General features: G+C 38.6%; 1 protein-coding gene across 1 annotated transcript; it reads left to right on the forward strand.

Annotated features, from left to right (window-relative positions):
• Positions 1-10795: 10795 nt before the first annotated feature.
• PKIB (cAMP-dependent protein kinase inhibitor beta) lies at positions 10796-111711 on the forward strand (the record flags this gene model as incomplete). The annotated part of the gene is made up of 3 exons (XM_079716536.1): positions 10796-10823; positions 106346-106522; positions 111644-111711. The coding sequence occupies exons 2-3, from the start codon at positions 106354-106356 to the stop codon at positions 111709-111711; spliced, it is 237 nt and encodes a 78-aa protein (XP_079572662.1). The 5' UTR covers positions 10796-10823; positions 106346-106353.
• Between the last annotated feature and the right edge of the window lie 32468 nt (positions 111712-144179).

The raw sequence follows: 144179 nt of genomic DNA on the forward strand, positions 1-144179 counted from the left end.
CTTCTATAATAATAAATTCTTTTTGGAAGCTGATAGGATATCAGTTAAATAGAGGATAAATAACACAATTTTTTTTATTGCAAATTATCAATACTACCCTTTAAATGCAAGAGGTTGTGGTCTAAAACAGGAGAACTAACTAAACTCTAGCATTCTTTCCTGATCTAAATTTCTAGTATTAAGAAAGGTTTTGAGGTTTTGAACAACTATATACAACCTTTCCATCAGAACAATTAAAATTGGTTTTATTTTAAGTTAGGGGCTTGAGTAAATTCTGGAAAATTCTAATCATTGAAAGAATCATGAAGGAGTTGCAATTTTAATATTGTGTAGTCATATACAGTGTCTGATATTTCAAGAGATCTGGGACACATTCTCAGGAAAGAAAGAACCTTGCTTTCTTGAATGGTTTTCCACAGCACCTCATCCACCCACTGGAAACTTTGCCTGTAAGTTGCATTTGTCATCACAGAAATCAGATTCAATTCATTCAGCACTAGGATTGTTGTACAATGACAAGAGGTACAACGTCTCTTAGAGTAAGAGAAGTACAGTTTATCTAGAATAAAACCTCAAGCTTAATGATTGAGTTTAAAGATGCAAGGTGATGTATAGCAGTGCTTCTTAAACTTCAACATGTATAGGAATCACTTGAGGCTCTTGTTAGATGCACATTGTGACTTAGTAGGTCAGGGTGGGGTCTGAGATCTTACCTTTCTAAGAAGTTCCCTGTTGGTACAAATTCTACTGGTCGGGAATCTAGCATAACAATGATGAACATAACTCTGATATTTAGGGTCAGGTAAAGTTAATATTTTTTATCTGAAACCTAAGAATGTTTGGATTTGAAATCTAAGAATGTTTGGAGGTCACTTTCTCTCATGAACTTTCATAGAGACTAAAAGTATTGATGGCAAAGGTGTGCAGTGCCAGGCTAATATTTTCAGCCATAAGTCATCCCTTTACTGAGAGGATTTGTTTACTGGAATGAAACTAAATCTTCTAACAAATCAAGCCAACTGTGCTTACAGATCTGTGCACATGGATTTTGGGATATATACAGAATTCTTTCATGTATCTGTGTTATTTAATTTTCCTTATTTTGGACACCCCAGATGGCATGATATGAACCAGGGGAAGGGTGGGAAAACAGTTGGATGCAGCAAGTTTATATGCTTTTCATTTTCTTTTGAAATACAGCAGAGATTTGTATAAGCTGTTTATAAATATCATAGAAATGTTTGTGGAAAAATGGGAACATTTATTAATAAGGACCCATTAAGTCATTAAGTTAACGTAAAAGCTGAGAATAATATCACTGTTGAACTGAGAAATAATTTTTATTTGTTCCCCTCCTTGAGATGTAGCCTCATGTTGCTATTAACAGTGATTTTATCAGGTGATTCCTGGAGCATGACTTGGAATCAGCTCCTTTTCTGGTAATGAATAGTTTATAAACACCTAACATTCACAATTGTAAAAGTACTTCAAAAGCAATATAGATAGAATTTCAATATAATCCTAGTTAAGACTATCCTTGTTTGACCTAACATAAAAAACCTTTCTTAATTTTAGAGAGGAAGGCCAACACCCATTACCGTTTTATATGAAAATTTAGGCATAAAACTCTGTTCCTAACAACTTCTGTTCCACAGAAGTTGTTAGGAACAGAGTTGAGAATAGAACTGATTATCTCAGAATTGTGTCCTCCACTAAATTCTCCAGATAAGTTTTCCTCTGAGCAAAATGTTGGTGAACAGAATTTGCCCTTTTTCTTGAAGATTTATTTCATTCAATCCAAAACATTTATAAAAGTGCATTGTGTGCAGTGAATTTATAAAAGTGCATTGTGTGCAGTGAATTTATAAAAGTGCATTGTGTGCAGTGAATTATTACTAAGTGTTTAGGGGAGAAAGATTTATATGGAAAACAAAACAACTAAAACTAAACAGCAAAAACAAATTACTAAATGGACTTCTGCATCTAGTTAAGATGGAGTGATAAGGAACAGATTTACTCTCCTTCCTGAAACAACTATAAAAGCAGACAAGGGCTTCCCTGGTGGCGCAGTGGTTGAGAGTCCGCCTGCCGATGCAGGGGACACGGGTTCGTGCCCTGGTCCGGGAAGATCCCACATGCCGCGGAGCGGCTGGGCCCGTGAGCCATGGCCGCTGAGCCTGTGCGTCCGGAGCCTGTGCTCCGCAATGGGAGAGGCCACAACAGTGAGAGGCCCGCATACTGCAAAAAAAAAAAAAAAAAAAAAAGAAAAGAAAAAAAAAAGCAGACAAGATACATGGAACAAGGTTTTTCAGATATTGAACATCAGGCTCCACAGGATAGTGATCCCTGAGAAAGAGGAAACAAATAAGGTAGGCACTATGATTCCCTTAGCTCAGTGTCTGAAGAGAGATTCCAGGTGATAGTGCAGGGAGGGGGAACTCATGCTGAGTCTCGTTATCTCTTAGAGTTGAAGAAACAGAACTGACCATCTCGGGAGCCAGAGCACCTAGAAATTGCAAGGCAGAGTCCCTGTGCATAGACATCTTCACAGAGAAAACTCCTGAAATCTCCAGAAGATCCCCTCATGTCTTCAGCTGGGTACAAATCAGTTTACTCATGTAAGGAAACAAGAACCACCTGCAGGAGTAGAATGACCAATCACCAAAGGTCACACCGAGCTGAGAGTAGTTCATGTTCCTAAGCATGGGATTTTAGTCATAATTCAAGAGACATTCAATAGACCCCAAAAGTTATTACTTCAGCAGTAGAGCACAGTAAGCCCTAGACTAATGGCTTCTCTTTAATCCTAACTTATAAAACTTAATGGAAAGCCTCAAAAGGATAAACTCTTTCCAAGTAACTTAACTATGGCCAAGAACAAAGTTCAAGAATACTAATAGGAATACAAAAATATCCATCACCCATCCTACAAGGCAAAATCATAATGTCTGACATCCAATTAAAAATTACCAGGCATGTACAGAAGCAGGGAAATATAGTGAAGAGAAAACACAATCAATAGAAACAATCCAAAATTAACACAGGCAATGGAATTAGTATGTGATGACATTATAAAACTCATTGTAGTTATATCCCATATGCTTATGAAAGTAGAGGAAAGATTGAGCATATTAATGTGGAAGACATGAAAAAGACTGAGATCATACTTATTGAGATGAAAAATCTAATATCTTGAGATGAAACACTGATTAGAATTAACAAATTAAACACTACAGAGCAAAACAAATCAGTGAGCTTGAAGGCATAGCAACAGAACTATTAAAACAAACAAACAAACAAACAAACAGAGACATAAAGACCAAAAACAAACGAACATCAATGATATGTGGGACAACTTCAAGCAGCTTAAGCATATGAGTTAATTGGAATCCTCAAGAAGGGGTGAGCAGAAAAATTATTTGAAGAAATAAATGAAATGTTTCTAGCCCAAGAAGTGCAATGGACCTGAAGTGCACAAAACATGAGAGAAACTATACCAAAAACATCATAATAAAATTACTTAAAATCACTGGTAAAGGGCTTCCCTGGTGGCGCAGTGGTTAAGAATTCGCCTGCCAATGCAGGGGACACGGGTTCGAGCCCTGGTCCGGGAAGATCCCACATGCTGCGGAGCAACTAGGCCTGTGCGCCACAACTACTGAAGCCCACGCGCCTAGAGCCCGTGCTCCGCAACAAGAGAAGCCGCTGCAATGAGAAGCGGGCACACTACAACGAAGAGTAGCCCACATTCGCCGCAACTAGAGAAAGCCCGCATGCAGCAACGAAAACCCAATGCAGCCAATAATAAAATAAATTAAAAAAAATCACTGGTAAAGAGAAACTCTTAAAAACAGAAAATAAAAGACATATTTTATACATAGGATGAAACACAGCAAGTCCTTTAAACTATGGGGAAAAAAAATTCTGTCAACTCAGAATTCTATATCAAAGTCTTCCTTTTTACTTAAGGAAAGGAATCTTCATTAAATAGATTGAAATCAGGAAAGCATGGGTCTGGTCTGGTAAATCTTTAACATGACTGATTGCAGTCACTCCTTCTTTCCAGAAGTTAAGGAGAGGGTCAGTGTGTTTAGAAAATCTACTCACTCCTCACAGGAGAACCTCAAATGGTTGGAAAAGAAGAAAAAGATGCAGAAAGGGGATAGGCTTTATTTATTTTAAAATTTTATCTGGCACTGCATCTAATAAGGAGAATCATGGTTAAGATGCATCTAATCCAAGATACCCAGTGAAATGTTAATGCTAAAGATTATATTTCAACTCTTAAAATACTTTAAATTAAGGAATACATTTTTTTGTTGTGATCTGCCTTAGATTTATGGGCTAATGTTAATTTTTATAGCTTTTCTAACTCCTGTACAGTGTAAGGAAAATTACCAAAAAAAGTGTCCCAGTTGGGTTAAGTTTAAATTCTCAGTTCTCAAGGAAATTTTTAAGAGGCTAGCCTTCAAATCCAAATACCCCAGGAACATCTCAGAAGCTTCCGTTTTTAGAAGATTCCACCCACCCTAAATTCTTTCAGTGATGTTAAATTAGAGTTTTCCCCATATCAAAAAAGACCCAACTTGTAAGACAGCTTAGCATTCATTATATTTATCCATAGTTATTGAATAATTCAGGACCATAATAAATATCTACTATGAATAATATAATAGATATTATGAAAATTTTACTGGAGTTCTGATAAAATGTATATTTTCTAATATACTAAGAGACAAATTTAGAGACACCAAGATCCCCTATGTTAGAAGTTATGAGTTAATTTTTTAATTTTTATGATCATCTAACCTTAAATCGTGCATCTCTGATTTTATGAATCTGTGCATGGAAGCAATTCATATAAAAATATATTAAAATGTTTTCAACTATTTCTTATATATGTTGTTAAAAATAAAGCTTATTTGGGCAAATAAATTACCACATACTGGTGAATCACAAAGGTATCTTTGTTAACTTTTAGACTTCTTTAACTTTTTATTCTTTTGCCAAGTGTTAAATTCATTATATTGAACAAAGGAGGGAGAACGGTTGGTGGTTTTGTGTGTAATTATATAACTATGAGCAGAAAGGTGAGAATTTACTTATATATTCATGCAAAAATAGTTACTGAATGCTTACCCTGGACCAACCACCTGTCGATGCTGTACCATTGCTCAATAGCTAGCAATTTTTAAAACTAATCTTAAAGCATTCAGAATTGTCTCAATTATTGGAAGAAATTAGAAAGTACTATTATGGAATATAAGAGCTTCATGCTAAGAAACATACAGTATAATTAGGAGGAATTAATACACATGAAAAGGTTTTAAGGATGTGGCAAAAACTAAAGAGAATAATATTTTATTTTAATTTAAAATTGCTGTACTCCTCAAACACATGGAAGAAAGGCTATAACATTTAGATAGTAACTTGGCACATGTTTGAATGAATTGATCAGGGGTGGAAAAAAATTTCATCAGTAGCTCTCCATCAGTAGGTTATTTGTGAACAGGAGTTTGAAGAAATTAAGTGACACTGCTGAAGAGTGGAAGATAGTAAAAAACACATCCTCCTGCACCAGTTATGAATGTTGGAATGAGAAAGTCACAAGGAGTGGCAAGTGGATTAGCTTATCTGGAAAACAGGATTTGTACTGGAAAATGATAAGAACAGAAATGAGATAGAGATGGGTGGGTAAAGTGTTCTAAATGTTGGGCTGAGGAGTTTGAATTTAATAAGGAAGCAAATTCAGAGACTTAAGAGAATTTTAGAGCAGGGCAATCCTTTAGTCCTAACCTTCCCTTCAGAGAAAACTGCCTTTACCGAAATTTCACACCATCAGTGGCATTGCCACTTGGGATTAGAACCCAAGATTCTCAGTGGTCTTTTCATATACCCTGACACTCTGCAAAGCGATGCCCCATTGACCAGGAACAGGAGAGATGTGTGAGTACAATGATAATTTGGAATACTTTCCTAGGAAATTTCTACTTTAAATACTAAAAGGAAAGCAGTCTCTTCCTCTTCCTCTGCCTCTCAAGCTACAGCCTCTGATCTCCTGAAAGCCAATGGTGCCCCATTCTTTTCAATGCCCAACCTCTCCCTTGGTGGATGTGGGTCTGTGACATCATTTCTGTCACACAACAGGAGCAGGATCAACAGCGGGCAGCTCAGGCTCCACTCCCTTCTGCCATCTGCCAGTATATTACCCAAGCTTGATCTCAGGGCAACTTCCTTAGTTGGGATGGGATGTTGCTCTTATGGGCTCCAAACTTCAATGTAGCTGTGCTGCTGCCCCACTGCCACAGTCTAGGATCTTCTCACTGTCAACACTTAGAAAATAATGGATGGAACTTATGGTTCCTCTTCTGTCATGAGCAGAAGGGAGCAAGGCCCAATGAGTGTGATGCTTTTTAAGGAGAGCTCCATTTGGCTCCGGCTATTCAACTAACTCTCAGAGTGCCTGCCAGCTGGAGGAGAATAAACTTAACAGCACAGTTAGCACAGTAACACAGTTTCAACATTTCTTCCTCTCCCCACCCCCACCCCCAGGGTTAAGATTGTCCTCCACAAGGCATGGCTTGGGAAGCTAGCTGGGTCTCTGTCACAGAGGCACAAGGTCACTCCTCCGGTCCTTCTAAAGCTCATATTTATGGAGAGGGATGAAATGTGGTCATCCCGTAAGCTATCCTTTTGTATCAGGGAAGCACATGTGTCCTCTGGAATGGAGAGTGGCTGAAGAGGAGGAGTGGAGAATCTCATTTCCTCAATTCCCTATAACCAGACTTGGCACGATCCAAGGTACACGACTTCTCTCCTCAGTCTCATTTTGTCCCCAAGGACAGATAGCTGCCTCTAGGGATATGAAGTCTCTCTGGGCAGTGTTAATCTTCTAGATTTTGTATGTATTAAATTTCACAGCTGGAAAGCTTTAGAAACACTGGTAAGCTTCATATTATTATAAATATCTTGGTTTGCCAAACAGACCTGAAAAGTTATCAGCTGCCAGTGTCATCCAGCCTGGCTCTTCCTGTGGCCTCAGCCAACCTTGCTGTAGTGGACTGAATGCTGGTCTCAGACCAGCATCCAAAAGGTATGTCCAAGTCCTAACCCCAGTACCTGTGAATGTAGCCTTACTTGGAAAAGGGTCTCTGAAGATGGTATTAAGGTAAGGAGCTCCAGATGAGATCATCCTGGATTAACCTGGGTGGACCCTGATCCTAAAGTGTCCTTGTAAGGAGAGGAGAATACAGACAGTAGGGAAGAAACACAGAGGATCTGTGAAGATGAAGGCAAAGATTGGAGTTATGCAGTCACAAACCAAGGAATACCAAAGATTACCTACAGCCACCAAAAGCTAAAGAGGCAAAATAGGATTATCCCCTAAGGCCTTCAGAGGGGGCACTGCTCTGCCAACACCTTGATTCTGAACTCCTGGTTTCCAGAACGGTGAGAGAATAAAATTATGCTGGCTCAAATCACAAAATCTGTGGTAATTTGTTACAGCAAACCGTAGCAAACGAATACACTACACAGACCTGGAAGAGGCTGATGGGGACTGCTGACTGCCTCTCCCACCCAGGTCTCAGCTAGCCTGCCCTAAAGAGAGGGAACCTAGATGTTATTGGAACCTTGCAGCCACACCCCTTCTCCCACCATTCTTGGTCTCTCCTCAAAACACAACCTACTGCATTTAATCTCTCCCATAATTTCTTCCTCAGAAGGTTGGTGCTACTTCTTGCTTCACCTACGCTCCCATTTCTCCACTTCTTCTAAACAGGACTGGCTACATAATTTGTGGGGACCAAAGCAAAATGCACATGTGGGGTCACTTGTTTAAAACTTATTAAGAATTACAAGGCAGGGACAGCAGAACACTAAGACAAGCACAGGGCTTTCTTAGAAGTAGAGCCATGTCCTACTGCACAGATTCTAGTGCCATGAAGCTGGCCCTACCTCCTGAAATCCATCCTTTGTGACCTTGTGGAATCCTTGTTCAATACTGAAAAAATCCCTTCACCTTCATAACTTAGTCACACAATGCTTCCTCCATTGTCTTGCTTTAGGTAAAAATCAGCTTTCTTCTGAGAATAGTTTCCTCTGGATCTCCCTCCAATGTAGACTGCTCATTATCTCACACCCTAGGACCATGAGAGCCAGCGCTGGCATCCTTGTAGCTCCCCAGTATTGCTTTTGAACCGTGCACCCCCTCTTACACCAGCCCTTGATCCATTTAGGCTCTTGTTCCCTGGATATGTACCTTCTATCCCAATCCTGTACAGTCATCCACTCAGTTCCTGATCGTTCCACCACAGTCATGAAAGCCTTTGGTGTCTGACTCATTCCTTCTCCACCCCATGGCATCACCATTGGTGGCTTCAATGTCCATGTGGATAGCCTCTCCAATACCTTAGTCTCCAATTGCTTGATCTTCATTCTAAGGAGAGCAGCTAACCCCAGCCACAGCTCTTCCACAATCCTGCCATTATTCTGCTACTAAATCCTTCAAGAAAACCATCCCCCCTCCTGACTACAACTTCTTATTTTTCCATCTCTCTTATTTGATTGAGATTTGTACTTCTTTGCCTGCTTTTTCTCTCCCCTTTTATGTCTTCACTTATTTTCCCATGTAGTATCAAGTGAACCTCACAGCTCTGTCCTTCAACCATTCACTTAAAAATAGCATCCAAGCTTTCTCCTTGCCTTTCCATCAAATCACTTGGCAAAATCCCCAAGTGGGATTAGTGAAACTTTCTGCATTTACAGTCATATATTTTACACAAATTCACAGTTGTGTGGAACTACTGCTATCACCAATTCCTGACTCAAAAGATTTTTTTTTTTTTGTACATATAGTCAGGTTTTTGCTACCATTCCCAACAGCAGCTACTACAAACCTTCAGGCTCTTTACCCAATTCCTTCATCTTCCTTACTTTCGTAGTAGAAATGAGAAGCTATCAAAAATCTTCAATCTACTATAAATAGACAAAAGCAAACTAAAAGTAGTGTTTTCTTAAGTCATTATTTTCTCTTAACTGAAGAAAATGAGGTTCTATTTATTCATTTAAAAACTGCTTATTAAGCAGTTATTTTGTACAGGTACTATTCTAGCTACCGAAGATATAGCTTTCATGGAGCGTACATTCAAGTGGCTCAGATGATTTCAAATACGTAACTTTAAAGTGCATCAGCGAGGGCTAACAGTTTTATCAAACCTGCCCCAAAATACAGGTTTTACAAGAAAAATTTTGTGAGTATAAGGAGTACAGTTTCAGAATTATAAAAATCCAATCATTGCACTGTAACTCTTAAATCCAAACATTTTAGCATCTCTAACACAGGCTCTCTAAAATAAATAGGCTTTAGAATAATTTGCCTTAAATAATAATATATTTTATTATACACTTGAAATTACGCTAAAGATATAAATAACTCTCAATCTCTTTAATTACTATTTGTATGACCATACAAATAACCATGTTTTTATAAAACAAAGTGTACCAGTGATGGCATTTAGAAAAATCATAAGTTTTACTAACAAGGTATAATTTAAAGAATGTCAACCTTAAAGGCACGAAGACTTGAGCTCAGAAACTGACTTGAAGATTTCCTAGCGATTTCACTTTATTCAAATTATTTAACCTTGCTGAGCCTCACTTTATTTATCTGAAAACAGAGGTGTTATTACCACATTGTGGGGGTAGGAATATTAAATAATTTAAAGAGCCTAAGGGTAGCACCACTGGCAGATACATTAAATAAAACATTTTTCCATATCACATAGCCTATGAAAATATTGGAAGTAGTCAGTAGGGAAATGGCCGGTGTCATAGACTTGGGTAGGAAGCCAGAGCATCTGGCTGTGAACATATTGGTGTTAAGCAGATTTGGTACACTAATAATGTCTTTCAGGAAACCAGAGGGGATCTCAGGACTTCAGTGAGGAGAAACCACCTTCTCAGGAAGCAGAGAAGAGCATCTTAATTTTAAGAGCAGTATCATCATCTCTCTATTATGCTTTCTAAAAGACACAATGAGACCTTAATAGTAAGGACTTCATTTTTCTTAGTGAGAACCTTTTAGTGAAACTCGATAGACGTTGATTTCTGCATTTCTTTGTCCAAAAGTTGTCTACATTGCACATGGCTTCTCAATCTGTTAAAATGATGCGTTAAAAAACACGAATACCCACATTCCGGGTGCAGATAGGAAAACCATGCACATTCCTACCTTCTCCAATGAGCCACGGGTAAAGTGCAACCGTAGGACACTTGGAGCACAAACGCTCAGGGGCGCGCACAAATGGGTCAGAGGAAGCCTCCGGGAGCAGGGAGGGACGCGAAATTCCATCAGTCACATCAGGTAAATTCTTAGTAGAACCTTAACCCTGCCCCAGGGGAACTGAGAGTGGTAGGCGAGGAGGGCACGGGTTCTGTGATGATCTCTGATGATTAATTGTTAACGCGCACGCAGGAAAAAGAACGCTGCCCAGGGAGCCAAAGGACTAGAACCACCGTCGCGCCGACCCAGAGAGCCCCTTGGCGGCAGTGGCTGCACAGAGAGCAAGACCCGGGTCGGGGGAGAGGGGAGGGACACTTCAAGCTCGGGGGCGGGTCCCGGCAGCCGCTCTCTCCGCCCCCGGAGTCGCTGCCACTTCCTGGCTGCGCCCCAGCCCAGCAGCTCAGACGCGGTCGCACCCTCGTGGACGGTAGAGGCGGCAGCGAGCTAGAGCCCGCGTCGCAGTTCGCGGTCACGTAGAGGCCGGGCGAGCCCGGGCACCGGGACCCGGCCCAGGCTCGGCGAGCAGCTCTGCGCGCGGCTGGTACGTACGTGGTGGAGGGGAGTCGGGAGTGGTGGGGGTCTCTGGAGCGAAGATGGAGGGAAAGGACTTGGGCAGTCAGGGGAGACTGAGAGAGCGAAGATGTGGTTATAGCAACTTTCCTATTTTCCGGCCAGTCCGCACGAGCATGGGGGGAATTCAAAGTGGAAGCCTCTTTGGCCAGAGCGACCACATCATTTAACATGCAGAGGTACTTGCAGAGTGGAAGGGGACGCTCAGGCCAACAGGCGTAACCAGGGAGGTCTGGTCACCTCTTTTTGCCCACTCTGCCCTGAAGCTGGACATTGGTGATCTCCTCTCATAAGTTGCTGAGCCTTCGCCTCTCGCACGGGCAATGCCACGTCGTTTCCCATGGGCTGCGCGTTCCCAGCCCCAGGCAGCCGCTCGCGGCCGCCGGGTCAGCAGAGACCAGTGTTCTAGCCGGCTCTGCCCGCGTCGAGCTGTGTGGCTTTAGCCCAGTCACCTCATCTCACCAGTCTCCATCCATTATTTGATAAAACATGGGAATGATTAGATCGGGTCAAATCAAGAGTTCTCTGCAACTACTGGGTTTTCACTGAGCCTAGGACACCGGCCGGCAGCCAGGGAGGGACGGGAGTGCAGTGTGGTCGCAGGAGCTCAGGAGATGGAGGGCATGGGTCCTGACTGCTGATGCCGTAGCAACTCGTTGCCTTCAGGGGGAGATGACCCCGATTTACCAGCTGTCCTGACCGGCAGCCCCTGACGAGTGAGGCTGAGATGAACGGGCCAGTTTCATCTTCGTAGAGCTCATCCCAGGGAACACATCCGAACACGGTTCCTTTGGAAGAGCGCTTGGTACAAGTGGGGCACACAGGAAACACTAAGAAAACCAAAACCAAAAAAAAAAAACAAAAAACGGCAGGTGAAATTATTAGAGTCTGTGCAGGACTGTAAAATGGAGATTCGATGCCGATGACCACTTAAACATTCAACTAGAAAAACTAAATACTAAAACACTCATATTAATGGTTTGGATACTGAAAAAGTATGGATTAGAACTACTGTTGAGTATTGCATTTCTCTTGGTGTACATGTAGATTCAAAATCCATTTGTCCACTTTATCTCTTCACAAGATGCCTTTCTTATTGACATTGCTACACATAAAAAAATTCCTTCTGGGATTTAATATTCAGAAAGCTCAGAATTTGGATTGTTAAAATGAGATCTGATGGCCGTAAATCTCACAGGAAGTGCTGTAATGGAGTAGGTTCTGGATCAAGGTTAGTTAGACCAGCAATTTGAAAACCTTGTTTTCCTGTTAGTATGTCAGGTGCTGGTCAATATCCCTCTGCTGACACTATGTTAAGGAATTTCATTTTCTAAAACAGTGTTTTGGAAGATCAAATGATTTAATTTTGAAGCCAAGTATATATTGGAAAAAAGTTTGCAAAAAGTTTTTAGTAATTGACTTTTTAGTTTTATCTTTACCACAACTTTCTTCAACAAAATATCAAAGACTAATGGAATACCTTATGCAGGATATTTAAAATTGTGTCAAATTTCATTCTTTGTTAAAGATTTTTCTCTCCTCTTTAGTTAATTTTAAACTGGAAGTTTAAATTTTTAGAAATTTACCCCTTTCAATGATTTTTAAAGAAATTTTGCCAAGTTGTAAAACCATCACCATAATTCAGTTTTAGAACATTTTCATCACCCCAATAAGATCCCTCATGCCCATTTATAATTAATCTCTGCTCAGCTTCAGGCAACCACTAATCTCATTTCAGTATCTATAGATTTGCCTTCTCTGGACGTTTTATATAAATGGAATCATAAAGTATGTGATCTTTTGTTTATGGCGTTTTTCACTTAACATAATGTTTTTGAGATTCATCTATATTGTAGCGTGTATCAGTATTTCATTCCTCTTTATTGTTGAAGTTTTCCATTGTATGGATATACCACATTTTGTCTATCCATTCGCCAGTGGATGGACATTTGGGTTGTTTTCAGCTTGAGGCTATTGTGAATCATGATGCTAAGAACATTCACATGCAAGTCTTTGTGAGTACATGTTTTCATTTCTCTTGGATAGATATTTAGCAGTGCAATTGCTGGGTTGTATGATAAAGGTATGTCTAACTTTTTAAGAGCATTATAGAGTGAATTTTATGTAGAAGTTATGTATTTACAAAATGTAGAAAATTCTGGACAAATAAATATTTCTTACTAGATCATATGATTTGATATATACATAGAGAGAAGGTTGGACAGGAAACACTGCTTCCTTTCAAATTTAGAGCTCAGATATAGCAAACAAATTTGCAAAAAAAGGGGAACATTTCTCAAAAATAAAATATTTCTAAAGACAGTTTTTTTTGGAGCAGTTTTAGATTCACAGCAAAATTGAAAAGAAGGTACAGATTTCCCAAATACCCCCTACCCCGACACACGCATAGGCTCCCTCACTCACCAGACTGGTATGTTTGCTACAATAGGTGAACCTACATTGACATATCATAGTCACCCAAAGTCCGTAGTTTATCTTAGGGTTCACTCTTGTTGTTGTACATTACATGGCTTTGGACAAACACATAATGACATGTATTCATTTATCATAGAGAGTATTTTCACTGCCCTAAAAATCCTCTGTTCTCTGCCTATTCATCCCTTCCCCCAGTATCTTTTTTTTTTAATGCGAAATGAGAGTAAATCAGGCTTAATTAAGACTAAATTTCCAGCAGTCTCCATTGAGAATGGGAAATAAAGCAATTTGAAAATCGTATTTTAGGATGTTGATGAGACTCAGACCTGAATGGCTTGATAGTAAATTCAGTGGTTTTCCATTCCTTAAACACAAGATTTTAATTGAGTTAGAAAAAAAAATTCCTTTCTGAATATCAGAAAAACCCTATAAATCCTATGATGAAATAATCATCCATAATTATGATGCCACATAATTCTTCTAAGTACTAATTAAACATATTTTATTACATATAGAGATCTAAGGCCCAAGTTTAAGTGATTGACATGTGCAAAAATCATGTATTAGGGATAAATCCAGGGCTCCTATCTTACTGTTTTAAAACTTCTGTGGTTAGTACATGCTCTCTGAAACCTGTTGGTCTCAGTAATTTTTATATTAATAGGCTCAATGTACTTTTTATAAGTCATTATCAGTTAGTGACATTACATAAAGAGAATACTTGAACATACCCAGAAAACCAAAGTGGTTATTATTATTTTTCTTTTCATTGGAAGTACAAATGACTTTGAGAAATCAAATAGGTAGTCTACTTTATACTCAAGTGGGATATATTTTTCATTCATGCTCTCAAAGGCAAATAGCAGTTTTATGCATCTGTCCAGGTATAAAGCATGCTACGGACTTTATAAATCAGAGTAGATTTGTGTTCTCCAATAACTCCTATTCTTAAAAAGTGATGGTGTCCAAGAGTTGGGTGCTTGGTTGGAAAAGAAGTTCAGAGCTGTCTATATAAGAATAAAGCAATTCACATTTGTACATGTTCCTGAATAGGAGGAAGTAATCTCACCTAGGATCCTGGATCAGTTAGAATAGGATTTCTGAGACTGGAAAGTGGGCCAAGGGAATAGAAATACTTTAAGACTGTGTAGTCTGGAGCCAACACAGCCTGAACACTTGTTTGGGGGAGCAACAGCAGAAGCGTTTATAGACAATATAAATGGAGCTAAATGCCTTCCTCTGTCTCCTGGATTCCGCCTCCTTATAGCCCCTATTTCCTGCTAAGCCCTAAAATCTACTGTGCTGATGAAAAAGAATCCCCTTTGGGAGTGTGGAAATTAGCATGGTTAACTGTAAGTTTTCACTTTTTGGGTGAAGGAAAGGAAGAAACTGAGGTTCAGTGTGATAGCTTCAGGAATAAATTTGTGGAAGACAGGAAGGAGTTAAGCTGTCTTCCCAAACATGCTTATATCAAATGACTATGAAGTGATTTATTTCTACATTAATCTTTATGGGCTGGGTTAATATGTCTCAGAAGAAAACACTGTTCTTAAAATCAGTTGTGTACGTGTGTGTGTGTGTGTGTGTGTGTGTGTGTAAACAAGAATGGCTTATAACTCATGCAATTACATTCGTTTATTATTTTTGTTTATTTAAAAAATGAGAATAAGTACTATTATCATGGGGCTTCTGGAGCCAGGTATAATATTAAATCTCAAAACACTGAAATAAGCCCCTCTTGTCTGTCTTTCCCAAATCTAATAAAATCTATAAAAAGCTAGATTATAGATATAATGGATTTTGTTGCATTCTGAAGGTTTGTAAAGAATCTGTCAAGTCGGGAGAAGATGTTACAAAGAACAGGGCTTGCACACAAACCACTCTGCCTCTCGGTTTCGGTATCCCTGAGGAAGGATGTCTATCATAATTATGCTCATCGCAGTAAAGAAGCAGAAGTTTTCACGGTAGTGAAAAATTAGAAAAACAAACCAAAAAAAGCAACTGTACATCTTTCTAACATGCCATGAAGCTGTATGTATATATCTATATATACTCTTGTAGCTTGGAGAAGATTGGATTTGAGGAGTATTGGACAGACTGTTGTAGCCCAAGCAAGAGGTGCTAGAGAGTGATTCAGGGATTAGGGATAAACAGGAGTATCAGAGTCTAGAAATATTAGGAGTGGAAAATGATCAGGCTTGATGATAACTGGGATATGAATTTAAAGGGAGGTGGGAATGAAGGGTGGGTCTCAGCTTCTTGGCTTGAGGTTGAAGACTAGCACTATATGCAAAGATGGCAAAAGAAGAATGAAGGCAGATTTGGTGGGTTTACTGGGTCGGATAATGTCTCCCTAAAATTCATGTACTTCCTGGAACCTCAGAATGAGACCTTATTTAGAAATAGGGTCATTGCAGTTGTAATTGGTTAATATGAGGTCATACTGGAGTAGGGTGGGCCCTTAACCCAGTATGACTGGTGTCCTTATAAGAAGAAGAGAAGAGACACAGAGACAGAGACTCATAGAGGGAAGGCAAGCTTGTGACAGTGGAAGTGGAGATTGGAGTTATGCAGATGTAAGGGATTCCAAGACTTGCCAGCCACCACCAGAAGCTAGGAGAGAGGCATGGAACAGATTCTCCTGAGTTCTCAAGAAGAAACCAACCTTGCTGATACCTGGATTTTGGATTGCTAGCCACTTGAAACGTGTCCATCTTCAGTATCAGTTGTAAAGATGGTTACAAAATAAGCAGTGTGATAACTTGGGCAGTGCATCCATCGTCCCTCTGCCACCAACCCAGCCATAGATATAAATGAGGTCATTTCAGGTTTTCCATTCATTCTGCACCATACGGGTTTGACAGTATGGGTATGGGATCAGTCTGCAACATGGGGGACATAGTTTGTATTTGTTTGCCTCAGGGAGGAGTGGGAGAACGTTTTCAGGGGAAGTGGGGAATACTTTCTTCACAGGGTAGACCTGGGTCAGCTCCCTGAGATGTTTGTGGATTTTTGCCAAAGGATATTAAGCTTCAAGTAAAACCCGGCATAGGTTGTTCCAACTCTGAGAAGTCCATGTTTGGGTTCTAGGTTTGAATGCTTGAAAGGAAATATAAACTTTTCACGTGTAACTGCAAAATGGGAGGAAACAAAGCATTTTTTTTAATTCATAGATGCTTATTTTTACCAACTCTTTCAAAAAGTACCTTAATTTACCTAATTTGTTGAAAACTTTTCATTTTTGAAATGAATGACAGTTGAAAACTGTCAATAATTATTATTGGTCCTAATAGCAAATTGGTTCAGTTCTTCACTTTGTGGGTTTTGTCTCAATGTAATCCACTTAAAATATGGATTAATGAAATATGATTCTGACTAAGGACAGCAGTTTCAGTTATATCTAAGGACATCTCAAATTATCTTATAAAAGCATTGTTAAAAGTTTACTTTATTAGTTAGCTTCTTTCTTTCAGATATTTTTTATCATAAAACCATCACACTATTAAGAACACTGAAAGATTTTAAAATTCCAATTCTAATATTCAAACATAATTGCTTCAGTATTGAGTATCTTCCAGTCTTTGTCCATTTGTAAGAATGTTTTTATATTAATGTAATAATGGTATACAGTTTGTAAATTATTTTTTTCTTCTTAAAATTATTATTACCAGAATACAAATGAATAGGAAGAGCAAATTTTAAAAAAATAACGTTTTTCAGGCTCCTCTGGTGGCACAGTGGTTGAGAGTCCGCCTGCCGATGCAGGGGACACGGGTTCGTGCCCCGGTCCGGGAGGATCCAACATGCCGCGGAGCGGCTGTGCCCGTGAGCCATGGCCGCTGAGCCTGCGCGTCCGGAGCCTGTGCTCCGCAACGGGAGAGGCCACAACAGTGAGAGGCCCGCATATCGCAAAAAAAAAAAGAAATTAAAAAAATAACGTTTTTCTTATTATTCAAAGTGACCCATGAAATAGTTTTTGGCTAGATAAAATTTAAGCTCTTAAGGGTATGAAACAGAATTTTCCAGTTAGGCCACATTTTAAGTTTGCTGCACCCTGTGGTAATCATCAGTTTAACACAGAAATAAGAAAAGGAAAACAAATCATTAAAATGCATTGCTTTAAATATTGGCAATGTTCAAATGTAGAATTCAGTTTTTCCAAGGACAATATATGCTTGCTATTATAAATTATTCACCAAGAATCACAGATGTGAAAATATAATCAGGTGATTTTTTTCTTTCAGTCTCATCCTTTTGTCAACTCCCTATTATTACATTATAACGGGTTATTCCACATGTAACTTTTCTGAGCAAGTTATGTTTGCCACTTAAAATACCACTAAGTTTTAAACTTTAAAATTTTGAAATAGTGTTTCTGAGACCATACACATTGCAGTGAAAATCAGAAATATTCAGAATTGTATTAAGAGGAAAATAATGTCCACCTAAATTTCACCATTAGTTATAAAATTCTTTGCATATATGTAGATTTTAAAAAGAAAATTGATATATCATATTCCCTTAATATTTCATCTTACTATATCTTGTCAAGGTGCTAAATCATATTTTTAATGGCTACATAGTGTTTTAAAATTTTAACTAACCCCTATTGGTAAATATGCAGAATGTTCCCAAATTTGGTTTTATAAGCAATACCATAGTAGATAACTCTGTTTGTGATCTTTATACACTGTACATGGCTGTTTTATTAATCTCTTTGAATAAACTTCTAGACATGGACTTGCTAGGTCATTGGATATTCACTTGTTAACCATTTTTGACACATTTTGCAAAATTTCTTTCCAGGAAGCCTGCAGCAATTTATACTCAAAATTTTTACCAACATACTAATACTGTTTAAAAATTTTAAATTTAGAAATCAGTAGGAAAAGATACCTCATATTTGTATTTCTTTGATTGCTAATGAGGCTGAATATTTTTAGTTAGTCGGTATATTTATTGGATGTTTTGGATTTATTTTTACGAATTGCTTTTTAGTATTCTTTGCCTGTTTTTAATCCTTTTTTGTTTGTTTCAAGAGCTTTTTATTCATTAGGATATGAACTCTTTGTATGTCTGTTATGTTGCAATTTTTTAATCAGTTTCGTTTATTTGCCATTAACTATTTTAGGGAGCATTGCTTTGTAAAATCCTTAAATTTTGTAGACATGAAAGCTGTCAATTTCTTCTCGCATAGTTTCTGAGAAGGACTTTCCCCTTTAAACATATTCATCTACGTTTTTAATAGTACTGTTGCTGTCTTTTTTAATTTAAAGTTTTAATCCTTAAGAAGTTACTTTAGTAGGGGATGAAGTAGGTAATCTAATTTTATTATTAACATTTTTTAATCACTAGTCTTGTCTCAAATTCGTTTGTTCTGTCATTGATTCCTTCACCACTGATTTGAAATAGCATCCCATGCCCCTGCACCTCCTTGGAGCCCACCTCGTTATAACTGGCCCTATCATCCTGAAGTCCCACAGAATTCCCTCTCACATGCCTTGCTGGCCACCATCCCTACACATGACTGCAGGCTCTTTGATTGCCTCCCTAAACTGCCTTGACCCACGTTTGTCACTCACCACCTCATCCCAGGAGGAAAATGAATTCCACATCCCACATCATAGCTGCTAGCTCTTCCTAAATTCCCACGTTACCAGTTTTGGAACATGTAATTGTGTTAGCCTTGCAAAACAGTTAATTTTCTAATGCTTCAAATCTCTGTTTTTATCGTTTGTCTACTCATTTCTCCTCTCTGCCTTGAAACTTTATTATGCTTTGGCTGCCTCTCCCTGACCTAATCTCTGCTTTTTATTCTTCCTTAAAAACCATTTTGTCATGCCCTCTGGAATACCTGCTCAGTCCCAGTAAACTCCTCTTAACCTCCACTTTTTTCTCTAGCCCTGAATCTTGACTCTCCCATGGGTATCCCACTTCCCCGTGAGTCCTTCCTGTTGGAGACTGCTAATTACTCCATAGTTCATGAATCTCAGGGTAGGGAGGTGGGACACATGCCCTCCATACACTCTCCCACCTGTAGACCATTGTTTCTCTACACCCTTATACTCATTCCTGTTCCTCTGAGCCAGCTGGCTATGCTATCAACTACCATTGCTCATTCCTGTGATCTACTCACCACCTGAACAAACCCCTCCTTCACTGAACACTCCAGCAACAGGTGTACAGTCATCTTCTCCCACCTGTCTCCTGTCCTCAATCTGGATGACTTCATGTCTACACCCAACACCACAGCCTCTCAGTGTGTGACCTCTACAGTTTCAAGCGGTAGTCTTCTCTTTTACTTCTTTTCACCCAGCCCCTTCCGTAGTCACAACCTGGACTTATCATATGAAATTGGTCCTTCCTAAAATCTCAAATTCTGAAACTCTCTGGACATAGCATCCTATATTCGTTTTTTTTTTTTTTTTACACCAATCCAAAGATTCACACCTACACTTGTCCTTTGGCTTCATTGGGATGGCTGCTTCTTTGATCCATCTATTTTTTACTCTCCATGCTCTGATTTCTTGGAGTAAGATGTTTCTCAGTGGATTGCACATTTCCAATTAGTACAAGTCAATGGAGAACCTGAGAATTCTGTGTGCTTACCACACTCTCCCCTACAAGTACAGCAACCTCAGAGCCTCACCACCACCTGCCTTGAGTCCTCTGTGACCTAATGACCCCTTATCTTCTTGTTTATGCAAATCACTGCAAGAATCTCTGTGCTCCCAAATAGCATGGCAACTATCCTGGTTTTTCTGGGACTGAGAGGTTTCCCAGGATGCTATGTGGAGTAAGTCCTTGACTAAAAGACTCCACCTTTTTGAAATTCCTTATTTTCTATTTTTGCATATTACCTGTCTTCATCATCACTTTCAAACCGTAAGCTGCTACTTCATCTGCTGTATGTAATAGCTCTTACTGTTCACTCTCTTTATGACCTTTTGAATCTGTTGTGGGTTGAGAAAGTCAGATACCTGAGTGCATTAGTTAGGAATGTTACAGTTGCTCACGATAGCAAATCCACTTCAAACTGGCTTGAGAATGGGAGAATTTATCAGATTAATGTAACCCAGCTTTCAGTCACAGCTTGATCTAGAGCTCACATTATTTTGTAAGGACCCTATTCCCTTCTACTTCTTGGCTCTGCTCTCTTTCAACTTGGCTTCATTCTCAGGCTCTGCTTGGTGACAAAATTGCTATCAACAGCTCCAGGCCTAACTCCTCAAGTTTAAATTCAAAGAGAAAAAAGTGTCTTCACTTAGTAGCTTTGGCACCAGTCCTAAGGTGGACTAACGTGCACCACAAACCCAGTCTTTCAGCATTTGCTGGGTTGGAAAAACGTAATAATAAGCCTGTTGAGGCAGGTTTGTGTCACATATCACTTTTGAGCCAGTCACTGTGGCTCAGGGCACTTGGAGCTTGGATATGTCAGGTCGGAGTCTCAACTTCATTCTCGGAAACAACGAATCACATGCAGTGACTATAGGAGGAAAGGCTCCTCAAGGGGAAACGGATGTTGGGCAGGCAAAATTTTTACTATCCTCTAAACTGGTGACAAGAGGTTAAAAACAAACCAGAGTCATAAACAGGCTCTGATTAAATCTGTAGGACTGGCTTATAAGTAAAGACCGTGAATATTATTAGCGTATAGGTTTTACGACATAGGTTTTATGACATTTATTTTGACTGAACAACATTTGTTAATATCCTGACTCTTGACTGTTGTCTTTGTAGTTAAGTTGCAAAATAAGTAAGATTTGTATAAATAAACTTTGTGTATTATAATCCTCTTAATCATCATTAATGAATTTTATTTTAAATTCTACCTGTACAAATAATAATTTGAAGATTATTAATATATAAGAAAGAAGAGAATATTTCTCTCATACATAAATATTTTTACAGCTAATATTTATGAAAACGTATCGACACATGATTTGGATGATAATAGTAGAGAAAAATAACTAAGCTAGAAATTAGAAAGCTTTGTTGTAAGGCCAACTCAGCTTTTAATTAGTCATGTGACCCTGAAGAAGTCTCTTAATCTCTTGAGATTTCAGTTTTTGTCAACATGATTACACCAATATGAATGATGCGACTTCAGTTCATCATGAGATCAATACAGTGAAAAAAGTACCTGTATTATTCTAAACAGAGCCTATAATTCCATATTTTAGTGCTATATGTACCCATTGATATTCAGGTTCTTTTCTGTGGTTGGTTATAGATATTCTTTATTTAAATTTTTAATGAATTTTGGAACTCAGTACATGCATCTCTGAGATGAATAGTTAACTAAATTCAAATAAACATCTATTAAAAAGCACCCTCCTGGATTCAGCTACTGTGTTTAGTGATATATTGCAAAGTGGAATGAGACTCCATCTTTTTAAAAGAAATTTAGGATTCTATCTTTTTGGGGGAGGTAAGGGAAAATAATATACATACCTTTCCTGTGAGGCAGGCTGTAATAAGTACTACGAAAGAACTAAAAAAAAGCTGTGGGGTTTCAAAGAAGAAGATAAACTTTGAAATTAATCAGAAAGACTTTAAAGGCAATGTAATAGTTGGGATGGTCCTTGAAGGACTGATAAAATTTCAATGAGTGGGCAAAGCATTCTTGATTGAGAGGACAGCATAAATAAAGGTACAAATACAGAAAAGAGTGAGACAGAGCTGTGTAGAATTTTAGGGGCTGAGTGGAGATTTTAGGGGCTGGGTGGAAAGATACATTGAGGCTGTAGTGAAGAATCTTAAGTGTTGGGATGAAAACTTTGGACTTAAATTTGTAACTAATTTTTTTTTTTTTTTTTTTTTTTTTTTGCGGTACACGGGCCTCTCACTGTTGTGGTCTCTCCCGTTGAGGAGCACAGGCTCCGGACGCGCAGGCTCAGCGGCCATGGCTCACGGACCCAGCCGCTCCGCGGCATGTGGGATCTTCCCGGACCGGGGCACGAACCCGTGTCCCCTGCATCAGTAGGCGGACTCTCAACCACTGCACCACCAGGGAAGCCCCTGTAGCTAATTTTTATCCTTGAAAGTAGTAGAGAGTCATATAATCTATGACTCTATGAATAAAAATTTATTTTGACAGGTTGTTTATATGTAGGTAAATACAAGAGTTGTATACATTTTAAAAAAGAAACCAGTTAGAGAAGAAATGGTTATTAGCAGAATCTGTTAAAACAATACTAAAGAATTTTGGTTTATGGCCAGTTCAATATAATGTCAAGTGGTTGTCCAACATAGGTAGCATATTTTTAAGTTGTATCAATAGCAGTATCTTATCCAGAGCAAAGGAAGTGATGGCCCAACTCTGTTCTTCCACAGCCAAATTGTTCTGGATATTTTACTCCTACCAATAAATACACACACATGTACATTGATCAGGGTGGTCTGTTATTGCAGAAGTGATGGAAGGAATAGTTGTAAAATGGAGATATTTCGCTAGGAGAAATGAACACCTGGGAAAGTGGGCATGGAAATGTAGTATAACATGATGTATAAAGAAAGAGAAAAACAAGCACAAGCTTTGGAGTTAGCTCAGCTCTGCTCCTAATGAGCTGTGCTATTTTGGGAAAGTTGCTTTTCCTTTTGTAGGCTGTTTCCTTTCCCACTCTCCTTCCCCTTACCCCCTCCCCCTTTTTCCTCCTCTTCATCTACTTCTTCTTTTTTTGTAGAATAAAGATGATACTATTTACCTGAAGTTTTATTTTTTGATTAATGATTGTCAAGTACCCAGCACATTTCCTGGCATCCAGTACGCCTCCATTACTTGTGACTATTATGTTTATTTGAAGGACGGTCTTACATATATAGGAGTTTAGACTGGTCCTGTGAGGTACCTGCAGAAAGATTTAGGACTGTTGGAGAGAGAAATGTTTTTGCTTCAAAATAAAAAAGATGTCATAAAGGTTAAGTTCCAATAAAAAAAAAGTAATGGTATGTCTAAGTATGGTAGCACTTTTTGAGTTCAGTGGTCATGGTATGCTAGAGCCAAGGTGATATATATTTTTTACATGAAAGTAATGTTTTCCTCAACATCTAGGAGGGAATCCCCTAGAGTAGGGCTTCTCATGCTTTTCCACCAAAGAACTCCCAGAAATCTAGAGGCATAACTCAAAGTGCTCCATAGAAAAGTACAAAGTTTCTTTGACATTTCATATTCATCTTACATATTTGTATACATTATGCACTCTATAATGAGTTCATTTTGTTTTAGTATAAAAACATGCTTTAAATATATACTGTCAAGTAAGACTCCTTTGATAAACAAAATTTATCATGTGGTTGTGAGTACATTCTGGGATTTCCAAGGGTGCAGGTTTCCTAGTTTTGAGGAAGCACAGACTTGGGGGTATTTATAACCACAAGCTTGTAATAGACTAAGAATTCCCTCTCAGCTTAACACAGATAAGCTAAAAATTTAGATGTCCGTTGATTAGAATTTGGATTGCATGGATTATTTTAGACAATCACATTACTGCTAATATCAAAAATTTGGCAGTATCTTAGATAAACACATATGTGAACCTAAGAAGTTGTAGAAAAAGCATAAAAGCATTGTTATATTTGAAAATGGAGGTCTATATCTTTAGCTACTGAAGTGCTGAAGTAAGAGGTTGAATGGCTTCATGCTGTTACTCTTGGCTGCTGCACTTGTGGGCTTTTGTGTGTTGTTTGCTCATGTTCCTTTTTTTTTTTTTTTTTAAATTAGTGCTTTGCAGGAGACAGATGTTGAGTAAATGCTGTTTTGTGAAGTATTTTTTAGGAGGTTTTTAAAATTAGAAGAGCTTTTTCTTGCTTTCTATTTAGCTCTAATTTTTTTGGTTTCTTTTCTACTCTCTTCCCTACTTTACTTGCACCAAGTTTCCTGCAAAAACTGCTTTAAGAGTTGCTAATCTGAATGGGAAATTATCTTCCCTGAGACCAGCTCCAGACCACCTTTTAGTGATTTGGTTACCTGACCATGTAGCTCCCTTGAATTTCATGTTATTATGATTATAATAAAGGGGACACAGGAAATCTGATTATTTTAGCCATATTACTGGATGGATTGGATCACTGCAGAGGTACCTACTTATTTGCCCTCAATGATTCATCATAATTTAGGAAGAGGACCAGCCCAGAAGTCAGGAGATTAAGTTTTTGTTTTGATTTGAATTGCTTTATTACCCATCCCTGATTAATTAAGAGGTTAAAAATGCCCACTCCTCATCTATTTTACCATTTTGCCTAGGAGTTTTGTTCTCTAATCATTAATAAAGCCATAGTGTAAACAACTTCTTAATGCAAAGGAATATGCCAGGCACCAAGGAGACCAAGTTGAACAGAACAAGGTCCTGGCCCTTGAAGGACATGGGATTAATGTTGAGTAAGTAAATTACTGTGAAACAGTGTGACTAATGCCGCTATAGCAGTGTGAATCAGGTAGAAGATGCTCAGAGATGGTTATAAGAAATTCTAAAACCAGGGACAGTGTCTCAGAGGAGGTGATGTTATTGCTAGATCTTGAAAGATAACCACTAGTTTGCCAGGCAGAGAGGAATATGTCCTAGGAAGAGGAAAGGGGCTTAAAATGTGTGATGTATTTAGGGAACTATAATTAAGTCAGTATATTGGACAGCTGCGGATATGGGTGGAAGTTCAAAGGGAAGTAGATTCAGAAGTGCCTTGCATTTCACGATAAATTGCTTGGACTTGACTGAAGGTTTTGACTAAGTGGAGCAGTAGAATTGTATTTGTACTGTGGTAGACTGGCTGTGAGTCCATATTTCTTGGAGCACACATCTCTTTTTCCACAACAAAGAGGTAAGTGACAGTAGAGGAGATGGGAGCAAGACTGGACTCATGTTTCCATGTGTGGGTAAGTTTTTAGGTTGGTTGACTGGGTTGTTGCCCTTGTCCTAAAAGGTAGGTCAGCTAACGGATGGAAAAATATGCCTAATTTCTATTTGTTAAAAGTCTAGAACTAAGAAGACATAAATGTGGGTTAAACTATAGATAAGAATTGAAGATCTTTCCTAGAAATTGCTATACTTAGAGTTATGTGTTAAGCTATTTAAGGAACAGTCTTACCACAAAAGTAAGTGGTTTAATATGTTTTCCCCATTTTAGGGGGTCTGTTAACAGAAAGTATGTAAATAGTAAAATTCTTTGAAATTAAGAAAGGTTTGAAAGTCATATTTTAAATGTGATTAAAAAAAGAATGGCCTCCTTGATGTATGTGTGTGGTTTTTTTTAATAGACTGTTTTTGGCCACAGATTTTGACTCTGATGCATTAGTTTTCTGTCAGCTTCTCTAAAGATTTAAGGGTAGAGTTTAAATTAAGGATACGGTCAAGGGTACCCTTCAGGATAGGAACTAACTCTGCTCTGATTTTTTAGTTGGAGAGCATCCTGAGAAATGTGTTAGATTATGTAACTAGTCACTTAGGGCCCTTGGCCTCCTGTTAACCTGGCCCTCTTGAGAGGCAATGCCTGGGAGCAGCTGGGTCAGGCTCAGTGCTGTTGCCTAGTAGTCCAAGAGGAGCAGTCATAAGGGGTTGTTGCTGAGCAACCAGGGGGCTGCTGGTGTCGCATTGTCCCCCATGGAGTTGTATAGTCGTGGTGGGCCCATCCCCATGGGAGAAGCAGTACAGTCTGGCAGAGGACCAAGCCTCCCTCAGAGTCACAAGGGTTGTTAGCAGTAAGTATCTGACCTTAGAATCAAAGATGATAACTTAAGTTCTATGAACATGCAAGCAATTTATGGAACTACTGATGTAAATTTAATTAAACATGAACTTAGAGCAAGGTAGGTAGCTGTGGCAGCCAGAGTTCTCTTTTCAAATACTCTCATTCCAGTTCCTTTCTCCTTCAGGCATAGTTGCAAGGTAAGTTTTCTGGGTCAATGGAAAGTAATTTTTCTTTATGCCTCATGGAATATGTAACTTTCTCTATTAACAAAGCAAATATTTATATTTGAGAAAAACTAGCAAGCTAACTCCAATCTGGTCAAGTGGGCCTGCATGGCAGAGTATTTGACTCAATATCAATGCAAGAACTTGCTACTAATATTTGAGATACTGCTTTGAGTTTTCTCTCTGTTGTAGAAGATTCACCAGGACCACATCTTACTTTATTTTTTAGTATTTAACACAGCCCATAAATGACTCTTCAGGAGAGTGGATAAAATGTCAAAACTAATCAGCTCTTGTAAGAAGGGTAAGTTCTCCTTTTAGGATTTAAAGTTGCCCATATTAAGTAAACCTTTTCCTGGAGATCCAGAAACATATTTTAACAGCCAAAATTGAGCTCTTTCAATATTTTGAAATCACACACAGCTGCATGAAAGGCTAAAGTGTGAAGAAGAGGAATGAACATCCATCACAGAGAAATAATTAACACTGGCCAGCTAGAGAGAAATGACGTAAACTTCTCTTATCTCCCTCTCTCCCTATTTTTTCATTCAGTATTTCTGGCCTTGTGCTGTAACTGTTTGCCTGTTAAGGTTTCAGGAAGCAGGGCTTTGGGCACAAAGTGAGAGGTTTCTCTGTTGGCATTGGGGTCTGTGCTCTTTGAGGGACCTATATTCTTTTTGAAAAAAATACTTAAAAACTTAAAAATTCCTCATAAGAATTGCACAGATTTTTGTTTTACACATGTACATGCACACACACTAATATGTCTAAGCCATTCAATAAGAGTACAACTGAGATAGTATATCAACAGTAAGAAAATTTAAGTGTTTTTTAAGATGCCTTATTTTTTTATTTTATTATTTTTTTTTTGCGGTACGCGGGCCTCTCACTGTTGTGGCCTCTCGCATTGCAGAGCACAGGCTCTGGACGCGCAGGCTCAGTGGCCATGGCTCAGGGGCCTAGCTGCTCCGCGTCATGTGGGATCTTCCTGGACCGGGGCACGAACCTGTGTCCCCTGCATCGGCAGGCGGACTCTCAACCACTGCGCCACCAGGGAAGCCCAAGATGCCTTATTTTTAAAGATACTTAACATTTAAATGTGAACTTTTTATTGTTTTTATCATATGTATCATTCGTATCATTCATATCATAAGCATTCTATTTATCTTTGTTATATAAGAGTATTAATAAATCTAAAGCATATTAAGCACAGTATGTGCCAGGTACTGTTCTGTACAAATTAAATTTAGTATGTCATTTAACTCCTCAACAACTGTATATGAGAGGTACTATTATTATGGATATTTTACATGTGGAGAAGTCTAGGCCTGCCCAGAAAGGTCAAGTAACCAGGCCAAATGTATACACTAAAGATTTATAATCAGAAAGTCTGTCTTCAGAATCTCTGCTTCTCAATCATTATGCTATACTTTGAGCACCATATTATTTCATGAGGGCAACATGAAATGGTATTCACAACAAACGTGTTTTTAGGTTATAATGATATAGTGAGAGAATGCAAGAGAGTGAAAACTATGAAATCTTTTACTAAATAAAGTCTGTTTAATTTATTCTTTGGGTCTGTAGTCCACAGCCAGAAGCCTTTTAAATCAAAGTTTTTTATATCCATCCAAATTCTATGAATTTGCAAAATAAATTCAGTAGGCATTTAGCACTGAAGTAGTTTCTCTTCAGGATGAGATGTGAGGTATATTTTCTTTGGTATATGAGATGTGAAGGAAGAGGAAATGGTTAAAAGAAAAAATAGAGGAAATGAATAAGTGAATTGTTTTTGATCAATTCTCCAAAAAAGTCATTTTTCTTAGAGCTCTGAGATACAAGGCATCAAGGAATTGCCATTTAGTCATGAGAAAAATAATACAGGTGAAAAGTTGTATGTAAAACTCGGTCAACAGTCCAGGAATATTGTGAAGCAATGATGCATAGTGGATCACGCAGGCTTTCCAGTCAGACAGAGCTGAACTTGAACCCTGCCTCTGTGACTTATTAGCTGTGTGACTTTAGGGAGGTAACTTACCATCTTTAAGCTTTGAAAAAAGTCCATTTTTCTTTTTTTAAAAAAAAGAATGATTAATTGTGATTAAGTGGAATAAAATGCAAAGTGTCTAGCAAGGCTCATGATACAGAACAGGTGTTCATTAAATGCTAAAATCTTTTTTTCTCCTCTCCCAGCAGCAGCAAAAATAAAGTAAAAAGAGGGTTATCCTAGGGACCTAAAGGGTCAAGGGAGTTTCATAGTGGGATTATGGGGTCAAAGCTGGTCAACATTTTAAAGACTCTTGGTCAACTTTGCCAAGTTGTTATGTAAAAGCAATATTACAATTCAGGCATTACATTTTTAATTATTAGAAAACCTGATTTTTTTAACATCTTTATTAGAGTGTAATTGCTTTACAATGGTGTGTTAGTTTATGCTGTATAACAAAGTGTATCAGCTATACATAAACATATATCCCCATATCTCCTCCCTCTTGCATCTCCCTCTCTCCCACCCTCCCTATCCCACCACTCTAGGTGGTCACAAAGCACTGAGCTGATCTCCCTGTGCTATGTGGCTGCTTCCCACTAGCTATCTATTTTACGTTTGGTAGTATATATATGTCCATACCACTCTCTCACTTTGTCCCAGCTTACCCTTTCCCCTCCCCGTATCCTCAAGTCCATTCTCTAGTAGGTCTGTGTCTTTATTCCTGTCTTGCCCCTAGGTTCTTCATGACCATTTTCTTTCTTTTTTTTTTAGATTCCATATACATGTGTTAGCATACAGTATTTGTTTTTCTCTTTCTGACTTACTTCACTCTGTATGACAGACTCTAAGTCCATCCACCTCACTACATATAACTCAACTTCATTTCTTTTTATGGCTGAGTAATATTCCATTGTATATATGTGCCACATCTTCTTATCCATTCATCTGTTGATGGACACTTAGGTTGCTTCCATGTCCTGGCTATTGTAAATAGAGCTGCAATGAACATTTTGGTACATGACTCTTTTTGAATTATGGTTTTCTCAGGGTATATGCCCAATAGTGGGATTGCTGGGTCGTATGGTAGTTCTATTTTTTAGTTTTTTAAGGAACCTCCATACTATTCTCCATAGTGGCTGTATCAATTTACATTCCCACCAACTGTGCAAGAGGGTGCCCTTTTCTCCACACCCTCTCCAGTATTTATTGTTTGTAGATTTTTTGATGATGGCCATTCTGACTGGTGTGAGATGATATCTCATTGTAGTTTTGATTTACATTTCTCTAATGATTAATGATGTTGAGCATTCTTTCATGTGTTTGTTGCCAATCTGTATATCTTCTTTGGAGAAATGTCTGTTTAGGTCTTCTGCCCATTTTTGGAAGAGGGAACTTTCCTCAACATAATAAAGGCCATATATGACAAACCCACAGCCAACATCATCCTCAATGGTGAAAAACTGAAACCATTTCCACTAAGATCAGGAACAAGACAAGGTTGCCCACTCTTGCCACTATTATTCAACATAGTTTTAGAAGTTTTAACCACAGCAATCAGAGAAGAAAAAGAAATAAAAGGAATCCAAATCGGAAAAGACGAAGTAAAGCTGTCACTGTTTGCATATAACATGTACTATACATAGAGAATCCTAAAGATGCTACCGGAAAACTACTAGAGCTAATCAATGAATTTGGTAAAGTTGCAGGATACAAAATTGATACACAGAAATCTCTTGCATTCCTATGCACTAATGATAAAAAATCTGAAAGTGAAATTAAGAAAACACTCCCATTTACCATTGCAACAAAAATAATAAAATATCTAGGAATAAACCTACCTAAGGAGACAAAAGACCTGTATGCAGAAAATTATAAGACACTGATGAAAGAAATTAAAGATCATACAAATAGATGGAGAGATATACCATGTTCTTGGATTGGAAGAATCAACATTGTGAAAATGACTCTACTACCCAAAGCAATCTGCAGATTCAGTGCAATCCCTATCAAATGACCACTGGCATTTTTCACAGAACTAGAACAAAAAATTTCACAATTTGTATGGAAACACAAAAGACCCCGAATAGCCAAAGCAATCTTGACAAAGAAAAACGGAGCTGGTGGAATCAGGCTCCTGGACTTCAGACTATACTACAAAGCTACAGTAACCAAGACGGTATGGTACTGGCACAAAAACAGAAATATATATCATTGGAACAGGATAGAAAGCCCAGAGATAAACCCACGCACATATGGTCACCTTATCTTTGATAAAGGAGGCAAGAATATACAGTGGGGAAAAGACAGCCTCTTCAATAAGTGGTGCTGGGAAAACTGGACGGCTACATGTAAATGAATGAAATTAGAACACTCCCTAACACCATACACAAAAATAAACTCAAAATGGATTAAAGACCTAAATGTAAGGCCAGACACTATAAAACTCTTAGAGGAAAACAGGCAGAACACTCTATGACATAATCACAGCAAGATCCTTTTTGACCCACCTCCTAGAGAAATGGAAATAAAAAGAAAAATAAACAGATGGGACCTAATGAAACTTAAAAGCTTTTGCACATCAAAGGAAACCATAAACAAGATGAAAAGGCAACCATCAGAATGGGGGAAAATATTTGCCAATGAAGCAACTGACAAAGGATTAATCTCCAAAATTTGCAAGCAGCTCACGCACCTCAATATCAAAAAACAAGAAAACCTGATTTTACTTTGCCTGTGGTTATGGTATTGACTTGAATCTTAGGAGACAGACAGGATGTTTAACTATTAGTATTAAATGAATCTGAAGCATGATTGTATTTCTGATTCTTAGTCATTTTCATCAGTTCCTCTTAATTCATTCTTCAGCTACTGAGGCTTCATTCAAAAAATTTTTTAAATTAATAATTTTAGATAAATTAGAGATATGGCACTTAGATTTCTGATTTTGGTCATTTGTGTATATTTCTTATCACCTGCTCTAGCTGTAACCCTCTGTCCCCTGAAACAGGGTCTTTGTTTTCTCTGTGGCATCTACCACATGGTAGGTAATAATATTTGCTGAATGATGGAATGGATAAAACAGGTTATTTGCAATTTTATGTACACAATAGCTATTAAAGCTTTTGAAAATGTAGCAGTTGCCAAGGATCTGGTTAGTAGGTTAGTTTAAAAACTATCACAATTATAGAAATCAAGCATATACAAATCAATCAATATTTGTATAGGAAAAAATAGAGGATACTAATCTAAGGTCAGAAGAGGGAAACTTAAGAATAAGTAAATAAAGGAATTTGAAGAGAATAATGCTAATTTGGTTGTGACGACTTTTATAAATACATTAATTTTCCATATTTTCACAAAGGTATAAGTTCATGGTATAAATTCATCTTTTTAGAGCTACATGTAGCAAGAATAAGTGTAAAATATTTGCAACTCTTCATTTTAAAGTTATGCTATACCTTTTGCTCATGCAAGTAAAGATGTATGAATTTTCCATTCAATAATCACTAACTAAGTACCTACAATATATTGTGCCAAGTGTTGTAGATGGATGAATAAAAAATTGCCATTCAAGATGTTCACAGCCTGCTAGGGGAGACTGACACACACAGAGCTGTCATGTGAAGTCAACCGTGATAAGTGCATCAGAGAGTTATGAGCAAAGTGATTTAGGGGCAGGGGTTATGACTCATAACATACTTGTGCAGTTCCAAAGAGCTTTACAAAAGCAGCAACCTTTGAGTTGGGCTTTTAAGGATGGCCCAGAGCCTACTAGTGAGGGCACAGGGGGATGATATGTATTCTGGTTGGAAGAAACAGGAAGTTTTTAATATGGCCTATTTGTGCAATTCTTTTGGTATTTGTTGCTAGCCCCATGTGGCCAAGGGGTTCAAACCAGCACATTTTATCATATCTTGTACAAAGTCTAATCAGTAAGTATTGTTTTTTGAATATCTGGATGAATGAATGAACAAACTTACCTTCTTAATATGGGACAATAATTTCAAATAAAAAATTCATACTTCAATGAGGGTTGTGTTTCTTTACTTGATTATACCTATGCAGTTCAAAGGAAAATTTAAACTTTGTGAACTTTGATTAACATTCCTCTCACCGGATTTTAAGAAAACACAGCTGTGGACTTTATTCCTACCATTCTCTGCTTCCCCTTCTGCACTTAATTTCTACACTTTCATTGGTCTGTTTAGATGCATGAGTTCAAATATATGCCTTTGGTGTTTTTTTTAGTCTAAAATAAAACCTACTTAAACGGAGGCTACAGTCCTGCTTATATGTGAAGTGATATTCAGGTTGATATTTTTTATTTCCTCTTCAGAAGCAAAATGAACTCATCCTATTGTACACATTATACATTCTCCAATTAAAAACCTACAATACAGTGATAGGGAATGGGCATGTATTTCCTATTGCAAAGTGTCCAGTGATATCTGGAGGATTCAGCTGGGTTTTAAAGAGATTGTATTAACATTTGTGCCATAAGTGACAGTTGAGTTATTTTAATTAAATGGCAGTTTCAGCCAATTAAGATTTGTCATTGTTTTGAGTCCCTTTTGTTTTCTTCCTCTTTTCGATTTCAATATGTCTTGGGAATTCAAATATGTTAGAGTATGATTCCTTTGGTATTTTATTTTTCCTTTGGAAGCCAAAACAAAACTCATTAGACCATCACAATCCCAAAAGGAAGCTGTAAGTCTTGGGAGTGTGATCACAGCTACCTTTCTAGGGCCCCCAAACTGAATCTAGTGTTAAACACAAGAAACACATTTTTTGCTTTTGTAGTACTTCAGGAAGAGTAATAAAATAACATTGCATATGTGTATTTTATTGTATGTGATCTTTCCTGATTCCCAAAACAACGTGGAGACATAAGCAGGGTAAATATTTCCATCCCACTTGATAAGCAAGGCTCTGTCATTTACCCACAAAAAAGATGATTCCTCAAAGTCAACAGCTGATACAGGGATGAGCTGGAACTAGAATTGAGTTCAGTGCTTCTCCCTATGTGTTACAAGCCCTAAGGACTTTCTTTTACTGGCTTACTTGTAAGCTATAAGAAAATGTGGGAAGCAGAGGAAAGAAGAGTAATGAAATTATTTACAGATGAACTTGAAAGATGGCTAACAGGATGCTGTTGGCATTTGGAGAAAAAGAATTTTTGAGAATCATGGTGAAATACTTCTACCACGTATAATTCCTGGGTTTTATACCAATCACAAGTTCAGTTATTATCCCAACGTGAGTGGTGGGCTGTGGAATATGGACTGGAAGGGGCGTTTCTCAAACCAGGGAGACTAGTGAGAGATGTCATAATCTCTGTAAGAATTGATGGGATGGAGGCAGGTGTGGATGAGGAGGGTGGAATTAGATGGTGCCTGTGGGAATGGAATTGGAAGGAAGAGTGAGTTCAAGGACAATTTGGAGCCTGGAATAGACAGAGTTTGGTGGTTTATTAGAAAGGAGAGAAGAAAACAGCAAACAGCACTAGACTCTCTCCTGCTCTGAATAACCCTAGTAAAGTTAGCATATACAAGCATAGGAATATTGACATTCCTGGCTTCACGCTTTATAGAAAAAGGAACAGATGATTTCCATAACAGGGAAGAAACATGGCTCTCTCATCTAGGACAACTAAGCATTTGTTATGTGTCTGCTCAAATATGTAGACTGCCTGAGTTAAAGGGAGCCTGGTTTACCCAGCGATCGGTTGTAGCCACCTCTTCAGGAGTATATATGGGAATGAAAATGACTCAGTTGGTTTCTGTGTTATTAGTTTTAAAATGGGGGCTTTTGATATAGAAATATCTAAAAGAATAGGAACAGGAAAACTATGCAAGTGCATCAGATGCCTATTCATAGCAAAATTTCAAGTTACCTTTTGATGCTGAGGCATTATGTGTGGGCCAGGTTTTATTGGGTGGATTTTCTCTTCCAGAGTTCCAATCTCCATATTATATAATTGAGGAAAACAATGTCCTTACTCCTTGGCATTGAAATTCAAAAGCAGGGGTTTATGGCTTTTAAAGTCACACATCTGAGAAAGGCTGTCACTCAGCTAGTGAAACTATTTTCAATGGAAAGTTGAAAAGCTGAAGAAAAATATTTTGCTATACTATTGATTTTACTATTTAGTAGGTATGTCTCTGACTGCCTATGTTACACAGTCTTGGGGGCAAAACACAAGAAAGATTGATCAGAATACAATTGGTGGGTTTGAAAAGGGAACAAAATAATAAGAAACACACTCATTTATGAGACTGCTGAGCTGCTTACTCAAGGAAATTTATCGTGCTCCTGTTATAAATCAGAGACGTATGAAAGAAATCAGGATGAGGAATGAAAAAATAACAATGAACGTTGTTTTAAAATTGTGTGTCATTTTGTCACTAAATTGGATGTTGCTGCTCAAGGAACCATTTGTTCTTTCCTGAAAGAGACAAGGAACGAGGATGTTTATCTTAATACATCTTTTTTCCCCTTTGTTTCCTTCAGGGGTCATGGTATACTGAAAAAGCACTCAAGAGAAATCTGGGGGGAGCTGGAAACTATCAAGTTATTGAGGCCACACAGGGGGCAGAAAAGATAGAGGTGGGTACACTTTTGATCCATCAGTCCTGCTATTGAGGATGTCCCTGAAAATATCTTTGTTGTTATAAAGCCAGAGGACAGCAAGGAAAAGGTATAACGTGGGAGATCTTTATTTTAGAAAACAGATCAATATGGTTAAATGGAAGCTTGATAGAGTCTATTGTTAATGTCAAATTCATAGCATGCATGCCGAGAACTTGAGCTACACACTTCCATCCTGTGTCTGCCAGGGGCCAGTGATTAGTACAGAGACTGAGCTTGGTTTGATATTTACATTCTTAGCTGAGCTTATTTAAATTGTTCTCAACAGAGGCAGCTAGCCCACCAAAATAATGTTTTAAATTTATATCCTTTAAAACAGAAGAAAAGCTTATAGTATTACCGATCAGATCCTATAAAATTACTACTCTCCTAATACTGATCTCCTTAGAGACCATAGTGACGGCTTTATTATCAATACATACAAGTAAATAGTCTTGATGACACTGACTGGTGGACATAAATCTCCAATGCTTTTTTGAGAAGCAGTTTTTTGTGTGCTGCTGATGTATTTGAGGCCCCTCCAATCCCTCAGGGCTGTGTTTTCCCACTCGGAGTGAGAGATTTGCTCCCCTGGTGCAGTGAAGATGGCAGATCAGAGACCGTGGAGTAAACCTCAGCCTGCGGGAAGCCTCCTCCCACTCTTGGATTCCCATGAGAACAAAGCTCCAAGGGAACAGGAAAGAGTGGAAGACTGTTACATTTGGTTTAGGCTCATTGCCTGGTTTTCTGAAAACCAGTACAGTTTTACTATTAACCCATTGCGATTTCATTTAGACAGTGGCAGTGGGTTCATTTTCTTGTGTTATCTGAGCATTTTACTACTTTCTTGTCAACTTTTTAAGTTTGCGTCACTGGAGAATAACATGTTTTAATTGAAATCTACCTTTTATTATGAACTAATGTCATGAAAAAATTGTATCAAAAAGCATTTATATTTCTATATAAACAATTGAAATCTCCATACTAAGAAAAAACAGCAAGTACATTTGTAAACATTAATTTTGTATTTAAAGAAAATTAAGACTAACATAAAATAATTGAGTCTTTATTGTGAGTGGAGTGGATAGTGCTTTATAAACATAATCTCATGTAATCCTCACGATAACTGTGTGGGAAAACTAAGCAAGGCATAGTTATTCCCTGTGACAAAAGTGTACCTTGCCAAGTGCACACATTTAGCTAGTGGGTGGTGAAATTAGGATTTGAGCCAGATTTTGTCTGATGCTTAAGCCTATGTCCTTGACCAGCTTGGATAGGGAGATTGGGCAGGAGCTAAAATACTCTGTTTAGATGAGCAAAGTATCTTGTTTGCATCAGGTATTTATAATCAATGGTTGAAAATATACATTTTTGAGGAACATATTATCCCATACTCTGTGAACTTTACAAAAGAGGTGAAACATTTTTCTGATTCATTTAATGAAAAGCACTTAACTAAAAAAACAGTTAACTAAACAAAAAAATTAAAAACACTAAAAAAAGTAGCACAAAAAAGAAAATCACAAAAATTCACTGAAATACTAAATACAGGAATGTAGAAATCAACAAAATAGAATAATACAAGAAAATCGTGTTTATTCTAGAAATGTACACGTAGTTCAATATTGAGAAATTTATTATAATTTCATAGTCATAGACTAAAGGATAAAACTGCTATTTTTACCTCCTAATAGATTTCAAATGACATTTGATAAAATGTAACTATATTTCTTTTAAGAACATGCATATATACAACATAGTAATTTAGGTATAGAGAGAGATTTTTAAATTGTGAAAAAGCAGAAAAAATAGAAAAACCGTAGACACTTAGTACATGCCCTATTTCATAACTTATAGTTAACATCATTCTATAAATTCTAGCCAATGCAATAAAATTTTTTAAATGACTAACATTTTAAAATTTCTTAATATATATACTAGAAACTGTTCTAAATACTTTAGAAATATTAATTCATTTAATCTTCATAACAATCCTAGGGAATATTGACTACTATAATTCTCATTTTACAAATGAGGAAGTTGAGGCCCAGAGAAGCTAAGTAACTTGGCCAAGGTCACACAGCTAATAAGTGGTAGAGATGAATAAGCACTCAAGTGGCTTAACTCATGAATCTTTAATTTTAAATCCTATCATATGCTGTCTCTCAAAGTTTACAATTATTAGAAAAGAGATGACATCTTTTTTTTTTTTTTTTTTTTTGCGGTAGGCGGGCCTCTCACTGTTGTGGCCTCTCCCCTTGCGGAGCACAGGCTCCGGAGCACAGGCTCAGTGGCCATGGCTCACGGGCCCAGCCGCTCTGCGGCATGTGGGATCTTCCCAGACCGGGGCACGAACCCGTGTCCCCTGCATCGGCAGGCGGACTCTCAACCACTGCGCCACCAGGGAAGCCCAGATGACATCTTTTTTCCTTAAAAAAGTATATATATATATATATACACACACACATGTGTGTGTGTGTGTGTGTGTGTATATATATGAATTTACTACAAATCCCAAGAAAATCAACTGGAGAGCTATTAGAATAAGAGACTTCAGTTAAGTGGTCATACAAAAGATAAATGTATATAAATCAATCGACTTTTCTACAAGAGCTACAAATAGAAAACATGATGAAAAAAATCCCATTTATAATAATGAAATATCATATATCTATGAGTAAGCTATAATAGAAATGTACAAGACTTAAATGAAGAAAATAACATTTTGTTTAGAAACACAAAATAAGATTAGCAGTAATGGAGATTGATACTGTATTCCTGGATGAGAATAATAAATATTGTAATGATGTTAGCTTCCCCAAATTAATTTATAAAGTTAATGCATTTTCATATAGAACCACAAAGAGATTTTTAGGGAGAGGTTCGCAAAATGATTATTAAAATTCATTTGGAGGAATGAACAGACTGGGAAAAGCAAATTTTTGAAAAAGAAGAATAATGAAGAAAGAACTTCTAATTCCAACTATTAAAACATATTATAAAATTACTATTACTAAGGCAGTATGTTACTTTTTACTAAAATAGAGACTTAGGAGAGGCTAAATCATCTTGAAAATTCCCCAAATAGACTTAAGCATATAAGGGTAACATAATAAACACAGAATTTCATGTTGGTGGAGAAGGTATTGATTATTACAAGAACACAATTCAAATAATTAGTTATTGTTAGGAAAAATTGTAAAGTTGAATCTTTTATTTATACAAAATACAGATAAATATCAGATTAATTGAAGAAGAATAATGAGATATAACTGAAAATAGGTGAATAATTTATAATCTTGTCTAATATGACATCAAAGGCAAAAACCATAATTAAAGATTGATAGACTTGACTATGAGACATATTAAAACTTTTTTACATACAAATAGAAAGGAGACTCAAGCAACATGCCTAGCACTGTGTTTGAAAATTCTTTTCTTGATTTTTTGGGGGTTAGAATTAATAAATCAGCAAGTTCTGACTAATATTCCAAATACACTACTGTTTGAAGGCTTAAAAAAGGGAAGCCCATTCTGGGATATTGTGCTATAGACACAGAGCAAATTTCAAAGATGGAATTCTAGAGAAGACCAAATAATGACATGGAAGTCAGGATTGTTCCATCTAAAAAGGTCGGCTGAATTTGAATTATAGCATCCAAGAGAGTAAAGGATTTCAACTAGATAGTTTTATAATTCATACAAGTATATATAAAGAAATATAAACATATATATAAAGAAAGGAGGTGGTCATTGACAGTTTAGCACTAATTGTTAGTGATCGAAATAGCTGCCATTTAATGTTCATAGTGTTTGCAAAACTCATTTTCTCATTCCTTCATTCAGTATTTATTGAGCACTTGCCCCATTTACTCTGTGCCAGTTGTGAGCACTGAAGATGCAGAGCTGAGGATACTTTGCGATTCCCCGGGGTTGGTAAACTGCAGGATCTAGAGATACAGAGAAAAATTGACTACAGGACCATGAGGAGACCCAGAGAGGGTCACATCAAGAGTGGCTGACGTTTAATGCTTTGGGAAGGTCCTCAGGGATGACATGCTAACTTTCTTCAATTATATGAGGAATATCATCTGTATGATTGAAAAGGCAAAACTAGATTGAGTGGATGGGAATCAGAGAAAGACATATTTTTATTTAATTAAAGGAACGGCTGTCTGAAATTATAACAGGCTACCTCTGGTACCTGAGATGATTCCAGAAGCTTGGTACCACTAGGAAGGAAAGTAGCACAAGGAATTCATACATGAAATGGTGAGGGGCTGCGGATGGAGAGTTGGTGATTAACTCATCTCTGAAGATAAAATGTTCTTGGATCTGTTATCGAGATCGTTGATGTGGGAAGGGCTCCCTTGAAGACAATACAATGAGGGGCTCTAGGGAGTCAGGCCCACCAGCTTTACACTTAACTCTTAGACTCAAAGTTTTAGTAATCCATGTTCTATGTTTTATTAGTATAATTTATATATTGAGGCATTTAAACAATGCTAAGAAGAACAAAGAATAAAATCAACTCCCACCTCTCAGAATTAACACATTTCATTTTATAATATTTGCTTAGTCTTCTGTTTTAAAGAAATAAAATGGCACAATGAGTTAAGTCTCCTTTCAGAAGCATCTGTGAATTAATGTGTATTGTTCCCGTCCATTTTATGCTTTTACCCACGTATTTAGGCAACCATTCCAATATTTAGTCCTGGTTTGTGTTTTTAAAATTTACAAAAATAATATCACTGCTTTTCACAACACTGTGTTTTTGAGATCTATATAGTTATATATATATAGTTCTAGCTCTGTTCTCCTAGGTGAAATTTGTGGGTTTTTTTGTTTTTTTGTTTTTTTTGCAGTACGCGGGCCTCTCACTGTTGTGGCCTCTCCCGTTGCGGAGCACAGGCTCCGGACGCGCAAGCTCAGTGGCCATGGCTCACGGGCCTAGCCGCTCCGCGGCATGTGGGATCTTCCCGGACCGGGGCACGAACCCGTGTCCCCTGCATCGGCAGGCGGACTCTCAATCACTGCGCCACCAGGGAAGCCCTGTGGGGTTTTTTTGATAAGACATTTACTATTCATGTTTAGTGGCCTTCCTTACTCCGAAATTTGGCCTGTGGATGACAGGATGTTATTGCTGGAAGATTTAGGAGAAAACGTTATTTTCATTTATGTCTTTATATATTGTCAACACCGAGACTTTTTCAAAATGACAAAAGCTAAGCCAGAGGGGAAGTCAGGACAATGTAAATAAACTAGGCAAACCAGAATGGAGGATTAGCCTGCATATGAAGAAAACAAGGCTGCAGGAGGAGAAATGACTTTCTGGGCTACACAGCTTGTTAGTGACAGTCCTCTAAATACCAGCCCAAATCTCAGAATCAAACAGTTGCATGGGATAAGATATATGTAGAATGCTTTCCAGTTCATTGTTCTTTTCATCATGGCGTTTCTTATGTTTAATAAAGATGTAGAGAAGTAAGATAATGGATTCCTAGGGCCAAATTGCCTGATATCCTGCCTTCAGAATGGCTGGTTACAGTCTAGATTTAATCCATCAAATTTTTTTCTTATGATTGCTCTCTCCTTGCCCAGGTAAATATAATTATCACCTCTTTCCACTGGATAAAGTATCCTGTCCCATTTGTCCCACTAGGTAGCAGAATGTGGCCAGGTAAATCAGTTTTCACTGGTGATTAGAAGTCAGCCCTTCCATTTGCTTGTCAGCTAACCTTTGCCCTATACTTGTCCTGTTAACAGCTGGCTAGTTAGTGAATGTGACATGGCTGTTTCTGCAAGGTTTGGACGTGCCAAGATTGTACAGAAGACAGAGAACTGACTCATTAATTAAGCAGGGGTTTTTAGTGCCAGCTTAGGTCTGCAGTTTCCTTAACCAGACCCAGTCTCAGGTGTTCTTCATAGTGAGGTGGTCTTGAAATTATATCATTTATACTACATGCAGTTAGGACAAATAATTCATCATTTCATTATTTACTTTAAACTTTTAAACTAATACAACTCCTAGGATTGAAAGGCTTGCAAATATTTTTAAAGTTTTACTCATATTAAATTTGTTTTTGTTTTTCCAATATATTTTTTGTTTGTTTGTTTTTGTCTTTTGTCGTTTTTTTGTTTTTTGTTTTTTTTTGCGGCACGCGGGCCTCTCACTGTTGTGGCCTCTCCCGTTGTGGAGCACAGGCTCCGGACGCGCAGGCTCAGCGGCCATGGCTCACAGGCCCAGCCGCTCCGCGGCATGTGGGATCCTCCCGGACTGGGGCACGAACCTGTGTCCCCTGCATCGGCAGGCGGACTCTCAACCACTGTGCCACCAGGGAAGCCCTTTCCAATATATTTTATACATTTATAAGGTACATAAAACCAGTCTTCTTGACTATCTGCTGGCAATAATATTTGATTGCTAAAGTAGTCTATAGAAGTTAAGTGATATAGGGTTGGCCAAAAAGTTCATTCGTGTTTTTTCCATAATATCTTACAGGAAAACCCAAACTTTTTGGCCAGCCCAATACATTGAAAGTGAAGATTTATCATGTGAAAAGTATCAAGTTTCATCTGATTATGTTCTTAAAAAATTATGGTAATTTGATCATCTTACAAATAAGTTCAGTCTGTAAAATCCTAATTTACAAATGCTTGAGAAAACAAAATACTTTTGATTAATTTAATGTCAACCTATTATCCTACCATGTAAATATCATAGACATTGTAACTATAGTCACAAAAAATAAGAATCCATTGGAAAGGAAGTGTAGTGCTTTTGGCTGTTTCTAAACACAGCCGTAAAAGGTCAAGGATATCATTACTGAGAAAATGAACTCATTGTCCAAAAGTTGCACATGAGCTGATTTTTGTTACTTGTCTCAAGTGGTGTATCTTCAGATTGCTGGAAGACATCATGAATATTTTAGCTGCAATTATTATTAAAGTGTTCAGTGTGTAACAGTTCCATGTGTGGGTATGGTTGCTGCAAGGTGGCTAAAAGGACAATGTCCCTCAAGGTCATATCCACGTCGCCTATCTGTGATGGCTCCTCTTTGGTTTAGTTTGGTTGGTGGTTTTATGCTATTTTTATGGCATGTGGAACATGGCTCAACTTTGTGAGCTGACTGCTAGGGGGCCACTTAATCCACTTTTCTTAAAATTATGCCATATGTTAGTCTCTAAAGTTTGCTTTTAGTATTTAAATGCATATCATAGCTTGATCACATCACATCAAGTTGTAATTTCAACAGTACTTTATAATTTTTCTTTGGCTGTTTTGCTTGTGGCTATTTATTAGTCCATCGCATGACGTTTCATAGTTTTTCTGACACTAGCTGAATATTTAAAAGACATGGAAGAATTGGTGGAAAGAGCACTGAATGTTGGAAGTCACATCTCTATTCTGGACCTTATTTTGCCCCCATCCAGCTGCATGAGTCTTAGCAAGTCATTATGAGATATGGCACAGTGCAGTGGATCAAATCATTGACTACCAAATTTGAGTCCAACTTGTGCCATTTATTAGTTGGTAAATTTCTTAACCTCTCTGTGTCAAGTTTAGGTTCTCATCTGTAAAATGGAACTGACAATAGTTCCTGTCTTATAAAATTATTAAGAAGATTACATCAATGGATATTTATAAAGCACTTAGAATAGTGCCTATATGACTGATTGTTTAATAAAACTTTACTGTGATTGGACTTCATTGGGTTTGATTTCTATATGAGTATTTCCAGTTTGAAGATTACATTAAGTGTCTGTTTCTTGCCTTTGTTTTCAATGTACCTTTAACTTACTAAGCTGATGCTGGTGAAAATATTGTTTCTATGCAAAGTATTAGTGGCTATATGGTCTAACAGCAATGATTTGTTGTTGTTGTTTGTTTTAAATTAAGGCACATGTGCAAAACTAAAGAATTTTTAAAAATATAGCCAAAATAGCTATATACCTCATAGTTGTATTGACTGAGACAGTCTCTATAACTGGGCTTGGAACTTGTGTTTGTATTGTGTAGACATTTTGTTTACCTTCTGAAGGGTTAATTTATTTCATTTTTCAATTTCTGCCTTTATACATGTGCTATTGGATGAAAGGCTATTTGGAAAACTGAATTTGATTATTACTTTTCACCTCTGTAGTGTCACTGAAAAAATTCCACTGTTTATCAGGTTTCCTTGGTACAGGCTGGTACATGACTTCTATCTTTTTAAGCTTATCACACACCCATAACTCTGAGCTTGAAGCTTGTTAAAATTGAAATATTTTGTAGTGCATAGAGCAGTCTAATGTCAAAATAAGAGCTTGGTGGTAGAAAGACAGATTAGTTCGTTTCTTAAAAACAGGACATACCCAGCGGGGTGAAAGAGGCCACTGAAATTGGAACTCGTTTTAGCCCATGGGAGAAAGTCCAGCTAAGCTAGTGGCCTTATCATCTAGAGAGAATGATGACAGCAAAAGGAGGCTGTTCTGATAGGCAGGGGGTCGGAGTCCGAGTTGACCAGCAAGGTGCAGCAGATGGTGTCCCAGCAGGTGGGTGGGCGATGGTGACGCAGAGTCTGGGAACGGGTGATATCCAGGCAGATAAACAGGGAGGTCTGTTCACAGATAGTATGGCCCCAGGGTTGGGACTGGGGTTTCGGAATGAAATTCAGGCCCTGGGAAAATGGATAGACTAGTGCAGAGGCCTGTTTTGGAGGGACTAGGGTACTATCGAGGGCATTGGAGCACAGAGTTTGTTACGTGGGACCACAGGTTAAAGGGGACTTGCGGCACCCTCATTTTGAGGGGTTGTGTGGCCTGGAAGGATGCTGGAGTAGGGAATCAGGCCAGTCTTTTTTTTTTTTTTTTTTTTTGCAGTACGCGGGCCTCTCACTGTTGTGGCCTCTCCCGTTGCGGAGCACAGGCTCCGGATGCGCAGGCTCAGCGGCCATGGCTCACGGGCCCAGCTGCTCCGTGGCATGTGGGATCCTCCTGGACCGGGGCACGAACCCATGTCCCCTGCATCGGCAGGCGGACTCTCAACCACTGCGCCACCAGGGAAGCCCCAGGCCAGTCTTTACAGATGCTGACTTTGATAGTCCTTGGTATAGATTCATGTGTCTGTCTTTTGAAAATTGAAACACTCAGGTGTGTTGATTACTAAACTGTGCTTGACTTTATTGCTAACAAATTAGATTAGAAGGCAACTCTGAGGTAATCAGGCTTGCCTCTTTTTTTCTTTCTTTCTTTTATAAAGCTTGCCGTACCTTTCAGATCAGAATGAATTCCATGCAGTTGAAACTGCTCACATGGGGCTTAGGTTAAGTGAAGCATATAATATAGAGGTGGTGTTATTTCCTACTCTTCTTGGATTTATCCTGAGGAAGAAGTCATGTATCAGAGAAGAGAGTATAAAAAGAGAGGATTAGCAAGTAAGTGGTTGTTTCTGGCTGAGCTTTGCTTGAAATGGAGGAGAAAATGGCATGGAAGTTGCTAAAATTAATTTCCTTATAATGACATGGAGTGTTAAATGGCCCTTTCCCTAGAAGTCATTTCAGGCCTAGTTATGTTACTTGGGAGTGCTCTTTCTCAAATCAGGACCTCCACCTCCAAGGAATAAGAGAGAAAATTGAATTTTGACTCTTTTGCTCGTGTCTTAGCTTTTAACAGCTTTCTGCTTTTGATCTAGATTTTATGCCTACTGCCATCTTTGTGATTAAAGGAAAAAACCCTCAAATAAAATAAAATCGAAGCATTCCTGTTCCTTATATTTTGAAATAAATCTTAGGCTGATGTCCCCTGTAAAAAAATTTTTACTTGGTTATTATGAAATTCCAAAGCTTCATCACTGTTTCTCCAAATACTATTTTCAACAGAAGAAAATCCATGGTTCTTTCTAATCGACTTTCTTTATAATGGTGAATATTGTGTAGAGAAACTAAGCATTCATTTATCAAATGAAAGTTCATTTATGTAACTAAGGTCAAGATAAACTCGGCTGTCATGAAATCTAGCTTAAAATTCTGACTTACTGTGTGACTTTGGGGCAAGTTATTTACTCTACTGGATTTTAGTTTCATATCTCAGTTTCTACCATGTTCATAGAAACGCTTTATTTCTGGTACACCCTTGGGAATCACAATGGATAACAAAGTTTTCCTTTTCTTTAATGGAATTTTTTTTTGGTGAAAATCATTTTAATATGCCCTCATCATTTGAACATAATTATATTAGAGTTCCACCAGATAAACGGAACCAGCAGGAAAAATGTATCAAAAGGCTTATTGAAAGGGATTGGCTTACGTATTTGTGGAGGCTGCCTAGCAGAGTCTGAAATCTTCAGGCAGGAAGTGCAGACTGGAAACTCTGGGGCAGGAGCTGATGCCACAGGTGGTATTTCCTCTTCCTCAAGGAAACCAGTTCTGCTCTTAAGACCTTTCAAGTGATGGGACCAGGCCCACCCAGATCATTGAGAATACTCTCCTTTACTTCAATCAGTTTATTGTAGACGCTAACCACATCTACAAAATTCCTTCACAGCAATACCTAATTCACTGTTTGATTGAATAACTGGGGATCACAGCTTAAACTGACCCTCACAGTCCACTCCTTGTCAACTTGGCATCCATACACATTTCCTTAAATCATACCTAATCTCAAAATAATGACAACAACAAAATCATACTTCCACCTGACATGATTAAAGCTATCCTGTATGTAACTGAAATCATGCTAACCCTTTCCCCAGAAGAGGTGCAGGGTCATTGGGGGTTTACTCTTCTGATATCCCATAACTTAAAATACCGTGATATAAAGTTCACTATTATTAATATATCTTATGTTAGAAGACAGGCACTTGAGAGGGAAGAAAGAGACACATATTTGAGACACACACACAAACATTTATAACAGAAAAAGGAAGGGTACGAATAACTTAATAGTCCTCATTTCTGGAACTGGTCACATGGTCATAGCTGGTATTTATAACTTCTTTCTTCTACTACCCAAGCCATACATTCCATATTCCCTTTGCTCTCAAGCAGGTACCTCAGCTTATTATGGTTCTTTGCCTGGCAGGGTGACCCAAACCTTCCTTCCTAAAGGGTCTGGGCCATTAGCTGTTGTTTTATGGTTTTCACTGACTTGTGAATTGAATTGTGGTTTTCATTGACCTTAGTCACAGAACCTGGTAGTAACAAGAGATGCCCTAGGGATCTCCTGTATTACAGACATACTCTTCCTTACTCCATTGTGTAGTACAGCCCAGTTGTCCCTTGATAATCTGGATCAATCACCCCAGCCAATATAGAAACTCCTTTTTATTTTTTGCAGTACGCAGGCCTCTCACTGTTGTGGCCTCTCCCGTTGCGGAACACAGGCTCCGGACTCGCAGGCTCAGTGGCCATGGCTCACGGGCCCAGCCGCTCCGCGGCATGTGGGATCTTCCCGGACCAGGGCACGAACCCATGTCCCCTGCATCGACAGGCGGACTCTCAACCACTGTGCCACCAGGGAAGTCCTAGAAACTCCATTTTTGCCTATTTATTCAGAGGTCTGAGAAGCCCACAGTGACTGGTGGCAGTCTTTACTCTCAGTTCAATGGAATTGTTGTTGTGTCTCCTGGTAGAAGCATTCTTCTCTTTGAAACTAAGACCTCTCGACCAGCAAAACAAAAGATCACAGGGACGGAAAGCAAAATTTTGCTAGCGGATTGCTAGGGATAATACTGAGTGGTGTCACTCCCATTTCCACCCCTTGATTCCTGGACCCATGAATCCTGGCTATGGGAGACAGAGTATCACATATTGGATGCTGATTTATAGTATTTATAGCCTCTTTCCAGAGCCAGGGCACATACTGCCACCTCGCTAGCACTGTAACTGAGTCTTCAAAGGCCATTCCACTCTTCTATCATGCTTTCTGCTTCAGGATGATGGAGAAAATTGTAATACCAGTGAATGAGCATTGTCGGACTTCATTTGCTGTGAAGTGAACTCCTTGGTCAGAAACAATGCTGTGTGGAATACCATGACGGTGGATGAGGCATTCTGTAAATCCACGGATGGTAGTTTTGGCAGAAATACTGCTTGCAGGGGAAGCAGCTCTATATCCAGGGTGTCTGTTATATTAGGAACAAAGCACCACCCTATCCATGATGGAAGCAGTCCAGTAAAATAAACCTGCCACCAGATAGCTGGCTGATCATCCCATGGAATGATGCCATATTGGGAAGTCAGTGTTGTATTTGCTACTGAAAGGTTGGGCACTTAGCAGTGGCTGTAGCCAGGCTAGCCTTGGTGAGTGCAATTCCATGTTGCTGAGTCCGTGTATAATTTTTACCTCTGCCATAAAGGTCACTGTTCATGAGCCCATTGGGCAATGACAGTAGTGGCTGGGAAAAGAGGCACAGATCCACAAAATAGGTCATCCTGTCCATTTGATTATTAAAATCCTCATCTGCTGAGGTCACCCTTTGGTGGACATTCATATGGGACATAAATATCTTCAGATTATTTGCCCATTCAGAGGGCATATACTTCTTCCCCAAATTTCTTTGTATCAATTTTCTGATCATTTTCTTTCCAAATTGCTGACCATCCAGTCAAACCATTGGCCACAACCTATGAGTTAGTACAGCTTTATACCTCTGGCCATTTCTCCTTCCAAGCAATAGGAACATCTAGCAGTTCTGTTCCCTGGGAGGATTTCCCTTCACCATCGTCCTTCAGAGATGTCTTAGAAAGGGGCTGTCGTGTAATAGCTGTTCACTTTCTGTTGGTGCCCGCATATCATACACACCATTTGTAAACCAGGCCCACATTTTCTATTCCTCAGTGAACAGGTTTTAGGGAACTCCCCATGAGGCAAAAGTATGGATTGGTAGAGGATAGGTAATGTAGCAGGAGTAGGGCCCATGGGCGTTTGGACAACTTCCTCATGTGATTTACTTATGCCTTCAGGGCCTGCTTGAGCTCAATCTCATATGTACCTCTTCCAGTTGATATTGGCGTGCTGCTGTGCACTCCCAGCTTTATAGCTTGGTGGATCAGACAGCAGCCAGTTCATGATGGGCAGCTCAGGTGTCATGGTAATTTGGTGGCCCATGATTAGACATTCATTTTCTACTCAGGCCCAGGAGCAAGCCACAATCTCAGAAAGAGAGTAGATACCTGCAGAGGAAGATAGGGCTTTGTTACAAAAGCCTCGGAGTTTGCATTTTGATTCACCAATAGGGGCCTGCCAGATCTCCAAACAGCATCTCTAGCTGCCACTGGCGCTCATAGGGAAAAGGCTAGGAGAAAGATCAACAATATGATTGTTTGGCAGTACGGCAGGTTCTCAAGGGGAGTTAGCCTCCCCTTCATTCAAGGGGTTCTTGGTCTGTAAACCAGGTCAAGACTAGGAATTGATGGAGACGTTTCCACTGTTTTTTGTTTGTTTGTTTGTTTGCTTTTTTTTTCCGGTATGCGGGCCTCTCACTGTTGTGGCCTCTCCCGTTGCGGAGCACAGGCTCCGGACGCGCAGGCTCAGCGGCCATGGCTCACGGGCCTAGCCGCTCCGCGGCATGTGGGATCTTTCCCGGACCGGGACACGAACCCGCGTCCCCTGCATCGGCAGGCGGACTCCCAACCACTGCGCCACCAGGGAAGCCCCATTTCCACTGTTTTGATGATTCAGGATAGACCTCTGTTCGGTAGTCCTAGAAATCTTATGCTTATACAGATCAAGTAGCATTGATTAGCTTGCCCATCTATTTATTTTGTAGGGACACCGTGATCAAACCATAGGTCTCTCTCTGCAAGACAGACTGTTCTGATTACTGCTTTGGCTCTGCTGTCCATTATAGTAACCACATCTGTCTTTGGTGATTAAGTGCTGCCACTTGACCCTGCCACCCTGGCACCCAACTTTCCTCACTGTATTTAGGGATCCCAGTTCAGTGGCAGCGATTCCCACTATAATTTCTGACCTATAGAAAAGAGTGACCCCAGAGTTTTTCAGGGATGCTGGGGCTCTTCTCACAAATGTATTTCTTACAGTCATAGTTAAAAGTGTGTCCTTTGGACCCTCCTGGGGTAGGTAAGCAGGTTTTACATGATAAAGCTGTTTTAACATTCTACAGTATACCAAGGCAGTCAGTTCTGGCATTTTGATTTCATTTAATGTTGGCCCATGTCTCAACCAACCAAACAAAATGCTAGACCCCTTTCTAGCCCCTTGAACTAAAACATTGAATCCAGAATCTGTTTAGTGAGCCCATATCAATAAATTCATTCTGATTTAACTTTATGTTCCTTCCACAATTATCCAACACACTTCATATCCATTCATTCATGCACATATTCCCCAGATTTCTATCTGGGGAGTAAATTGGAAAAATCATGCATTTCTTTTGGTGCGTAGCACACTTCCACATGGGTCACACTGTGTAACTCACCCTTTGAAGCCTGCTGGAACATGAGTCTACTTATAAATCTAGAAGCAAAGAGGGGTGGCAGGGATAAATCTTGAGGAGAATCAGTGGTGTCTTGCAAGGTAGATGCCTCAGGAGAGACTATTACAGGTTCATCAGACAAAGCAGGGGTTAACTGCTTCACGCAGAGGTGGAGGGTGGCTTTTGTTGGCAAATGACTCAGAAGAATTTAGGGATTTGAAATCATCAGTTTCCCTGGGATTTCCCAGATGTATCTATTTCAATTTTCAGGATTCTATTCCTTCTCAGTCAGTGCCCTCACTTTAATAATGATGTTCTGCAAGGTTGGGAATTCAATTTATATTGTAATTCAGCAATTTACAGCTTGAAATTCTGGGTTTGAAATCTCAACCCTACAGCTACAGGAGATAAGGGTTTTTCCTTCTGGGCAGACATAGATACTTTCAGGTCCTTTATACAGAGCTTGAACTAGGAATTTCAAGGCTTGAGTGTGTCCTTTTCTTTCCCTTTTCTACAGCACGGTTTGGAGCAACCAACCAAGAAAGAGATTATATGATTATGGTTTATGTGATTATGGAGGCTGGTTAGGCAAGTCCAAAAGTCAGGTTGGCAGGCTGGGAACTCTCTGGCAGGAACTGAAGCCGTAGCCTACAGGTAGAATTTCTTCTTCCTCGGAAAAACCTCTGTTTTGGCCTTTCCATTGATTGGATCAGGCCCAACCAGATTAATTGAGGATCATCTCCTTAATTTATCTTATTTATTTATTTTTTTTTTGTGGTACGCGGGCCTCTCCCGTAGAGGAGCACAGGCTGCGGAAGCGCAGGCTCAGCGGCCATGGCTCACGGTCCCAGCCGCTCCGCCGTATGTGGGATCTTCCCGGACCGGGGCACGAACCCGTGTCCCCTGCATCAGCAGGTGGACTCTCAGCCACCAGGGAAGCCCATCCTTAATTTACATCAGTTGATTATAGATGTTCCTCCTAGATTAGTGTTTGCTTGAATAACTGGGGACTATAGCCAAGTTGGCCCATGAAATTGACCGTTCCAGTAGTCCAATTTTATTCTTGATGACTCATAGTCATCACACGTATAGGCAGATGTAAAGGATGTATACGCAAAGATTATGGCTAATTACCCAAGCTCTAAAACTTCGTTTCTTGAAAAACTTCTAGATAATAGTTTGTTCTTTAGTCATTTATTTTTCCTTAAAAATAGAATGAAGTGTTGCAGCTACAATATGCTCTTTGGTGGCACGATGTGATTCATTTTTTTTTGCAAAAAGAGCTGTAGTGGCTTTTTCTCAACAGATTTTCTCACCCTCCCAAAAATCATCTTATTTGTGGTCTGTGGCTATTATTGTCTTTGAATTAGTGCACTGTTAAAACATCCATAATAGAGTGGGTCAGCCTTGATCTTTGGGACTGGACCAGTAAGTTTTTCTATTGTGTTCATTCATTGTTGCCTATTGAGGGACTGATTCGGAATTTAGTTTTGTTCAACTAAGAATTCTAGAATTTGAAAATTCAGAAAGCTGTTCCCTGGATAGCTCAGCATTCTCAGTATGTTGTTTTAAAATGTACTTAAAAAAAAAGTTAGGTCGGCATGTAACTAAAATATCTCTGCTGAGGGAAAGGGGCACATTCCTGAGTGAACATTTGGTTGCTAATCACATGACAAGGTGACAGGGCTTCCTGGATTGATTGCTCCAGGTGACTACAACCTTCAGCCAAGCTCGTGTGACTTGTTTATTTGGACTAATGGTGTGTGTTGGGCCATCTTCTTATGTATGCTCCAGTGACCAAGAGGCAAGATATTAATTGCTTTGACAAGATTTCAGGTGCAATCTATGGCTGTGACAGAGATTTTTGTGAGAAACCTCTGGGGCAGTTTACCTGGTGCTTTATAATTCAGACCAGTGGTGGTGGGGAGAGTGGAGGAGGAGGAATCTGATTCCAGAACATGTACTTCTCTCCTCTATATTAACACCTCACATTCTATTTAGTACAATTAAATGAAACTCAATGAAAGGTTTGTTTGAAGAAAAAAAATAATTGGGGGGAGTGACTTCCTGGAAGTGATCAGCCACCCCCTCCCTCTTCCCTGTCTCCATAGGTCATAAGCAGAACATCACCTCTGATTTTATTTTATTTCTTTTATTTAACATCTTTATTGGAGTATAATTGCTCTACAATGTTGTGTTAGTTTCTGCTGTATAACAAAGTGAATCAGTTATACATACACATATATCCCCATATCTCTTCCCTCTTGCGTCTCCCTCCCTCCCACCCTCCCTATCCCACCCCTCTAAGTGTTCACAGAGCACCGTGCTGATCTCCCTGTGCTATGTGGCTGCTTCCCACTAGCTATCTATTTTACATTTGGTAGTGTATATATGTCCATGCCACTCTCTCACTTCGTCCCAGCTTACCCTTCCCCCTCCCGGTGTCCTCAAGTCCATTCTCTATGTCTGCGTCTTTATTCCTGTCCTGCCCCTAGGTTTGTCAGAACCTTTTATTTATTTTTTAGATTCCATATATATGTGTTAGCATACGGTATTTGTTTTTCTCTTTCTGACTTACTTCACTCTGTATGACAGACTCTAGGTCCATCCACCTCAGTACAAATAACTCAATTTCGTTTCTTTTTATGGCTGAGTTATATTCCATTGTATATAGGTGCCACCTCTTTATCCATTCATCTGTCGATGGACACTTAGGTTGCTTCCATGTCCTGGTTATTGTAAATAGAGCTGCAGTGAACATTGTGGTACATGACTCTTTTTGAATTATGGTTTTCTCATCACCTCTGATTTTAGACCAGATAATCTTAGGGCTTGAGGCCAAGCTAATTCCATCTGTCTCCTCTCCAGTCTTTCTCAAGCTCTCGTCGGATATTCTGCTCCAGCAGTGTGATGTAGTATAAAGAAGTTGAGCTTTGGAGTCAGTTAGACCAGGGTTTGGGTTCTTACTACCTTAAGAGGTTAGTAACATTTTCTAAACCTTGGTTTCCTCATAAAGAAAGTGCAGATAATTCAGAGCATTATGTTGGAATAAGACCATGTGTAGGAAAACTGCGTGGTACAGTGTAGGCACTTAAAATGTATTTTCCTTGCTGTTCCCCACCCCCGACTTCCTGAACATAGAATTATGTACAAAAATAGCACTTAGGGTGGAGATGAGAGTTCTCATTCCTGCCATTTCCTCCAGTACTTCAACTGTGGCTCCATAATATACATTCTAAGGGCAAACCCATGCTAGTTACCATTTACCTCTAGTATATTGTTTGTATTAATAGGCTTTTCTTGAAAGTCTACTATGTTCAGGGTTTTGAACCAAGGCTAAGGAGAAGCATAAATACCAATTGGCATTATTGTGCGATTGTAGATTTCAAGAATGTAATCGACATTTTGGTAGTCTAGCCTCAAACTCTAAAGTCAGATGTAAGCCTTGCTCCCAGTCCTTACTTGTTACATTTTTCTGTATTGATTTACTTATAACCTGTTGGAATATATTACACTATCTTTTTATTTCCTTTTAATTCCATACCCTCTCACAATGTTAGTTTTGGGAAGGGAAATTTTGATATCTTCTAAACGCTTTGGATTTATTGGTATCACGTACAAGAAAAATATGGTTCAGCTCAGTTCACCTTTTTGATTATACTGCTAATATAGTTAAAAATTTAAATTATTTTTGGCCTTCATGTTTTCCTTCCTGCATTTCAGCTTCTATCCAGGGATTTTTAATTCTTATACTTAAGTACCATATATATAATCTGTTTATCATCATGAGTATTCATTCATTCAGTAAAAATATATTGAGGGCCTAGTAGGGCCTGAGGATATGAAACAAAAATAGAAATGGTATCTGCCTTCATGGAGGTAACAGTCTAGTAGAGAAGACAGACATAAATAAACATAGAAACATATAGCTACTAATTGTGATGAATATTATGGAAAGAAATGTAGATGGCTAGAGAGAATACACTTAATAGTACTAACAAAAGTAACTTAATTTTAAAAAAGCAACTTAGATAGCCTGTCTAAAGAAGTTCAGGGCTTCCCTGGTGGCGCAGTGGTTGAGAGTCCGCCTGCCGATGCAGGGGACACGGGTTCATGCCCTGGTCCGGGAGGATCCCACATGCCGCTGAGCAGCTGGGCCCATGGGCCATGGCCACTGGGCCTGCGCATCCGGAGCCTGTGCTCCGCAACGGAAGAGGCCACAATAGTGAGAGGCCCGCGTACTGCAAAAAAAAAGAAGTTCATAGGAAAACAGTCATTTTACATTTTATTCTTCTATCTTTAAAACACTGAAAAAGAAAGAATTATTTATGTTCTGTCCAGCTGTAGGGCTTTGAAATTTACTTAAGAAGGTGCTTGAAATTGCAAAATTTAAGCCCAATGACAGTAGTATTATTATAATATAGCATTTTTTTCTACCTTCTTAGTAATTCATTTTCATGTTATTATGACTTTTGTTTGCTTGGATGTACAATATTTTTTGGAGAGATTTTTTTTTTCTTTCTAACTAGGAATATTCTGGTTTAGCCTATGCAAATGCTTATAACGAAAAACAGTTGGTCATTGGGCTATTACATATGCCAGCAGAGTCTGACTAGGGTAATGTTTATCTCCATTAAATAACAGATCTGGGGGCTTCCCTGGTGGCGCAGTGGTTGAGAGTCCGCCTGCCGATGCAGGGGACATGGGTTCGTGTCCCGGTCCAGGAAGATTCCACATTCCGTGGAGCGGCTGGGCCCGTGAGCCATGGCCGCTGAGCCTGCACGTCCGGAGCCTGTGCTCTGCAACGGGAGAGGCCACAGCAGTGAGAGGCCCACGTACTGCAAAAATAATAATAATAATAATAATAATAATAACAGATCTGATAAATCTTTTACATAAAAGAATATTGTGTTGTAGACATGATATCGTCAAACTTTAAATGCTCTTTTAAAGAATAGTAACAATAGCATAAATCTCATTTTTGTTTTAGGTAAGCTGAACACTAAGACTTTAAGCATAAATAATCGGAAAGAATCAGTTCATAGGGAATTAAATAAAAATTTTGTTTACTTAAATAGATTTTAAATATAATACTTGCATTTGAGAAAAGTAAATTTTGCCTAACAATTGTGGTAAGCACTAGCTCCTATAACATCAGGGAAAGCTTTTTAGTCAAACTGATTTATCTGTGCTGAGATTTGTCTCTGTGTGTCACCTGGCTGGTTCTCACGCCTCTGGCTCTGACATCATAGTGCAGCAGCAGGACCACGGAGTTACAGCTTTACACATGCAGTCAGCCAGCGTGAAGCCCAGCTGGGGGAGCTGAAGGGGCAAAGAGGTTGAAGGAAGAGTTGGGACTCCTGGGAGTAGAAGAGATGGGAGACAAGGCCATTCCTGAATTGTAGGTGTGGTTCTGAGGGTGTAGAGGCAGGACTGGCAGGTAGGTGAAAGTCAATCACTGTATCCATGGAGACAAGGTCACCAGTGATCCTTATATTTGCTCCACGGCTCACTTGGTATATTTGCCACGTACAGCTCCATCTGGTTCATCTCCTCAGAGAGGCTATCTCTCCATCTAATTAAGATTGTCCTGAATTCTAATTATTCTCTAACAACCTATTTTCCCCCTTCATAATCCTCATCAAAACTGTAAATTATGGGTTTGATTATTTACATGTTCTGTAATCTCCTTTGTTTTTAGCATCTCGTCTTTCTTGTTTAGGTTACCCCCTACTAGCTTCTAGTTGCTCAATACATAACTGTTAAATGAATTACGATCAAAACTTTCAATTGCTTGCTCTTGGCTTTAACCTTTATTCAGTAGAACTTGAGTCAGAAAGAGAAAGACAAATACCATATGTTATCACTTATATGTGGAATCTAAACTATGACACAAATGAACTTATCTACAAACAGAAACAGACTCACAGATGTAGAGAACAGACTGTGGTTGCCAAGGGGGAGGGGGGAGGGATGGATTGGGAGTTTGAGTTTAGCAGATGCAAACTATTAAAAATAAAATAAAATAAATTGCTGTTCTTACCATTTATTTGGATCTCTCATGAACATAACCAAAATGCTCAGAAATGTCCATGTTTTTTTCAGAGTGGTTATTCAGTTGGCTTGCAATAGATGTTGGTGATTGCTTACACCAAAAATGCAGCTATTCATCCTAATTTAGTATCATGATTTATGTTAGTTTTATTAATTGCTTTTTATTGATACCAACGACTGATTTAAAATGATATTTTGGGGTTAATTTAGCTTTAGTCTTGAGAGTAATATGTAGACTTGGTAATGAGGAGAATTTATGAGTGAATGATTATAGAGCAGTTTGGCTTGTCTCTGGTTTGGAGGTATCTGCACGCTGCTTCCTTTTTCATCGTTGTTAATGAAGAGCTGCTTGGGATCTTCCTTACATTGATGTTTCCAGTGAACTCTGTTGATATTTACTGAGCTCTTTTTCAGCTGTGTGTTTCTTAGCTTTGAAAGATTAGGGAGTAATTCAACTTAAACATTGGCTTTCAGCCACATCTCAATGTACTCGTCAGTAAAAGTTCTCTCAGCCCCACTTCACTATGAACAATGCAGCTCTTGCTAGAGAAATTAAGGAACATAACTAAAGATAAGGGCTTTGGGCTTCCCTGGTGGCGCAGTGGTTGAGAGTCCGCCTGCCGATGCAGGGGAGACGGGTTCGTGCCCTGGTCTGGGGGGATCCCGCATGCCACGGAGCGGCTGGGCCTGTGAGCCATGGCCGCTGGGCCTGTGCGTCTGGAGCCTGTGCTCCACAGCGGGGGGAGGCCACAACAGTGAGAGGCCCACATACCGCAAAAAAAAAAAAAAAAAAAGATAAGGGCTTTGTCAAATAGCAAATATGTGGTGGTGTGTATGCTAACCTTAAAGAAATACTCGTGAATTCTAAATCTCTGCTATTGTCCTGAATCTCTGAATTACATCATGTTGACTAAGATATACATTAGAATTATATTTACTAATCTTTCATGCAAATTTCAAAGAAAAACCTGCCTGGAACCTTGGTTTGTTAATTAGGAATATTATGTACTTTTAATCTTTTGCAGGTCTAAATGTTTTTGGAATAGGTTGGTTTTGTCCTAGTTCTGGAATAATTAGTAGGAAATACTAAATATAACTTATATTTGCAGAAGTGGTTTGGGTGAAGTCATTTATATTATGCCTTGACAGCACCTGCACATATGGGCACTGGATTAGTTACTATATAATTACGATAATTGAATGGTCCTTACTAAATTATGTCAGATTTGAATTAACATTCAGAAAAGTAATGATATATAGAAGTTTTAGTTACATATTACTCTGAAATAGAGTAGGAAATGTATTGGCTTAGGTTGCCTAGTGATTTAAGATTATGACTTAAATACCATCCCTTCAAGTGCAATAAAACTGGTTGTCTGACTTTGAACTTCTCACTAATTGCCTTCATTCATTTATACACTCATTTTTCCTTTTTTTCAAGCTAGCAATTATTGCTCTCATTATGATGTAATTTGCACATCACTGTAGAAGTTTAACAAGGTTGGAATTCAAATTGACTTTTCTACTAAGGACCCTTTCTGTGCAGAACTCTTCCTAAATTAAGGCCAGGGGAGAGCTTCGTGTTCTTGACAAGAGCATATCTGACTCTGGACCAGCACTGGCTGCTACATCTTCTTACCTTAAATCTGAACCAGGGTTCGCTGAAGGCAAAGCATGGAGGAAATATGGTCTTTTCAATAGGGAAGTTCTCAGCATTTGTTTTAATTGTGCCTTTGCCTCTGTACTGCATCACAAAGCAGACAAAGACTGTATTGTTATCTCAGAGAAGTTGTAAGAAACAGTGAGATATTCCTAGGAATGGATTTGGTTGACTTTGGATGTGATAAAACATGAAAAATGTAAAACTATAAGGCATTAACATTACTAAAGGTAAATGAAAGAGTTTATATTCCATGAGAAGGAGGAGTGAAAACAACTTAGGTAACCATTAATGGTTTTGTTATCCAGGAAGTATTCTGGGTTCTCTATTGAAAAGAATCCCAGTGATATGTGCCCCTTCTGTCTTTACTGCTTTGATGTGTCATTGAAGTCACAGTGGTAAGGCTTGTAGAGAAGAGGCTGCTTTCTGGGAGAGTTCAAGAATGGGTTAGTTCTCGTTGTCAAAGCTCTAGGAAAATCTTTATCCTCAGAAAATGAGAAGTACCAGTAATAATTGGATAGTGTGTTTGGATTGGACTCAAACCTGAGTTTGAATCTTGACCCTGGCACTAACCAAGCCCATGGCTTGGGTAGTCTCTCCCAGCCTGTTTTCTCATCAAAGAAATGAGGATAATCATACCTATCTTGAGAATCTCAGGAGGACTCTGATAATAATACATGTTATTTGCCTAGCATATTTCAGTTTCTCAGTAGAAGATATTTTTATTATATGTTTATGCCTTGTCCAGGGTCCCACCAGAAGCAGGACTTAAGGCAAAGTTTTTGGGGAAGACCATATCTATACCTTTCTTCTTTGGCTTATTACTCAAAAAGGGCCATAATAAGAACAAGCCTAATAATTGGAAATAATTGAGGGGAAACCAGAAAAACATATTCTGTGTGCTCACCTGTAAATTGGGGATAGTTGTATCTGATTTATAAGATTGTTGTGAGGATTAGATGAGTTAACATATGTGAAGGCTTAAAATCATGGTACCCAGGAATGGCTCAACAGTATTATTATTATTATTATCTCATTGCTAGTATTGTTGTTGTTACTATAGAATAGAGATTAAGCTCAGGCTCTATAGTTAGGGAGAACTGTGTTTAAATCCCTAAACTTTCTAAATGGGCAACCTTAACCTTGGGTATTAACTTAGCCTCTCTGAACTTAGTCTCATCTATAAAATGGAGATGATAGTGGTTCTTCTCCAGTAGGGCTGTTTGAGAATGAAAAGCAAGAAAATAGAGAGTTTAGCATAGTTCCTGGCACATTTGAAGCACTTGGTAATGTTAGATTTTATATTAACAGTGACAACTATTCATTTATTTAGCATTCATTTGACAAATTCTTATTAAGCACGTACTTACTATTTGCCAGGCATTCTTCTAGACACTGGGGATATAGTGTGAAATACAACAGAATCATTGCCTAATGGAACTAACATTTTATAATATTAAACAGTAGGCCTGAATTATTTAATATTTTTAATCAAAGCAATTTTTTTCATAAGGAACAAAAACTAGACTTTACCAAATAGAAATCATATGGACTTTTTAACTGAATAAAGATGTTTTTATTTTCATATCATTTACATGAAAATGGATGTTTCTAAATACTTTAAAATAATTTGTTTTCTTGAAAAGTTTGAAGATCTCTACTTCTCATTAGAATTTTATTTATTAATTTACATAATAAAATTAATAAGTCTTTATATACATACATAAAATATACTTGAATGTATTTAAAATTTTCTAGATATAGAGTTAGTACATAGTTTCAAAATTGTTGGCCTCGGGGATATTCAGCCCTTACCATGCTTTTTCCCTCAGAGATGATGCAAAATTTAACTATGCTTTTAAAAAACATTGTGAATGATGAATCTATTGATAAGTCAAACTAAATGTGAAATTATTATGCAAGACCATTTTGCTGTTATGTGATTTATTTATAGATACTTGATTTATTTTTTCCACACAATCACTGAGTAAGTTTTAACTTAGTAAAGGAGAATACTATTCTGTCACCCTTAAGGCTCATGGCAAGGATTTCACTGTTTGAAAGGAGATATATTCTTAACTAGCATTTAAAATTGTAATTTGGTAAAGTTTCAGTTTCAGACTTTTTTGGGGTTATGTTGTCTATGTGAATATCATTGACTTAATGAAGTAGCAAGAGGGGAATTTGTAAATGCAGAAATGAAGTAATTTGAAAATCTATTAGCTGAGAGAATTGTGCTCATGCTATCTTTAGAGGACACAAAGGAAAAAAGTAAAAAAAACAAGAACCAAGAACCTTTTATAAAAAGAGACATAGAGAATGACAGTCAACAATAGAAAGACCTGCACAAAAGAAAATAAAAAGTGAAAACATTTATCCTGAGCTGCATGATATTAAAATATCCTGAAAGAGCATGAAAATTAATTATCTACTTTAGTTTGCCTTTACAAATGTCAAACACGTTTCTGAATGAATGAGAAGGCTAAGCACGGAATCATTTGTGGTTGTTTTCTGCACCCAGCAGAACCTAGAGGATTCTGGCATGCATAAGAAAGCCCCTTAAAACACGGTGGGTTTATCATTCTTGTGTGCATTTTTCATTGTTGTTGACAACATAGTCAAGAGCAAAGAAACCCATGTTGCGTTATGCATTGAAAGACAAGATGATGGGGCTTCCCTGGTGGCGCAGTGGTTGAGAGTCCGCCTGCCGATGCAGGGGACGCGGATTCGTGCCCCGGTCCGGGAGGATCCCACATGCCGTGGAGCGGCCGGGCCCGTGAGCCGTGGCCGCTGAGCCTGTGTATCCGGAGCCTGTGCTCCGCAACGGGAGAGGCCACAACAGTGAGAGGCCCGCGTACCGCAAAAAAAGAAAGACAAGATGATGTAAAAAAAAAACACTGGGGAGGATTCAGAAGACCTGAGTTCTAATTCTTTCTCTATTCTTCATCTTGGCAACTTATTCAGGACCTCAGTATATAGGGCCTCAGTTCTGAAATTAGAGGACTGAGATTAAAGAGTTAAATATATTCTTCTCTAAGGCTCCTGCCAACTCTAGCATTCTGTAGCTCTGTATTCTGCTGTTCTCTTACAAACTAAACTGTAGACGCAGTAGCATCCTCCTTGCTTAGACTTCATGGCCAAAAGAGCTTACTTTATGTTTAGAATGCTAATCACTGGAAAGCATAAAAGGCATGAATATCTTGGAATTAAATAAGCACATGGTTACTTACACTAGAAAGTTCCTGTTCCACTAAGCAGATATTCTTGATCAGAATAAGGCGAGGCAACACCCTCCCCATGCCGTTTTATAGTCTAAAGGATGATTGTGTATGTTAGTTATTAAGTGACCAAAGAGAGCATGCTTTCATATGGAAACTTGTGCCTTCTTCAGGAAAGCAGATTTGGAACTGAATTATAAATAAAAGAGAAAATCTCAGTGATTGACATATTCCCGCATTCAATATTATTACCATTCATCTAAAAAAAAACCATTTACTAAACCTTTCTATATACAAAACATTTATATTTGCAGATTGAATATTCATACTTAGGCATTTCTCACTATTTTAGAAGAATAATCAAAAGATAGAACATATACAAGATAAGTAAAATGTAACAAACTGGCATCCTAATCCTACAGTCTGTGTTTAGAAAAAAGAAAACAAGCTCAAGTTGGGATCTATAATCAATGTGTTTTTCAAAATGCTTTTAGGAATAAATGGCTCTATGGATAAACATGATTGGCATACTGTACATTAATCCCCTTTCAGATATTCACACTGAACATTAACATCCTCTGAGAATGTTTTGCGGTAAATTTACTTTAAACAAATCTTTATTGACGTATAATTCACATACCATAAAAGTCTTCCATTTAAAGTATACAATTCAATGATTTCTAGTATGTTCATTCATCGTCACCACAGTCACCTTTAGATCATTTTCTTAACTACAAGAGAAACCTGAAAACCATTAGTTGTGACTCCTCAATTCACTGAAAACCCCTCCCCCTCCAGCTCTAGGAAACCACAAATCTACTTAGTCTCTATAAACTTGTATGTATTGGACATCCTATGTAAATAGAACCATACATGTGTTTTCTTTCATATAGTGTAATGTTACCAAGGATCATCAATGATTTAGTACTTCATTCCTTTATTGCCAAATAATACTATGTTATAAGGATAAACTACACTTTGTTTATATACTCATCAATTGATGATCATTTGGGTTGTTTCCTCTTTTTGGCTATTTTGAAGGACATTGCTATGAAGCAATATTAAAATGTTATCCCCATGAAAGATTTTATGTGGGTATATGCTTTCATTAGTCATTGTTATAAACCTAAGAGTAAAATAGCTGGGTCATATAGTAACTCTGTTTAACAATTTGAAGAATTGGCAAGCTATTTTCCAATGAAACTGCACCATTTTATATTCTAAACAGAATTGAAGGAGGCTTTCAGTTTCTCCACGTCCTTGTCAACACTTGTCATTGTCCATCTTTTTTATTATAGCCATTCTGGTGGGTATGAAGTGGTATTTCATTGTGGTTTTAATTTGCATCTTCTAATGGCTAATGATGTTGCACATGTTTTCATGTTCTTATTGGCCATTTGAATAGCTTCTTTGGAGAAATGTCTCCTAATATCCATTGCCCATTTTCTAAATTAGGTTATCTTTTATTAATTTAGTTGTAATAATTCTTATTTATATACTCTAGATACAAGTCACTTATCAGATAAGTGATTGGCAAATAGTTTCTCCACTTCTGTGGGTAACTTTTCACTTTTTGATGGTGTCTTTTAATGCACAAAAGTTTTTAATTTTGGTGAAGTTTAATTTATATATATTTTTTGTCATTTGTGTGTTTGGTGTCATATCTAAGAAACTGTTGCCTAAACCAAGGTTACGAAGCTTTACTGTTATTTTTCTTTTAAAAGTTTTATAGTTTTAGCTCTTACATTTAGATTTGTGGTCCGTTTTCAGTTAATTCTTGTGTGTGGTATGAGGTATGGGTCCAAATTCTTTCTTTTGCATCTGATATCCAGTTGTCCCGGCACCATTTGTTGAAAAGACTATTCTTTCCCCCATTGAATTATTTTGGCACTTTTGCTGAAAATCAATTGACCATAATCTATGCTCTTTTCCCTAGAGTCTCAATTCTATTGCCTTAATCTACTTGTCTGTCTTTATGTCAGTATCATATTATCTTGATTACAATAGCTTTGTAGTGAGTTTTAAAACAAGATGTGTGACTCCTCCAACTTTGTTCTTTTTCAAGATTGTTTGGCCATTTTATGTTTTTTACATTCCAGTTGGATTTGGGAATCAATTTTCAAATTCTGAAAAAAAGTAAGCTGGGAGTTTGATGGAGCTTGTGCTTGAATCTGTAGATCCATTTGGGGAGTATTGCCATCTTAACCATATTAAATCTTCAGATCCAAAATCTATCTATAAACTCTATCTTCCTTTCTTGAATGGACCCATTTCAAGGTGAAGGAAAATCTCTAGTGACATTCTCCATAGCTCTGTTCTTGGCAGAACTCTGCTTAATATTAGAAGACATTTTTTCACCTTTCTTGATTACACAAGACTGGGGAGGGCAGCATTTAGTAGAATTGATATTTATCTCAGACCAGACTGGTGAACTATAATCAACAATGTGAAATTTGTAAGCCTTAAAAGTAAATATATTTAGGTTCAAAAATTTAACTTCTCAACAACAGTTTGGAAGAGGTTTTGAAAATATCAAATTATGTATTGCTTATACTTATTTTAGTTTGAGAAGAAAAGACTTAGGGCATGATGGCTGGCCTTTTAGGTATCTGAAGTTCCACATATGGAAGGTGAAACAAAATGAAGCAAAAGAATAGGATGATGTCATAAGGGGATTGATTCAGTACTATGAGCATGCTTTGTACATTGTAAGAGGCTATTTTGATACATTTATTAAAGTATTATTTTTAAAATATCCTAATAATATTTGCTACTCTGAATAATGACCATCAAAAACTGCAGGAGGCTGAAAGATTAAAAAAGATACTGTCATGTCCAGTATCTTCTATTTACCAAACAGGAGAAATGGATTAGAACATTTTAGAACGATTCTTATCAACAAAATTTGTAAAGGTTTTGCTCTTTCTGTCCAATTGCATATAGTCCAAGAGAGACTATGGCACTATGGGTACTTTTTGGAGTCGACCCATTTGGTAGCTGGCTTTATTTCTTTCTGGTTTAGAAACAGAAAGCAGAGGCCTGGAGGAATATCTCTTCCATGAGTGAAATGGCAATTTTAGCTAACATTGAGATTAGTAATAAGAAGAGTTGCTGATAATTACCAAATGATTTCTTTATAAAGTTGGTAGCATTATTAGTCTCATTTATTAATGATTGAATTGAAGTTTAGAGATGGTATATAACTTGCCTACAGACATAAAGCTAGTTAATAGTGGAGCTAGCATGACTCAAGGGTGTCTGAGTCTAGCTGCTATGTTTTACCACCTTCCAAGATAAAAGCTTAAGCAAGATTATGAAGGTTTAGTTTAATGGCTTAATCTCTTAAGCATATTTCTTATTTCCCTTATTCTGATTGTACCATTTCTGTTGCACTTCCTTGGCTTTGAAAAACTTTATGGAAATAGGTAATGTAGTGATTCTAATATACCTGTTTGTTCTTTTGAGTGTGTTGGAACTTCTAGGCATGAGTAAATATGGTGACAGCTTGATATCTGTTAATACCAGCAGGTCATGAGATATCAGGAAGCACTAGACATGCAAGTTGTTAAGGGATATCTGGTTCATCTCAAGCCAGTTTTATGTATTTGTTTATCTAAGACCTGTTAGTCTGATCCTGATTTTGTTTATCCTCAGTTATCTACGCCCTTGGGGGTGCTTTGATTTGAGAAAAGTCTGAGTAAATGTGGCTTGAAAGAAGAGTTTATTAAGTCACTATGGTTCCCTAAGTCAACACACTTTATACCCATGCCCTCTAGGAGCTGCTGATATTCTTTCACCATCCCCAGATGGATGCCCCAAAAGGGATGCTGTAACAAGGTACCACAAACTGGTACTTAAAACAACAGAAATGTATTATTTCACAGTGTTGACAGGAATACGCACTCTCCAAAGCCTCTAGGGGAGGATCCTTCATGGTCCCTTCTGGCAGCCACAGGTATTCCTTGGCTTGTAAATGTATCGCTCCAGTCTCTGCCTCTATCTTCACATGATGTTCTTCCTGTGTCTCTGTGTCTTCACATTTCCCCCCCCCTTTTAAAAAAAAATTGTTGAAGTGTCGTTGATTTATTTACAATATTGCATAAGTTTCAGGTGTATAGCACAACGATTCAGATATATATATATATATATTCTTTTTCAGATTCTTTTCCCATATAGATTATTACAGAGTAATGAGTAGAGTTCTCTGCACTATACAGTAGGTCCTTGTTGGTTATCTATTTTATATGTAGTAGTGTGTACGTGTTAATCCCAGCCTCCCAATTTATCCCTCCCCCTACCTCCCTTTCCCTTTTCCCCCTCTTTTTATAAGGACACCAGTTATATTGGATTAAAGGCCTACCCTGCAATAGTATGACCTCATTTTAACTTGGTTACATCTACAAGTAAGATCACAGTCATAGGTACTGGGGTTTGGACTTCAGCATTTCTTTTTGAGGGTCAAAATTCAACCCATAACACCAAATCTGGTACTTAAAATACTGCTGGAGTGTGACTGACTGAGGTCAGTCCCTCAGAGCAATGAGAGGTGGATAGGATCACACTACTGAAAATAAGCTCGTCTCTTAGCATTTGGAATGATTGCTCTTTTCATCAGCTCCTTCACAAAATGGTTGTATTTTCATGATTATGTGGATTTTCTCATTTTTGAGGGTCCACAAGATGATGTTATTTCAACTAGTGCAGCATGATATGACAACAGTAATACTGCAGTGCGATGCAGATATCAACAACCACACAATCAGTAGACTAAGCAGATGATGTGCCTGAACTAGCTGTGACAATCAGCAAATGATTGATGTGTGAAGCACAGCTTTTAACAGCAGCTGCTTCACTGAGAATTAGTTTTCGTGAATCACCACTGCAGCTGCCATTTTTCTCTGAGCCAGATAAATCCTGACATGAACGAGGTGCTGGTAGAGGAGGTGTAAATTCAGCTAGTAATAAATGTCTCTGACCTCAGTATGAGACATGTAGTCATTCTCAAATTCAAGGAACGGAAGGAAGTAGGTAATTTTGACATTAAATATATCTTTGTTGAGTTTTGTCTCTTTTTTTGTCCTGTCCATAATCTTCTTGCCTTGAATTTAATGTCTTAAAGTGAAGCATATTTAAATAAGTTAATTCATCTTCTAAAAACCAAATTTAATGTAAAGAATTTAGTGTGTCAGCAACACTCTAGGGAAAAATACATCTTTGTAGAAAAGCATATTCAGACTTTCCTTTATTCTAATTTTGTACTTTAATGATGTCAGCAGCTGAGTGTTGGGCTCCAGTCATGAAGTGCACTCTATACAGCCTAATGTATTAGTCTGCTATAAATGTATCTCCAGTTCTAGATAGATCATGAATTAGGAAAGTGAAGGTTTTTTTTAGTTGACCCATATACCTGGATTTAAAAAAAAAATCCTCACATTGGTGCCGTCGACAACAATGACAAAGAGAAACAAGGCTGGGCTGCATCCCTTAGTAAAGGTAAATAGGAAAACCAAAAATGAGCATTTCAGCCTAAGCCTACTTATTGATGAACTAAGTTTGAAATCTTGGTGGGTTTGCTCTTCAGAGATAGTTCTTATAGATAGTGCCCAAGAGTCACTCTTCAAAAGACCCTTTAAGAATGAATTTATCTCAAAATGCTATTTCAGATTTTTTTAATGCTATTCTAAAATATCAAACTAACAATCTATTTTTTAGTTAGGTAGAAGCATCTAAATCTGCAGGATGTTAAATAGTTAGCAAAGATATATGCCTCAGAATAAGACTTCTCTAATACATTTTTTTCTACATGTGTTTTTCCTAGACTGTAGGAGAAAGAAATAGCCATGACTGAGAATATTAGGACAAAGTAGATTAAAAAGAGAGCCCTTCGGCCCAAGAAATAACAGGATCAAGACCACATAGGAATTCATACAGAGTTAGTTTTGAAAGGAAATGGAGGTCAGGAAGAGGAAAAAAAGTTGGCTATAAACCAATTTTATTAATGAAAAAAATATCTAAATTTGATATCTTCACAGACCTTTTCTGGTCCTTTGTTGGTTATTGGTTATTTAGAGGCAATTTGGTTTTAGATGAAGCTGAGTTTATACTCCTTTGCCCCCAGTAAAGTAATGGCCTGTGATCTTGTGCTACTCATTAACCTTCTACAGTGCAGTTTCTCCTTTGGTACAAAGAACATCCTAATAATAATGACTATCATTTATTAGGGCATTTATTCTAAGTACTTTTCAGACATTGTCTCATTGTCTCATTTAATCTTTGTGACACTGCCCCTCAACCGGACTCGAAGGTTAACATTGCAAAAGCCCATAAAGCTCCCACAGGTTATCTGTGCAGATATGGAAACTGAAGTCCAAAGGCTTTACTATTTTGTAAGAGATCGTTATGTCCATTTCCTAAGGGCATCTTGCCTTACCCCAGAGGGCACCAAATCTATTTCAAAAACAATTTTTAAAAATTGGGGATCTATTATGTTTTTTTTTGTACTCCTCCCCCATCTCCCACCTGTGTTACTCTAGGAGTCTGTCAAATCACTTTCTGGTGGTTTTGCCAGGTGACAGCACATTTAATGCTAGTCCTGAACTGCCTTCAAGGACATTGCTGTGCTTTTTTAAAAAAACAGATTGGATTCCTTTGAACAGGTTACTGATCTTATCAAGGTGAGGATGGAGCATCTGGTGTTAAAATATAATGCTAATAGGATGACTCATCAAAACCACTTTGAAAAAAAATAGGTGGCCTATCCAAAGTGACCTCTAAAGTAGAGTTCATCAGCTCTGCTCTCCCATGTGTTTACTCTGTGCTGCTCCTGTGGGTTGACTTAGTCAAGCACCACTATCACTACTGAGTTAGTCTGACTTTGTGGGTTCCAATCCTGACACTGCTTGGCACTGGCTTTGTTATAATCTTGGAATTCCTCAGGTATCCAATGGTATTAATGTTTACCTCTGAGGGCTTTCTTAAGGATTCAGTGAGAGAATGTTTAAGATGTAGTTGGAAAATCACGGGCACTCAGCAGTTGTTTGCTCCCTTCCCTCCCAATGAGTTGGTATATTCACTTTCATATATGAGTTTTCATTGGCTTTCTTTTGTGAGCATAAATATTTGAATACCAGATCTAAATCTGCTGGTGTGAATATCACAACATTGGATTTAGTACTTAAAATTTTAACTGTTTTATTATTAACATAAAAATTACGTATTAACTGTGTTGCCTAACAGTTTTCTCTTTAGACCCAGGCATACCTATTAAAATACCGTAAGTCATATGGAACACATGTGAGGCTTATGAGTTCCTGCTGTTTACAGATTATAATACAGGCAAGAAAGTAATATAGGCTAAGAAGTTTAATGTTGTTGGAGAAATTTAAAAGGTACTTCCTTTATTAAAGCTTTATAAAGAAACATTATGAAACAGTGGGTAGTTTAGAATAAATATGTGTCTGGTGCTTTTATGGTGTGGTTTTTATATGACACATGGTAAGACGGTGGAGAAAGGGGCTTTACTGAATGCTCAGTGGCTTTCAGATTTTGTGTTAAATGCCAGGAATTACAGAACCACGTAAGCCACACCTGAGGGGTTAGGCAGAACAGATGGGTGTGAGGCTAGGCAGTTGTCCACATTGAATGCTAAGCCCCAAGAAGGGCAATCCTCCCTCCTGCCCCCACCCGTGGAACACACACATACACTCTTCCCTGATACCAACTTCAAGGTAAGAAAGAAACTATTTTTTCCGCAAGCTAATTTGATGATGTAAAGCAACCTTTGTTTAGGTATTTTGCAACCATTTATAAGGGAGAGGTCATTTGGAGGCAGGCCCTCCCACTCTGATTTACGTGGAGGAATGAATAGTAATGTCTGGTCATTATGTAAAAAAAAAAAGAAAAAAAAAGAGGGGCTGTGGAATCCCAAAGTTCAAGCCAGTATTAAGAACTTGAGAAGACTGATTATGAAACTCAAGTATAATGCTAGAAACAACAAGGACAAAACTATCCCCCAAACATTTTAAAGACCATGGATAATACCATCACTATGTGCAGAGGAAAAGATTACTAACAGACATCTCCTCAAAGGAGAGGAGGGGACTATCAGTTTCTCATACAAAGCGAATTAGTATGATTGGTTGCAATGAAAATGTAGTGGTAAAGAATCCTGGCGTTTTCCCGGATGTCTTTTGGGTATCTGAAATGTACATTCTTCAGGCTAAAGTAGAGAGAAAATAATCTTAAGAAAAAGCTACGATGGTGAGCTTCATCAATGTGAAGTGGACAGTGGAATGAAAAAAAACAGAAATCTTTGGTTTGACTCCTTCCTAAAAAATACCCTTCTGGTTGGATGGCCGAGGCCAGGTGGGGAAGAAGGACTGTTCGAGGGCATGGTACCACAACATTGCCTGAATATTTTGGAATACCGGTGACCTTTCAGTAATTGGAATGCATCTGGTAAGTGATACAGGTTGCATTCCCAAGCTTTTGCTTCATATAAGTAGCAGTTGACTTCCATGTTGCCAAACTTAGATGAAGTTTAAGGTTTAAATGTGCAATTTAGATCCACTACATCTTTGAAGGTAAATTAATAAGAGTTGGGGAGGAGGCTTCTGTTTCGTTTTGTCATTTCTACACTTGTAAACATCAGCCTCCTAGGAAGGATAAGGGCAGTCGCAAAACACTTCTGCGTCCATTTTCCTTTTTTCCTTTCACCTCATTGCTTCCTCTCTTGTGAGAAAGATACAAGGAGACAATAAGTATCTGTCGTTTGTTCTTTGCCCTCTTGAAACTCTGGAGGTTTAAGTTGAAACTAAAGCATGATTGAGGCCTGACCTGTTCAGAGCTCTGATGAATGCTTTTCTATTTCAAGAAATGATTAATTTTTCATGATACCTTTAAACAGATTTAAGAAGTTTTGACCACATCAGATTCCTTTTAAATTTGCTTGCCATCTAGGATCAAGGTTAATTCTATTATTCCATGTTTTCAGTCATTACCCTTTTCTTTATTAAGATAATAATGTTATTTTTTTCCTTTTCTGATTACTGCTTCTTCTGTTGTCTCCTGTGAGAACACTCTATTATTCATTGACACGCTCTGATCTCTTTTAATCTGAGATTCTATCAATGCTCATCTTGTCAACTCTATATACTATACAAAATTGCTGAAATTTCCTTTTTTAATTTTCTCCTCTTGTCTGAGTTCCAGGCCCATAGTTCCAGTTACTTACTCTGCTGTCCCCTTGGCAAGGTTGCCGGCATCTAAACTTACTAGCTCTTCTTCTCATCTGTTATTTTGTTAGTGATTCTGTGATCCAGTTCCCTAAACATGAAACCTTGCAGTTGTTTCAGCTCATTGCCCTCCTTCATTCACCTTAGCCTATTACCACATTCCATGGCTTTTTCCATTTTGAAATGTTTTTTTTATTCATCTGAATTAGTTAAGATATCGGTTTGGCAGTTATAATAAAGTCCCAAAATAATAGTGGATTAAACACAATGGAGGTTTAGTTCTGTCTTATTACAGCCCAGGTAGATGGTACAGAGGTGGTATAATGGCTCAATCATGTTAGGGATACAGGCTCCTTCCATCTTGTTGCTTCGTCATCCCCAAAGTGGTGTCCTTGTTCACGTGGTGAATATCACCACACAGATACAGTCCAGTTTTCAGAAAGGGGAAAAGAAGAGGGAGGGGCCACACTCCCCTCTCTTTTAGAGTATAACCTAGAACTGCATACATCACTTCTGCTCATAGCTCATGTTTAAATGAGAAAATCCATTTGCATGGCCATATCTAGCAGCATGGGAGGCTTGGCAATGTGGTCCTTAGCTATGTACCCATCTAAACTTTCTATTTCTTAGAGAGGAAGGTGAGAAGAGCTATTGGGAGCCCAACTAGCAGTCTCTGCCACACCTTCCTTAATCCAATTTTACTGTCTTCCCCTTTGGTGGGCCTTTATTGCCACTGCCAAGATTACTTCTAGAGACTTGCAGCTGGATTTACTGTTTGCTTATTATCAACTCACCCATTCTTTATTTTAAAGAGCCACTTTTTTTTTTTTTTTCTTGTTAAACCTCAGCTTAGAAGCCTACAGCATAACGTCTCTGTTTCAAAGTTCTTTATAATCTGGTCCTATTTTACCTGCTTCTGATCTTTCTTCAACTTTCATTCATTCCTTCATTCTTCGTTTATCCAGTAAATATGTGTTGAGTGCCTACCCTGTGTCAGGCATAGAGTCATTTGTTTTCCTAAGCTAGTTCATTTGAGTTCTATGGATAGAAAACATCCTCATGAATGTCTGTGCTCTCTCATGTCACAGTGATTCATCTTTTGATGGTTGTTTTCATCTTTATAATGCTTGAGCGATTAAATGCATCTTAAGGAGACAGCCTTTTAAAACTGGGTCTTGCAGTTGAAGTGGTCGATTTGCTTTTAGGAATCAGATGAAGTTCAACTGACATTTTGAATGTTCAGGTCTTTACACATTTTAGAACTATGACTTGCCTTTAAAAACAGAAGTGGAAAATAATGCCCCTTGAAGCAGCTATAACTATATTTAGTAACTCATTGAAATCGTAAAATAGCTCAGTGCAACCATGGACTGAGTATTATCTCATGTGTTGTAGTTCTCTAGATGCTTATTTGTTCTCAAACAACTTAACTTTATCTTCAGTCCTACAGACTGAAGTGTAAGGTCTATATTGCAGAGCACACCTTGACTGGGCTTTTCCTCCAAACAACATTTCCTTCTCCTACAATCCTAGGTATTATAGAGGCAGACATTTACTTAATACAACTAACCAGACATCATTTTTATGTTTGTACTTCATTTTTTCAAAGAAGTTCCCAGACCAGGTCCAGGGCTAGGGTGAGGTACGTGAGGCCAAGCTGTGTAAGTGCAGAGTAAGATCTTTATTTTAAAATTTGATGTTTTTCATCATAGGTCTTTTGCACTAATTTTGATTTTTTAAAAACTATTGCTTTAAATATTATTTATATTGATTTTTGAGGTTGCAGGACCCCCTGAAATCTTGCATATGAAAGTTCACTGGATCCTTCTTCTTTATGCAGATTTTTGCATATTGACATGGCTGACTGCTTGAGTCATGAAAACTTTCAAGTTAGAAAATATATATATTTCAAAGAAAAAAATAAGTATTCATTATTTTCCCAAACTCTAGAAGCAAAAATACCTTAAATCTTACCAGATCATACTTTAAAAATTTATATTTGCAAATGAGATCAGATGGGGAATGTGCAGGGAAGCCAGTTCATGAAGGCAAGGCAGGGGCATCTAAAGGGAATATAGCCAAGTGTCCAGGCTTAATAATTTCAGCTACTTTATCTATTACATTGTCTTAAAATGGCCTCTCTTGTTCCATGTTCAGCTTGGTAGCCTTATCTCTAAAATGACAATGTTGTCAAGTAATTTTCAAACTGCACTCCTGGAGGGAGAGGAGAGGAGGAAGGAGAGAGAGTGGGCAGAGACTGAACCTGCTTTAGCCAGAGCCCTTATGCTTATATCTGTCTTATATATTGGCCACCTGCTAAAGAGTTCATTTGGGAAAAAAATTTTTTTTAATAGTTTGAAAATCACTGAACTAGCTGATTTTCAAAATCTCTGCTAATTCACAACCCTGTGTGTGCATGTGTTTCTAATATGATGAATTTCTGCTGAACCACTCATATCTTGATCTGCTCCCCTTGCAAAGCCTATAATAACTTTTGCTGAGACCATTGGCCTTTTCCCCTTGGGAATCTCTTAGCCATTATATGTTATATGTATATCGCTATTTAACTGTAGTTCCAAGAGATAATGGAGAGAGAATTAGATCTTGTGTAGTAGCAATGTCTTATAAATTCTGCATGCAATCTGGAAGTTCAGGAAGAACATAGTAGAACACCTAGTTATATTTACAGCATTCTTATCTTATTTTACATTTCTGTTAATGTATTTAACATACATGATAATGATAATATAACATAAAAATTATACTAGTCATTAGAAGAGTGCTACTTATAATTTATAAAAATAAATATTCACAAATAAGAGATGTATGCTCAAAACAACTTGTTGTTCTTGTTGTTAAGGGCATGCCACTGTTCTTAAAACCTTTTCAGGAATTACTTCTCTTTTGTTAGTAAAGTTTTTGATAATTGATAATTTAAAGGATAAATAGAGACTCAGTCTCTTAATATTTAGCATATTTGTGTTTAGCATATCCTCCATAAATCTGAATTTTGATGTATATGAGGAATCAAAAATTCATGTGGATATTATTTTTAAAGTCCATTGCATGAGTATATTTGAATGTAACAAGCTGCAGCTGCAAAGAAGTGGAGAGGGAAAAATAACTATGTCACTCTTCTTTCTTTCTTTAGTTCTAGTACAATGGGCAGAGATAGGTGGAAATTTGTAAAATAAAACCAAATTTAATCCTGGAAAAAGTATAAAATTATAGAGATTTTTTTAAATATGCATTTTAAAGACAAATAACAGTGTTTAGTTTTATCTAACTGACTTTAAACTGGATTCCTGTTTACAGTTTCTACTAGATCATTGCCAAGAGCCATATGCAAATGTTTGAAAAATTAGGACTAGAAAAGTATTTTTCTTAATCTTGCTCTTTTAGGGGTGCATATTTGCATTATGTTACATAAATTTTGAAGCTTATAAATTTTAAAACTTTGTTCCTACTTCCCGTAAGATCATTTGTTCATTTATTTTTCAATTCCTCTTCTCAGTTCCTTTATTCAGTCTAAACAAATAGGACTCATTCGGAAGGGAAATGGTCTCAGGTACACAGTGAGAGGAACAGTAAAAACCATATAGGAAGCTGGGTAGAGGAACATGGTTAAAAGATGTCTGCTTTGGTTTTAAAATTCTTCCACAGTGATAAGTATGCATTCAAGCAACTCTGAGTCTGAAAAGCACCTCACAAACCTTGACATTCAACAGATATTTATTGCATCCTTCCTACCATGTGCAAGATGAATGAGTCACAGTCTATACCCTCAAAAGGCTTTAAAAAACTTGTGTGAGGTGGGAGGTGAGAGGCAGGCACTAATCAGAAATCAATAATATAGGTGATAAGTTCAACAATAGAGATAGGCCAGAGTGTTTTCAAGCACAGAGGAGGGAACCTGCCTTGTCCAAGGGGGCATAGAAGCCTTCTGAGAAAGGGGTGTACAAATGAACCCTGAGTGGATGAATATGTGTTAACCAGAGGATGGGGAGGGGATTGAGGGCAAAGAACCTCAGCCAGCAGGGCAGTATAAACAAGGCACAGGGGGTCTTAGGCAAGGTGTGACTGCAGAGCTTTAGGACTAGCCCAGATCAGGCATGGGTGAAAATGAAGGAGAGGTAGATTGGGGCCAACTTCTGGAGGGCATCGTGTACCCTGTGAAGGGGCTTGGACTTGATCCTGTAGGTGATGGGGAGGCTGTGAAGGATTAGTTAATCATAGAATGCTCATGCACAGATTTACTTTGAAATAATTCCACCTGACATCTGTGTAAAGAATGGATTTGCAGGAAGCAAGAATGCATAGAAGAAAGTCATTTGAGATGTTGTTGCAAAGCTCCAGTAAGAGTGAACAGCAGGCCGAGCTAGGTCAGTGAGAGTGTGGTGGAGAGTATTTGCAAAGTGCCCTGTTGCTATCAGTGGCTGATGTAAATACCCATGGTTTATACTCCTGCTATTTTTCACCTTTCTTGGGTCAGATGCTCAGCCCTGAGATACAGGGCCCAATCTGTAAAGAAGAATTATATGTACATAGTTTATCTTCATTTCTGGGAGCAAGATGCTTGGATTTCTTCCACGTGGTCTCCACATGGGTATTAGGAATACTGGTACAGAACTTCAAGACACTTGAGAAAGATGTAAAAGATTCTCTACAGTCATATCCCCAAAGTGCAGCACGTTTTGCCAAATAAAGGTGTAGTTACGCCAAATATTTTTTACAGTCATTTTCTGTGACTACAAATGTTTGCTGTAATGGACGGTTATTTTTATGTGATGACTTTCTTAACTTGACATTAATCCCTAATAGCACTGATGCAGTAATTATTCATTGTATTTTGTAGCTGGCAGTCCTAGGTACTAACACTTGTTATTTGAAATGAAGCCACTTAACTTTTAATTGAAAATTTTATTGTAGAATTGGAGGCTCTGCTTTTCTGAAGAAAGTCAAGCAAGTCATAGTGTTTACCAGTTTTAAGTTTAAAAAAGACACAATGATTAAAATTTGATAATCTAAATCAATTTTCACCTTTTCTGGTTCTTCATAGTTTTTTTTTAATTTACAGGAAAAAAAGATTTATCAAAATTTCTTGCTAAACCTGTCTTAGAAATAGCAGCATATTTTAATCAGAGATTTGTAAGTATTGTTTTCTTTATTTAGGAAATTAGATATTGATTTTGTGGAAGAAGTGACTTCCACAGTAAAACACTTAACAGGATATAGCAATACAATCTGAGTTGGCATGCAAAATTTGAATGAGAGCAAAACAGACACAAAACTCACCCTTCAAAAAACAAAACAAACCAAATCCTCAGTCAGAAAGCCTTCACCAAATCTATCTACAGCTAGTGAATGTTTAAGTTATTTTCTTGAAATTTCTCTTTCTTGATGTCATTTTCCTTTTTTCCCTTTGTGAGAATATCTGTGTGTTCACATATTTTAGAGAGTCTATAATGTCAGCGGGAAGGAAGAGAAAAAGAGTAGGGTATGAAAACAGGAAAAGGGAAGAATTTGAATTCTGTTAAAAGTTATATGGCTTTGGACAACTTGGTCTTTTCCATTAATGCTTTTAGTGAATTTTTTTTTAAAAATCAAAGCTAGATCTCATAATAGCTATGGTCCATTTGGTTTCATCATATTTATGAAATGCTTATTATTGTGCTATACCCAAAACTGGTCAACTCAAGAATGGGGACTCTAGGAGACATTTCCTATTTCAGTTTAGCAAGAGATCAAGACAAGCACATCTTTTCACAAACATTTTATTAGACGAATTGAGAAGAGCCAATGAGGGTGAAAAAAAGCTTTGTCCTAAAAAATCTATCTGTAGAAATAGCATTTTATATTGTATTCTCTGAAAGATATTTCAAGTCTAATGTAGTCCTATTCTAGCACTGAAGCAAACAGTCGGCATGCTGAGTTGAAGGGCACACAGTCTAGGGCCCATGGTATAAAGACAGATTAATGAAGCAGAGTCAGGTAACTAAGGTCTGGAGCTGGGTGGGCTCCTCGCCAACTGGGTGAGACCTTGGACAGCATACTTCTGGGCTTCTCAACAGTAAATATTTGTTTTGAAGGTTGTTGACTAGAAATGATGACTACCTTGGATCATTTTATGATTCTAGGATGTCCCTTAAATATTGTTGCTTAGTAGTTACTAGTCTATCTTGGCTAATCTATGATTATTATAATGACATTAACATTTGTAATGTAGCTAATAAAACCAACCAACAGGAACTGAGACATATTTCTAACTTGCTTCCTCAGATAAGATCTCAGCAAATTGTTTAATTAAAAGGTTGTACTGAACTTTTTTTTTTTTTTTTGCGGTACGCGGGCCTCTCACTGTTGTGGCCTCTCCCGTTGCGGAGCACAGGCTGCGGACGCGCAGGCTCAGCGGCCGTGGCTCACGGGCCCAGCCGCTCCGCAGCGTGTGGGATCTTCCCGGATCGGGGCACAAACCCGTGTTCCCTGCATCGGCAGGCGGACTCTCAACCACTGCGCCACCAGGGAAGACCCCCAGATATTTTTAATAAGCATCTTAGATACCCTTTGAGAAACACTAATTTTCCTTTATAAATGAGCCCCAAACTAGTTGATCATCAAAATCACCTGAGAGCTTTGTAAAAAACATTCCTAGGGTTCCATCTTGAAGGTTCTGATTTGGCATATCTGGTGCAAGGTGTTGGAACTTGTTTTCCAAAAGTTACCACACTGATTTTGATATTTGCAAACCACTGCTTTACAGCCTTACTGTATCTCTAATTTTTTATTCATAAAGCTTTTGGCTGTGCTTACTGTGTATAAACGAGGAAATACCGCTGTGGATGCATGCTTCAACTAGTCCACATCAAGTTACAAGAGTGAAGAGAATGAGGTTGCATGTCTGCATTTGCATGCATTACCCAGATCAACAGTCTTCTTACCCTTGGTTGTATAGCTGCATTAACTAAATCCAAGTGCTGAGCCCATACATCAAAGAATCCCTGCATGAGAAAGGACTATAGGAGACCATCTAGTTCAAACCTCTTATATTTCACAGAGGAGGAAAATGAGGCCCAGAGCTTTGCCCAAGGCTATGGACAAGACTAGGACCAACAACACTTGGATTTCTGCCCCCAGCTCAGTTCCATTTCCATCACAGTCCGCTGACTCTGATTCTGCCATTTCAGGAACTTGTAGCACCTATGAAACCAGTTTCTCTAGTGTTGGCTGTAGGCTTCCCAGCAAGCATAGAAAGTGCTCTGTGACTCAGCTTTCTTACTTACCTGGCCAGCTGTCTGAAAGTGAGAGCTTCTTCTTTTCTGACTCCAGTTCTCTGTCCTGAATAAAAAGAAGCAGGAAGGTCTCTGAGGGACTGAAGGTTCTCACTAGGAGAGGCAGCCTGTTCCAGCAGTGGCATCATCTTCTCAATCACCTTCTCAATTCCTCGTCTCAGCCAGAGCCATCTGTGCCTTTTCTCAAACTCCATATCTCTATATAGCAGAGCCATCATCACCTTAGTCTGTCTTCTTATTCTTTTTTTTTTTTAAAGGGCTTCAAATGCTTGGCTTTTATTTATTTATTTATTTATTTACTTTTGGCTGTGTTGGGTCTTCGTTTCTGTGTGAGAGCTTTCTCTAGTTGTGGCAAGCGGGGGCCACTTCATTGTGGTGCACGGGCCTCTCACTATCGTGGCCTCTCTTGTTGCGGAGCACAGGCTCCAGACGCGCAGGCTCAGTAGTTGTGGCTCATGGGCCTAGTTGCTCCGTGGCATGTGGGATCTTCCCAGACCAGGGCTCGAACCCGTGTCCCCTGCATTAGCAGGCAGATTCTCAACCACTGCACCACCAGGGAAGCCCGTGTCTTCTTATTCTTGCATCATTTTTTCCCCCTGGCATTCCTTACATCACTTTAGTTGCCCTTATTTGGATACTGTTCAGCTCTGAAGAGCCATTACAATCAACAAATATTAAGTACCACTACTCTGTCCCAAGAACAGTCTTGGGTATCAGAGATGTAAAATGAAGCCAGCATGGTCCTAGTTTCGGAAGAATTCACGGTATCACAGGGAGGGAGAGCAGTATAAAAAATGCTACAGGAGTGCTTGAGAGTATCACATGAGCCACGGCTACCACTTCTTAGGGGAGTCCAGGAAGGCTTTTGGAAGGAGGGGACATTGGTCTGTTTTGAGTGCAAAAACTATAACCCTCAGAATAAATGAGCAATATTTTGCAACCACATGAAGAGAATGTTTCAAAGGCTTAATGAGGAGAGCCAATGCAATTGAGATTAATAAGGCAAAATGTCAGCATGATGGAGAGAAGGGGACACTGCAACATGTGGCCAAAGACCTGGATCTCCTCCTCACGGTAACCCCTAACCTATGTAACCTTGGCCAATCCAATCAGACTCCTTAGACTTCACTCGACTGCTTGTTCAATTCATTCAAATAATGAAATTCATGTTATAGGCTGTCCAACATACTTGGGATACAGTCAAGTGGAGCAAAAGTGCCTCCCAGACACTTTTTTTTTTTTTCTGAGCTGAGGCTCAGTGTTGAGTAGTTGTTGACCTAGTCAGGAGAAGCTTTGGAGAGAGAGTGCTCCAGCCGGTGGCCTGAATGTGGAGGTGAAGGGAATATGTCTGGGAGTTACGTGTCCTGAGTGGGGAGCAGTTTCTTTCACCTGCCAGACCCAAGGTGGGGAGAGGAGTGGCAAGAGGTGAGGATGGGAAGTAAGCTGAGTGTAGATCAGGGAGGGTGTTGTTAGCCATGCTAAGGAACTGGATGACGTTTTGTTGGCATAAGGGGAGTAGTCAGAGAACTGAGATAGTGATATTTGCTTGGCTAGTGTAAAGAACGGACTAGGGGACAACAAAATGGAGGCAGGGTAATGAGTGAAGAGGGTCATCTAATCTAGAGAGGCTGGTGCCCTTAACTAGGGTAGTGAAAGAGCAGAGCAGTCGGTCCATTGGTTCAAGAGCTATTTAGAGAATAGACTTTGTATGACTTGATGATCATGGAAGGTGAGGGGAAAGGATGCCTGCTGGGTTTCTGACTTGTGCAACTGGAGGGATTATAGTGCTATTCACTGAGAAAGAAAACACAGGAGGAGGAACAAGTTTCAAAAGGAAGATGAAGATCTGTAACAGGAGGGGATGAGACCCGCTGATGTGTGCTGGGCTCTTCAGTGTTAACTGGCCTTCCATGCTGAGAACATCACACACATTGTCCCACTTAATCTTCTCAACTGTGGGAGGTATTATTATGTGCACTCAGAAGACGTGGGAGCTGACGCTCAGAGAGCTTAATGCCTCACATGACATCCCTCAGCTAACAAGGAGTGGAGCCAAAAGTTCAGACCAGAATGCTAAGCCAGCTGTAGTTCCTTCTAAACCACACATACCTTCTATTCTATCACTCTGCTTTCCTTTTAGCTCAGACACATTTAATTCTTTGAAAATAGGTCACTTGTAGAACACAAATAACTGTAGACTTTATGGATTGTTAAATTGAAGGCATAAACTCTACCTTCTAATGTATTATGTCTCACTTGTAATACTGCAGCTGCCTCCAAACTCATCTCTTGAATCCACTCTTCTTTCTCAATCTATTCCATTTGCTGTAGCCAAAGTGATCTTTTTAAAACTCAATTTTGATTGTCACACTATTGCTTAAAAGACTTCAGTGGCTTCCCAATACTTTTAGAATAGTAGACCCAATCTTTAACACGCCTCAATGATGTAGCCCCTGTTAAGTGAGCTACTCCATCTTGTGCCATTTCTTACCTTCTTCTCTGCGTTTGGGCCACACTCACCTTCCTTCAGTTCCTGAAATGTGCTGTGCTCTTCTCTTCTGCTTGAAATACTCTCTTTCTACCTCTATACCAGATGTTCCTTTTCTCCATATCTCAGCTCGTATTATCAATGCGTCAGGTTCTGATACACTCACATAAGCCCTCATAATTTTTCATCTACGACTTACCACAGTTTGTATTCATACACGGATTTGTGTTGATTATTTTTTTCTCACCCATTAGATTCCATGAAATTAGTTATATAATTCTTGCCAGGCATATCATTGGCACTCAGTAGATATTTTCTAAGTGAATTAATAAATTTATAAATGAATGAACATGATTCTGTATTAACTAATTTATGTTTGATTATGTATTTGGTATATTACTGTTTCGAATTTAAAAAGAACGTTTTTTTTGATTCCTATGAAATAAACTGAGTTTCAGTCATATACAATATTATTTTTTAATACCTCAATGATACAGTATTTCCCCTGGTATTATATTTTCATCATTTTTCCCTTTCAGAAGTCGGTTTTCCTTTGCTCGATAAATGAAGGTAATTCCAATAGCATAGGGGTAATTATCGTATTGACATTTCTTTGGATAAAACCAATTAAACCAAGGCAATTAAAACTTGGAAATGGCAACTATAAAAGAACAATATGTCATTATTCAGTGTTCCAATGAAGGATGGAAATGTGTTATAATTTGTTTTTAAATGTCACATCTTTATTGCACTTGCTAATTGAGACTTTCCATCCCAGCCTTGCTGAAAATAATTTAGAGTTTTCAGGAGTGATATCTTATTTTTTTTTCCCCTCAAGAATGATTCTCTGTCATGTGACTATCATAGTCTAAAAAATGATGCTTGGATAAGGGAAGGATGCCATTAATGTGTAAGCCCACAGCCCGAAACTGGAGGTGGGCTGTCAGTACTCAAAATAGGCTCCCAGGACTCTGGGCTGAACAAATGATGGGACTGTGGGATGGAATCTAGCATGAGAGAATTTTGCATTCTATTCTACCCATATATTGCTGAGACCCTCTGGAATTGTCTACTGAACATTGACAATCATGGTTATCTAGCCTTTCGATCTCTAAGAGCTATCTGAGGGCCTTAGATTACCCAACTGTTAAACATTTTTTTTAAACTTGAAGAGCCTATAATTGCACATGGAAGAAGGGTGGAATTAAAGGTAGGTAGAAGAAGGCTGACAAGTTAGTGATTAAAATTATGGCTGTTACAGGAGACGGGTGCTGGCCACTAGGGCCAAGATTTATGATACAATCCAGTGTTTGCCAGCAATGAATATCCTGATCCCCTAGAATTCTATAGAATTAGTCGAGGGGGTCCACAAAGCCATGCATCTGTGTCTGAATAAATACTGTCACATATCATATATACTAACATTTTTCAAATGTATATAGATTATTGTTATAAAAATAAGGGTTAATTTCTTTAAAATGTTTATTTTATAGTACCTTTTCAACTGTTAAATGTTTTCTCAATCAACAGATATCTAAAAAGTGTAGGTTCTTCAACTTTGAGGAGTCATCTTGCTATTAAACCTCAATAAACATAGTCGTAGCTTCCACACTCCAGGATGTACAATCTGTTCTGTCTGTTTGTTTTCCCCACACCTACTACTTCTGAGAATCCTCAGAGTCTATGAATCTACCCTGGGTGCTAGCTGTCACTTTTTCTGGTCTGGTGCTCTGGTCTCCCTGCTCACCATTCCCTGCTGTCTCCTAAAGCTTTTTGATGCTGTTGCAACTCTCTCTAGTCTATGTCATCTTAGACTGTCCCCAGGGTACTCCCTTACTTGCCCAAAGCAGAGATATCACTAAGATGGTTGTAGTGCATAGTAAACTTTACCAAAGACTTGAGGATAATATGAGAGAATTATAGTGCAGAAAAAAGAAACCTAGAATTAGATATTCAACATCATTACTACACAAGTCCATTCATTGTGCCCATTCGCCGGGGCCCACTACTGGTTGGCTCTCTCCTTAGTATGCAGCCGACCACCTTGTTTCAGGTTTCTGCCCACCTTCCACAGGCAAGGTTACTTCAGTCTTGTTCTGCCTCCCTGGAATCTAGGCTAGAATCCCTCTCCCTACACATAGAGAAATCAGTATATGTTACGATCGTTATATTTTTGGCATTTATGCAATTCATATCCCAATGAATACAACTTTTAACTTACAACAGTAAGTAACTGTTAGGGCCTGAATCTCATCATTCCAAACTGGAATTCTCATGTAACTAAGCCTCTTTCCACCCCAACAGTCTACTCCCAAGCAAGAGGGCTTTCCAGTCAAAGAGGTGAATGCTTTTCTTTTTTTTCATAAAGCCTTAGAAGAACGCAGAAATCACTTCTAAGCAAGGCTCAAGGTCATGATATGAACATGTGCTTCCCTAATAGACTTTACAAGCAGAAACCTTCCCCTAACCACAGGAAGGCCTGACCTTCATCGAGAGTGCGGTAGCAGAAGGGCTGCCTTGCTCTCCTGCACACACCCCAGAGGCTGGGCCTTTTCCCCTTACAAATTACACCCACCATATCCACTAGTGATGTGATGTTAAAAAGTACTTTTTATCCTTGAAAAAAAATTAAAAACCGTCATTATTGTGGGATAAGTACTGGCCCAGATGTCCAGTGACATGATGTCTAGACTTGGTTCTGAAATTAACCATATCTCCATCATACCTGCAGTCTGGTCTCTTCCTCGTCTTTGAATTCAGGGTTGCTTTTTGTTTGTTTGTTTGTCTGTTTGCTTAATTTTTGTTTATTAATTTGCTGATGACCAGAGTTCCTTCTAGCCCCCAAATTCTCAGATATTTCCAAGTTACTTATACATTGTCATTTTTTGGTTTCTCTTGACAGTCTTTAATGGCATTGATTCGTTTGACTTTGCATCAATTCCATTAATTTGTAAAATAGGAAAAAGAAACTAGATTAGGTATGCTGTGGTTAAGGTCACATTGAGACTCATGAGTCTCTTGTGTAAAATGCTACATTTCAATTTTTTAAATTAGTCTATTGAAATATTTCTATATATTTTTAAATTTGGAAAGCATACTTATTAATCTTCACCCAGCTACTGAACTTCACAGGTCATTAAAAATGTGTTATGAGAAGTTAGTCACTTGCCCCCAGTTATAGATGATGATAGAATTAGAAAATGAATCATATGTTTACATATTACCCTTAATTTTAAAAATGGAAGTTACCACTGGAATAAATTAAAGGGAGAGACAGCCAGATTGCAGCTAATATTTTAAAAATGCAGTTTTAAGAAGACTAAAAATTCTGTTTACAGTTATAATTACTACTATGGATATGAAAAATAGAGATGAGAATGACTCAACATATGTTTCTCAGATAACCTCTGGAGGCAGGTTATAGAAAGGATTAAAAGAAAGAGAACACTCTTAAGCTCAAAAGAGTTTACGTCATGCATAGAATGCAGCAGCAAAATGGCCATTCTACTTGGCCTCAGTTGAACAAATGCCTGTGGGGAAAAACATAACGAAAATATTCTGCTTTGACTGGGCTAACTTATCTTAAATTAAAAATACATCAAAGAAACATAGTGTTTCAGACTACAGAAAGCCTCCTGATTTAGAATTTACTGGGAAACAGTTTTCAAATTTTAATCTTGGCAATTAAAATACTTTAAAATATGAAGACTATTCAAGTTAACAGATGATAGGTACTTCTGCTTTCTATCCATGCTTCAGAGAGGTTTTGCTGCGGAAAGTGACATACATGAGTAGGTAAAGAACAAAGAAACAAAAAAACCCCCCAAACCTATGAACACTTGTATTGTTTTCATTGTTTCCACACCTGTGATAGGGGCTTCTGAAAATGCCAGAACACTTCACTCTCCATACCCTATGAAGTATGATTACATATCATCACTATCCTGCAGACCCCAGCGTGCAAAGTTTTGAGATTTTCAGAAACCTCAGTACTCTAGGGTGAAGTATGTAGCTTGGAATTTAAGAGTCAACATCCCTGAGACTGAAAGACTCAGGGACGGTTGCCTGGTGACACATGAGTAACGTGAACCAGAGCACTCGTAGTTCAAATGAAACTAGAGCTGTCATATACATTCTGGATGGATTTTTCTTTAAGCTCACACTTTTCAGTAGAAGTAAAATTTTTTTAGTAAAATTTATCCATCTAGCTCAGAAAATTCCAAGTTTTGGGGGTTATTGCAACAAATACACCTAGTCCAGAGGTCTTAAAAGTGAAACAAATTGGCTTTTAAAATTTTATAAATGAATTAGAATAGCTTTAATCACTGCTTTCCCCTTCCTTTCCTGGCTATTTTTGTTAAATGATTGGGACGTTTATGTGGGTTTAAGTGTGTAAGGTTAGAGGAGTGAAAGAGGTAACAACTGAAAGCTACTTAATTACTAGAAATAAAACTGTAAGAATCTAAGTTCTCCTGCCTACACTGCAAATGAAAAATAAGGGCATACTTTAGTCGTTGAAGAAACATTGCATGACAGGGACTAGGGAAACTAAGCCTCAAAGAGGTTAAAGAATCTGCCCAATGTCATGCAATTTGTGGTACCAAGAGCACAGATTAGACTCCAACACCCCCCACCAACCTTACAAACAGGCGGAAGATAAAATGCTGAGAATTCAGGAAAGTCTTTGCCCTGTCTTTCCCAAATACCACTCCTCTTCCATTAGTTAATTTGTGGAAGTGCCACAATTGACAGTTTGCTTCTTTGGTCTGAGACTTTGGAATTTTCCTTGTAGGGAACCACACATAGATCATATTCCTGTGAACAAATTAAGTAAATATTTTCCAAAAGCTGCTTTGGGTAGGATGAAGGAGAAGAGGACATTGGAAGGTCTATGGCAGGAGCAGGGCCTGGGGAGGAGAACAAGAGGAAATGGATGAAGGAAGACGGTGAAGGTTGCAAAGCATTTGGTCTGGGAGAATCTGCAGTTGACCAGAGGTTAGATATATTGTTGTAATGAAATTGTGCTCCAGGATGTGTTCATGCTGTGTCTCCCTTACTCTCTGCCTTTATGTACTCATTTTCAGTGTTTGTCCTATTATAAACAGCTGTTTTACATTGACCACATTTGAAAACATTACTTATGATCTTTTTTATTCAGAAGGTGCACATCTGTAAATGATACTCCCCCCAAATATAGTTGTCTTAAATGAGATCTTCTTCAATCTTGGCTTTTTCTTAGTCCATTTTTTTACAATCTCTTTGAGAGACCGGAGAGAGATATTTTAGTCAATATCATCCAGGATGTTCTGGCCTCTCAAAATGACTCTCCAGGGTCAACAAGCTTTAGTGAGTAGTTCTTTCTGCTATTTTTAATGTGTCCATGTATTTATCCATGCTTCCTTTTCGCTTCACTTTACCCCTGCTAGTGAGGATCTCTGAGAATTTTCTGTAATTATTCTACTCTTCAGATAATTACAAACAGAGTCAGCTTTTTAGTGTTTCCTTCAGTTATTTTAATTACGATGAATTTGGGGGAATTTTTCTATACTAAAATTCATCAATATCCTTAATCAAATGTCAAAGGATAACAATAAAAATCTGATGTGAAATGGATCAAAGTGGCAGGATGACTTGAAAGGTCTTTCTTGGTTCAGGAACACTGCCAGCCTAGGGTTTAAAGCAGCAATGCTTAAAATGCCAACACAGAGCACTTTTATCAAATTCAATAACATAAGCTTCCTATCTGCACAGACAGGATCTGCAGATGATGTGGACTGCACAGTTAGATCGATGTGGAGTTAACCCAAAAAGCACTCATTGAACACCTACTAGCCACTGTCCACGCTTAGACCCCATTTGTTCTTGCCACCCTAGAGGTATGATCTTCTGCGGGTAAAACAAGTCACCAACATAGAACATTTAGTGAAAACCATATTAAACTAATTTAGTGGTGAACTTCAGGGTTGGTTATCGGAGTAAAAGGTGAAAGAGCCAGCCCAAGGGATGACTGATGTAACCAAGGCCATCAGTATATGTCCTGATAGAGCAAGTCTGGACAAAGTTAGTTTTATAATTTAATTTTTAATTTACTACAAGGTAATTTTAATAAGGTCGAAGATTGGATGTGTAGATCTCCAAGGCTGTGTGCATGTGTTGGTATACTTTGCTAAAACCACCAGTAAACAGTCCATTCTTTTGGGTGATACATACTGTTAGACCCTGAAGCAACATCATTTATAGATCTTTTTTCAGTGTATTATTAGAGAAAGATGGAGAAGAATCTGACCTAACCTTTACTCCAGTTCAGTTATTCTCAGACTTGTGTGAGAGTAAGAATCTTCCAGAGTGTTTGCAATACATATGGTGTCAAACACACAGGATTCAAGGTTCTAGGGAAGGCACTGGGAACCTGTATTGTTAACAAACTTCCCATGTGAGTCTTCTGAGCAGGAGGTTTGGGAAACACTGCTCTAGCTCATCTGGCATAAGATTAATTTTAGGTAAATAGGCTTTTTACCCACCCTCTCTTCCTCTATTTCTCCCGCTCTCCCCCATTAGAATTTTTTTTAAATCTTAAGCGCTAATTTGCTTTAAATTCACTGTGTTAGTCTCCAGGCATAGGCGAGCTAACAGTTTTCCCAGAGACCTCATGTTTTTTGCCTGCTTTTTCCCACAAGTTAATCAAGCGTTAAGGTGAAAAATCTAGTTCTTCTCTGTGGAGTGGCTCATAACAAAGAAGAAGAATTAAGTTACACTGCCTGGTGTCAGAATGTAATATGATTACGTTGGCAAAGCTATAAAAAGAAATATCCAAACCTCTTTAAAAAAAATTCAAAAGAGGTCACTGTTAGAGCAGATGGATGAAGCAGAGTGCTTGATCATTTAGTAGTTACTGAGCTAGAAGTATATTCAGGCCAAGGTGTATACAGCTAGGGCGGCTGGGAAAAGGTCACCAAATCATAATTACAGCTTTCAAGGGTAGAGTTCAGAATTTTACAGTAAAATGCATATTTATTTGTATAAAATGAAAAATTAAAAATGTATAAAGAGGACTAAAAGATCTGGTAAATACAGTGCAGTCAGTTACCCCTACGGAATGTAATAGTGGGTTTCCTTTGCTACATTCTTCGGGGTCTTCTCTACTTAGTAATCAGAAAATGTCTTTGCATAAAGTGCAAACTTCTTTGCAGTTTTTGGTTAACATATGAAAAGAAAAAGTACAGCAAAACTTAATAAAGTCTAAAATTAAACCAAAAAAATCTTAGAATCTTTTTTTTAATCTTTTTTTTAAACATCTTTATTGGAGTATAATTGCTTTACAGTGGTGTGTTAGTTTCTGCTTGTAACAAAGTGAATCCGCTATACATATACATATACATATATCCCCATATCTCCTCCCTCTTGCGTCTCCCTCCCACCCTCCCTATCCCACCCCTCTAGGTGGTCACAAAGCACCGAGCTGATCTCCCTATGCTATGCGGCTGCTTCCCACTAGCTATCTGTTTTACATATGGTAGTATATATAAGTCCATGCCACTCTCTCACTGCATCCCAGCTTACCGTTCCCCCTCCCTGTGTCCTCAAGTCCATTTTCTACGTCTGCGTCTTTATTCCTGTCCTGCCCATAGGTTCTTCATGACCTTTTTAAAAAAAATTTTATTTATTTATTTATTTTTATTTATTTATTTTTTGCGGTACGCGGGCCTCTCACTGTTGTGGCCTCTCCCGTTGCGGAGCACAGGCTGCGGATGTGCAGGCTCAGCGGCCATGGCTCACGGGCCCAGCCGCTCCGCGGCATCTGGGATCTTCCCGGACCTCAGGCACGAACCCGCGTCCCCTGCATCGGCAGGCGGACTCTCAACCACTGCGCCACCAGGGAAGCCCAAGTTCGCTTAACTTTTTGATTAGCTTTTTAAAATGAAAACAAAGAGCACAGTTTTGCAAGTCAAAGTTATCTCTAGAAAATAACTTGACTTTTTGAGAGCAAAAGCTTTTTTTGAGCCATCTGAGACTAGAGAACTGAGAACAGACCTTAGAGTGAGAGAGAGTATATAATGACATTAAGAGTTCCTTTTGATATTTCTGGGAGGGAAATGGATCACCAACTAACTGGTAGGAGAAGAATTCAAGATGTGAGGAGACCCTAGGCAATATCTGAGTCTTTGGGATGGTGCCCAGGACTCACTGAGTTGAGCCAGAGGAGGATTAAGCAGTAGAAATTTGAATGGGGTTAGGAAATCCAAGCGTAGAAAGGATTAGGTCTTAATTCCCAGGGAAACTGAGCATTTTAAAGAAGCTCCATATCCTGTATAACCTTAGAAAGAGAAGCAATGGTGAGCTTCAGCAGATGGGCCCGAGTGCTGCTTCGTGGAGTTCCCACGCCCTCAGAGGGGTGCAGGAGAGACTGAAATGACCTCAAGAAGGACACAGAGAGCTTTAAATAGGCCATGGACCCTAAATATCCTGAGGTTGGAACAAAGAGGATACAGCTGCACTTACCTCTAGTTGAGGTTATGGTTGTACCTGAGATAGCAGCAGTAGATCCCAGTGTACAGTGATGAAACAGGACAAGCTGCAACTCAGTGAGGGTCAACATGGACACAAAATATACGTGAACCTGATGCCTTGCCCTCCTTATACTTACGGTTCCCTTTCAAGAGGGAAAGGAAAGTGGTATTGGTGGTAGGGTATTTAATTTGACTCCTGTTTACCCCATTGGTGAGAGAGGGATTCCCACCCTGGGGTTATGGGGATGGCTAAATACATAACACCTGGCACTGGACAGGCGAGATCAGGTGAAATGGACAGCAGTTTATTCATCATATATACTCACAGCCTGGGGGAAGAGGACACCATGCAGGGCCACACAGGGGATACACTTGGGAACAAAGTGAACAACCAGGGCTGTGAGAGGCAGGCTTTGCAGTAGTAAGGGTGGGGTGCTTCTTGGTTCCTGTGGGAGGATATGATTGGCTTGTTTGAATAATTCTGCTACTCGGAGATGAGCAGGAATTGTGCCTGATGCCTTTAATAAGGAGGGTGTTTGGCTAGGGGACGTTATCCATGGGAACTGAGTGGGGAACGGAACTTGAGTTAGGCCATTCGAGACCTATTTTATCAAATGTCAAGGCACCACGTTATACTAATCCTTAATTTTTGGTTTTGTGCCACAAGTGACCCCTTGATCCCTTGACATCAATTTAAACCTTGGTGATGACTGAGACTTTTGGGGAACAAAGTAGGCACCTGACCAGGAACTTTAGAGGTGTCCCCATCTGCAATCAATAAAGGCAACTGAGAGGTCCGTGTGGCATGGGTGTAAGGAGTAGGTATCTCCAGGAGGTGAGCAAGAATTTTCCACTTTGTGACAAATAGGAATTCTTTAAGAAACCCATTCAGCCTCTCAATTTCACCAGCTGCCTGGAGCTGACTGCCTGGGGCCCCAGGGGAGGTGGAAGTTTGACTGAACGTCTTCTTCAAGAGCCCAGCACTGTGTATTCTGGGAGTGAAATGAGTGTCTTGGTCACTCTTGGTAGTATCTAGAACTCCAAAGAGGATACAGAGCATCCTGCAGAGGACTTGTATTGTGGCCTTAGTATATGTAGAGTAATCTGTTACCTTGATTTATTCTGAGTAACTGTGGAGCAAGAGATTCCCAGAGTTCTTTACCCCAAAGGGGGCAACTCTTAGGTCATGGCCTAAGAATTTGTAAAAATGTATAGATGGCATCACATGTCGATTGCCTGAAGTGTGCCAGTTGTACTGACTCTTGGGTCCTATCTTTTATCAGGGACATTTTGGTTAAATGATGAGAAGGAGCAGCTCTCCTCTGAACTCCATCATTTATCGTGGTGGCAACAGCATTAGTAAAGTGTACAGACTTCCATTGCTGTCCATTCAGTTCATCCCTGAAAGGCTCCCCAGGTATCAAAGGACTCTGGGATAGAGGTGACCTCTTCTAGCATAGTGGTATTAGTGAAGGGACTGAGAACAGGGGAGGCCACCCCCTCCAACAGATGAAATGTGCCAGAAGGCCCAGGTGTGACCCCATCTTGTAGCAAGGAAGGCTCAGGGGCCATGCCTCAAGCTGTTGAAGTGCTGCTTGGATAACTCAAGGCATAGTGGGTAGCTGGGTACAGAGGGTTGCAGACTCAAGGTTTGTGATAGCCTCTATTTCCAGAAGAGGCCAGTATGTGGCTATCCTAATGGTGTATAGTGCAAGGCTGAGAAAGGCAGTTTCTTGCGTCAGAAGTCCATGGGCAACTTACAACCTTCATAGGTGGTCCAGAGACTCCAGGAGGCAAGAGAGGAGGTTGCTGAAACTACAGTAAAGAGGGCTCTGAGGGCACAAACTAGAGTGCTTGTTGATTTCAATTTGGACAGATTTCTAGAGCTTTTTTTGGAAGGAGTCCCCTCTGAGGTAGGCTAATTTAGAAGAAACAGCATCAAAGACATTAAGTAAAATTTGTAAATGAGGAATATGCTGCCTCCAGCACCTAAAAGGGGCTTATAGTTGTTGAATTTGTACTGACCTTGTGGTTGCTGAGAGGGTCAATACCTGTTTCATGACAATGTCAGAGAACCTTCAATTTACCAAGTACCTTTCAGAAATTTAATGGAAGTGGCAGGGCCTTGCACTATGTGTGGGACAATGGTTCATCCCCTTTTTGGGAGCTCCTTTGTGAGTATTTGTATGTCTTTGATGAGTATGTCAAACAAATCTCCTTGGAGGAGGATGTCATTGATATAATGTCATATCTGGAGAAAGGTGGATACAGTTAAGATCTTGCCTGTGGAGACTATGTGCAATGGTAAGGATGCTGAGGTATCCCATGGGTATCCTTGTAAAGGTGGATTGTGTCCCTTCAGTGGTAAAGGCAAACTGTGGCTGAGAGGCTGTTGAACTAGGCATTGTACAGAACATATTAGCCAAATTTATAGCAGCAAAATATAGACCGGTTGCTGATTGGATGGAGTCAGCAATTTTAATAATTAAGTTGTTGGGTACAGAGGCCTTAATGGGATGGGACCATGGCTTTACAGTTGCAGCAATCCACTATGGGGCACCATTCTTTTGTTCCAGGTTTAACAGGCCAAATAGGGCTGTTAAATGCAGAAACAGTGGGAATAACAACCCTTCACTCAGTTCCTCTTATAAAACAAGTTTTAATACTGGAAGACCCTGTTTTAAATTTCCTTGAGTCATATTAACTATTTTAACTGGGGGAAGGGGTGGGGGAGGTCATGGGTTCTCATTTTGTCAAACCAATTTGTAAGTGTCAAAGACTTAATTTAATTTTCATTTATTTTTCATTGGGTCAGAGTATCTATGCCCATGCCCAAGGGATATTTTAGAGCGATGAGTGCTATAACCATGGGGAATTTAAGCAAGACAAAGTTCTGATGGTTAAGGTGAAGTATACCTATTTGTCCTCTTTTATATTCAGTAACTCCCATAGGTAAATACCCCATTATGGGGGATACGATGTTTAAATTAATGGAATTCCCAGGTATAATTGTAATTTTAGCCTGAGTATTGGTTAAAGCCATAAATGTTTGCCACTTGGTGAACTTCAGCAGATATTAGAGTCAATTCAGAGCCTATATGGAGAGGCACAGAAGGCAATCAGTGAACTTCCATCATTTACTATATAAATTCGTTCAGTAAATTTTGTATTTTCAGTTGGGTCAAATTGTGGGCCTTTGTTTTAGGTTGTTTTTCTTCTTAGTGTCCTCCTCCCTGTATCCAGGTTTCTTTCTTTCCTTATTTTGTTTATCTTATTATTGTTTTTGGTCACTGGATATACTTGGGGGTGGGGGGGATCCTCTCTACCCTGATTATATTTATAAGTTGCTTCCTCCAGAGACCCTCAAATTAGTATTGACAGAGTTAGCAATGGTTGATTTATATGATCTAAAGACCCTGGGCCTAGATTGGGTTTGAATCTGGCACCACAAGGGCACCATGAGTATTTCCCTATAATCCCGAGAATTAGCATCTTTGTTGCAACAGACATAAGCAGTAGAGTGGTGCGGGAAGAAGTGCTGGGCCTACAACCCAGACTTGATGGATCAAAACCATCCTCTCTCTGCTACAGTCCCTTTCCTATCATGTGGGCTTCCTGTCTTGTTTTTCTTTTTTTTCCTCTGTACAAATTTCCTGGGAATATTTTGGGTTTCTAGCCATGTAAAGTTGAAGTTTTCAGCTGTGTCTGCACTATCACCTGTGGTGCAGGCCTTCTGGGTGGTTATGGGGAAGGTTCAGGAGCTTAATGGCCTCCCTCATCAGTGAGCATCTCTTCCTCCAGGGAATGACAGTATCCCTGGGATAAGAGTCCACATCTAGTAGAGTCCTTTTGCCTATGACTTGGATGGAGACCATAAGGCCCATGATTGCAAGCTTAGCCCTTTGGTCTTCTGGAAAGCAGGAGTGCTAAGCAAAGCCTAGGTGCATTGGCTATGGGATTTACATTGGGAGAGCAGTTGAGTACCAGATGCTCCTTCCTCCCTGTTCCCTTTTTTTTTTCATCAGCCCCTGGGCCACAGACCACCATGGATGTGCACCTCAATAACCCTGGGGGTCAGGAGAGCACAAGCAACAGCAGCAAGGGAAGCAGCAGCACAGGAAACCAGCAAGGTCACTACCCTTTCATGAACAAAAACACCAACCAGGATGCCAGGCTTAATTTTGTGTGCGGTGGCAGGCTCCTTCTTGTTACAGACCTCACAAAAGTTTGTCTCTGGGCCTGTTCCAGAGGTGCACGGTTACAAACGATGTCTGTGTAGCTTCTCCAAGCAGCCAGTGACAGTCACCAGGCTAGACTCAGTGACCTAGCTTGACCTTGGTAAACAAGAGAAGCACTGACTAGTTATCGTGCTGCGTTTTCACTGCCTTTACAGGTGGGAGCCTCAGAGACCAACTGCCAAACACAGGCTAAACCTGACAGCACAATTGTGCTGGGTATAGTCAGTTAACAATTCTATTATACTAGTACACAGCACCCTAAAAGGTAGGATAAAATATTTTCAAAACTCTTTTTAAATGAACGTTTGTATTGGCAAATAAGAGAATACTTCATAAACCCAGAACAATGAGAAACCACGTGTCTAGAGGCAGGTGAGTACTGTACTCAGAGGCTTCCCTGGGTTCCCTAGTGACTCACAACTTTTGTTTTAAAGAGCTGTGATCTGCGGACAAGGAAAGAAACTTTTAGGACCCACTCAAGTTGGGAAATCAGCATAAGTTTTAGTCTGTTCAGTGGGTAATATGGCAAAACCCCTAACCTTCAAAGGAAGACAGTAAGAATACTTGCCCGTCTTGGCATTGCCTTGGGTGGTAAAGAGGAAAGGGCTGTCCTGATCATTTATTACCAAAAGTGGAACCTCACACAGGTTTGCAGCTCTGTAGCCTGTCTAGTCTGAAAAATTCCATGCTGAGAATTTAAAGCTAACGAATTTGGTAGTTCCCCAGACACCCAGTGGAGGCAAACTCAGAGCCTGTGTAGAGGAAAATACTTTAAGTCAGGTCTCACATAATTTCAAGGAAAAAGTTTTTAAAAACATGAGCTTACAACCCAAAATCATAAAACATGTAGGGAAATAAGCCACCGTGAGAGAGATTCTACATAAACAATAAATAACAGGATCAGACTAGTATAAAGAATTCAGATATTGGAATTACTTATATAGCATTTAAAAACATAGGTTTAGTATATTTGAAAAGAATAAATGAGTATATTTAAATTATGTGTAACCAAGGAATAAGATACTATAATACAATGAAGCAGACTTGAAAAAGAGCCAGATTGTCTAAAAATGAAAAATATAATAATTAGAAATTACAACTTGGTGCATAGCTTATACAGCAGATTAGATGCAGATGAAGACTTAATATATATGTCTAGATGTATATTTATTTATTATAAGAAGTTGGCTCATGCTTTTATGGAGACTGAGAAATCCCAAACCCTGTAGTCAGCAAGCTGGAGACCCAGGAACTGATGGTATAGTTCTGGTCCAAGTCTGAAGGCCTGAGAAGCAGGAGAGCTGATAATGTAAGTTCCAGTCAAGTCTGAGTCTGAAGATAGGGTAACATGTATGGATGTCTTAGAAAACAGGCAGAAAGCGTATTCTCTCTGACTCAGCCTTTTGTTCCATTAAGGCCTTCAGTGGACTAGATTATATTGGAGCAGGCAATCTGCTTTACTCGGTCTATTGATTCAAATCTTATCCAGAAACACCCTCATAGACACACCCAGAATAATGTTTAAGCAAATATCTCTCGGTACCCTGTTGCCTAGTCAAGTTGACACGTAAAATTAACCATCACAATCAGCAAATGTCCTGACGACAAAAAAGGGATAAAGGAGGATAGTATCATGAAGTGCTTGTAGAATGTAACTTCAACCTAGAGTGGTATACCTTGCAAGAATGAAGATAAAATAGTTTTTTTCAGACTTGCAAAAACCAATGATCACCCCCTGCAAAAATTCCTAAAGGCTGGATTATATCCAGGAAAAAGGGGGAATTATGTCACAATTGCAATGTGCAAAAAAGAACATTGTGGAACTATGTTATTATGGATATATAGAAGAATGTAATTCTTAAGACGTGCTAAAATATTAGACATGAAAGTGTCGTGTTAGCAGCTTGCTTTCAATTGGTTGAACGAGAATTGTGTGTGTGTGTGTGTGTGTTTAGAGAGAGAGATTAAATATAGCAAACTGTTAACAATTGTTGAAATCAAGTGGAGGTTATACCTTGTTCTTTTTTTTGCTGTACACGGGCCTCTCACTGTTGTGGCCTCTCCCGTTGCGGAGCACAGGCTCCAGACGCGCAGGCTCAGCAGCCATGGCTCATGGGCCCAGCCGCTCCGCGGCATGTGGGATCCTCCCAGACCGGGGCACGAACCCACGTCCCCTGCATCAGCAGGCGGACTCTCAACCACTGCGCCACCAGGGAAGCCCTATACCTTGTTCTTTCAACTTGTATGAAAATATTTAAATACAAGATTCACAGGAATACACTATAACTTGAAGCCATTTATTTACTAATCCTAGAATTTTATTGTATTCATATGTAGTCATATATTAAGAACCATTTTTTCCATGATTGACAATCTTCCCATCAATATCTAGTTTCCTGTCTGCGAATCTTCGAAGTCCACCAACAATAGTTAAACCCTTACCATAGTTACAAGAGACCACATTAGTAGTTACTCCCTTTGTCACAAATCAAGGAACCATATGTATATGTGTCTATTTCTGGAATCTCTATTTTATTCTATTTTTCTATTTGTCTATCCTTGAAGAATACCACACTATCTTAATAACTCACATACTGTAATGAACTTTCATGTCTGAAAGTATAAATTCTGAAACTTTGTAAGGAATCTTTAGAACTGATGGTGCCCTATCTTTTTTCTTCTTTTTAAAAAAAGAAGCTATTTTTGCTCTGTGCATTTACAGATACTTTTTGTAAAGAGCTTATCCCTCCTATTATGGTGGGTTTGCTTACAAATGTCCCTTTTTAATAGCCTTCTAATCTCCTTCACTTCAGTTTCAGTTTTTAAACAACGCATCTAGTACACATCCTTATTATGTGACTTAGAAAGTTTCATGGTTCCCCAGGGCTCACAGGAATAAATACAGTATCCTTTATAATAGAATTCATTTCATTGCAACTTGGGTTCTAGTTATGACCATGGTCCAACTTATTTTTCCAGCTCTATATGGCATAATACTCTATTATAGCCCATGTTTCCTTTTCCTTTATTTGTAATTTGCCTTCTACACTCCCATCTTCATGATTTAGCTAAAGATTTCTTTGGCTTGGTAAAGCCTTTTTATTTTCTTTCTACCCTCTCAAATATTAAGGCCCAATATGTGTTCCACAGCTTCTGTGAAGTCTCTTCTTAATAGCCCCCAAATTCAATAACATTTCTACGTTTTATAGTATTTTCATTTATACCACTTATTTAAATATATCATATATTGACTTCTATTTTTACATTTCTTTTAATGGTGTGTATTTTATTTGTATATTAGGTCACAGGCTTTTCCAGAGTGAGGACCTTGTATTATGCTTGTTTTGTGTATCCCCACTGTGTCTATCACAGTCTTTAGTCTTATTTGGCACTATTTACCCAGAATTCTGCACCGAGTTAAGGATGTATTAGATGCTTTGTAACAGTTGGTTGAATGAAGACTGAGTCTTTCTTCAACAAATATTTGGTGAGGTGTAATAGAAGGAGCAAGGAATGAGGTGTCAGATATTGGATTGACCATAAGTTCTGTTACGGAAAAACCCAAATGAACTTTTTGGCTAACCCAATAAAATGGGTTCTGGTTGTGCTCTGTCACTTGCTAGCTGGGTTGCTTGTAGCCAAATCATTTTACTTCTATGATCCTCAATTTCCTCACCTTTAAAATAAAGACAATAATGACTTCCCTACAGCACAGAATCTCATAAGCTTATTCTCATTAAAAGGCTTTAAAACAGTACTCAACACATGTTTGTGCCATTTTTAATATTATAAAAATCTTCATTATAGAAAATTTGGAAAACACAATCAAGTTCAAAGAAAAAGATAGAAAACATTTATAGTAATACTACCAAGAAAGGACTACTGCTAAAATTTTGGTGTATTTCCCTTGCCATGTTTTTCTGTGCATATATTTTTAAAATTAATATTATGTGTATATATATACATTTATGTATAGGTTTTTGAACATTTTTATTTGTTATGTCAGTTGAATATATTTTAGATACAATTTTTCATGAGGACTTTTTTCTTTTGAGCTGATATAATAAATAAATATAATAACAGAATCTTTTTATTTTTAAAAAGTTTTCTATAAAAGTTAAATGCATCCATATGAATAATTTTACTTCTATTAACTTAATTATAGGTTAATACCAATATACATAATTTGATGAACAAAAATATTTCAGTGGTATGATTTTTCTTTCTGAAGTATTTGCTACTTGGGAATTTGTTTTGCCCGTATGACCCAGAAAATCCTCAAAATAACGTTAAAATTTTTGCCACTGTGATTTTGATTGAATATTGGGCTTAATAAAACTCTACAGTGATTTCTTCTCCTGTGAAGAAAAATAAATTACTGAAGAGAACTTAGAGAACAAATCATAGCTTGAAAAGGCTCAATTATTTTCCCCCTTTTCTCAGTTGGAAGAAAAAGAAAAGATGAAAATTAAATTCGTTCAAAAAGGCACTAAGAGACATCCCAAAGAATTTTTCTTTAAATTGAGGAAATAGAAGAAAAAGACACTACTGGAACTTTTAAAGTTGTGTACACTTACAAAAGCCTTTTACCTATATATTAACTTTATTCAGTTTAATTAAGGAAAGGTTTGTGAATGATTTCAGTCCTTAGCCATGTCCCTTACTTTTGCTATTGCATTTGGCTTTTGGCTATGCATATTTTACAGTCGGTATACATCCTGAAATTTTAGCTTTCTAGAAATTTTTCTTTTTTCAAAACTTTTACTAAAAATTTAGAATTATCTTGGCCTGGAAAAGATTGTAGTTTTAAGATATAATAGCAACATGATATAAAATAAATATAATCTAACTTCAAAATACATACTTATAAGATATGTATGTGATATGCTTGTGTATGTGAACACTGAAAACCTTCTGGAAGGATATGCACCAAAATTATAACAGTGCTGTCACTGGATAATGGGATATAAGGCAATTTGTTTTCTCTCTTTTATGCTTTTCAGAATCGTCATTTTACCCCAATAATGAACATGTATTATTTTCATATGCAAAAAGAAAAGAATTCATTTTAAAAAAGAAAAATGAAAAGATAATTGTTCCATTCAATAAACTAACTTTATACAGTACCTACTAAGTGCCAGGCATAGCTTTAGTGCATAGATCAGTGAAAAATCTACAGAAAGCCTTTGTAGAGCTTACATCCCAGTGGAGGGAGACAGTAAACAACAAGTACAATCCTAGTAAGTTATAATTATAATATGTGTTGGAAGCTACTAAGAGCTCAGGGAAAGGAGAGAGAGGCAAGGAAGCTCAGGAGCTATGGGTAGGAACACCATTTAATGGGGTGGTCAGGACAAGCCTCACTGCGAAAGCAGAGCTCTCTCGCATGATCTTTTGCGACCCTTCTATCCTCACCATATTATGTCATTATGTTGTTACTCAGATGAAGAATTCTTTTTCAGGCATCACAAAGAAATTGAGAATTTCAATCCCATATTACCTATTAAGGAAACACTTAGACAGGGTTTGTGCTGAAAGTATATGGGGAGTTCACCTTCTGGGAGAAACTCTCTAATGAACAGTGTAAGGGAGATGTGGCTTTCTGTGACAGGTGGCTTATCTGGTACAGCTGTTGCACAAAAGTAGCCAACTCTGAGGGGTGTGTGTGTGTGTCTGTGGGGCTGGGTTGGTCAATGGGGAGGTGGAAGGGAGGTTGTAAATAATTTTTTTTTTAATGTTCTTTCTGTTTTTAAACACCAAGTTTCTGTCAAGGTCTCAGTGTTAATCTCTTTTTGTCTTTGTAACTCACATCATCAGAGGCTGTCTCCAGAGCCACATCAACACCATAGTTTAACAGGGTAATTGATGTTCATAATGATAATCTATTATAGTGCCTACAAATTAATATGACTGATTTCTAAACAAATTTCATTTGTGTAGTTGTTAACCAAGCACATTTATATTCATTAGTTCGGTTCTAAGGTAGTAGAATAGGTAATATTGATCCTACTTCTGATAAATGTGGAAACAATGAACTGAGAAGCCTTGCTGGAAGTTGAAAGTCTATTAGAAGGCAATGCAGGATTCAACATTAGGGATGTACACTTTTAGGTGGACAAACTTTTCATTGCTCCATATGGACTGCTTAACAAACATAAGGACTAATTTAAAGACACTCATCCCAAGGGTGTACTAATGTAGTTCAGTAATGCTGTCACTGCTCAAAACTACTTTGAAATCTTCAGAAAACTTAAAATTCAGTTTTCTTCTGAATATATGCAAATCTAAATTACTTAAGGAGGCTTTGAAAAGAAACTGAAGTGCAATGAAAGGGATGGGCGAACAAATGGGACACACAGTTGGTAATTAAGAACTATAATTAAAAACTGTAAAATATAATGTTGCATTTTAAAAATAATATTTTATCATTATATTATATATGAATATAAAATGAGCTGCACTTACGAAGTCACAAAAATATTTTGAGAGGTGGAATAAATATGTAGCTTCCTAAAATTCCTTTGAAGGATGTGGTACACATTTACATGTATAAATTTTTGTATGTTAATAAAAAGAGTTCTATTGTTTTGTATCACACTGCATTTTTCCTTTTTAAGACAGATAAGCATATATGCTATGAAGTTTTCTGAAATAAAAGCGTGTAATTGAAAGTTTCCATGCTTAAGATATTGCTTTAAATTACCTTTAAATTGGAAGAGTAATTATGGGACTATATTTTGTCATCAGTGGGTCACTCTCGATAGTAATCGTAGGCAAAGAAAATAAGCCCAGAGGATAAAAGGGCTTTATTTTTCCCCTTGTTGAGCATGAAAATGGTAAAGGAGAATTAAGACGATAGAATCTGGTCTTTTAAAGTATTAGAGGATTGCATATTTGTACAAGGGAAGCCTGATGAATTATATGTAACTGACTTCAGGTTGGCAAGTCTATTCACAGCAGACATTTGGTCCTGTCCAAAGCTCCATGAGACATTTGGTCCATGTCTAAATATCCTTGAAATTTAGTTCTATACAAATCATCCATGAGCATATTTGGTCCATGCCAAAAGGTTTTGGACATGACCAAATATCAAGACCAAATAAATGTCTCCATGGATGTTTTGGAAAGGACCAAATATGAACAAATATCAAGGACCTTTTGGTGTAGAACAAATGTCTTGCGGATGTTTCAGACAGGATTGAGTGGTCCTGCATGCAAGGCTGTTGACAGTTTAATGTATATGGATCTTTTCCAGAGAGGACTGGTGTCTGGAGAATATAACTATCCAGATGCCCTGGATGAGGGTGGTTCTATAAGAGTTTGTGCTTTAACTACTGTTCTGCATATGACTGTCAGTGTTACTTACACCTGCAAGGCATTGTATTTGCCAAAGTCCACAGCCTGCCTCCAAAGCTATTTTAATGTTAATGTAACAGATTTCATTTTAATATTTAATAATTGAACTTTCAGCTTTTATTAAGAATATTAATAATTAAAAACACCTTCACAGGCTATGTTTGCCTGCTCATAATTTATAGGTATCAGCTATTAATTAAACTTCTATTGAATTTATTAGACAACTGTGTCCCAGTCCATGTACCAGGCAGAGGGATACAAAGCCATCTCTACTGTGACCAATTGGTCAGAGTTAACTTCCCCTTCTCCCCTTCCTTCTGATGTCATCAAAAGTCACTTGACATTTAAAAACCACTGTCTCATTAAAAGGGGAACCAAATTCTCAGGGTCCTGTGTTCACGGTGAGACAGGAAGGGTGCAGAACAGACCACATGAACCTCAAAATTGTATGATTTTCCTACCAGTGCAAAACTTGGGTTTCTGTGAGCTTGGAGAGTCTTTGTGCCCCTTTCGAAATATAGGAACACTTTGTGTCCAAGAGTGGCTGGAAAGGGCCAAGATAAGTGGATGGCCTGAGAGCAGCCTCTCACTGGCACTTGCTTACTCATTCTCTGGGACCCTACTCAGAGGCTGTTTTCCCATGAAGTCTGGCCCCCTTCCCTCTTGTGGAGTTAACCACTCCTCCTCTGTGTGTGTGGAGGACCTGCCTGCCATGCCACCGTCCCAGGTCTTCAGGTGGGGTGGGGGAGTGCTTACTGATTGTGGCAAATCTCATAGTGACTGTGACTCCCACGCTCAAGGGGGTTGCATGGTTTGCTGCAGTTAATCTTTTTCATCTATAGCCACATCAGCCTATATTATTATTCTAAGTGGCCCTGTCTTAGTATAGCAAGTGTCACTGTGCGGGAAAGGTACTCAGATTTGTTTACTGTTTTACTTGGAAGATTATGGGAAAACGAGTTTGACTTTGCATTTTGAATTTTTAGGTTTAAGCTGTCAGAAATTCTCTGTGATAAAAATAGCTTCCATGTACATATCAATATGTGTTGGAAGTATCTGTAATATTAGCAAGCAAGAATCTAAGCACGGAAAAAAAACGTGTGTCAACAGGCAAAAGTTAGGATTGCCTTTGGCTTGTACTTGAGGCACAGAAATTTGGAAGAATTTTTAAGAAGAGAAAGGACTCTAAGTTAAAAAAACAAGTTTTATACATGTATACATTCCATGTAAGCTCTGTTTAGCCTAAAATTGTCTTGATACTGAGTTGAATAGGAGCTACATTAAAGGATTCACATTTTAGAGGTGGATACTTTTACTTTACTTCCAAAGAATAAGATTTAAGATCAAGAAAGGTAATTGAAAAGACCAGAATGTGTTTGATTTCACCAGACTATGGGTTCATCTCTGTAGATTGTGAGCCTAGCACAGGGCCTGGCACGTAATAATTTAGTAGGAGCTTGATAAATGTTGACTGGATGAATAAATAATTATCTGTGTTCGTTGGTGCACATTAAGAAGCAACTGTTATAGTTCTTTTACCTTGTTTGGAAGAGGTTTGCGTATTCCGAAACAGAAAATCAAACCAGAGAAATCTAGCATAAGGTATTAAGATTTTGAAAGCTGGGGAGAGACAGATGATATATTTAGTTATCAGCTGAGACCGGTATGTGTCTCCCTCCCTCTCTTTGTGTCTTTTGGCCGGAAAACCACTGACTTTCCAAAATACATGTTATTCTTTTGTTTGTTTACTTTAAGTGTTTTCTCAGATAGCCTGACTCATACTTCAGAGAACTGATTTAGAGGGTAAAGAGTTTATTCCAAGTCCTACATGCAGAATGAGTAGTGGTTTCACTGAGGAGGATGACGTGACTGACACGGATGCAGAGATTAGAAAAAAAGGTATCCGCCTCCTTGTGGTCTGGGCTTCAATAATGAACTCTGAGAAAAGAATGAGTGTGAGCTAAGAAGATGGACCGTGTCAGTTGAAAGGGAAAGAGGTTGCAAAAATTTCTATTTGTTTATAATTATGCTTATAACATACTAACATACTCCTAGCAGGCAATTTTTAGCCCACTGGAAGCTGACTAGTGCTTTCTTTATATATAAATATATATATTTCTCCAGTGCTCCATTTAGCTGGAATGTCTTTGTCTTCTTCAGCTATGCTGGTGTTGCATTTTCATATTTTGGAGACTGCAAAGATCCTGGCATGTGTGTATATGTGGCTGTGGAATGGTATTTTGTTAAGGCATCCTGAAAATTGTGTATTTTCAGTAGAGAAGAAAGTGTGTCCCAGGCATTTGTAAATCACATTATCTTGCTATGGGCCGTGCAAGGACTTCTGTGAAATCTCCCAATGTCCCCATGGTTTCAGCTCCTGTAAGCAGCCACAGGTGACAAAGCAGAACTCATACAAATCCCACTGCTAATTCTGTAGAAGAAAAAGAGGAAGAGTTGCTAGTGAGTCAGCCGCCTTGGTTAACAAACATAGACACAATTAGCTTTAAGCCCAGAAAATTGAAAGAACGTGGAAGTTAATCTCTCTTTTGTTTCTCATCATAGTGTTTCCTCATCTTTCTATGGGTTATATATTGTTTTAAATGTCACAAAGCATTGAAGAGAGCAATTCTCTCTATATGTATGTATGTATATATATATATATATATATATATATATATATATATATATATATATAAAATATGTGTGTATATATATTGACTGCATATGCAATCAGTGTTGCATAGGATAATAACAATAGACAAGTAGAATGGCTAGTTGGGGTAGTGAGAGACTTTCACTTGAAGATATACTATTTTGGGTAAAATTATCAAAATGTTACTTTAGAGACATTCAGTGTTCGAATACCTGTGTATTCATAATTTTGCCAGGTGAATGTGTTTCAAGTCCTTTATATATTATTTTAACACATTATTACAAGGTAAAATATGTAAGGAGATACCAACAGTGGTTAGTATTCTCCTTGTTCTCTCTTAAATTCCAAACTAGAATTTTTATTCTTTTTACAAAGTTGAGATTACATTACATTCATTACTTTTTCTCCTTTCCCCTCATGCTGTAAATATTTCTTTTTAAACTTGCTTTATTTCACGGTGTGTCAAGAACATATCTCAGTAAGTAGATCTGACTGGATCTAACACATTCTTTTTAAGAGCCATATAAAATTCCATAATATATATGGTTTATTCAATCATTCCTTTTCTGATGGACTTCCAGATTATTTCTAGTGCTGCAATAAATTTTCTTACCAAGGGATTAAAAGAGCCCAGTTAAGAATCACCCTATGCATTCAGACTGTCTTCCCAGTGATCTCTAAGTCACCGGCACATTCTGTCAGGAAGATCAGATGACTTCACTACAGAAAGCTCCCTGTCCCTACAGCCCTGTGGGTCTGGGCTGGGCAAACTATCCATCTTGTGGTGGAGCCTGACATCCTGGTCACTCAGCATCAGTGACCTGAAACGAAGTGATCTGAAAGGAAGATGGTGCCTAATAAGAGTTTGGAAAAGGACCAAGGAAAGCTCTGGAGTAAAGTAACCTGTTGCTTGACCTCCCTGCCTATCCAGTTTTGTTTTGATTTTAAAATGGTAATTAATGAGTATAATGTTGACAGACTTTTAGATGGCTTGTGATGGTCTTGTTTTCTAACACCAATCAACAAAAAAGGACTCATTTAGAAAGCCTATGCCAGAAATAATAGTATAAAGGCAAAAGCAAAAACTTTCAAGATAGGAGCCAATAGCAAAGAAAAAACTTGGAGCCCAGAATGTCTTCTTCCATGTTGATGGCCCACTCTACAGGCCACCTTTTGGAAGTTTTCTGTCAATATGCAAATTCTAACTCAGTACTCCTTTGACAAATCCCATTTTGCTAAACATAAAATATATAGCATTCAAGTTTTTTTTTTTTTTTTTTTTTTTTTTTTTGCGGTACACAGGCCTCTCACTGTTGTGGCCTCTCCCGTTGCGGAGCACAGGCCCCGGACGTGCAGGCTCAGCGGCCATGGCCCACGGGCCTAGCCGCTCCGCGGCATGTGGGATCTTCCCGGACCGGGGCACGAACCCGTTGTCTCCTGCATCGGCAGGTGGACTCTCAACCACTGCGCCACCAGGGAAGCCCACATTCAAGTATTTTAAAGAGTGTATCTTAATATTCTTATATCTATTGTTGTCTTCACTTTTACGATTTTGGACTATCAGGACAGTAATAATCAAGGTATTCGTGGAGCTTCTCCTCCAAGCTTAGTATAGTTAGCTTCTTTGCAATTACACAGGAAGATGCTTCACAGAAATACACACTTCATCATAGCCATGGCTTTTGATGTGATGTTAGTTGGCTGGGGACAGAATGGGGGCCTGCACATGGGGTCTGTTTCCAAACTGGTGTCAAGTACTCCTCACGAGCTATAGAGAAGTGATCTCTAATTGAAATTTGTGTGTCATGGGGAGTAGTGCGGGGGGCTCACAGATAACCAAACATTCAAGCCAGAGAGGAATACCTATGAAAAGACAGGGAATCTCTTTCTTTTTCACACACACATATATATACAGTTGACCCTTAAACAACATGGAGGTTGGGGCACCGACTTCCATACAGCCAAAAACCTGTGTATAACTTTACAATCCAACCTCCATATCTGCAGTTCCCCATCTCTGGATTCAACTAACTGTGGACTGTGTAGCACTGTAGTACATGTTAATTGAAAAAAATCCACATATAAGTGTGCTTGTGCAGTTTAAACTGGTGTCATTCAAGGGTTAACTGTATATAATTTTTTCTATTTAAAAAGTAATGAAAGGCAGAATCTGAAGTAGCTGTTGTTTGGCTGTCTATATGTATCACCGGGATTTAGAAAGATAGTTTTGTGGTAATCCATGTCATCTTGCTTTCAGAGTGAACTGAAACTGGATTTGCATCCTTGTGTGTTAGGTTAGCAGTTGTTCAGCTTAAAATAAGTCATTTAACCTTTCTTAGCCCCAGTTACCACAACCATATAGTGAGGGTTATTTCTCACTACCTCACAAGGATTATTGGGAGGTTTATCTGAGATAATAGATATGGAAGTGTTCATGTAGTATTGAATAAATTCTGGTTTCCCTTTTAAAAAACTCAAGAGGTCTTTCAATAGGAAGATGTTTCTTGTTAGGACTAAGGGGGTTACATAGGAGGTGGTGGCGTAAATAAAACTTAGTGAGAAATGAACAGTGATGCTGGTAATCAAACATACGGTTTTATAGTTACAAAGAGTTTCCATGTTCTTTATCTCATTTGTTCTTCTCTAGAATTCTGTGAATCAGTCAGGCTAATGTTTATATCCATTATATAGTGGAGGAACTGTGACTCAGAGAAATTAACCAATATCACCTTGCAAGCCTGTAATGGAGCGTTCTTTTTGACTAACAGTCCAGTGCTCTTTACTTTATGTTGTCAATACCAGACAACTGGCCAATACTCAGCAGTTAGAAGTCCAAAATTATGTCTGAAAATCTAGCATTGTTCTCAAATTGTCCATGATTCCTGCAAAGATGAGACCATCTGGGGAAGTAGCCTAGACGCTACTCCTGGACTCCTGAGGCCCACACTAAGCTCGATGTGCATTTCTTGGTTGCTATGGACCAAAGAAATTGTGTTTCTAATATCAAATGCACAATATTTTGTGACTGTTTCACTTCATTTTTAGCATTTCCTGAATTGCAGTTAACTGATTGGAAAGGGCTCCCTTCTGAGGTGAAAAGTTTGGTTTGCTTCGTGTAGGCCAAGGTTCATATATTTCAGCCCTCAAGTATCACAAATGAGTATCTCCATCTCTTGGTTGATACTCAGCACATTCTGTGTATGATGTTATCTATCCTTGTATGAAAACCTTTTTTCTCCCCTTGGAGAGTACAAGTCCCCTAAAAAAGGAGAATAAATCATTCCTCTGTACTCTCAAGGCCCCAGCTGAGAGCCTAGCATTTAATGGGTTCTCAAAAAAAAAAAAAAAAAGAAAGTTTGCTGCTGCTTTTGAGGTACTCTTCAGTGTTGACTTCTTAGGAAAGATTCATTAGAAAACTTCATATAAAAGAGAGGGCTAGGGCTTCCCTGGTGGTGCAGTGGTTGACAGTCCTCCTGCTGATGCAGGGGACGCAGGTTCGTGCCCCGGTCCGGGAAGATCCCACATGCTGCGGAGCGGCTGGGCCCGTGAGCCATTGCCACTGAGCCTGTGCGTCCGGAGCCTGTGCTCCGCAACAGGAGAGGCCACGACACTGAGAGGCCCGTGTACCGCAAAAAAAATAAAAATAAAAGAGAGGGCTAGTTTTAGAATAAACAATGTGTGCTACCTCCCTCGCTGTATAGTGAATGGTCTCTTGAGAATTCTTTCATAGCGGGAGACAATTGCTAGGAAGATAAAGGATGCTTAGAAAAGCACTAGTTATTACCATGTCCACTTGAAGGCAAGAAAAGGTAACACAGGTTCTACTCTCCCAAACACGGACATGAGTCTATTGAAAATTAGGTTTGAGACCAGAGCAGATAGAGATACACAGCTGCCCCTGGGGTAAAAAGCCTTTGAGATAAGTTGAATTTCTTATTTCTAAAGAGTAAGAAAAAAGTGTGTTTTGTTTGGTCTTTACAAATTATAGTGATTTGGTTTCAGCCTAAGCAAGCACTACAAGCAAATACTGGCAGGCAGAGTCTCCACAGGAGTGGCCAAAGCAAGTCAGTTTGCATTTCCTTCTAAGCCCTCCTTTGGCTGATCCACCCATAGAAAAGCAGAATAAAAGGCAAGAGATTACTGCACCCTAAAGCATCCAAGTGGCTCCTTTGTCTCTGAGGTTATTTATAGCAATCTGGCTCACACTGAGGCCTTCCTGCTTTATTCAGCGAGTGTACAAAAGTGCAAATAGAAGCTCCAGGACCTTAGCATAGACATAGATGCAGGGTACGATCAATGATTAGATATTCAAAGCTTCAATGTTGTTGATGTAGCCATGCCTTTTAACCCCCACCAGTGTGAACATGGACCTTGGACTAGGCTCATCCTCTTCTTCATGTGCACATTCTATTCGTAGATGTTGCTATGAGGACAGATTCATCAAAAATGACGGATGTGGAGCCTGTGGTCAACAATTTTGCATCATCAGCAAGGGCAGGCCGCCGGAATGCTCTACCAGACATCCAGGGTTCAGCTGCCATGGGCGGAACCTTGGAGTTGCCCCTCAAACCAGAGGTCCTCTCCGTGAAGGAAGGTAACACTCAAAATCCTCTTAAAATCAGCAGCATTTCTCTCTTCTTCATCCTTCCCTCTGGAACAGTCTCCCTTTTAACTAGTTAAGCTTGTTTACTAAAGCTTCTCAGCTTTTGTTTAAAGCTAAGTAAATTTTTTTTCAGCCTTTCTAAAAGTGGACTTTTCCTCTTATTATCTCCTAGATTAAATGTGGAAACTGAACATTTATTTATTCGTTGGCTGTGTATAGTTATGCACAGGGCTAATGATTGGGAATACAAAGGTGAACAAATACAATCCATTCCTTCAAACAGCTTACAAAATTTCTTGAGAAGCTCTCAGAAATAAAGTCATTTTTCTTCTGCCATCCATTGGCAAATCACTTTGGAAGCTTCTGCTTCATTGTAGTATTCTACAGGCTCTTCTATTTCTCATAGCTAAGAATAGGTTTATTATCAACTAGAGATGGGAACTTTAAAAGTTGATCATTATTTAATCAGTGGAAAAAGTTGAATTCAGAAAAAACGAGAGCTATCAAACCAATGAAGGAAAATCTTGGGTCTTTTACCCTGTTGCTTACATACAGTTCATAAGGCTTCCAGCGTTTAGTCTTGTGAAAATAAATATAATAACACTTACAGTAAAGTGTTAAGAGTCCCTTCACTTAAAAACATTCAAATAGCTTAAAGAGAGTTTTAGTACCAAGTCATTACCAACATACCTGTGCTTTGTACCCCATTTTAGACTTCAAAGTGGACTCCAGTGTGTGTGTAGAAATTTATTACTGGTGGCATTGAGGCAAGAGAGAGCTGGAAGCTTCTGCACCTCCACCCTATTCATGTGAGCCCTAGAAGAGGGCTCTTAGTTCTTTGCTTCAGGAGGTGACTTTCTACCTGGTAAAATTACAAATGTTCCTGGTATGATCTTTATGAAACACTTATATCCTTCTTAGGCCAGGGACTGTGGCCAGACCTTGGAGTCCCACGGTTAGCTCACCTTTTTCTAAAAATCATTGTATGTATCATAAAGGGTACTAAAGTAATAGTAAAAAAGTATACACGTACATGTAAACTATCATAAGAAAAAAGAAGAGATGGAGGATATGAAAGAAGAGGAATAAAAATATGTGTAATGTTTTTGGCCTTTTAAGTTAAAAAATGTAATCTGATTATCAGGGCATGGTATTGCTGTGGAAGAGCCATCCTCAACTAGCGAGGTAGAGAAGATATGTTACTTGTTCATGTAACAGGCCTAATTAAAGTTGATAGCCCCTAAACCTTAATGCTTATTGACATTATTTAGTTAAACAAGAGAACAAATACACTGTAAGAAAGCTAGTAGTGTCTTCATTTTATTTTGTTCACTGAAGAGACCATTATCTGAAAGAATAGTGTTTCTATTTTTATATTTTTCTTTAAATCATTTTGAAATAAAGTTGAAGGTATTAACTAAGAAACTCAAAATGTTAAAAAGTGAATCAACATAGTAACACCGGACGTTAAAGAATACACAAAAGGAAGTAAGTTTCTGTAGGTAGATGGCATAGACAATGTGTCACTAACAAAGCTATACATAAATAGCTTTAAGGTCTATCTTCTTTTTTCATTAGCTAAGCACAGACATTAAGGATTTAAAATGAATAGTTTTCAATTGCTAATAGTAGCAAAAATCTAGGGCCTGTCTCAGACATTATGATTTCAATGTTTTAGTCATTTAAAAATAGAAATTCTGGGACAGATCTGCAAGTTTCCCTCAGATCAATCCTCTTTCGTTTTTGTTTTTTGATATTCTTAAGTGGGAAGAAATCTAGGATCTCAGACATCCTGCATCCTGTGTGAAATTAACCTGCCTGAAATCTTCCTAGTTTATAATCCATCTTAGTCTATCCCTTACAAATTGGTAACCATGGTAGGGAGGACAATGATGCCCTATAACATATCAGCAAGAGGTGACAGAGGGTAGAAGCTTAGGAAACTGTAAATGTCACAAAGGGCCTTTCTCACCTCCCACCATCACTAACTATTCATTTGATCCACCATTCAACTTAGTGCCAAGTGCTAGGCACCATTCTAAAAGCCGGCCATATAGTAGTGAATAAGACAGACATAAACTCTTACTGTTATGCATCTTATATTCCAATGGGAGAGTTAGAGTGTAAACAAATAAATACGTAAGTCAACAGTGATATGTTCTATCAGAGAATTAAAATAGGATGCTGCGTTAGAGAGTTACTGGGTGGCTACTTTAGACTGAGAAATTCCAGATGTCCTAACTGAAATCTGAATGGCAACAGTAGGTTTTGAATAACAACTGAATGGTCCAGGCACAGGAAAATCAGAGGGAAGAGCATTCTTTGCAGAAGGAGCAGCTTGTAAAAAGCTCTTAGAGTGGAACAAGGTGGACGTGTCAAGAAGCATAAAATCTGGCCACCACGGCTCAGAGGCAGCGGGTAAGAGGGAGAGTGGTAGAGGTGACACTGCAGAGGAGGCAAGGACTAGATCTCTTAGGGCTTCAGAAACCTGGATGAATAAAGAGGATATTATTCTAAATGTGAGGGTTTTCAGCAGGGGAGTGATGTTCCTGTTTGAATATCCACTTTGTTATGTGGAGAATGGATTGTAGAAGAGAAATAATGGATATAGTTGAGTTAGGAGGTGCAGTCCCCATTAGGAAATGTTTTGGGGCCAAATGAAACATTCAGACTCATAAGACCACATCTGCTGCCAGTCTGCGCAGAAGTATACAGGTTTAGAAACACAGCAGGCCAGAAGGGCTGCATTACACCACCTCCTTCTGTGGAAGTCCTTGCAGCGAACCATGTAAGCAGTCCTGGGGGCCAGTCTCTATGCACCTCCACCCCACCACTCACTGAGAACTCAGGTGCAAGGGGACAAGATCTGCACCAATGGGGGCAATGAATTAGAAGCCCCATGTCCCATGGGGGCTAATACTTTGTAACAAGTCCTTGGACACTGCTTCCTAACTTCTCTGCAAGGGACATGCTCAGTTATAAGTGTCATGGCATTTACAGAATCCCAGTGCTATGGTTTCCTACCAGGTATTTACAGTTATCATATAGTTTCTCTCAGTACAGTTGTACTTTACCATTTGGGTCATTTTTACCATACACTTAGTAACCAGGCTGACATTCCACCTGAATCCAGTTCCCAGGGTAACAGAGCTAGAAAATTAACCCCAAGTCAAATTTGTCCTTAGAGAAGGATAAAGGGCTTTGTTGACTTTACCTGTGGGGCACTTGCTGTAGTCCAGTGAAAGACGATGGCTCTGAGTAGGCAGTGAAGATGGAGGAAGGTGGGTGGATTTGGGATATATTTTATAGGCAGAATTCATAGGACTTGCTGATGAATTGGAGGTGGTGGAGATGACTACAAGTAATGAAGAAGAGAAATGGAGGATAATTCCTGGAGCAGCAGGGTAGATGGTGATGCCATATACTGAGAAGGGCCAGCATGGACGAAAAGCAATTTTCAGGGTTAGAGGAGTGATATCTGCTTCCTGCACATTCCATCTAAGAGGCCTATGAGACATTCAAGTGCTGTCAGCTCTACTTTCAAAATTGGTTCAGAAATCTGCCATTTTCTCCTTCAAAGATCTAGTCTCTTGGTACCTCTCCAACCCCATTTTCCATCCTTTCTTTCTCTGCACAGTCCCAATTGCAGTTCTTCCTGCACATTGCTGCCTTTGACCTTGACGTTTTCTCTTCTTGGAATGCTCTTCTCCCTGCTACCCAACTAGCAAACTCCCTCACCCCCTCAGGTCTTTACTCACGTGACCCCTTCTCAGTGAGGCATTCCCAGCCAACCCTATCTAAAATTGCAACCTCCAGGCCCCAAGACTTCTTGACAATTCCTGATCTTTAATTTCCTCTGTAGCACTTCTCACTTCCCACATGCCACTCATTTTACTTATTTTAGTTATTGTCCATATTCCTCACAAGAAGTTCCCTGAGAGCTGGAATGTATGTTTGGTTTTTTTTTTTTTTTTTTTTCACTGCTTGGTACATAGTGCTTGAAAGTTGGAGAACTGAATGGTCTATCAGATTTCTTTTCAAAGATGCCATTGATGATTTTGGTGGGACCCATTTTGCGGAAGTAGTAGAAACAATAGTTTTGTTTTAAAATGATGACAGCAAAAGATATAATATATTTTAAAGGATAAAAGAAAAGCCAGTAAGTGGAGGAATTGCAGTCGAAAGAAGGCCTTTGTTAGTTTGAAGATGGTAGTGACTTGAGGAAATGAAGGAGCCAGGAGAAAGAGCAAAAGTCAGATGAAATGCAGGGATTAGAGATGATCTTGAGAGTGCTGTTGAGGCAGAAATGGATAAGATCCTGGATTATGAAGAAATTAGACCTGGACAGTAGGAGCAGCACCAGGGCCAGCCACAAGGGCATGCTGGGTGGGCAGCTGCACAGGGCCTCGGGCTCATAAGAGGCTCGCCCTTGGTTTTGTTCTACTGTTGCTGCCTTGAAATTTTCCATATTTTTTGAATAAGGGGTGCTGTGTTTTCACTGTGCACTAGGTTCCAACAACTTATGTAGTCAGTCTGAGGAGCACATCTTCCATTGTAACATGGGCAGAAGGAAAAAGTCGAGACTGCAGGGGATTTTCGAGGTTTGGTGGCAGAAAGTTGAGCTTGTGTGATCTGATTGTTTGACTTCTTTTCCTGGAAGTAGAAAGTGCGATTAAGTCCTAAGAGCAAAGGAGATAAAAAGTGTGAGGAAGCTAGAGAGAGTGTGATCCAGCATCGAGAGATGGGGAAGGGCAGGGTCAGTCAGTCTGCATCCAAATTGTGGCTCTGTCACTAGCTCGGCAACTTTGGGCAAGTCACTTAACCTGTTTATGCTTCAGTAAACTAATCTATAAATGGAGATTGTAATAATACCTTTGAAGACCGCCTGGCACATAATAATTCTGGAGAATAGGAGAGAAAGGTAACTAAGAGACAGACCCATATCTCTTTCCTTTGTGTAGTTTCTACATCTGCACTGATGGCAAAGTATGTCCTAATCAAGTAGAAAATGACTAGGGTGCCTAAAGGAAAAACCAACTGTTTTATTCCAATATAATACAAAGTAGATTTCAGTATATTCTCTATATGATGGAAAACTATTTGTTTTTTTAGATGTGAAAAAGAAAGATAAAGAAACAGCACAAGACCAATTGGAAAAGCCCAAAGATGAAGGAAAATGAAGGCTCATTACCTATCAAAAGTGCTGAATTTCTGCACATTGAAAGACTTAGTGGCTCTGCTTTCCTGAGATGTTTGATCTGGTAGTAACTATGGTAACATTGCTGCCCTAAGCAACATGTGTGTAATAGATAATGTTGTTGTGACGCTACTCACTTGGATTGCAACCGTAATGTCCAGTGTAGGTTATTAAAAGGCAGATTACTTCCGAATTGCACCCAAGAGAGAGGTTAAGAATGCATGGTCACTTAAATACATATCATTGTCTATAAACCCAACAAAATCCAACGTTCTCTTTTGGATTTCTTTAGCCAGATATATTTTTAATTCCATTTTTATGGTGATGGGTAAACCATTTCTTGGTAAATATCAGCCAAACACTTAATTTAAAACTTCATGGGATTTGTAGGAAATTGTGGTTTTGGTGAGAAAGAATGATAGAATAGTAAAAAATGCATCAGTAAAAGTATGTTTGTTTTTATCCAAAAATACACCATTTCTTTCTCAAACCTTACAAAGATTTGGAAAAGTAGTAAAATTTGACAACTCAGACATCTCTAGGAAGTTTTTGTTTGATGTATTTTGCTTCTAGTCTCTGCATACTGATTTTTCATGTGGACTCCTAAAACGGAAAATTTGTGATGAGTAGTTTATATGGAATATGCCTATTAAATGAATCTCGTGATCTTCCTTAACTTCAGTGTGTGTGTGTGTGTGCATATATTTTTCTTTAATGTGAATTACACAAAACACTTTACTAGTTGCTTTATACTGTCCTTTCTTATTGTTAAGGCTTTTGTGTATGTGACTTGTTTCTAAAATAATTTCCTCAGGAATGCAGACATTAATTTTTATATCTTTCCTAAACTAGCTAACATAATAGTAAGCACTTAAGTATTTAGTGAATGGTGTAGGTAGAAATAGCAAAATACTTGCTTTTAATATTTATTAAGTATATATTTTAAAAGGAATGAAACCAAAACCAAAGCTTTAGTAAATTTTGATTTATTAGACATTTTAGGAAAATCATAGAATTCTGAATTTTTAAAGAAAATCTGACTAATGAATTTATTTTTATTTTCAGATATATATGCATGCCATATTTTATTTGATTGTTGATTTAGGCCATGTCTGTATACAGTAATCAAATAAACTGTTTCAAAATTAAAGAAACTTCTTACTGACACAAGGCTTCTTCATTTTCTCTCCTATAGAATAACAGGTGAAAAACAGTGACACATTTTAGCAAGGGAAGTTAATAGTCTTTGCGATATAAAACACCTCCTGCTTCTCATTTCATTGACAAAGTTTATCTTTAAATCTGAGAATACACCAAAGGGGTAGATTTCAAAAATTCTTGTTATAAGTTCTTAAACATAAATTTTTCTTTAAAAAATAATCAAAAGTAATATTTTGGGTGTAGTACTAATTTAACATTCAATAAAATGTCTTATAGCCATTAAAATTAGGTTTCTGGAAGTTATTTAATGACATGATATTATATAATCAGTATAAAGAGGAGTTAGGGTAGAGTTTTCAAGTTTGGGGGGAGTAGCAGTTTTGCCTTCTGGAGGACATCTGGTAACATCTGGAGACATTTCTGGCTGCCACTAGTAGGGAGGGGGCCAGGGAGAGAAGGTGCTACTGGCATCTAGTTGGCAGAGCCAGGGATGCTGCTAAGCTGCTAAGCATCCTTCAGTCCTGCAGGGCAGACCCTCACAGCGAAGAACTATCTAGCCACGTGTCAATAGTGCTGAGGCTGAAAAACCCTGGAATAGAGTGAAACTGTCAAGCATGTGGATTTTGGATTCAGATGACCTGGGTTTGAATTCTAGCTCTGCTACTCATTACCTGTCTGATCTTGGGCAATTTACATCATGTCTCTAAGTTTTATCCTCTTGGAATGGTATTAATAATAGTACATACTTTATAGGGTGAGTGGAAGTAGTAAATGCAATAGAATATGTAAGACACTTGGCTAATGTCTGGCAAAGAATAATTATTCAATCAATATTAGCTATCATCATCATTGTTTTTATTCTAGATGTTTTTGCCATTATTTTCTGGTAGTGGAGGTGGTGGGCAGCTGGATTTGTTAACTTAGCTATCTTCTGCCTTCCTCTGTGATTTCACAAACATCCCCAATCTCAGGGCTGGGAGAAGACACTCTGATGGAAATTGACAATTCATGGTAATTACCACATTAGTGCCTATTCAATCATGCTAATGAGCCACTGACAGGTGATGAGTATTACGTTTTAACAATGAGTCACCTCCCTAGTGTTTTATGACAGTTACTGACACAGAATTTTGATTCAGTATTTAAATGAGTAGTAGCGTGTTCCACGAAAATGTAGAAGAGAAAAAGTAACAGATCTTGAGTCATAGTATTTATCTCTCACTTGGAAGATATTTATCTCTCATTGAGAAGACCAGAAATGAAGCCATGTCCCTCCTCCTCGTTGCTAGTAATGACATATATTCTTAATCATGTATATCCTGAATCACTTTTTCATCACAACACACATAAACGTCTCATTTTATACATGTAATATTTTGTATTACACAAGGTATCAGGCTTGTTGAATATTTGCCAACAAAAGGATTTTTTGGCTGAGAAGGAATACGGACAAAGAAGAATGAGAGGTCGGTAGTACTTTAAAGACAAAATTGAATTTGCCAAACAACTTTAAAAAAATCAACCTCTTTTAGAGAACCTATAGTATTTTGTCATAGCAAGTAGCCACTTTTAACAAAGCCCCTAGTTGGGGCTCATTAAAGAAAGTCTTCATGCTCATTCTTGCTATTGTCTTTTTACAAGTCACTTGCTTTAGTCAATAGCTATAAAGTCTTAATACTGTCAGAGAAACGAGGACAAAAGGGGCAATAGAACTATAAAGGGACTATATGGAAACTTGACTCTATACATAAGAGGAGAAAGAGCAAAAACCATTCTGTGTCATGTGCCCAGAGATTTTGTATGTGTGCGATCTGGACTGGAAAGGCTTGAACCTTCTCAGAATGTGCGTGGCTACAGGGAGAGGCATCCTCTTTGCAAGAGGAAACACTGCATTAGCTTTCAGTTTTGCCAGCTCAGATGGCTTGGGCAGCTTGGGCAGATGATGGTGGAGAGAGAGAGAGAAAAAGAACAGAGAGGGAGAACAAGAGGAAGAATTACCGAAGCATACTAGCCTGTTGCCTTATCTGTGGAACCTGACACCTCAAGTTCAAATTACAGCTCTGCCATTTGTGCTCATGACTTCGGTTATTTTACTCTCTGTGTTTCAACTTCTTCACGGTATAAAATGGTGAATTATTATGAGAATTAAATGAGTGAATACCGGTAAATTGCTAAGGAAAGTGCCTGATACATAACAAAAGCTTATTATTAGTTATTATCATTATTAATTGCATGAGCATAAAGGGTGGTGGAGACTTCAAGGTGAACGCCCTAGGAGGTCTGTTGACTCTTTCTATGTTATTAACCCAGGTAGATTTTTCTGCTATTCCTTCACTCTCTTTTCTTTCCATGAGCAGTACCTCCTTAGCTAAAACTAGGACTGATTTATCAGAATGCACTCCAGTTTTTTCCAGAGTTACTCTTGATGACTCTCAGAACATCGAAAATCTGCAGCTATTTAAAAATGGAAGCATTGGCTCAAACAAAGGACTAGAGAATGTATTGCTGCTACCTGTTAAAATCCTAGAACAGATTGCTCATTGAGCACACAGTAATAGGAAAAATTATTATTATTATAGCCATACTTTGAGTGACTGGTGATTACTTAACACCCTAGTAGATCCTTTTGACGCTTCATAATAATAATCATACAAAATGGTTGTTAATGTTTCTCATTTTACAGATGAAGAAAATGGATTCAGGGAGTGACTTTGGGAATTCACTCAAGTAAGAAAATGGCAACAGTGGTCTCGGATAGGGCTCTCAGAACCAGGATATGCACTGCCTCTACTGCTCTAAGTGGCCCCTTTGCCTCAGACCATCCCATCCACAACTCTTATTAAATTTGTCTGAATTCCACTTAGGATTCCTAAGAAAATTGAAAAGTTGTACATAGGCAGAAGACATTGATATCTTAGCATGAGCAATTTTATTTATTTGTTTGGCCTGTATTCATTCAGTCACTCCTTCATTAATTCATATTTTACCTTATTCCAGAAAAGATTTTATAGGGCAAGCACAATTACCATTTAATTTGCCATTAACTTGGGAGACCCTGAAGGAAAGGAAAATTGGTGAGGAGCCTATGGCGCTGTAGGGTGGGCGAAAGTACCCGGAAATGAGGCAAAGGGGATAAAGCTGAAGTGAAAAGAAGAGAGGCACCATGCTCACACTTGATTCATTTCATGTTTGTGCTGGGGCTGGTCATGATTGTGAAAAGGGCACACTGACATTCTGTAGGAGATACAAAAATAATCTGGCATGAACTAACTATAAGTATCTTAAAAGTAGGGCCACATAGGTGAATGAAATGACTTCCCTTATTCAGTGTAGATGCAGTTCAGAGGCTGAATAATATTTGCCAGTACTGATGGCAGAGAAGACCCTAAAGTGCTAGATGGGGATGGGGATGGCTACAGAGGTCTTGGGAACCATTCTTCTCAGAGCTAGAAACTAGGAAAAAGCTTTTGCCCCAACTTAGAGTGTATGGAATTGACTTCAGCAGCTCTGTGAAGGCTCTCGTGGTGCTTTAGATATGTTAGACATTCAAAATTCTTGTTTTATAATAAAATTTTCACCTAAATTGGATTTCTGTTAGTGGAAGGGATTTGCTTTTTAAATCTTTCCTTTCTTTGATATTTGAATATTGTGTATAACAATAAGGAAAAAAAGCAGAGAGCTATCAGTCAAGAAATGTGGATTTGGTTCTAGGATTTTAACTTAAATTTAACCTAAATTGACTGTAGGCCTCTAGGGAAATTATTTTCCTTTTTAATTTTCAGTTTTAGGAATTACTCAAAATCGACACTAGGTGGAGCCAGCATCACATCTCTTTAGAATTTAACAAAAGTCAAATTTAATCAGGTTTCCTAAGGTTTTCAATTTGTTTTGTTTTGTTTTACCAATTCTGCTACTTGTATTGCTCAGGATTGTTGCAAAAATAAACCAACAGCAGGAAACAAAACCCACAGTGTTTTAAACACGATTTTTTTCTAAGAGGCAGTTTAGAACGGAAATTATAATAAAGTCTGCTAATCCCTGGCTGATTGTTTAGTACACTTTATTCTCTTAGATACCAAAAGAGGGTGCTATAATACATTTTGAAAATGCGCTTCTTAGGAATAAAAAAGCTACAACTTTTTCTTCTATGCAAACAAAACGTTCCTTTTTTCTGTATAACAGGGTTGACTGGATTTCTTTCTTTTTTTTTTTTTTTTTTTTTGCGGTACGCGGGCCTCTCACTGTTGTGGCCTCTCCCGTTGCAGAGCACAGGCTCTGGACGCGCAGGCTCAGCGGCCATGGCTCACGGGTCCAGCCGCTCCGTGGCATGTGGGATCCTCCCGGACCGGGGCACGAACCCGTGTCTCCTGCATCAGCAGGCGGACTCTCAACCACTGCGCCACCAGGGAAGCCCTCTTTCTTTTTTTTCTTTTTAATTTAAGATAGCTCTGCACAAATGCTTTATTCATTAAAATAAAATAAAAAGCAGTTCTCAATTCTCTACAATCTTAGATTAAAAGTTGACCTTTGATTTTTTTTTTCAAGTTAAAAGCACTGTTTTCAATTGTGACTCTGAGACTTTGAAAAGCCCCTAGCAGTAAATGGTATGTGAATGTGTTGGCTATATTTTTGATTTAATTCAAAATATCTTCTAGCACTTAACAGTTTCCCCCTCCACTTAGGAGAAAGGTGGGTCTCATGAAAACCAAATGAGGATTATCCTAGTGATTATTCCTGGTCTACCAAGTGCAGGAAGGGAAATAGGGGAAACTTTCCCCACAAATCCCTCTGTCTGTTGTGTGGGAAAGTTGGGTGCACAGAGGAGATGCTGGCCAAATAGTCTTGGCAAGGAACCTGCTGGGGTAAGAGACCCTGAGCACAGCTTCTTGATATCCCTGGAGTGTTTTCACTGGAGGCGAAGTTCCCCATGCAGCGATGGGCCACCTGTGGGTGAAGAGGGAGGAGAAGGGACAGATAATGCAGGAACAGCTAACGCTTAATATGCGTTAAAGACTGTGCCCAGTGCTTTATGTGTGTTTGTTGAATTCTAACCGTAGCCCTACATGTGAAAAAACAGGCCTGGAGGAGTTGTTGCCCAAGGTCACACTAGCCTGAGGTTTCAGAACAGGCCTCCCCAAGATAAGCCACTTTGGCATGTAAATTATTTTGAGCTAAAGGCCATGGAGACTCTATGGGTTCAAGAGGAATTACGCCCCTCCCTTAACTCCCTAAAAGGATTTAAGTTGGGGATTTTTCTGAGAAAAAGAGTTATTACCAGAGATAAATTTTATCTAAGTGGCCCCATCTGTATGGCAGGGCAAACATCTTATTATCCAACATCTGCTCTTCCTCATATGTCATGTGAAAGACCCTCCTCTCCTTGGAAGCCCCAGGCCCCAATCCCATTCCCTAGCTCGGGATGGCATATAAACCTCATCTTACCTTCCTGTCTCTGACCCTCTCATGTACGTGGAGTTCTGTACTTAATGAAATTTAATTTGATTTTCTCCTGTTAACGTCTCATATCCATTTAATTCTTAGACCAACCAGAAGAACGTAGAAGGGTAGAGGAGGTTTTCTTCCTCTCTGACACTAGTAAATGGCAAAGCCAAGTTTCAAACCAAAACAGGTTGAATCTAGAATCTGTGTTTTTACATATAACCTATATCATCTCCCCAAATTAGAACGCTTATACAGCGATTACTATATGCCAGACACTGTTACTGTTCTAAGTGTCTTACCCATATTAACTCTTTTAATTCTCACAACCCCATGATACAGGTATTATTGTCCCTAGTTGGGGAAACAGGCACAGATTAGTTAAAAGGTTGAAATGATGATTGAAGTTGAGGGTGTGCTCAAAGACAAGACTTTAAGCCAGTCAATCAGCATATTTAGCTGGTGCAGAATTCAGCTCTGAACCTCTTCCCCCTTCTCCTTTTCCTTGGGGTTCTCTTACTTTCATCGATGTTGCCCCCTCCAGGCTGCTCCCCGCCCCCAGCCTGCCACACTGCCTCTTTTTGGTGGCTTTGGTTTAATCATGGGGATGAGCTTCTTCTCTTCGTGCCTCTTGTCACTCCTTGGATTTAAAACAAATATGACACTAAATGTAGAGAACAAGAAACACTAACTTCCTCTGCACTGAGTGTATAGCCCACCTGCTTCCCAGCTCCAGCCTTCCCTACACGGACGCCATCTTCCTACCAGGCTCCCACAGCCAAGATGGCCTTGGGTCTCCTCTAATGTTTATCCTCCCTCCTGGTAGTTACGTGAATGGTCCCATTCTTCCAGTGTGAACGCCTGCTTCCCTGCAGCAATGGATGCTTAGGTGTTTGGCCAGGAGATAGTGTGAGGAGGAGGGCGGGGAGGGGGGGCGACTTGCTCCATCAGAGCGCATAGACACATAGAAAAAGAGGTTCTTTTCCATTCACAGATTTTTTTTTTTTTTCAAATACAAGCGTTCTTTATTTCTTGGACTTTAGCTTTCTTATATGTAGAATAAAGTTATTGAAAAGACTTTTAAATAATTCTAATTCTGATAGCCTCTGATTTTTGGACTCATTTTAAGAGGTATTTTGAGAGAATAAAACTGTCAGCAGTAGTGGCATATATATTATAACTTACAAATTCATATTTTGTTTTGTTTGTTTTTAATTTTTTCTGTGCTGCTTGTTTCAGTTTTCTGGCTGAGAAGAAACAGACTGGCCATTGTGTGTGCAGTCTTCACAACTGCATACTCAACAAATGATTGATAATATAAATTATCAACAATAAGTGAAGGAATTATCAGAATTTCTATAGCAAGTAATGCCATATAAAACTTTCACTTAATTTAATTCGGTTGAGTGGCTTCCAAAGCTGTCCTCACCCTCCCCTCACTGCTCCTTCGAGATATAGACATAGGCAGCTCCACATCGACACATGTCCTGATACATTACACATCACACTAGATACGGAGCCACCCCATCTGAGTGGCTAGCAACCATAAGGACGTTCCTCTCCCTTTCTTAAGACTTTCACCCTTCTAAATAATCTCCCTGTTCCTCCTCACCCCACCTGATCCCTATTCTTAGATGTCTCTGGACTTAACCACATTTGACGTCTTTTGGCAACAATGGTCAAAAGAGAGAGGATGGAAAACCATCAGTGGCTGCCTTGCTGGTTGCTCTTGTAGAGTATCTACTGCATCCCCGAATGAAGAGTGTGTTTCAGATGTGACCAAAGGCTGAGAGGAGGCGAAGTGCACATGTCCTATTTGGAGAGAAATGGGCCAGCCTGGTTGGCACTGAGGTAAACAGAGAAGTAGTGGGAGATATGGCAAATAAGATTAGAAATGAGATTCAGAGTACATTCTAGAGACTTGGAAAAGGCATCTGGACCTTATCCTATAGGCAACAGGAAAAAAATATATATGTTTTTTGAGTAGTGAACCAATGCAATGAAACTATCAAACTCCTTTATCTTCTTAAGTAATATAAATAAAAATATTTTACACTTTATGCTCAGTCAATAAATGGGAAATGGGTAGCAACTAACCCAAATGGGCCGACTCTGTCAAAAAAATCTCCATATCAGAGAAAAGGACCTAGATGCTGCAAGAAACTTCAGTTCGTACAACGCCAGCTCAGCCTTCACACATCCCCTCCCAGTACAGGTGATGTATTTCTTGCATATCTAATTTACCTTAGCTAGTAATCTGCTAAAAAAGCAATCTCTCCTCTTTGCCCTTTCTCTTTGTTTTTGGCGTTAAGAAATTTCATTTCAAATGCCCTCAGTCTTCAGAGAAAGCAGGCGGATGTAGAAATTAAGAGTCTGAACCCCTCTTGTCTCTGTCACTAAGTCTTCTGCATTTTAATAAGCTGGGGACACAACCATGCTCTGGTAGCATAAGAGGGTAGAATTTCCAAATTCACGAAAGGCCTATGTGGATTTTCTAAAAAGGAATGAAACAGTAACCAGATGGTAGTTAATAGGACAACTTTAAAGGCAAGTATTTGTTTTGAACTCTTTCCTAAAGGAAAGTTAGCTAATTAATGGAAGAAAAGAGAATAAGAGAGAAAAGCAAGAGGAGAAGAAGAAATACTAAAGATAATGAATAAAGAGAAATGTGAGGAGGAATGGATATTGGAAAATAAGGGGAACAAATTCGGCAGTTCTAGAAAAATAGAGAGAAAAAATATATTACTGCAGGTTTTTCACCAAATGGTTGCCTAGGAAACTTAAGTAGGAATGGTTCTCTCTTTACTGAACAAGTATTGAAGAACACACCGAATTTAGAGTCTGTTGGCTCTACCAGTATCAACTGGAAAGCAAACATGTTTCAGGCATATTAGTTATGAGCTGATATTAGTTATGAGCATATTAGTTATGCTCATTAGTTATGAGCACCATATTTTCTATATTATGCTTTTCTGTGAACAGAAATGGTTGACGTCAACAATTTTGGAAGGTAATTGGAGAGGAACAGTAAAATTGAAACACAGGCATGGTGAGATTTTTTTTTTAATATAAATGTATTTATTTATTTATTTTTGGCTGCTTTGGGTCTTCGTTGCTGCACGCGGGCTTTCTCTAGTTGCGGTGAGCGGGGGCTACTCTTCGTTGTGTTGCGTGAGCTTCTCATTGCGGTGGCTTCTCTTGTTGTGGAGCACGGGTTCTAGGCGCACGGGCCCAGCAGTTGTGGCTCGCAGGCTCTAGAGCGCAGGCTCCGTAGTTGTGGTGGTGCACGGGCTTAGTTGTTCCGCGGCATGTGGGACCTTCCCAGACCAGGGCTTGAACCCATGTCCCCTGCGTTGGCAGGTGGATTCTTAACCACGGTGTCACCAGGGAAGTCCCGTGGTGAGATTTTTGAGAAGCCAGATTAGTCTAGGATGGCACAATAGTATGTGTAACATCGAGTAACAAACTGTGGAAAAAGTAAATTAGGAAGCAGCTGTGAGCCCATTTGGCAATGTGAGGTCATCTTTGCAGTTTGCCAAGTGTGCTGTTGAAAAACATTTTTCCACTGTAAAGAGCTTGGTACACTAGAGGTCATGTAGTGTAGAGTCAGAAAAAAAAAAAAATTCACATTACAAAGCAGTGTTTTACCTTCCATTAAAATGCAGCTCCTGGGCTTCCCTGGTGGTGCAGTGGTTGAGAGTCCGCCTGCCGATGCAGGGGATATGGGTTCGTGTCCCGGTCCGGGAAGATCCCACATGCTGCGGAGCAGCTGGGTCCGTGAGCCATGGCCGCTGAGCCTGCGCATCCGGAGCCTGTGCTCCGCAACGGGAGAGGCCACAACAGTGAGAGCCCCGCATACCACCAAAAAAAAAAAAAAAAAAAAAAAAAAAAATGCAGCTCCTATTATCACTGTCACAAAGAACCAAAACATTAAACAATGCTTTACTGCTCCTGTTTGAATTTGTCTTTCCTATAACTTACTCTATTTTCCAGAAAATATTAATATTACATTGTTATATATAAACCCATTTCTACAATCTGTCCTCTTGTATTTTGAGGGCTGAATTCTCTGTTTTGTATATGTGTGTGGGGTGTGCGCATGTGTGTGGGGTGTGTTTGTGTGTTTGGAGTAGTGTGGAAGGGAGCAGGTGGCAACAGGAGTGAGAGGGATTGTCTTCCATGATGATTCACGACGTCTCCCTTTTTTTTTTTTTTTTTTTTTTTTGCGGTACGCGGGCCTGTCACTGTTGTGGCCTCTCCCGTTGCGGAGCACAGGCTCCAGATGCGCAGGCTCAGCGGCCATGTCTCACGGGCCCAGCCGCTCCGCGGCATGTGGGATCCTCCCAGACTGGAGCACGAACCCGTGTCCCCTGCATCGGCAGGTGGACTCTCAACCACTGCGCCACCAGAGAAGCCCACAATGTCTCTTTTTGATAAACAAAAACAGGACTGAAGCGTGTGAGAATTTTTGCTGTTGTTTGGAAACATACCTTGCTTGTGTCACCCTATTTTTCCTTCACACGAACTGTTATCTATGAGGGAAACTTCCAAAATCATGTTCTATCTTGTGGGATAGAATAAACTCTAAATCATAAGTATTTATGCTTATAGACAACAAATTGGAAAAGCTTAGCATAAAGCAAAAAAAATATCTTTTGCTTTTGGCAAATGTTTGGACTTCCTCCTTGGAATTCATTTTGTCAATTATTTATTCCTCCTTTCTTTCATCTAGCATAGAAAAAAAGTAAATCTAGAAGTTCACAGCAGGACTGGAAGCAAAGTAAATGTAATACTCAGCCTTTGGCCACCTATCTGGATCAAGGTCAAGATTTTCTCCAAAATAGGAATGAGGGAGAGAAAGCCGAGAAAATCATGGTGGTTTTTTGCTTTAATTGTATTTATTTATTCCTGGATCTAGGTAGAAAATAGAAAATGAGAAAAAAAGTCATATATATATTACATATCTCTGCATATTTTATATCACTTAAACATAACTTATGCATGTATGTATACTGTTTTTAGTTCTTTTTATGTTTTAGTTGAGCAAGATAGCCACACATTTTAATTGTAAGTAAATCTTACAAAAGAGTAAAAAAAATGTAATTCAATAATGATCGTAATAAAACAGTTTGAAAAGTTCTGGTCAAATTAGGTATTATAATATTAATATAGTATATACTCTGCCTCCCAGGTTATACTCAGAGATTAGCAATTAGCTGAGTGTGTGACTTTGATTCTCCTCAAATATTACATGAAGGAATTAGCCTAGATGCTCTTCTAAAAATTCTATTCTGAAAAATGCTGTAGGTTTTATTATTTAAGAATTCATTATATAAAACAAAAGAAAGATAAAAATTAGGGAAATGTTTACAATTACACAATATAAAAGAAACAATAAGAAAAGCATTTTTCAAATTAAAAAATAAATGAGTGATGATATCAGAAAATAGATCACAAAGGAGGAAAAACAAATGTCTGAAAAAAATAAGGGAATGTGAATAAAATACAAATTTTTTTGGACTACTGAATTAGCCCAGTTAAAGCAATATGGTGTGGTGGTTAAACGCATGAGACCTGAGACAGACAAACCCGACTGGAATAGCTGCTGTATCTCTTAAGATGGTAAACCTCAGGCAAGTCTCCGTTTTCCCATTGTAAAATGAAAATAACACTAGCACGTACCTCATAAGGAGATTAACGATGGTTTAAGTGATATTACTGTAATGTGCTTAGCACAGAACCTAGTATATACTGAGTTTAATCGTAATAAATTATTGTTTCATGCTGGTGGAATTGTTAAGACACAGATATTTTAATGAGTAGTTGGATAATGTTGGTAATGTATTGATGAAATATTAAGTAGTCCTTAACATGCTTCAAATAGTTTTTAAGAACACTGGAAAATGGGTCTAGCAATCCCTTTTGGGGAACCACAATGAAAAATATTTCTAGATTTTTCCTTTAGCAAAGACTTAACTCTAGACTGTGTTGACTCAATACTTCATTCTATATGAAGAATGTATGTGTATTTATATACATATATGTATACACATACGTATATGCACATACATGTATATACAGTGCATATTTGCTGTAATACATGCCTCAACATATATGTATATATACACGTATGTAATATATATAAACAAAACAAAAATCTAAATAAAAAATTCAATGTTTGTTTTATCACCATTGTATATTAAATTCTGTATCTTATTTTGAAATTTTGAACATGAGATTCTATTTATGGAAATTAAGAAATTTATTTCAGGTGTATTTTCCCGAGGTATATTATTATTTTTTTCAAATTTTATGGTAATGCCCACAGGTCTCTAAAATTCTTAGCTGTATAGTTTTAAGAACTCAACTACTTGTAAGTTTACCTAAAAGTACTGACTTTTTCACTAGTCAAGTAACTGGATGGTGTAATTACATTGTTTATTTTTCTTTTCTTTTTTTTTTTGCGGTATGTGGGCCTCTCAATATTGTGGCCTCTCTCGTTGTGGAGCACAGGCTCCGGACGCGCAGGCTCAGCAGACATGGCTCACGGGCTCAGCCGCTCCACGGCATGTGGGATCCTCCTGGACCGGGGCACGAACCCGTGTCCCCTGAATCGGCAGGCGGACTCTCAACCACTGCGCCACCAGGGAAGCCCCATTGTTTATTTTTCATATAAGATTCTTGAGAGATTCTTTTAGTTTTTTTTTTGATATATTTACAATAAATCCATAGCTACTTATAATTAGACTACTTAATTTCCAACAAATATAGAGGTATTAGGCATAAAACATGTTTTTTAACCAAGAACGTACTTTTTCTATTAGATGAGTTAAGCACATAGAACAAAACTACCATGTAATAATAAATAAATAAATAAATAAATTTATCTTATCTCTAGCTATATATTTCATAGTATCTTACAGAATTTTGAGAATATATTAAAAATAAAAGATATCCAGGGACTTCCGGGTAAGATGGCGGAAGAGTAAGACGCGGAGATCACCTTCCTCCTCACGGATACACCAGAAATACAGCTACACGTGGAACAACTCCTACAGAACACCTACTGAACGCTGGCAGAAGACCCCAGACCTCCCAAAAGGCAAGAAACTCCCCACATACCTGGGTAGGGCAAAGCGGAGAGATTCCCGCACAGAGGATCGGTGCCGAGCGGCACTCACCAGCCCGAGAGGCTTGTCTGCTCGCCCGCCGGGGCGGGCGGCGCTGGAAGCTGAGGCTCGGGCTTCGGTCAGAGCGCAGGGAGAGGACTGGGGCTGGCGGCGAGAACTCAGCCTGAAGGGGGCTAGTGTGCCACAGCTGGCCGGGAGGGAGTCCGGGAGAACTCTGGAGCTGCCGAAGAGGCAAGAGACTTGTTCTTCCCTCTTGGTTTCCTGCTGCGCGAGGAGAGGGGATTAAGAGCGCTGCTTAAAGGGGCTCCACAGACGGGCGCGAGTCGCGACTGAAAGCGCGGAGCCCAGTGACGGGCGTGGGACGCTGGGGCTGCTGCTGCCGCCGCCAAGAAGCCCGTGTGCGAGCGCAGGTCACTGTCCACACCGCCCTTCCGGGAGCCTGAGCAGCCCGCCACTGCCGGGGTCCCGGGATCCAGGGGCGGCTTCCCTGGGAGAACGCACGGCGCGCCTCGGGCTGGTGCAACGTCACGCCGACCTCTGCCGCTGCAGGCTCGCCCCGCACTCCGTGCCCCTCCCTCCCGCCCGGCCTGAGTGAGCCAGAGTTCCCGAAGAGGCTGCTCCTTTAACCCTTTCCTGTCTGAGCGAAGAACAGACGCCCTCCGGCGACCTACACGCAGAGGCGGGGCCAAATCCAAAGCTGAGACCCGGGAGCTGTGAGAACAAAGAAGAGAAAGGGAAACCTCTCCCAGCAGCCTCAGAAGCAGCGGATTAAAGCTCCACAATCAACTTGATGTACCCTGCATCTGTGGAATACATGAATAGACAACAAATCATCCCAAATTGAGGAGCCAGGAGTCAGTACTGTGCCTCTGAGGTGGGAGAGCCAACTTCAGGACACTGGTCCACAAGAGACCTCCCAGCTCCACATAATATCAAACGGCGAAAATCTTCCAGAGATCTCCATCTCAACACCAGCACCCAGCTTCACTCAACGACCAGCAAGCTACAGTGCTGGACACCCTATGCCAAACAACTAGCAAGACAGGAACACAACGCCACCCATTAGCAGAGAGGTGGCCTAAAATCATAAAAAGTCTGCAGACACCCCAAAACACACCACCAGACGTGGACCTGCCCACCAGAAAGACAAGATCCAGCCTCATCCACCAGAACACAGGCACTAGTCCCCTCGACCAGGAAACCTACACAACCCACTAAACCAACCTTAGCCACTGGGGACAGACACCAAAAACAACAGGAACTACGAACCTGCAGCCGGCAAAAAGGAGACCCCAAACACAGTAACATAAGCAAAATGAGAAGACAGAAAAACACACAGCAGGAGAAGGAGCAAGATAAAAACCCACCAGACCTAACAAATGAAGAGGTAATAGGCAGTCTATCTGAAAAAGAATTCAGAATAATGATAGTAAAGATGATCCAAAATCTTGGAAATAGAATAGACAAAATGCAAGAAACAGTTAACAAGGACCTAGTAGAACTAAAGATGAATCAAGCATCGATTAAAAACACAATAAATGAAATGAAAAATACTCTAGATGGGATCAATAGCAGAATAACTGAGGCAGAAGAACGGATAAGTGAGGTGGAAGATAAAATAGTGGAAATAACTAATGCAGAGCAAAATAAAGAGAAAAGAATGAAAAGAACAGAGGACAATATCAGAGACCTCTGGGACAACATTAAACGCACCAACATTCGAATTATAGGGGTTCCAGAAGAAGAGGAGAAAAAGAAAGGGACTGAGAAAATATTTGAAGAGATTATAGTTGAAAACTTCCCTAATATGGGAAAGGAAATAGTTAATCAAGTCCAAGAAGCACAGAGAGTCCCATACAGAATAAATCCAAGGAGAAATACGCCAAGACACATATTAATCAAACTGTCAAAAATTAAACACAAAGAAATCATATTAAAAGCAGCAAGGCAAAAACAACAAATAACACACAAGGGAATCCCCATCAGGATAACAGCTGATCTCTCAGCAGAAACTCTACAAGCCAGAAGGGAGTGGCAGGACATAATTAAAGTGATGAAGGAGAGAAACCTGCAACCAAGATTACTCTACCCAGCAAGGATCTCATTCAGATTTGATGGAGAAATTAAAACCTTTACAGACAAGCAAAAGCTGAGAGAGTTCAGCACCACCAAACCAGCTTTACAACAAATGCTAAAGGAACTTCTCTAGGCAAGAAACACAACAGAAGGAAAAGACCTACAATAACGAACCCAAAACAATTAAGAAAATGGGAATAGGAACATACATATCGATAATTACCTTAAATGTAAATGGACTAAACGCTCCCACCAAAAGACACAGATTGGCTGAATGGATACAAAAACAAGACCCATATATATGCTGTCTACAAGAGACCCACTTCAGACCTAGAGACACATACAGACTGAAAGTAAGGGGATGGAAAAAGATATTCCATGCAAATGGAAACCAAAAGAAAGCTGGAGTAGCAATTCTCATATCAGACAAAATAGACTTTAAAATAAAGACTACTAGAAGAGACAAAGAAGGACACTACATAATGATCAAGGGATCGATCCAAGAAGAAGATATAACAATTGTAAATATTTATGCACCCAACATAGGAGCACCTCAATACATAAGGCAAACACTAACAGCCATAAAAGGAGAAATCGACAGTAACACAATCATAGTAGGGGACTTTAACACCCCACTTTCACCAATGGACAGATCATCCAAAATGAAAATAAATAAGGAAACACAAGCTTTAAATGATACATTAAACAAGATGGACTTAATTGATATTTATAGGACATTCCATCCAAAAACAACAGAATACACATTTTTCTCAAGTGCTCATGGAACATTCTCCAGGATAGATCATATCTTGGGTCACAAATCAAGCCTTGGTAAATTTAAGAAAATTGAAATTGTATCAAGTATCTTTTCCGACCACAATGCTATGAGACTAGATATCAATTACAGGAAAAGAGCTATAAAAAATACAAACACATGGAGGCTAAACAATACATTACTTAATAACGAAGTGATCACTGAAGAAATCAAAGAGGAAATAAAAAAATACCTAGAAACAAATGACAATGGAGACACGACGACCCAAAACCTATGGGATGCAGCAAAAGCAGTTCTAAGAGGGAAGTTTATAGCAATACAATCCCACCTTAAGAAACAGGAAATATCTCGACTAAACAACCTAACCTTGCACCTAAAGCAATTAGAGAAAGAAGAACAAAAACATCCCAAAGTTAGCAGAAGGAAAGAAATCATAAAAATCAGATCAGAAATAAATGAAAAAGAAATGAAGGAAACAATAGCAAAGATCAATAAAACTAAAAGCTGGTTCTTTGAGAAGATAAACAAAATTGATAAACCATTAGCCAGACTCATCAAGAAAAAAAGGGAGAAGACTCAAATCAATAGAATTAGAAATGAAAAAGGAGAAGTAACAACTGACACTGCAGAAATACAAAAGATCGTGAGAGATTACTATAAGCAACTCTATGCCAATAAAATGGACAACCTGGAAGAAATGGACAAATTCTTAGAAATGCACAACCTGCCAAGACTGAATCAGGAAGAAATAGAACATATGAACAGACCAATCACAAGCACTGAAATTGAAACTGTGATAAAAAATCTTCCAACAAACAAACGCCCAGGACCAGATGGCTTCACAGGCGAATTCTATCAAGCATTTAGAGAAGAGCTAACGCCTATCCTTCTCAAACTCTTCCAAAATATAGCAGAGGGAGGAACACTCCCAAACTCATTCTACGAGGCCACCATCACCTTGATACCAAAACCAGACAAGGATGTCACAAAGAAAGAAAACTACAGGCCAATATCACTGATGAACATAGATGCAAAAATCCTCAACAAAATACTAGCAAACAGAATCCAACAGCACATTAAAAGGATCATACACCATGATCAAGTGGGGTTTATCCCAGGAATGCAAGGATTCTTCAATATACGCAAATCAATCAACGTGATACACCATATTAACAAATTGAAGGAGAAAAACCATATGATCATCTCAATAGATGCAGAGAAAGCTTTCGACAAAATTCAACACCCATTCATGATAAAAACCCTGCAGAAAGTAGGCATAGAGGGAACTTTCCTCAACATAATAAAGGCCATATATGACAAACCCACAGCCAGCATCGTCCTCAATGGTGAAAAACTGAAACCATTTCCACTAAGATCAGGAACAAGACAAGGTTGCCCACTCTCACCACTCTTATTCAACATAGTTTTGGAAGTTTTAGCCACAGCAATCAGAGAAGAAAAGCAAATAAAAGGAATCCAAATTGGAAAAGAAGAAGTAAAGCTGTCACTGTTTGCAGATGACATGATACTATACATAGAGAATCCTAAAGATGCTACCAGAAAACTACTAGAGCTAATCAATGAATTTGGTAAAGTTGCAGGATACAAAATTAATGCACAGAAATCTCTGGCATTCCTATATACTAATGATGAAAAATCTGAAAGTGAAATCAAGGAAACACTCCCATTTACCATTGCAACAAAAAGAATAAAATATCTAGGAATAAACCTACCTAAGGAGACAAAAGACCTGTATGCAGAAAATTATAAGACACTGATGAAAGAAATTAAAGATGATACAAATAGATGGAGAGATGTACCATGTTCTTGGATTGGAAGAATCAACATTGTGAAAATGACTCTACTACCCAAAGCAATCTACAGATTCAATGCAATCCCTATCAAAATACCACTGGCATTTTTCACAGAACTAGAACAAAAAATTTCACAATTTGTATGGAAACACAAAAGACCCCGAATAGCCAAAGCAATCTTGAGAACGAAAAATGGAGCTGGAGGAATCAGGCTCCCTGACTTCAGACTATACTACAAAGCTGCAGTAATCAAGACAGTATGGTACTGGCACAGAAACAGAAAGATAGATCAATGGAACAGGATAGAAAGCCCAGAGATAAACCCACGGACATATGGTCACCTTATCTTTGATAAAGGAGGCAGGAATGTACAGTGGAGAAAGGACAGTCTCTTCAATAAGTGGTGTTGGGAAAACTGGACAGGGACATGTAAAAGTATGAGATTCGATCACTCCCTAACACCATACACAAAAATAAGCTCAAAATGGATTAAAGACCTAAATGTAAGGCCAGACACTATCAAACTCTTAGAGGACAACATAGGCAGAACACTCTATGACATAAATCACAGCAAGATCCTTTTTGACCCACCTCCTAGAGAAATGGAAATAAAGACAAAAATAAACACATGGGACCTAATGAAACTTAAAAGCTTTTGCACAGCAAAGGAAACCATAAACAAGACCAAAAGACAACCCTCAGAATGGGAGAAAATATTTGCAAATGAAGCAACTGACAAAGGATTAATCTCCAAAATTTATAAGCAGCTCATGCAGCTCAATAACAAAAAAACAAACAACCCAATCCAAAAATGGGCAGAAGACCTAAATAGACATTTCTCCACAGAAGATATACAGACTGCCAACAAACACATGAAAGGATGCTCAACATCTTTACTAATTAGAGAAATGCAAATCAAAACTACAATGAGATATCATCTCACACCAGTCAGAATGGCCATCATCAAGAAATCTAGCAACAATAAATGCTGGAGAGGGTGTGGAAAAAAGGGAACACTCTTGCACTGCTGGTGGGAATGTGAATTGGTACAGCCACTATGGAGAACGGTATGGAGGTTCCTTAAAAAACTACAAATAGAACTACCATATGACCCTGCAATCCCACTACTGGGCATATACCCTGAGAAAACCATAATTCAAAAAGAGACATGTACCAAAATGTTCATAGCAGCCCTATTTACAATAGCCCGGAGATGGAAACAACCTAAGTGTCCATCATTGGATGAATGGGTAAAGAAGATGTGGCACATACATACAATGGAATATTACTCAGCCATAAAAAGAAATGAAATTGAACTATTTGTAATGAGGTGGATGGACCTAGAGTCTGTCATACAGAGTGAAGTAAGTCAGAAAGAGAAAGACAAATACTGTATGCTGACACATATATATGGAATTTAAGAAAAAAAAAGGTCATGAAGAACATAGGGGTAAGACAGGAATAAAGACACAGACCTACTAGAGAATGGACTTGAGGATATGGGGAGGGGGAAGGGTAAGCTGTGACAAAGTGAAAGAGCGGCATGGACATATATACACTACCAAACGTAAGGTAGATAGCTAGTGGGAAGCAGCCGCATAGCACAGGGAGATCAGCTCGGTGCTTTGTGACCGCCTGGAGGGGTGGGATAGGGAGGGTGGGAGGGAGACGCAAAAGGGAGGGGATATGGGAACATATGTATACATATAACTGATTAAATTTGTGATAAAGCAAAAAATAAAAAAAAATAAAAAAAATAAAAAGACAAAAAAAAAAAAAAAAAAAAAAAAAAGATATCCAGTAACTAAGATTTACCAAGCCTAAGATCAGTCATAAGTTTTTAATATGTGGTAAGAATGACAGGATACTTTTTTTTTTTTTTTTATTGTGGTACGCGGACTTCTCACCGCTGCGGCCTCTCCTGCCGCGGAGCACAGGCTCCGGACACGCAGGCTCAGCGGCCATGGCTCACGGGCCCAGCCACTCCGTGGCATGCGGGACCCTCGCCGACCGGGGCAAGAACCCGCATCCCCCGCATCGACAGGCAGACTCTCAACCACTGCGCCACCAGGGAAGCCCGACAGCATACTTTTAAAAACTGGCTATCACTGTGCTCTCATATATAACACCTTTTTCCTATGGTCATCCTTATTGCCTTTAAATCAGTGAAAAGATTTAAATCTTGATTTCTAATATACTGTCAAAAAACATTTTAATGTAATCAAATTAGTATTTTTCCGTGTCTCTTCAATAATGAATTAATTCAACTTTATTGTTGGGATTACATCATCACTTAAGCAATGATTATCAGGATTTTAAAACTTAATGATTTGTTATTCTAAGTTTGCTGTTTGTAGTCAAGCATATTTCACAATAAAGAAAAAAGCTGTATTTAATCTGTATTTTAATATTTCTTATATAGGTGCTAATGCTCACAGAGATTGGTAAATTAAAATGGTTTTTCCCAAGTATTCCATTTTTCTTTTATTTTTCATAAATATCACTGCCTCAGTTTTCTCATTGTTATTTTTAAAAACATTTGTCTGTCAAAGTAAGATAATTGGAATACTGCAACTTGTCCCACAAGTTCAGGATTTTGAGTTCTCTGGAAGGTGTGAACCAATAAGAAGGTGCTGGCAGCAGAGACGGGGTTCTGAAATGGTGACTTTTGGGAATTCCCTGGCGGTCCGGTGGTTAAGACTCTGCGCTTCCAATGCAGGGGGCTCGGGTTCAATCCCTGGTTGGAGAACTAAGATGCTACAAGCCTGTGGCAAGGCCAAAAAATAAAAGTGAAATGGTGACTTTCTTCTTCGTGTCATGCGATGTCATTCGTACCATGTACCTTTACTATTTTCAGACCTTTAATGAACTCTTAAATGTCTGTTATTTGAGGACACTAAACCAATTAACCTTTGCTTCACAGTTCACTTACTACTAACTAGCTGGGAGAGGGTCTGTAATACACACTCTTTATGATGGTACAGTTTGCACCACCCACATCACCACTGAGGACAGAGCACACACTCCTGCTCCATCGTCCTCCACCTTGGCACACCTAAATAGTATCTAGACCCATCTGTTGTATGAATCAATAGTTAATCATCTTAATTGTGTTATTATAGATTAAAGTATTCATCAGTGCTCTTTGATTGCAAGATGCAGACACTCAATCTGAATTTATGCAAAAATAACATTGATTTGTATAACTGTAAGTCCAGAAGTGTAACCAACTTGTAAAAAAGGGGGTCCAGAGCCTTCAGTAATTCTGTTGGGCTCTGACTACACTTTTTAGCCCTCGTGTGTGTGTTTGGTTTATTCATGGCTGTGGCCAGGAGCTCAAGCAAGTCAACAGGGCTCTGACCCTCTTGTTTGGTTCCGCTTACCTCTGCCTGACTTTGATTTTTCACACTAGGACCAGATGTATGATTGACAAGATGGCCACCAATGACTCCAGATGCGTGACTTCCAGCTTAAACATCCCACAGGGGAAAGAGACTGTTGTTCCCCAACAGTTCCAGCAAATAATTTATGAATACTTTGGTCAGTCTGACTTGAGACTTGTTCCAGTACTGAACCTTTTAGCTACAGAAAGAAGGTGCTTGGATTGGCCACGACTGACACTTGTTCTCTCCACAGTGGCAAGGAACAGAGCAATCTGTATTACTTTTAGATGTCATGTAAATTGTGAGACCAGTTCAACTAGATGAAAATTGAATGCTAGAATTATGAGTAGTTTAAAACTTATTAACATATATAATGAGATTATGTAAATTTTAAAATGAAATAAAACATTTAGTATTCATTAATTTTAATAAATTTAATATTCATTAATTTAAATTTGTATTTGCTTTATAATTTTAATAGATAAAATTGGAAAGTTCAGAAGAAAAATGCTTTGAAAACATTGAAAATACTTTTAATTTTTTTTAATTTAATTTTAATTTTTTCATTTTTGATGTTTGTAATCCAGTGGAGTTCTATGAGATTAGGGTGTTAGGATTACTAGAATCTACAGAATACGGTGGTATCTTTTAAAAAATTTTTTTTGAATTTTATTGAAATATAGTTGATTTACAATGTTGTTAATTTCTGCTATACAGCAAAGTGATTCAGTTAGACATATATATTCTTTTTTTTTAATATTTTTTTTATTAGTTTCTGCTTTATAACAAAGTGAATCAGCCATACATATACATCCGTTCCCACATCCCTTCCCTCATGCATCTCCCTCCCTCCCACCCTCCCCATCCCACCCCTCCAGGCGGTCACAAAGCACCGAGCTGATCTCCCCGTGCTCTGCGGCTGCTTCCCACTATCTATCTACCTCACGTTTGGTAGTGTATACATGTCCATGCCTCTCTTTCGTTTTGTCACAGCTTACACTTCCCCCTCCCCATATCCTCAAGTCCATTCTCAAGTAGGTCTGTGTCTTTATTCCCGTTTTACCCCTAGGTTCTTCATGACATTTTTTTTTAAAATTCCATATATATATATTCTTTTTCATATTCTTTTCCATTATGGTTTATCACAGGCTATTGAATATAGTTCCCTGTGCTATACAGTAGGACCTTATTGTTTATCTAATTTTAATTTATTTAAAAAAAACTGTATTCAAACTTTGTATACTTTGAATATAAGTACATACTATCTTTTAATTGCTGCCAATAGAACACAAAATAAGTGAAAAATCTTGATTATCACAATATAATTATTTTTCTTAAATGAACATGAGAAAATATATTTTTGAATAATTGTATAATTTAGAAATTATGCTTTTCATTATTAGTCATCCATCCATTGATAGTTCATTAGCAGTGCAATCAGACGTGTGCAATAATAACAATTCTTTTGTCTTCGACATTTTGCTAATTTTCATCCTTATGAAATCATACAATTTTCATCCTTATGAAATCATACAATTACATATGTCTTTGGATTAGGAAGGTGTATTTGTCAAGGCAGGGAATCATTATGAAGGTGTATTTGTCAAGGCAGGGAGACAGGACATATATTTAACAGCATGTGGGCCTCCATTTTTACTCTTACTCTGGGATCCAGCAGTGTTAAAGGCAGGACGAACAGAGAAGACAAGAAATTTGGTCTAAACCTGGATGTCATGAAAGAATTTAAGGTGTTGATAAGAGCAGGACTGGAATGATTTACTTTTGGGGAAGGCCCATGAAGAGAGATAAATGAAGTCAGGAGGTAGCTAATAAATGGGATAATAAGGAAAAGTTAAAAGACTAGGTTTATGCTGTGGAGTTTTCCCTGTTCTTCTGGATTGCTTAAGTTACTCTGAGTTTTTCTGTGTTTTTGTGCTAAATATGCTGTTACTTTGATTCTCAAGTACCTGTTATACATAATACCTCATAATTAAAAATTCACATTAGTCATCTTTTTAGTGAGTTTAAATCTTTGTGTGAAAATTCAGCTATAATAAATTTATACACACATAAATGTACATGAATATATAGGTATACTGAAATTTTTTCTTTGATCACTCTAGTATAGAAGAGATCATGAAACTGATGTCAGTAAGTTCTACTTAATCTAAATTAATTCAGGATTTTTATTCTTAACCTCTGTGTGTCTGTTTCCTCATTTGTAAAATAGGTTTTATAGCAGTACCTACATCATAGGGTTGTTGTGAGAATTAAATGTGTTAATCTATGTAAACTGCATAGAATAGTGCTCGGTCTAGAGAAAGCCCTATATGTTTTCTACTATTATTATTACCTCTGTCCTCATCCTTGATGTTGGTCCTAAGAGGTGATGGGTCATAGGGAAGCACGGTAGGTGGGGAAGCATCTCATCCTTGATTTTCATCATCTTTGCCTGCTTGCTAGCATCCTTGCTGAGAAGTCACATTCCTTTAAAGTTTCTACTCAGGTTACTACCACATCCTGTCTACAAGGCCTTTCTGGTTTCACTTCACACTTAGCTATTTTCACACCTCTTTTCAGCACATTTAGCTTGGGAAAATGCTGGGTCAGACATGTTAGATAATACAAAAGGCCACTTTTATTTAATGCTCAGCTGTGCTGCTGGGTAAGAAGAGAACTCAACTCCTTTCACTCCATCTGAGCACCAAGGCACTGACTCTTCGTCTCTCAGATCCATCCAAACGTATAGTAGAGGATTTGTGTCCTGCATTCCACCTTAGAACTCGGCCGGGGAAAGGAAGCCAGTGGAGGACACTGGGCCTTAGCGGGGACTCACTAGCTCCCAAGCTCTCTGGCTTCCTGCTCGTCTTCCTTCTTTCTCTTCTCCCATCCTTTGCCCCCAGCCCAGGTAACCTTTACTTCCTATGGATCTTCTGAGGTCTGAGCTAACGGACTGGCTCTTATTTCCTCAGGCTTTCATGCAGATCTATTGTTGATGTCCCTGAGTGCCCATACCCAAACGTTTTGGCTTCTGTAACTGAGAATCCACTGCCCCTCCCCAGCTTTCCACCCCAACACCCTCTCCCTGCTCTTCTCTGTGGGCACGGCTCCTCCCTGGAGGCTTAGCTGACTAGCAAAATAATTTACTAATCTGATTGCTAGAAGGCTAAGGAACAAGAAGAAAGAATCAATGATTTATATTGCAAAATATTATTTTGTTCTAATAAGTCTTTGTGTTCTGGGAAGAAAACTGACTTCTCCTGGAGGTATGTTTGTCCCTGTCTGCAGTCTCCAAAAGGGTGAAAACCAGTTTTTTATACAGAATCTATTTCATGAGAACAGTAACTTCCTCATGACACAATGCAGCCTGTGCTTCTCTGGGAGACATTTCCTCCCCTCACTCTAGGGTTAAGCCTAAGTAGTGGCTTTCATATGCAATGCCCTTCACTAGCATTGACAGTCATTTTATAGGGGCTTTCCACCTTCATGTGCTGGCCTAAACTTCTCCCATCCTTTCTTGCCCGTCTCTGGGGACGTTGGCCATGATGCAGGTTGAAGCCGTTCTTCAGGAATAAGCTCCAGTGAAAGCTCTTGCATAAGAGGTGAAGAGTTGGCTTTGCTTATACACAGGGTGCTTTGTACCCTTTCTCTAAGCTTCTGACACCTTTGAAAGGGATAATTATGCCAGGGCAATAGGTGTGAATGGAATAGTCTCTCTTCCACCCAACAAACCAAACTTTATGGCACTTAGAGTTCATAGACAACAAACAAAGCTGTATCCACTCCTTCCACATAGTGATGGCCTAGTCTTTTGCCATCAAGGAAACGCTGGCTGAGGGCTTCCCTGGTGGCACAGTGGTTGAGAGTCCGCCTGCCGTTGCAGGGGACATGGGTTCGTGCCCCGGTCCGGGAACATCCTACATGCTGCGGAGTGGCTGGGCCCGTGAGCCATGGTCGCTGAACCTGCACGTCTGGAGCCTGTGCTCCGCAACGGGAGAGACCACAACAGTGAGAGGCCCACGTACCGCAAAAAAAAAAAAAAAAAAAAAAAAAGAAAACGCTGGCTGAGCTTGGGTTGCATAGGGTCAGGGGTCTCTCTCTGATTTGTTGAGTCTGCCTAAGCCTGCGTGGTCTCTGTTGTTTTAGCTATAGTCTCTTTTTAAATCTCAGCCAAGAATAAAATGCTGCTTCCATAAAGGCAAAGAAAGAGAAAAGTGCTTATTCCAGACTTAAAGCTTAACAGCTGTCTGAAACAATTTTCTCTTGGGGACTAAGTGGTTCTCTCTGGCTTTACCATGGAGTCTAAACCTCTCTCCCAAAGCGCGATCTATTGCCTGGCACATACCCCAGGCTGCTTGATGACAGCTCTGCAAGGTAACTGGAGCTCTGTCTTGTTGTGCTTTTGTAGACAGCCTTGAAAAGAAATTCAGAGCCTAAGGAATGGGCTCTAAATAAAACTTTCACTCCTTCCTAGGTGTTCTCCAGGGATTCAGAGAATTGAATCTCTGTGGCAATTTATAAGACTGTTGACCCTTGTTTCTTTCCTTATGTAGATTCCCCTGCATCTACCTAGAAAATGCAAAGCAGTCAGTAGTCTGCTCACTCTCAATCCAGCAGTTTTTCTGAAATTGGTATTGACTTTGGAGTCTGCCTCATCCCCACATGCCAATTCTCTTCCATCTATCACCTCAATATGATCTGGTTCTGTAGTGCATGTATTTGTTATAGACAGGCTTCTGCATACAGTGGGTAGTGCTTTAGCCCACAAGACTCAGTTGTATAAGAAATGTAACTTTATTTTTCTAAATTCAAATTTGGTTTCAAATAGGAGTTCTGCAAAGTGGTTTCTACCTCAACTCTGTCAATTCCAGATAATCTCAATTCATTTAAACGTTGTTTTCAGCTGATGAATGTATTGTATTTCATAGAAGAAAATCAGGCAGGTGTTTCCTCATTTTCTCGCATCAAATCCACCAGTTTTCCTGCTTCTGTGCCCATGTGCTTGCCATCCCTCCTGTTTCAATGGAAGAAATATCCCTGCTCCTAAGACAACTCCTTCACTGCCCTGTAGTTCTCAAACCTTTCCACCTTCTCAAGGATTTCTCTCTTGAAATTATACCCTTTTTCTTAATTTGCATGAGAACTTCAAGTAATTTAAAAGGTCAGACTTTTTCAACTCCAAAGTGTTAGCTTCCAAAAATTTCTTTTTGCCTTTCTCCTTCCCTGTTCTTCAGTGCTGACAATAGGTGCCTTGAAGTCTGGTTTGAAAGAGTAATGGAACAAAAGAGCATTCCCAGGGTGAAAAACACAATGGTTAAACAGTACAAAGTATATTATCCTATTGCACGTTGGTGTATAGTGTCACTTTGTACAAAGTTTTACAGTGTCATACTTTGACCTTGCCCATAGCAAGCTCTAAGGCAGACTGTAGAGTGCTCCGGGCCTCTGCTGAGACCACCGCTGCTCCCCACCCCTCTCACTTTTTACTACCACAGATAGTCAATGATACCTTCTCTGTGAAGGCTGTAAAGAGGGCTGACACTGACTGCCCCTAGGAGGCTATCATTAGGAATAGCCTTACTGTCCCTGTTGTCCAAGCCTCTCAGGTCATCATTCTCAATCCATTGCATGCTTCTCACTGGCATACCAGCATGCTGTAATACTCCCCTTTAAAAACCAAACGAGGGCTTTCCTGGTGGCGCAGTGGTTGAGAGTCCGCCTGCCGATGCAGGGGACACGGGTTCGTGCCCCTGTCTGGGAAGATCCCACATGCCGCGGAGCGGCTGGGCCCGTGAGACATGGCCGCTGAGCCTGCGCGTCCGGAGCCTGTGCTCCGCAACGGGACAGGCCACAACAGTGAGAGGCCCGCGTATCGGAAAAAAAAAAACAAAAAACCCAAACGAACTGGGAGTTCCCCGGTGGTCCAGTGATTAGGACTCTGTCCTTTCACGGCAGGGGGCACATGTTCCATCCCTGGTCGGGAACTAAGATTCTGCATGACGCTTGGTGCAGCGGGAAAAAAACAAGACAAAACCAGTTTCCATGACTTCACATAACCTTCAAGCCACTTCCCCAATTTATGTGTTCTTCTCTTTGAAAAACTTTTCAAAAGGCTTGTCTGTACTCACTACGTCCAATTTCTCTCTTAGTTTCTCTGGAACCCACTCTCATCACTACTATCAGAGGCATCAGTGGCCTCCAGATGACCCAATCTGAAGATCAGCTCTGTCTTCATCTCTCCCAATTTCTCATCCATATTTGACAAAGTTCATCAGTCCCTCCCCTTGAAGTTCTTCTTCCTTTGGCTTCTGGTATATAACACCATCCTTGTTTGCCTCCCACTCCACTGACAACTTTTTTTAGCTTCCTTGTCTGGAACCTCCTACTTTTCCTGATTTATTAATGAAGAGTTCCTAAGGCTCAGTCTTTGAATCACTTCTCTGTACTGTCCACATTCACTCTTCGGAACTTAAGAGTTTGATGATCTAATCCAGTCCCATGGCTTTAAAGATCAATTATATGATTTTGTGGCTCCAAAATGTATACCCTATCCTTAAATCTCTCCCCTGAGCTCTAAACTGCCATATTCAAAAGGCTACTTGATATCTGCCTTGCATACATAATAGACATCTTAAGCTTATTATTTCCAAATGAAAAATGATTTATCCCTCCAAAGCCAGTTTTTGTCTAGGTTTTTTAAATGCTCTGAATGGAATTACAATTCAATAAGTTGCTCCTGCCAAAATCTTGGAATCTTTCTTGACACTGCCCTTTCTCTCACGTGGGACAGGAAACCTCAGCATTGTTTACACTGCAGGGTGAGCGTGGCCAATGTCCGAAGAAGATGACTGAGGACTAGATATTGTGATGCCACCACAACAAGCACCTCCTTCATGGTCCCTGGTCCCTGGCCCCTTGTCCTTTCATCTCATTCCCTGTCTTTAGACCTTAGATGCAACCTCATGGAGAAGGAGGAGGGAATCCTTGAATTGAGTTGGGGAAAACCTAAAATGTCTCAATAATCACAAATATTACTAAATGTGCAAAAAAGTGACCATATAAAGTTTTCTGCTTTTAGGTAAAAATGGGAAGTGAAGTTAGTAATCAAGTTCAGTTACAGAAGAACAAAGATATATGTTATTTTATATAGGTTCTGAGCTGCAAATTCATACCCACTGTCCTTGGGGTTTCTCCCCTCTTTATGTGGCTTGTGGGCCTTCTTTCCTGACAGGCTGCTCAAAGAGGCTACATGAATCCCTGTGAGTCAGCAAGATGATCTATTAAGAAACCAGAAGAAAATATTAATGCCCTCATTCATATTTAATTTTATATAAAATTAGATCTAAATCTTTACTAAGATATATATATATATATATATATATATATATATATATATATATATATATATATATATAGACATTGGTCCTTTACCTGGGCACACATCAGTCACTTGTCTTGCAGGGTCCTGAGGGAAGTGTGCATGACAGTCAGTGAGTCCCTCATTTTTCATCCTATTTCAACCCTGAGTGTATTTTGGCCTCGAAATAGTAGTTAACAGTAATATGAAGACATCTACAATTAGCAAAATAATATATAAAAATATTATTTATTTTATCTTCATCTCATTCTCTTCAATTTATATTTTATATGAGTTATAATATGATACTGTGTTCATATGGCATTTATATGTATATAAGTTATGAATAAATAAATACACAAATATGAGGTGGATAAATATATTTTATTGATGGGGTGCAAAATAAAAAATATTTAGAGATCATTGCTCATTAGGACAACAATTAGCAGGGCTACTTCTAAATCTTAGAGTGGAAATAGTAGAGCTACACAGTACTTTAAAAAGTTTCTTAAAGAAACAAGTTCCTTTAGGACCAGCATCATATTTTGCTCTCTTCTTGGGTTTTTCTTTTGTAAAGTTATAAAGCAGGGCCACTAGTGTCACAAGCTCAGAATGAGTCCCACAACGCCCCATTCATTAATTTATTCAAATATGCTTATTAAGTATCTCCTATGTGTAAAGTGCGACAGGACAGAGCCCAGAGGTTCCTCCTAAGAGTTTCCAAATCAAATAACAAGAGTTCTTGGCAATAATTCTGAATTGTATTTGGCTGCCGTCTTTCCCCATAGGGTGTGTGCCAGCTATGCAAATCAATTACAGAAAGACCTTTGTCATTGCTCAAGCTGAAAATCTAGACATGCAAGCTAATTCTAGTTAATTGCACATGTATTACCATAACAATTTAAAATGAAAGTTTTTGCCAATGATTAGTATACAGTACCTCATTAAGTAAATAATCAAAATTTTAATAAAAGTCATGTTGAAGAGAATTTTGTGATATTTCCAGGTTAAATTTAGCTTTATTTACTTGGGAAACTCAAACATAGCTATTTAGTTCTTTCTCTTTTCCCCAATTCCATCTTCCTAAAGAGATTACATTTTTTTTAATCTCAAAATTTTACATCAGTAGAATTGTTTTGTTTGCCTTGAATTAGAATCTTGAGTGCATTTGGGTGATTGCTAAATGCTGAGTGCATCTGGATGCGTGCAGGAAGTATGAAATATGAGGCTCCTACAAGGTGACTGTTAACATAAATAGGTCAAAGTTCTCTTAACTTCTCTGCCAGAGTTTCCATGAAGTTAAATTGGAAAATGGACCAACATAATGTAGAAGTACAAAAGAATCCCGAGACATTAGAGAAAGAAGACTAATTGATGATCCAAAACAACATCATCATTTCCAGACAATGATACAAATGCTAAAGTGTTTAGATAATTTATCTAAGGATAAATATACAGATAGATAGTGGAAGAAACCCTGTGTTTTGAACCTAGACAGTAGTCAAAACAGGAAAATCTTCTCTTAATAGGCTTTTCATATAGGGCAGCCAAGGATTATTATATTAATTTATCTAAATGCTGGATTTGCACAGATTTAAGATTAAAAGTGATAATCCCTGGAATATGCAGTTTTGCTTCATTTTGTTTTTAATTATTTTTGCAGCCAAAGGCTATCTTGAAGAGAGTAAAAGGATTGGGAACACAAACTTATACATGGAAGATAAACACATTGCTGAAAGAAGTATCACACTTTTGAATAAATGGAGCTAAAACTTTATGGTTTCTAAATGGAAAGACTGCATGTAATAGTGATTCAATCTTTTCTGAAAAATTTATAAATTTTAACTCAATTCTGACCTGTTAAAATTTTGAGAAGATGTTTAAAGAGACATAATGACTATTCTCTCCTGAAGGATCCCCAAGATCGTGAACTGAAACATTACTTCAATATTTTATGACCCATCTTCTCTTTGATTAAAAACTGTATGCTTTCTCTTGATTTTTAAGTCAAAACAATGACAATTTTGAACATGGTTTCTTAAAGAGAACACATCCTCTCTTTCCACGCTCAGTATCCTCTCCCTCAGGGAAGGGCTGTGTGTGTGTGTGTGTGTGTGTGTGTGTGTGTGTGTGTGTGTATCTCTCCTATGAGTTGAAAGTCATTGCAGGGATGGTTCAATATCCACAAATCAATCAATGTGATATATCACATTAACAAATTGAAGAATAAAAATTTTATGATTATCTCAATAGATGCAGAAAAAACTTTCAACAAAATCCACAATCCATTTATGATAAAAACCCTCAACAAAGTCAGTACAGAGGGAGCATACCTCAACATAATAAAGGCCGTGCATTACAAACCCACAGCCAACAACATACTCAAGGGTGAAAAGCTGAAAGCATTTCCTCTAAGATCAGAAACAGGACAAGGATGCCCACTCTCACCACTTTTATTTAACACAGAATTGAGAGTCCGAGCCACAGAAATCAAACAAGAAAAAAAATTAAAAGGAATACAAATTGGAAAGGAAGAAGTAAAACTGTCATTCTTTGCAGATGACAATTATATATAGAAAATCTGAAAGATGCTACCAAAAACTATTAGAACTAATAAATGATTTCAGTAAATTTCAGGATACAAAGTTACCTACAGAAATGTGTTCATTTCTATACACTAGCAATGAACTGTCAGAAAGAGAAATTAAAAAAACAATCCCTTTACAATTGCATCAAAAAGAATAAAATACACAGAAATAAATCTAACCAAAGAGGTAAAATACTTGTACTCTGAAAACTATAAGACATTGATGAAAGAAATTGAAGACAATACCAAAAAATGGAAAAATATACCAACTTCATGGACTGGAAGAATTAACATTGTTAAAATGGCCATACTACCCAAGACAATTGACAGGTTCAGTGAAATCCCTACCAAAATACCAAGGGGATATTTCTCAGAACTAGAACAAACAATTCTAAAATTTGTATGGAAACACAAAAAAAACCATATAGCCAAAACAATCTTGAGAAAGAACAAAGCTGGAGGTATCATGCTCACTTATTTTAAACTATACTACAACATTACATTAATCAAAATAATATGGTACTGGCACAAAAACAGACACATCAATGGAACAGAATAGAGAGCCCGGTAATAAACTCACACTTATATGGTCAATTAATCTACAACAAAGAAGGCAAGACTATACAAAGCTGCAGGAAAGACAGCCTCTTCAATAAATGATGTTGGGAAAATTGGATAGATACATGTAAAGGAATCAAACTGGACTACATTCTCACACCACATACAAAA

Source organism: Hyperoodon ampullatus (assembly GCF_949752795.1).
Source record: "Hyperoodon ampullatus genome assembly, chromosome: 12".
NCBI lineage: Eukaryota > Metazoa > Chordata > Mammalia > Artiodactyla > Ziphiidae > Hyperoodon > Hyperoodon ampullatus.